Genomic DNA, 144,179 nt, shown 5'->3' with positions numbered 1-144,179 from the left:
AATGAACAAAAATGGTTTTATGAGATCAAATAAAAAGTGACTGGGTAATAATTCTTACAGCTGTGAAACCGTTGGGAAAGTAGAGACATCATTTATTAATACCACAGACTAATTTCAGCAAATTGTCGACCTGCCATGGCCCAGAGTGCCCTGAGTGGAGCTGTATGTCAAAGTTCAAGCGATAAGCGAGGTCAGGCGTGCAAATTTAAAGTGCTTGAGGCATGTTTGACAATGTTAAGGTGATGCCACAAGTAAGATGTATGTATGGCATCAGGATGAGATTTACACCGTCTAAAACAGACAGGAATAGTATGACAAAAGGAATAAGTAGGAATAGGCTCTTGTATCCATCTTATGTTAGTAGACAACATTGTCCCTCTGTCCATGTGCACAGGCTGAATTAACAACTCACTCATCTCAAGTGGTGGTCAAAGTACTTGATATTGTTGCTGGAGTGGAAGCGCAGACACGACTGGTCAAATATTACTCTAATAAAAGTCAAATTCTTAAGTATTTGCTGCAAAAAAACGCTCATTCAAAAGTAAATCTGCCCAAAAAATCCGTTTATATACGAGTTGCAAATAATATTCATCTTCATTTGGCACCATGATGGGGACAAACCTCCTCCTGGCATTTGTAAGTACATCAGCACAGCGCCACCTACTGTTCATAGAATGTGCATAATTAGGCTTTTAAAATGAAGAACACATGATAATTTATCTTCTAAAAGTAATGGAGTATATGTAGGAAGTTCTCAACACAAATACTGCTTAAGTAAAAGCGCAGATCCTCAAAAACTACTTATATATATATATATATTTTTTAATACAATCATTGAAAGAGGGGTCAACTTGGGGTCCGATACCAATACAAAGGGGGTTGGCCAGTAACCGATATTTAGGCCGATATTTTAAGTCATTTAATTTGATGCAAGTTTATTCAATCTCTCAAATAGCCTATAGTTAAACATTAATTATTATAGTAAGGATTTCAATCATAGAAATATATAGAAATATGTATAACAGAGATCGACCGATGTGGGTTTTTCTAAGGCCGATATGCACCAACGATATTTTTGGCCACATTTAAAAAAATGTCTCATCTATAATTCTGTGTATGATGCTTCTTGTCATGTCAGTGTTAAATTGTAACAACAGGGGGCACTGCATGAGGGGCATTGGGCTGATTTCTACAGGATATTCATGTTTAGTAGGAACTTCTGCTTCTGCTTGTCAAATGAGTTTATAGTCACATTTCACAACTTGCAGGGTCACTTTCACAAAGATGCAAGTCTATAAAATTGATCACAAATGCCCCACAAATATCAGAGTCTACAATAGCAGAAAAAAAAAACAGGTATAGTGCCTTTAAGTACAGTACCTATGCAAATTTACCAAACGTACTTGGTTCCACAAAAGTAAAATGTGGCCTTTTTCAAGAGGAAACCCCAGAACATGGCTAAAGTCATATAACAAAGCTGGTCTCAAACAATTATTACCTTTATACCTTATAAATTATTACTGAAGTATCCTTGAAGCCGGCGCTCTGTGCAGTTTTGTGAGAAAGAAAAAAGGTTTTAGACTCGAGTAATCATCGTGCTGTCAGTCCTCCAGTGGCCACTTACTGTCTATAAAAATTAATGTTAACTTGACAAGGAAAACACGCAGCATGTGCAAAATAACATCGGGGCATGTCATTATCGCTCCCTGAAGCACAGTATGAATCAAAAAGCACTCGGAGGGCTTTAAATTTGGTGAGACATAAAGTACTGAACATTTATGTGGTAATTATTGTGATACAACTATATATTAACATGCGCTGCACAACGTGAGTATGTTTTATGACTACTCCCTAAACAAGAATAAAACAGTAAAGTTATGTTACTGATTCCATTTCACAATTGTTTCTGTCAGCGTCTTCGACTGTCCGTCGGTGTAGCCGGCATTAAATGTGTCGACTTGAGATTACTGATGTGTAAATAAATAGAAATCTGGCCTCTCGCGGCGTTTCTGAGCGGAGCCGGGGAGAGCACACTCATTCATTCCAGCAGTTTCCTGTCCACGTTCCAGTTCCGTTCGATTTAGTTGAGGCAGATTCACTGGCGTCCCACTGAGCGCACGGTGTAGCGTTACAGCGCGGACCACGAGAGTAATTCATTCAACAGTTTTATGGCAAAACTCAGGGGTGGAAAGTAAACACAGCCTTTTCTTCTGACTCAATAAAATGCCCGGAGGGTACAGTTTCAGACTATGATTTTTACTTCAGTTACATGCATATAAAATCTAATTCAGCAGCATTAGCAGTAGGAGCAGCAGGAGCTGTCACTGTAGCAACTGCAATCATAGAAATCATGTCAGCAAAATGAAAAGCAGAGTGTGTGGAAGTGGTAAGTTGTACTAGTGAGGAGCAGGAGCAATGAGAATTTTAATGACAATTCATCCACATGAAGCATGCAGATAATGTATATTGGCCTTCCATCAGCACCAGTGGAATGGATAATAATGTTTACATGCAAACCAATAATCTGATCTGACTTCTGAAGTTCGTGACATAAAAACGGCATAATCTGATCTACATAAAATGAAATTGATATAATCTGATTTCTTATGATCTTTCACACAAGTGCATAAACTAACATAAAAAAGGCCAAACTAATGTCCCAAAGATAAAAGATGCAGATTAGTTTGTGGCAAAAGCACAGCTGATGGTGGAGTGGTTTAGGCTCCAGTCCCCACTGTGATTATTGACTGAATTGTCTCTTCTCTTCACTCTTACATTTGGGTTAGGCACAGTTTGTGCTTCAACTTATGTACTTTTTTAAGTTAAAAAATACAAGAAGCAAGTTCCATGTCATGCATACTAAATACTATATTTAAATGCCACTCACTCAGAAGCATATTTCATAAGATTAAGATTTGCAAACATCATGGAAATTTGTCCAAGAGCTAAAGTCTGGCACAAAGCATCTTTTCATATGCTGATGAATGCTCCAAAACTGCAACTGAATGTTTTAGACCAAAGACCACCACTATGGTCTTTTCCATCCATCTATCCATTTTCTTCCGTTTTATCCAGGGCCGGGTCACGGGGGCAGCAGTCTCAGTAGAGACGCCCAAACGTCCTGGACATGCCTGGAACACCTCCCGCGGGAGGCGACTTTTCGATGCAGTAACCCTTTGAGCAATGTCATCATTTTCCAATAAATTCAGATTTAGTGCTATTTTGAATCTAATGTAATGCTTTTTATTGACATTTAAGGCCTTCATTTTGGCACAGTTTGTTCAATGACATTTATGCCCCACGGAATCCCTGATCTTTTAATTCCTAATATCACTAGAATTACAAAAGGAAATAATAAACAGTTAACTGGTTTAAACTCTAGCCCTTAGAGCTAGTAAACCTGTGCTATATCCACTGGGCTCCCAAGCACAACATGGAACACTTTGGGTGTTTCTCAATTGCCAGGATCTTCCCTCCCGAGTCCACTTCAGTGACTTCCTAAGGGGTGGGCTTCTCCGAATTAGAGCCGAGTGTCCTGCTGCCGCCGCATTCACACACATTTGGAACAGCCTCAAGAGTGAGCGGCTGCAGCAGGTCACATGCATTTTACTTGCAACACCTCTACTGTTAAAGGGATTATACAGAGTTTAAAAATGTTCAAACTAGGTGTAGCTTCATGGCTAAATAAAATGTGCATCCACAGGTGCATCCTTAGTAACTGAGCCAAACGGAGAAGCTCCGATGTCGTGGATTCCTCTGCAGAGGTTCAGACACCGAGGAATTGAGAAACATAACTCCATATTCATCCAAATATGAGGTGCAATCCTTCACCACCTGGATCTGCAGGGGGGTCTGATAGAAGGGAGGGGCGGGAAGATTGCTCTAACTCGGTTGCTCTAAAACAGGGGTGTCGAACACATTTGGGTCGAGGGCCAAAATCCGGCTTCCTCGGCGGCACATGTAAACAGGAAAATGCTATTGAGAAAACATTTTCTCCAATAAATGAATAATAATGAGCTGTGATTTTAAAATAGTGCTGATTTGCCTGGCAGGACTGTAAAAATAATAACAGCATACACTTGTATTGCACTTAACAAGCCTGTGTCACAAGTACTGTACTCATTATTCATTCGCTCCACAGTGTTATTGTAGCCACAGCCACCCTGGGACAGACTGGCCATTTATCATGTGGCTATTGTTTGTTGTTTATATCCTTTCTCTTATCACGTCAGTGCCCTCTGCTGGACACATTTAAGTTGCCCTCTGGTGGCTGGAATGAGCACAATGGTTATTTCCTTAAAGAATCATAACTCCACGCATGAATGGGCTAGAGGCTTACTCTTTTTCTTGTTACATACTCAGGGATTTATTCTCTATAAATCAGGGGCTGGATTAAATCATCTCGCAGACCGGATTTGGCCCGTGGGCCGCCAGCTTGACATGTCTGCTCTAAAAGTCCACATCTGCGCTGGCATGTTGATCCCTGGATGATCAGATTTGTGAAGTGAATATAAACACTTCAGATTGGATTATTGGGTTATCCAATTACTTCGGCAATCTGATTTTTCTGCTTTGAAAAACAAGCGCAAGGCATTGTTATGATAATTAGCTTTGATTGAGTATACAATAAAAGCGGTGGTATTGGTAGTTGTAAAATAGCAGGCGTAGTAGCTTATTTGGCAGCCAAGAAAAAGCTGTTGTAGTAGTAGTAGTAGTACTACTTGCAGTATATCATGGTGGTAATAGCATCAATAGTAGTAGTGGTAGTAGTTGTGGAAGAATATTAAAGTCAGAGTAATAGCAATAGCCTTCCAGTAAAAGTAGAGGTAGTAGTAGAAATGTGTAATGTTATAGTTTGTTTAATACTTGTATCAGTATTACATACTCGAGTACCTTTCAGTTCTGCACTAACCGAGGCAATGTCTCAACACAAACACTCGAGCGCAGCCAGCTCTCCAAAAGCACCACAGTTTTTGTCTACTGTGTAATGGATTGAGGTTTGACAAATTCACTTCTGGCTCTGAACTTTTTTTTTTTTTTTTTTGAGTGAGCGAGCGGAGCCGCTGGGAGGACATCCATCATACCTGAAGGTTTTTTAATGAAAAGGCAGCCAATCAAAGACTTGGGAGACGTTTAATTTGTTTGCCAGTCTTCTCATCTGTTCCTGCTCAAATGACTGATTAGGAGCTGATAAGAGGATCACTGTAACATGTGCGTCCCGGTTACAGAGATGACCAAAACAGACATGTAAGCACTCATTTATAACAGGCCTTTCTTTCAACCTAAACCTTGTAGGAAATCTAAGATAAAAGGAGTTTTGGGACCTGTTTTTGCTTGACCACAGCAGGTCCTCTTCATAATAGTAAGGAACGCCCTAAACCACATCAATACGTGACATGAGTAACGCTAATATTCGTTATCATTAAACTGCACACGTCCACAACATCTTCATAGTACACCTGGTTTAAAACCAAAATAAATCCCACTTCATTACCCTTTCACGGCATTTGAACAAAAAAAAAGAAGGTTATTTAAAACTCTTCCCATTATTCACCTCATTTAATCTCTGCACAGCACTGTTCTTCATTACAGCTTGACCTTCGCAGACGGCATAAAACCTGCTGCATCAAAGTGTCTTGTTAAATTAGTAACTTCATTCCATACCGGTTTTAGACGACCAAATCTTCAATCAAAGGAGAGCAAAAGATTTATCTGTCTGCAAAAAGGGACACAGGATACAGGAGGGCATTGTTGTGATCAAAATGAGAGGTGTTAGAGTGGATGCGAGTTTGTCATTGAAGCTCTGGCCTTGACAGACTTGTCTCCACTCGGTGGCTCACTAAGATGGTTTTATACTGTGAGAAACAAAGAAAAAAACCTCCCTGATTTTCAGCTCATCCTGCACCCTCAGTTATATGGTACAGGCGTAACAACATTTTCAAGAAAGTGACGTCAGCATTGCATTTTTATCGGGTTTATGAAACAAGAGGGTCCAGGGCTGCGACATTATCACCTTCCTTCTTTCCTTTCTTCCTTTCAATTGCAACTATCAAGATAGATAGGTAGGTAGGTAGGTAGATGTAGATATAGATATAGATAGACACAACGACAGTCTTGCACCTTCAGAAGTCAGACCGACATATCAGATGACTCACTTCTCACTGCAGGCAAATCTATTTACACTCACCACAATAATAGTCCCATAGTTGGTACCATAACCACATTTGCAACATCTCGGCAGGACTATCCCATAAAGACCACCCTCAACATTTGACCTTTAGACGACATGCCCGTGTCAGGTCAACAACGGGAGAGCACAATGACCTCAAGAACTCCCTTCTATATCCTCGGCTCTTTGACAACAATCTAACATATCAGAATATAGGAGAACCTTGCTATTTGATCAACTCTTTTCAAATTTGGTATTAATAATCCCAAAGAATGCAATTACTGTAAATAGTTGCCTCCATTTCCTTTGCAAACCATCCATGGGGTCTTCTTGTGGTTCTTGAATTAGTCCATCACTTTATATTTAAAGGTTTATCATCCCCGGTGTGTTCAAACGGTTAACTGTGCACTAGACCTTGCAACATGCGTTAATCTTAAATGTCGTCGCAATTCTTGTCAGAATAATCAGCCCTACAGTGGATTTTATATTGTTACAAGTTACAACCCTAAAAACGATCAATCACTCAGTGGCGGGATAAGCTTTGAACTTTTCTTAATCAGTTGCATCAAACAATCGAATTTCCCTTGCAGAATACGAAAGCTGAAAATTGCCTTCCCAGTCATGCATGTGTGCTTCATTAGACCGTGCCATTGCGTAAACATCCTTTACTCCCCTCTTACATTTACAAGGTCAGAGCCAAATAAAGCCAAACGTGACTGGGACATTCCTGGACATCAGCCACATGTTGGAAAATCTCAAAATCCCAAGGACTCCCAAGACTGGAAACCTCCTCCTCACCTCAGCATCCCCTGCCTCCTTAAAGCAGCTGCAGGATATGGGGGCTTAGGGCAGCGCCCTACTTTTACTGCGGTGCCCCCGGTTCAAAATCTATGGTGATGTGGCTAACTCCACGTAGACTTTCTGACCCCTCGCTGGACCGTTTTCAGTGGGTTGCGAGCCTTTGCCAAAACTCTGATAGATTGCTTTGAGAGTTCGTCCCATATTCAGGGCTTGAGTTATTACAACTTCAAAAGAAATATGGTACTTTGATATTCAATATATTATAAAATAGGGCCAAACGGCATATTGTTTCAATCAAAATTAGAAATGTGTATTTTTTGAAGGGGTTGCAGCTTCTTTTGGTTGTTAAAAGATACCAATTAGGAATCAAAGGCCTTAAAGGTGCATTATGCAACTTTTTATGTGGAAAAAACAGCTGACATTTTTGCGTATATGATGGAAAGTAAAGGCGCCATGCTGACCACTCACACAGCCACTGGGTCACTACAAGGTCAACTACACACACATATCAACTCTTTTTTCACATAAAAAGTTGCATAATGCACCTTTAATTATCACAGTCTTTGTGATAATTACAACCAAACAACATGCAATCTGGATACAGTTGCGAGTAACTGTGCATCCCCAGTGTAGATTATACTTATTATATTGGCACACCGGCAACAGGGAGTGAATTCTCCAGAGCTACTAAAACTTGGTATGAAAAGCATTAGTCGCCAGGCCATTCCTCATTTGTTGTGCAACCAAATGGAGGAACAATTTTACCGAATCCAAAAGGACAATCATAGCTTGCTGAACGCGTTAACAGCTTTGCACAACATTCTCTGGGCCAAACAGTTCATACTTCTCTTCCAATTTTAATTAATGCCGAGTAGGCTTGAAAATGGCACGGCATTTCGCAAAAAAATAAATAAAAAAAGTGCAAAGCGCAACAGGTGACCAGAAAGAGCAGTTTGAAACCTTTTGTCAGGCAAAATTTAAATCCACTTATAAAACATTATTTGTCACAGTGGAGAAATGTGTCATAGTGTTGGATAGGATACTTAGAGGCCGGTCAAAATGACGACTGATGATCAGCTAAGAGAATCAGGTATATCAAGACGTTTATTAGCCTATTAAGCACAAAGATTAAGAGCTATTGCAAATCTCCATGAGGACTGTGCCAACTCCTATATCAAGTTTGTTTGGAGATTTAGTACCGAAGAGTAAAGCTATAAAACAGTAATGGGGGGTGGGATGATAAAATTAGATAGTCCTCAAAAGGACATTGAATTTTCTCTGACCACCGAAATTAATCAGCCAGGATTATTACGCAAAATGATATCCTACATTCTTGAAAACTGATATTGCAAAAGTAATTGTTGGACATTCACAGAAGCCTAAAAAAAAGGGAATTTGAAAAATGTAGAGCACAAGTGTCTGTGTCCTGGCACAGCTGGCCAGATGCAAACCACATGTTTACATAGTGATAAGTGTTTTTGAAGTAGCTCACTGTGCACGGTGTTCCTCGTGCCCTTGCAGCCTGGCATAGCAACTAAACAGTCACACAGTTTATAGATTGAATCACGTCTTCTTCACGCGTAACTGCAGCGTCATACAGAAACGCAAACAAAGTTCGGATCGTGTCCAAACATTTCACAGCCCGTAGTTTAATTTCCTGAATGCCGGACGCGCGAGATGAGATGCCATGTTTGAAATTGAAAATAAATATATGGCGTATTAAAAAAAAAAAAAAAAGTAAAAAAAAAAAGAAACTGAGCAGGCCTAATGCTGCGACATCAACTGGCTAATATATTAAACAACCTGTTGCAGCAGACCAGCGTGAAGCACTGTAGCTTTAAGTTGAATAAAACTCAATATTCTTACCTCCACTTGCGCGTAAAAAGGACCAGTTGTTGGCAAAGTTTACGCGGACGATGTGGAGAGCGGAGTCCAGGTTGCGAGCGCGGTTATCCCGTCGGTAAATCTGTGGAAGCTGTAAGGCCGAACAGCGGGACAAGTTCAGGGGCACGGGGGCTGTTATGGAGCGGCGGAGTGTCGCTGTGTGAGCCCCGAGGCGCACGGCCAGCTGCGATAACTGGGATCACGGCAAGGTGGAGTCAGCGAGGCGAGGCGACTTCCGGCAGGATCCTTCAAAATAAAATAGCGGCCGAGATAAATGGCAGGACCCCTCTGCAATATGTCACGCAAATGTGTCTTACTGCAAACATTATATCACAGTACCCTCTCAAATCATTTTCATGTGGTCAAAAACAAACAACAAACACATTCTCCGTGCCAAAAAACATATATATATATATATATATATATATATATATATATATATATATATAATAGAGATGTGATTTGTGAGCAGTGTTATAATAATAAAGTACAATTGAAATGCAGCTTGAGTAATTAATTCAAGTTAAAATGTGCGTACTTTTTAGAGAGGGTAGTGAAAAAAAAACAGACAAACAGAGCTTATTCTTTGGGAGCCATTTTAAATCAATTGTGGCACCTGTGTTGGGGAACAAGTTCCGGTATAAACAAGGCAACCAATTATTGATTACTAAATTAGTGATCATTTGGTTTTAATAATCAATGTTTAGTCCCATTTACTCAATTAACCATTGTGGCACTTTACACAGCATGACCGATAAAAAAGAAAAAGCCAAAGAACTATATGTTTAGTGCAGTTAGATTCAGTGGCCTTGATACAATCTTGCATCTACTGTCTATCTCTGAATATGTTGAAAAGAAACGGCACCTCCAGGCCTGCATTTGTGATAATAATGCGACTTCTATTGTGAAATAGTTCCTGTGTCGCAGTACATAAAGTAAACTTGATAAAGAAGAAATAACCCAAAGACGTCAAAACCACACTAGTCTGGAACAAATCGATCCATCTAATTCAGGCCTTTGGACACTTAACTGTTTGTTCATGTGATCTCTGTAAGCTCAAACAAATGAATTGTTCCCACATATAATTACTGATTCGGGCTTTGGGGGGGGGGGTTTATTTGCAAGCTGGTCATATTTCGACTATCCACAAATCTGTTCATCTCTTCATCTGTGTAAAATAGAACTGATAGGTATTATTTGTCAAAAATAATCACGTCATACATCATCAGAGCGGGTGCCTTGTTGCAATATTTCTGCAGCCACAGATATCTTGTTCTCATTATGAGACATGATTTCAGGTGTTGTTTGACAAGCAGCTGTTTGATGTCGACAGGTCAGGGTCAGGGCTGCGTGTGCATCTGCTAGGAGGAAATACAGTTCTCTGACAATTCAAGGCAAAAAAAAAAGTTTGATTAGATGTAAATTTTAGAAGTCAATGCTATGACTCTGAAACCTTCAAATATTTGCAGTGTGCATGCATGATACCATGCTGAACTATATGTAGGACGAGTGGCTTGGTCATCTAGGATAAGAGATCAGATAGGACTTTATCGATCTCACAGTGGAACAATTCATTTGCTACATCAAAATGTGCAATCATGTAAGAAAAACAGATAGGTATCTTCAGCCCTCTGGTGAAATATCATTTGTTGCTGATGAAGCTGCTTCAGGTGAGAATCCAAATGTTCAAACACAACCCAGTTCATATGACAGCTTAAGAACCATTGTCTCTACTTATTTGGACCAGTCTTTGACCATCGTGTAGCAGAGCATGCCTTTGAATGCATCTTATTGTGGCTTTATGCATATCGACTGAACGGAAATTACTGCAAACTCATTAGTCGAAACCCCTGAGAGGAAACCGTTAACAAAAAAAAAAACATGTGACCTTATTGTTTCATACGAGAAAGCACGAAGGCTTTTCAATGGGACAATTACAGGGCCACTACAGGGCAAGATAGCAATTACTATAACAAATTACACTACCCTTTTCCCCAAATATAGTTTAATTTGATCAGTTTGAAGAGAATTGAAGGCATTATTAGCAGGGAACACGGTGTATTGCGGAGATAGATGCCTAATTAAAGTGCATTTTTATTAGGCATCTTACTTTTTCATATCATCTGCAGCTCAATAAAACCTTCAATTATGTCTGCAAACAATGGCTGAATGCAACCTGTGTAATGTTTGTTTTTATTTGTCAAATGTCAAAAAAATTAATGGAAGCCAAAATGTAATATAATATCTGTTTGTAAATCCACAAAACTGTTTTCGATTCTGAAAATACCCAATGCATTCAGAATTTTCATGTATAGTAATATGTTTACACCAGCAACAAATATACGTCAGAGTAATCCATGCTCCACATCAAGAGGAGCCTGGCAGAAGGAAAGGACGATTAAAATTCCCTTTAAACAAACATTTGCAGCACATGCATAATCAGGCTACTGTGAGTCTCGGGTCCCTCATACCTCCTGCTGTGTTAATCTTAAGTGTGACCCATTTGATGAACAAGACTGCTCCCTGCAACAGGTCCAGCACCACTGTGTTCATGTAAAACAAAGACACAAATGTAAGCAGAATGGACTTGTAAGGCAGATACAGATACAGTAGGCCGTAGGTGCAGTTTCCTTGGTGATGGACCAATGGGGAGCCAAGCCTTCAGTGATCAAATTTAAGTACTACATGTAGGCTACAAGTGTTGTACATACAGTATTATATAAAACTTATGGGACGTTTCCCTGTCGTTGGTGACAGAGATGACAATTAGAAACTAACTGTTGACCTGTGTAAGTGTATTAAATCTTCAGTGTATTTCAAAATCTCTAAGCGTTACGGTAGCGCAGCGGGTTCAATTCCCACCAGGATGAGGCCCCTCTGTGTGGAGTTTGCATGTTCTCCTCGTGTCTGCTCCGGTTCCCCTACCACTAAAAACATGTGCAATAGGTGAATCCTCCTGCCAGGTGATTCTGACCATCAGCCTGGCTCCACATCATGGAGATGGGTCCCTGGGCGCGGCACTGCCGTCGACCACTGCTCCTTGCGGGTTGCCCCAGCGGCATCGAAAGATGGGTTAAATGCAGAGGACAAATTTCCCTACAGGGACAATAAAGTATACAAACAAACAAACAAACAAACAAACATAAGAAAAGAGGTTTGCACAAATTCAAGTGATACTAAAGGTAGTTTGGTCAACCCCATCTCCACATGGCCCTACGGTCACCATGCTGCTCTAGCTGCAGGAGCTAGTGACTTCTGCAGTACACCAGTCTGGCTGGTGTCATGCCCTTTTTTTGGCAGGCGCAGTCACTGAAAGTTCTGTAGGCCAAGTCTTGCAGTACCTGGTTACAAACGGGTCACTCCTCTCCTGAGCAACCTGCCCTGAAGCTTGCGCCTCTGTGTCGACTGTCGAACACAGGTAAACGAGGTGCAAAGTTTCTTCTTTTTTTTTGCAGTAGTAGTAATGTCAACCTGGCAATAGCCAGATTGATATTACAGTGCCAATAACATTAGCACTGATGTCGAAATGAGATTGCTCCAGTTTAAATTGTTTGAGAATAGAACATACAGCTTTGTGTTTTAAGTATGTAGTAGCACACCTCAGGTCTTTCCATCGTTGTTAATTAGCATAATTGAAGAAACAAATGGTGGTTCGGCTTTAAAAAAAAATCAGCACGAGCTGAATTCTCAAGGTGTATTTGTATTTAATTTAATGTCGTCATATTGTAATAATAATCTATCCGTCTGCGCCATCAGCCCCTCTGTCCACCACCAACCATTCATACATTACAGTCTCCCATCCAAGTATCGACCAGGCCCTCCCCTGCTTAGCTTCCAAGATCTGATGGGATCGGGCAGAGCAAAGGCGGTATGGCCATTGTAAAAGTAATGTGTGTGGTACTTCATCATTAAACAAGAATACATTGCTTTTCATGCGTCGTTGCCGGTGCTCCAGAGAAAGCATTTCAGCCCAAGTGAAGAGGTCCCAAGGCTGGAGCATTGCCTGAGCACATCACCTGTACACCTTTCTCCCATCTTAGCCAGTTTTCTCGTCTGCTGTTAGCTGTTGTTATCCTGGTTGGTGTTTCTGAAAGCCCCATTTTCCCTTCAGTGAAAAACGTCCTTCCCGTGTCCCGGCCTAGTGCCACACCTGCCAAGATAATCATTCAGAAAAGACTCCGTGCTCATTTCTCCCCTCTCCAAATCCAATTTAGGTGATTACATTCAGCGGCAGACTATCAGAGCCGCGTTTGACATTACCAGCTAATGGACTACAGTCTTTACATTGGCCCAAAGCCTACAGGAGTCAGCCGCAGGTTACAATGATGTGCCCCTGGATTTTCCTTTGGGGTGATAGGCGCTGAAGGAGCAATTTGGAGCAAAATGAGCTCTTTAACCTCTTGTGCTTTTAGTGAAGGCACATAACTAAGGGTTACAGTGGGATTGCAGCATGAGCAGGTCTCAGTCCAGGCCATTGGTTTCCGTAGCTTCCGAATACTACGTGGATGGGGTTGTGATAACACACCAACCAACCAACCAACCCACTGGTGGGCTTTTTTATTTCTTTAAATAAGACAGCTCCAACTGCTATGTCAGGTCTCTTTTGTTTGGAGCAAAACCCTTTCACTTGTGTGTAAGTGTCAAATGTTTACTACATCGTAACTGCAGCTTTACTGTAGAAAATAAATAAGCAATGTGTTATCCAATACCTTATTTGGACGACGACTTCACATTCGGGCGGCTATGGTCAAAGCAAAGTGGCAACATCTCCATGACCTAAACATCTCAATAACGACTCCCAACGCAGATAGAGACGTGTTATTCTGATGTGATGAAACATTTTACGGGCCTCCATGTTGCACAGTGCAAGGCTAGAAATACATTTTGGAAAGTAAACAGTAAATGTCATAATATGGGGAAAATGTTTTGGTGGAGAAAGTGTTTTGGTCCGGAAACATCTGGCACAAAGAAAAGAAGAAGTCCAGTGTGCCCAGGGGAGCGATGGATCTATCAACAAGAGGAACACACTAGACCTGTTGCACTGTGGTCCATGATGCCCCTCCCAAGAGGTCACACTGTAGTTAGGGCAAGGGTCACACACACCAAAGAAAAGCTTCATGTGTCTAATATGGCTAAATGCAGCAAGTGAATACAGAATGGTAACAATCCATAATCAAAGGAGTTCACAGTGACATGAACCGCCGCACTACGAGAAAACCAGGAATATGGAGAAGTAGCTGACCTTGACCCGATGCTTCTCGTCGCGGGCCGGGTCAAGTGCACGCTGACCCGGGGCTCTCGGGAAGGGGCATATTTGTAGAAGTGAGAGTGGAAGTAGAAGTTGAAGAGGTTGCTGATTTCTGCGGCCGCCCGAGGTGACACCGAGGGCAAAACCATGGCGATCGCTGTGGGAATATCTGTTGTGGTGACGTAAACACTACATCATGTTGTGGGTGCATCACTGTTGTTGGCATAATAGAAGGAATGGATGACATGAGCTATTGCCAAACAGGAAACATGAAACAGCGATACACACGTTTTTTCTTTTCTTTTAGGTCTTACTTTACTGATCGGATTTTGCAGAAAGTAAATCACAACCGCACATAAAGCTGCACTGTGATCTTGAAGAGCCACACAACCTGAATTCTGGGTAACAACAGGGCAGGGCTTTGGGAGCGTGCACTGGCGTGTATGAGCGTGCATGTACCTTGGATGTTTTGCTGCTTGCTTCCTGTAACGCACTCGAGAGGTTGTTTATTGCGAGCGCTGTTCCTCGCATTCTGCTCAGGAACACGCCGTGATGTGGGAGTAATGCTGCTCTTGCCCCAAAAACCAATTAAAACCAACCAGAAAAATAGCCAATGCTGCGTCCCCCAAATGAGAACGCCATTATACAGCTTCAGAAAAAAATACCGCATTTTTCCTGATGAGATGGGGAAAAATGGGCAATGGTTCAAACTAATATCATTTTCGGATGTATTTGTACGGACTAATCCAGTAGAGCAGGACTGAACAAAGAACTGAGCAGGAACTCAACCAGGTCTAAACTAGGACTAAACCATTTAAACAGAAGGAAAGCAAGATCTAAATGGGATGTAAGCCAGGACTTATGGACACAGACAAATGAGGGAGGTGTCGTTTGCTGAATGGATAACCAGTGTAGCGCTTTGAAAAACTTTATTATTATTATTATCATTATTATTATTATTATTATTATTATTAACCTTTGAAACTAAGTCTGGCAGGGAGAGATGCATTGCATTGTGTATGTCTTTCTATTAATAACAATGCATTAGATATTTTTCTTTGTTTTCCCCTTGGACAGAGAGTGTGATGAGTGTGTGTGTGTGTGTGTGTGTGTGTGTGTGTGTGTGTGTGTGTGTGTGTGTGTGTGTGTGTGTGTGTGTGTGTGTGTGTGCGTGTGTGGTATATGGCATACCCTCACGGTCTCTCATCCAGGAACTAATCAGGCTCTAGCTTGCCCAGCTTTCGAGATCTGACAGGATCTGATCATTACCGGCGCGTGTGGCCTGTCATAGAAAAAGGCCACGTGTGCTAAAGTTTTTTTCTTTGATTACAGCATACATTTGTTGTTGCATTGTTTCAATAAGCGATGTTAAAAGATCCAGTGTTGCATTCATTTTTCACCAGGATTTTGTATGATGGGAGAGTGTGGCCACTGCACTAAGCCGTCTCCAGCACGTTCCAGAGATTCTCTGGACTCTGGCGGCCGATCCATGTGTGAAAATGATGTCTCACTCTTTCATAATGTGAGCCCCATGAATCCTGACATTATCATCTTGGAATATGCCCGGGCCATCAGGGAAGAAGAAATCCATTGATGGAATAAGCTGGTCATTCAGGATGTTTGGGCACATAGTGTTGCTGAACCAACCTGACCATCTGCAGCAGCCCCAGATCAGAGCAGCCAGTTAAATCCAGGCAGCAGCTGACTGTTTGTTTTTCTTGGGGGTTTACGACAATTTAATCAGTCTTTTGACCTGAAATGACCTGCAGTGCGGCTTTAACAATGCAAAATAAATAAAATACTCCTATGTCCCATCAAATGTACTTTCACCTCCGTTTGGGAACCACTGGTCTCCCCTGTCGAATCCTAAATCAACAGTTCGTGCTTTGGCTTATACTATTTCTCCATTTGAAAGAATGAGTTTTACACTGGGGTCTTGTGAAGCCTTTGCGAGGTTAAAAGCCCTTTAACGGCCGACTTGAGTTTCATATCGCCGATAACTCACTGGGTCCTGGCTTTGGAGCAACTGTGAGGGAGAGAGCAGATTTACGGCAGCGCGACAGATTAACAGCTCCCCTCTGTTTTGCATTTGGTCAAACATTTTCATTTTATTTCTATTTACAGTGTAAAGTGGGTTGATCTTGAACTCATTTCCCAAATAAAGATGTGTGTGATTTTAGACAGCAAGATGCAAAAAGAGACGATCGGGGAAATAATGTGTAATGAATGAAACTTTGGTCCATTTCCATGAACCTTTTGTCACTTACAGATTTACTCATAGGGGAGTGAAACCAAATATTTGACTCAAGTTTGAGTACTTTTACAGCAAAATAAAGTAACTCAAGAAGAAATAACAAATAGTGCCAATTTAAAGACTGTTACTAAGAGTAATTTAACTGGGAATGTATTGATGGACAGGTTTATTATACATGTCTCTTTGCAATTCACAACCAGCATCTATGCAGAGATCAGCCACTGTGCCACCATGAGCCGTTTGTTTGTTTACTCATTCATTCTGTGAATTGTTTATCTGTTTTCTCCCCAAACTATGGCACTTGGAAGGGAAAGAACTAGAGATGTACAGTACGTGCTGTTGTGAGTGGAATTCCAGCGCCTTCTAGTGGATGATGTTTGCAGTTACAACATCAGGGAGTTGATGCCTTTAAATGTAATGACTTTTTAAGATTTTAATTCCCCCTTTTGGGATTGCTTCTAATCTAGATTATCATATATGGAATTTCTTATTTCTTTATAGTACTTGTTTTATAATTTTTGCTTTGGATCTTGCTGACTAAATGTAAGTTGTGTTCACAAAATTGTAGATTTGTATGCCATGATGTCAGACGGACGTGATCAGTCCTGTCACATTAGTTTCGTAGCTTTAAGTCTTGAAGTGTGATTAAATTAAACCACCGACAGAGGCGAGTAGGACCCAGTTACATTTACACAAGTACAGATTTTTTGAAGTCACTGTCCCTTGAAGGGTAATTTTACCGTATGGAACTTTTTAATTCTACTTAATATATATTATTATAAAGTATGCTCTTACTTAAGTAAAAAATAAAATAAAATAAAATAGATCTAGATTATATTTCATGTACGTCATTCTTCAGGGAAAAAAAAGTGCATCTTTCTGCCATTTCTATACATTATTTACACTATTTACATTGTTTCATGTTTTGTTGCTCATAATTTAGTACTGACTTCTACGATAAAACAGTTACTCAAGACTCACTCAGATCAGGCTTATAGTATACAAAACATGTCCAGTATGAAAGTGTAAAGCCCTGTCTTGGACTGTATCGCTTGGTGCAGATTAAAAACGTCATGTTGGCTGCTCTAGAACAGGTCAAAGGCTCAGACGCAAAAAGTTTGAGAAAACATCGGTGTGCACATTTTCATTTGTTTCTGTCTCTGACATCCCCACACACAGAAACGCCGCGCTCCTGCGCCCCAGACACTGCGGTTGGCGGACGTTGATCCAGTAGTGCAGTGGGGTGTGAGCGCTAATGGGATCCTGACTGACTGACCACATAATTAACTAATGGTGGAGAGACAGCCCTGTCACCAGACACCCCCCTGCCTGACCCCCCACATGCACCCTCCCCCCAAAGCACACCTGCTGTTTCTATAACACTGCAAAAAAAAAAAAAGGAACTTGCAAGAGCTAAAGAGTGATGAGTGTCGAGTATAGAGCAAAATAATATTACAAGTTAGCAGAGTTTAACACAACATAAAGCAAAGATCTCAAGAAGTATTACTAATCTGACCTGGGGCTTTTTATCATTCTTTATTATATATATTGATTGTTTTTTTATTTGTATTCTTTTCTCTAATCGCCACTGACCATCTTTTTTAAACTTCCAACTTCTCTTTTTACCCCAAACACCACCTGCTCCTGGCCCTAACCCGGCTGCTGTCCGTCTCCCCAGGCCCTGGGGCTGCGACTAACGGTGCTTAAGCCCGTTAAATATTCCCATCAATAAAACAAAAGCCTCTCCGCAGGTTCCTCGGCCTCCCCCTAAAACCGTCCCTTAATCCTCGCCTGTGTAGGTAATGTTTAACTTCTCCGCGCTGGCTCGTTTGAATGGTTTCCTCTACAATGGCGATTGCGGCCGACGCTGGAGGTCACGGTGTTATGGCGGGGTCAACGTGGCGGTAGGGACGCCGCACTTATTGTTGTTGATTTATAGTTTGGTCTCGAAAAGCCGTCTTTGTGCAGGAGAAGAAAAGGCAGGAATGTCCAACGATACATTTGGCGGCCTGGTGCGGTTTTAGGTAATGATTGAGCACGCTGGGCCGGATGGGTGCGGTAAGGTCTGCATTGGACACAAAGGTAGGCCTAAAACAAAAAAGTACAATATGGTAAACAGTTAATAACACAAATGGATAACTCTGACATCAGACTCATGAACACTCAACAACCTGTTAGCCTGTTATGTTTGCACGAAATCCTAAGGTAAGTGAGGCACATTTGCACAGCAGGACCTTTTTCCTCTAAGCAGAGGGCAGAGAGCTAAAAAACAACTTTTTTTTTTTTTTTTTTTTACATATGAATCGATTTGACCTACCAACTCGATTTTTTAAATCATATCGATTTTTCCCCCCGCCCTAATGAATATATCTAGCACCTTCTTTACAACATCTTTATTTCTTTTGCTCCCTTTATTCAGCAAACACCGGCGCTGGATAAAGGAGGCAATTGAAATCCACAAAAGCTGACTAAAATACTATAAGAAAACAGGAAAAAAACACAAGTAACCAGATCAATTGTGATTTATTCCATACGAATCCCATTTGAATTCCACCAACAACAAACCAAAATTTACCAAAGCAAATCTATGATGAAGTGCTTTTACACTGTAAGAAGTTGCAGCACTAATATAACTTTTAGTTCTTCTACTTATATTCAAGTACTTTTGACGAAAGCTAATATCCTTCATCTCTAACACAGTGCTTCCCAACCCGGTGAGGATGTTTGACCTTTGCCTGGCCATAAAATCATTATTTGAGTAAATTAAGTTGTTAAAAAGAATCATCAAATAAAGTGCTCCAATATCTGTTTATTTGTTTGAAATCAGTGCTTATTGGCAATTATTTTTATGTTTTGATACATTTGTGAGGGCATGGGTTTGAGCTCGTGCTTGTAATATAGTCCAGTATTTTCCAACCAGCTGCTGGGGTAGAAGACAAGGAGCAGAAGTAATATCAACCTAAAACAGGAATAGTACTAGGAGTATTAGTAGTAGTCTATTAGTAGTAGTAGGCTTGTGTAAGTCAATCAATTAACCAGTAGGGGTCACTGTAAGCACACACTGAGAAAAGAGCAGAGGCAGCACTCCATGTACAATGATGGAAGTGCTTCTCATTGATGCCCTGGTCCCAACACTGACCCTTAACCCCAATAGTCACCAATACAAAAATATGAAACATGGGTCTGGTCACCGTTATCGCGATACTATAAATACATAAATCTCATCAGATTTGTGTTCCTTATTCACCATCCCAGGCATGCTCCTTCTAATTTGTGATAAGACTAAAAGGAGAATTCCATGCATGATGAATATCTTACATGACATCAACTCACGCAGCATTCCTCCAGCTCCTACCATTGATTACGCCGGCGCTCTCCGAGGCCGTGAGTTTAAATATAGCTCCGTTTCTAGTCTTTTTTTCATGTGGCTGGTTCGAGCTTGCACCTCCTGACCCGCGCTGCTGTAGCACATCCCTGCATTGACTGCGTGTTTGGATAAAAAAAAAACAAAAAAAAAAAAACAATGCTCGTGGGTCAGGAGGAGGCTCTGAGGGAGGAAGATTTATGGAGAATAGCATCACACGACTTAGGCATACTTATACTCACTACGCAGAGTAGTGGGGGTGGGATCCAGTCTTAACAACATGGATATCATATGAATTTCGAGACTCTGAATCAAGTGATATTTTTGCAGGTCATCAGAAATGTATTTAAGAGAGGTTTAAACCGAGCTCCACACCTTTATTCAGAACCATATAATGCCATCTGTCTCTCAATAAACTTTTTTTATAAGATTTTATTTGTGTGGCGAAACAGAAACAGTATTATCTCTGGAGATGTGTGACCATTAACCACCTGAACCGAGCACATTTTGTCCTGTTTGGCTTTACCCAAATCTGAAAGCTTCTTCAACAAAGCGTGACGACAAAAACGCTTAAAAAATGTGACAAAAACGTGGCAACTACGCAACTAAACAGTCACGATTTGTTTTGTAGGTTTTAGCTTTCAAATTAAGACACTGGCCTGTAGGCTGTAAGCTCCAGTCGAGAAGCTTTTAGATTTGGGTAAAACTGAATTGGAGAAAATGCGCTCGGTTAAGGTGGGGAGCACCTCACCTAAAATGCATCTGAGGGCCGCATTTGGCCCCTGGGCCACAGTTTGGGCACCCCTGATTTGGCCACATGCACTTGATTACATACATTGATTACTATGAGTAGATTGTTCTTTTGAATGGAAAATCTAGAAGTCTTGTGATAAATTATAACCCATTTGTTTCATAATCCCTTTTTAATCTAATATCCCCCCAAAAAACTCTGGAGACAACATAGAATAAAGTCGGTTTGAGGTGGCCATTTAAAAAAAAAATAGCATTCATATTATATTGGGAGTGTAAATGGGAAGTCGAGCCAGCCCCCCGCCCCCACTTCCCCTCACCCCCTTCTCTGCGGCTCTTATCAGGTGACAGAGCTGGGTTCGGTGTCACAGGCAGCTCCTGTTCATTCCTCTTCACACCATTGTTTCATGCGGGCCCAACAGAGCACTTGTCTGGATGTTGTACGAGGAAATATCACATTGAGATCTTCCGGCTTACAGCAGATAATAATGCCTAACCTGACGGTTGAAATTCAAACAGGAGAGAGACTTAAACAAATACACAAGTGGGGTCTGATACATACCGCGTTGTGGGTAAACTTAATCGCTTTGACCCCTGCACGTGTGAGGGAATAGTCGACTTCTTATGGGAAATATCTCTCCTGACCCACAAAGGAGGAGATGGAGAGGCTACGGTGGCTTACGGTTTTGCTGCTGCGGTTCGCTACAATCACTTTGTCCACATTGTGTATAAATCGGTGTCTGTGTCCTCTTTTGTTTTCTTAAAATTGAATATTCCAGCAACTATGGGCCTTAATGGGACCAGCCGACCATAGAAATTTCAATTCCTCATTTCATCTAGCCTGTATTCAGCGTCTTTGGACTGTCCCGGGTGAAAGTCCAGCGTTGAGACTCATAGTTTGACCAAGCTATCACGCTAGATTGCAATGAGGCCGGGATGCCCCAAGGACCAATTTTTGGGGACCCTCAAGCTGCTTGTTGAATTGGCACGCATCTCCAGAGATAATTCTACACAATTATAACCTCAGAAATAGAGGTCGACCGATATGGGTTTTTCTAATGCCCATGCCGATATGCTCGGCCGATATTTTTGCCGATGTCTGGTCTATAATCCTGTACAAATATAAATACTTTTGTTTTACAACTTTAGGTGATTCAATCATAGTTTCCAACCCAGCTTTGACTAGCATTAACATACTGCTGCTAACCGCTGCATTTAGCACGGCGATCAAAAATACAATTGCGGAGGTTAAAAATTCTCCAGGTTCTACTTCAAAATGACCTGCAGCATGTCCATATTGACAGAGGTTTAGTGAAACTAACTAACTTTAGTCAAACTTCTAGCTAAACAATTTTCATTGCGATTTTTCTCTCGTCCCCTGAGGCCAAGGGAGGACTTGTTTTAAAGCCCTGACTTCACTCTTTCCAATGCAACAAACGGGATGTCTCTTTCACTTTTGGTCCCAGAGATATCAGCTTTTATCGGCACCAGCTCGCCTGATAACCGATATTGGACAATCTCCAAATATTGGCCCGATATATCGGCCAACCTCTACTCAGAAACTCAGAAACTAGCCTTTTATTGTAAGGCAGAGCTGCATTAAAGTTCCAAACCCAAACTAAGAACTGAGGCATGGTCTCTTAAATGCACCCAGTTGGATGTTTCCCTCTGTGGCCCTCTATGCCATATACACTTCATTATGTGGCGCTCTATGAAAAAAGTTTGGACGACCCTATCCATTCCCAGTTATATCTATCATGTCACTAATATTGCATCAATAGTAACAGGAAAGAAACAAGAAGCAAATCAGAGCAGCAGAAGTGTCGGCACGGCCTTGTTCCCAAATGTCATTACAAACATCTGATTCAATTTGCATTTGCCCACTGTGTTCCGCTTGTGAAGCTAATGCGCTCTTTTTCCAACCCTGTCTGAACAATTTGGAAATTCCCAAGTCCCGGCGTGGGAGCGTTCGGATGAAAAGTCGTCCTCCTCATCATTGGCCATTAGCGGCTTAAAAATGCACAGGAAAGACAGCAGACAGCACGCAGAAGGCATCAAGGGCATGGACTCCACGGCGACAGGAGAAAATGTAAACGGTGACATAGGCCTTTCAAGTGCAATCTTGGCATCTGGGCACGAGAATACGGATAACTCCAGAGTATTGATTTGGAAATACTTTTTGGAGATGTGATAAAGCCTAAAAATGCTTAAAACCATGTGACTATTAGAGGAAAGAACTCATTTAAAGCTAAATTAGATTACACTTCAGGGCAACAACAAGGAGTACTTTATCAGAGACCAGAAGAAGTCAAAAGAAGAGGTGGGTATGGCACACTGATGGAGAGGATCAAAACTTCTTTAATCAGAACGCATTTCAATCTATTTACGGCTTATAACAAAACGTGAAATGACATGGTATTTCTAAAGAATAGACCACACAATCTGCAAAAGTAAAAAAAAAAAAGTAAACAAATGCTAATAGATACGGCCAAAAGACTCTTAGAGAAGAGTAATCAATATTCATCATTCAACTCAAGCAAGAGAGATGTTCCTTCAAGATAAGCGATCAAATATAACTCTATATCTACTTCTGAGGAAATCTACGTGTCATGAACCTGCGCGTAATTGAAGCATCTTAAAGGACCTCCATGGATTTGTCTGGGGGCAGTGTGGAGGTGGTTCAGCCCGGATGGCACCCCCATGAAACAGAGCTGCACGAGGAATGTTTGAGGAGGCGTGAATGTGATCGGACAGTGCACTGTGCGTTTTGCTGGAAGAGGCGAGCTCCACGTGATGCTTCCGATTGGGAAAGACCGACGGAATGCGCTTTTGCAAGAGCCGCAACATCACCTCCCTAAAAAAATCGTACTTTGATTTGCAGAGGTTTGCTATTCTGATCAGAAGAGACAACAAATGCAACAACATGTTTATTGAAGTGACAGCTTTGGCAATGAGACTGGCAGGTAGACATGATGAGATGAATGGAGAGAATGGAGAAGCTGTCAAGTGGGGTGCTGGGGGGGTTCTTCGGATGCTGCAGTGAAGATGGTGCAGAGGATGGCTGGCAGAGAGAGTGCATTTATTAGCTTGACAGGTATAAGTGGCAGGTTGTGAGTGATTTTGACAGACAGGTAACAAGAGATAGGAAGGAGGTCATCTCCCTGGTTGAATAAAATCTTCATAAGTCTCTATGCCCTGCAGTCTTGTACGTGTGCACACATAGAAACATAGAGCTGGGAATCTCGATCATGGGCTGGAATGCGCTCCCTCCCTTTGATGTTTCTCAGAAGGGACTATTTATACAGCAGCACTTGTTGTGTGGAAAGTGGTGCGCACAGACCACTGTACACAGCACAAACGCTGCCCTCCTTATCGACAGGAACCCAAAGTTCCTCAGTGGAAATGTCTTTGTTCGCCTGGGCTGCCACACAATGAACGCGACTCAGTGGAGACTAGCGCACCGAGGCCTTCACCATTCCTCACATAGCAGAGCGTAGGCGCTGGCCTTGTAGGAGCCATTAAAACTGTGAGCTCTCCACATGCACACACTGTATACTGTACGTACAGCACCTGCTACAGGAAAGGCTCTTTCTCTATTCACAACGGTTTTGGTGCTTGTGCCCCTCTTTGAACACTGCACGCCAAGATCAAAATGCCCTTTTCGTCTGCAGTAAAGGCCATGTATGGTCTGTCCTTTGGTTTATCCCATTTCAATAGGTTGTGTTCACTTGACATCATAATAATCTAAAGACTAAAGAGCATATACAGTTTGATACTGAGCTGGCAGAAGCTCTAGAATTGTATTGTGATAACTACTATATGGGATTTAACTTGGTTTATGGCGATACTGGACCTACCCACATGAAACAAAATTTAGCAAAAAGTCCAACATCTTCTCTGTCAGCACAATGAGCACATAAGAATTACAGCAAGGTCCAATTATTTTCTCACGAAGTTGTCCAAAAGTAGAGAAGACAATCCTCAAAGACATAAGCTTGATGTTGGTGAGTAGAGGGGACTTTAATATGGTTGGTTAGTGGATGTATTCACTGCCAGATATCAGCTGTAGAGCTGTGCTTGTCAATCTCCCGGACCACCACTCACTCACACACACACACCACATGAATTCAACTCAACTACCATGACACACCAAGAAAACATGAACAACAGGAGCCGTGGTCACATCATCAAGCTCATCTGTTTGAACAGCTGCCGTTGGACAGTTTTCCTTCCATTGCTCCATTTTCTGTCCCGGGTGAACAGGACTGGAGAAGCCAATGAGGGTGAGATTTTAACTTGCTACTCAGTGAACACTCTAAGCTCCCAGGATTCCCATTCTACCAAAGAGAATACAGTAACCAAATCTATTCATGGGTTTATGTAAAATTAGGGTTGTTGCCATAGCAATAACATAAAAAAGGAAGCAATTGAAATTTAGAGAAGCTTTATGGTCACGGTAATGCCAACAACAAATGCTAGTATACAATTATAATGAGAAGCTTTTTGCACCTAGGTCCGCTTTTACAGTGTGGGCAACTCAAGGAGAACGTTTCTTATTAAATTGACATTTTGTTGTTTATTATTTTCCATCTTTGTTGGTTATGGGCAAAAGATAAGAGGAGGTAAACATTCTTTAACTGTCGAGTCGTGTAACCATACTGTACATAAGGGGCATGAATTCTCCCTCTTCCTATCACAGAAGCTAGTTTCAACTTATCTTCATCAAATGAACTCTTCGACCATGAATACTACTCACCACCAAAAACATGAAAACCTGTCAGATGCACTTGAACATCAAATGCATCCATTCACACTCTTGACTCCCTGTGAAACGGACCCTCTGCTCCTGACACTAGACGCCCTGTGGTTGTGCGGCAGACGCCCAGACGCACACTGGCTGATCCTAATGACATGCCTCACGGCGGCAGCTCCTCTCCGCACCAAATCCTGTTACGGCTGGCTTTTCATGATGCCTTTAACCGCATTACTGTCCCCTCTCAAGTCCACATCCAATTTCCCCCTATCAAACAGGTAGAGCTCTCGCACGACCGCGCTGTGACTTGCTGGGAATTACAACAGAGAGGGGTTTCTTTGCAGCTCTGTGCTTCGTAACCACATGGGAACGGGAGCTTGGTCGAAGCCTGTACCTGATTATTTTGCCTCTTACAAACAGCTTAAGATGGAGCATTTTAAATTGTTTGTTTTAGTCTAAACCTATTCATAACTTTAACATATATATTATATTTCTAACAACAGCATGTTTTAAAACTTCCAGAGAGCAATGCTGCTTTATAGTTAGTTGTACAACATTTTTTTTTTTTTTACTTTTTACTACATACTAAGACAAAACAAATTATTGCAACGACTCCGCACACATAGGAGGCATCAGGTGCGTAGAAGGCAGGGAATTGACGCAAAGATGAACAAAAGCTCTAGATTTATTCACGCAGTGGAGGTAGAGGAGTTGAAACTATTGGCTGAGCACTAGGGCTGGGACATCAGATCGCAATACTTTATGGATACTTTATCAAGTATCGCAAGACTTTCAATACTTGTGTTTGGAGGCATTTTTATCATGGACTCCTTTGTTTTCCAGAAACAGCACTTTGTTACATTTTGTGCTAACTCACTTATCATTCTTAAAGAAATAGGCCACCGTTTTTACATACTGAGATATGTCTTCACGCGTGCCCTCAGTCACGTAAAAACAGCACAGACGGCGTTTGCATTTAGCCTCTCCCCCTCTCCACTATAGCTCCAAATGAGGTGAAGATAAAAGCTACCAAGCTCTTCCACGTTTTCCCTATTTAAATATGGTTACATGAAGTGTTACACTATAAAGTATAGTTACAGAAAATAAACAATTTGAATTTTCTAAGTGTAAAAAAAAGGGGAACTATATTGTAAGGCGCAATAATACCACGAGTACTTCAACATCCATGCAGTAATATCTTCACTTTACAGTGCGGACACCACAGTACTCCTGATATCTTCACTGTAGACTCGGCCCTTACGTGACGTGTAGTTTGCGCAGCTCCAATGCTAACAGTCCGGCCCTCAGTACAAGATTTCGAAAAATGTTCTTACAAAAACCAGCCTGGTTTCTTTAATTGTAACTAACCCAGCGTTATCGCAGGAGGAATTTCTAGCTGTAGAAAGTTTAAGAAAATTAGAAACCAGGCTTTAAAGTTGTTTTTAACATGTCTAAAGTACAATGCTTTCCAATGGGGGACTAGCAGCAATATGGAGGTACTACAGCAATATGGCAGCCTCTAGGGTTGTAGTCACAAAGCAGAGCAGCCAGAAGCCACTGGTTTCTGGAGGCATCTGTGGCTACAATAGTAGCTTACCACCACTAAGGACGGAATGAATGAATAATAACTATAGTGTGGAGCATTGAGAAACTTGGTAATACAGGGCAGGCTTGTAAAGCGCAATACAACAGTCATCCATTATCATAATTATATTAACAAAACCATTTCCTTTACGCACATATTTTGAAACTGATAGCACACGCCTCCCTTATTTCCCTGCCTAATTTAAAAAAGGGATTAATCTAAAGGGCTTGCTTCGACTAAAAGTGACTCATCGACAGCCGCTGACATTTCCGAAGGTGTTCAGAGGCAGGTCACAATCCCCGCCCCCAGGTCCCAAAGCTGCTCAAATCCTCGCTAGTGCACAAAATAACACACACATGCAAAAAAAGAAAAAAAAGAAGAAAAAAATGGCTGCCTGTGTGCACACCGGCCACATGTTAGTCTGCAAAGATAAAAGCGCTCGGTTGTGCCCTCAGCTGTCACAGTGGGCACATTGCCAGGCAGCATCCCTCCACTCGCCCGTCTGTCCCAGCTGTGCCGTTATCCACCATGCCAACGAACGTCCCGGCATGACCCCACGGCATTACAGCGTGTCTTTTACTCTTTATGCATCGAGACCGATTTACCTGGCGAAATTACCACTGTATTCCTGTGGTTGCTACAAGTCTTAGCATGCCATTACTTTTACTAGGCCAATGACACTTTTACTTTTACTAGCTGCAGAGACTATCTAGTGTCTTTGCGCACAGAACCTACAGGGCATCTCCACTCTCGTAGTCATTTGGTTGCCATTTCAATAGCCTGCCTGACGAATTTGAGACAAGACTAATTACCGCCCATTGGAGCTTGGTTTGTTGCGTTGAATACGGGACAAAATCCTTCATCTTCTGGATAAAAACCCTCAAAGAACCTAATCCGTCACTTAACACGCCGTCTTTCCATTCTGCCAAAGTTTAAGTCTTTGTGAGTGCATTGATTGAGTGGAGACAGGCCTGGCCCGGCAGTGGCTTCCCGAGGTCACAGCGGCTCCCGTGTCAAGTCAGGAGAATTGATTGGGGGATTGGATGGGTTTTAGATTTATTGATTTTGTCCCCGCGACGACTTTCCACACTTTTCAATAACACTCAAAGGTGAAGCGCCGCTAATGATATCGATTGTGGGAAGGAGGGGGCATATTCGGGGGTCGTTTGGTCACCGGTAATGTGGCCAATTTGAATGTGTAATGGGATTCTGAATGAGTAAATGAGAAGCGAATGCTGTTTAACGTGGCTGTTGAGGTTTCGAGATTTGGATGAGTTGCTTCTAATATTTACAAAACCTGCCGTCATTGGTGGAATGGGGAATCTTCACGGAGCTGCCGAGGCTGAAAGCGTTTCTTTGGGTGTAACAGGCCTTTTTTGATAAGTTAAGAAATGCTTGGATTAGATACATTCACATGGAAAGGAATTTGCTTAACATACACCTTTGCAAATGATTTAACGATGTAGCGACCCGTGAAAGTATTAACTGCAATAGGAGACTTTTAACACGTGTTTGAGGGATTTATAGTGTCAAAAGTCTAATAAGGGTCTTCATAGCCTTTAGCGGAGACAGTGCCTCTACATGCTGCACACACCTTATTAAAATTGGCCTCGCGGACATCGCTGTTGCTAATGCACAGTTTGTCGAAGTGTTGTCATGCTTAAATGAAATCCATCAGAGTGATTTCAAAAGCAAAGAGAAAAGCACCACGGGCTTACAATAAATTTTACACTTTCAATCATTTTGTCCGTCATTTGGCATAAGCTATAACGTGCTGTCTTTATTCTAACCTGACGGGGCTAAGGGCAACATATTTCTCTGGCATGCCCAAACTGACAGCGGAATGTGTGATGTTGCAAAACCGCTGCATCATCATTTCTGAATGGATTGTGCAATTCGAAGGAAGGGTGTATCAAAGCCTTCCTGATAAAGAGATTATTTGGAGTGTTTGGAGTGAAGACAAGTTACAGAGTAGTAGTCGGAGCGATACAGTACATCCAGCCTCCATTAGTGTCGGGGCAGTGCTGCAGTGGCTTAGTGGTTCAAGCGTTCACCAACAAACCTACAGGGTGAATCTATCCCAGCTTTTACCAGTGTGTGCAGCTGTTGTGTGTTTGGGCCCATGTATTGGTGTGATAGGTAGGGCTGGGTACCGTTAAATGATACCAGTATAATACAGAATTTTTTTTTTTTTTAAGGGTTACTAAAGGAAGTTACTTGGTTGTTTCAGCTTAAATAAAGTACCCAGTAAAGTGAGTGCATGTGGAAGGTTTGGCAGTAATATTTTCAATAGAAGTAGTAGTAGTATTAGAAGGTAGTAGAAGCAGTGCTCGCCTTGTAGGGTATGAAAATTTGTACTGCAAAATGGCATTATAGATTTTAATGCAAAATGGATGCAAATACCTGTTTTAAATCTAGGTATGTTACCGATTTTAGTCATAGAATCTGGCAACCCAAAGCATGGAGCTTCCTTATTGGACAGTGGGTGGGCTTACAAACCAACATGAATAACTAAAAGGCATCTTTAAATGAATCAATCACAATTGAAATTGTTCTAAGTAAAGCTGGAGACACTGAAATAACGTTTGACATACTCTAACTTTAAATAAGCTGTATTCCAAATTATACGCCCAGGACACCTCTCCTAACTTGAAAGAACAGGCAGTGTTGGGTGAGTTACTTTAAAATTGTACTATATTCTATATTTGTAGTTAAACTTTTAAAATTGTAATATGTTTGTACGACTGTTTCAAAAATGTAGCTGACTTACACATCTTCTGAGTTGCTTTTGGCAAAACATAAACTGAAAATAGTAATAATGCTGTCGTGTTTTGTTTTTAACGACATTAACTACACGCAACTGCAGATCTTACACACAAACTTTGCGCTTGATTTGGTGCGGAGTTCAGCACTTTTTCGTTCATACGTTTAAATGCAATAGTAACTCGAGTTACTTGAATTGTAGTGACTAAGATATTCCTGTATTTTGTGTAAGTAATGATACATTTCTTATTTACTGAAAAAAGTTACATATTTTAGTAACCCATTACTTTTGTCATACGTTACCCCCCAACACTGGCAAAAGGCTACTACATAACTTAGTGGACACTTTTACTTGACATGCCAGTCAGGACTGGAGTGCATCTGCCAGTATATATAGACTGCATTGAGCTCTATAGTAACGCAGGTGATTCTGTACAGTTCATGTACATAGCGTAACTTGCGTCACAGTAGGAGCCCGGGGTATTTTACACTGCTGCACGTCAGTCACGGTGCTGAGGTGCAAATTGACCTTGCATATCGCTGTACGGGGTGTTAGGTAGCACCGCGCCATGCCACTTGAGCAAACAGACAAGCAAGCCATATACTGCGTGTAAACATATGGTACTGTCCATGCTAAAGAGATTCCCATAAAACAATATCGTAATGACATTTTTTCCCGTAGATTTTAACCCTTTATTTCTTTCTGTATCTACAGGAGTTAATTGAACTTATGTACATAGAGCATGGTTATAGAGCAACATAGATGATGAATGTATGGGTGAAGTGTTGAGTCCTGTTTAGGAAATTAGGTTGTCAACATATTTTACTTTCCCCATCTCATCATAAAATTGATAAGGATGATTAATACTTTCCACTAGAACTAACCATCAACTAAGTCATAATTTGAAAAGTCAAAGTCATATGCGCTTTAAAGTGCTATGTTAGAGTCCTCTGTGAGGCCAGTATATGATGCATGCTAACAAGTCTGCAGTGACCAATGTCTTGGCTCGCACGGGGGAAGTACAGTAAAGCACACGCCACAGTTTATTTGCCTTTTGTAACCCATGACCTTTACCGTCGCCTGTAAGAAAAAATCCTGTCTGGAATTTTTTCGCGAGGCCTCTGTGTCTGTGGCATTTGTATCATTTGGCACATCTTGCTCCCTACATTGGGTAGGATAATGACCTCTACGACGACAACAAAGAGTCTCAACTTGTTGTATAAAAGGTAATAGACAACACAAGATAAGTATACACAAAAGGCTGCGTAGGTGCGTTCTGAGCACATTTCTCCACACACACATGCCTGGCACAGCTGTCCAGAGAGCAGCCTGTGGTCTCAGAGTGTCCTGGATGCATTGCTCTTTCTGTGTTACAGTAGTGCCAGGTCTTTTTGTGGTGCAACTGGGCAAAGGTTCGACAATTTGCAATTAACATTCTCCGTTTATCTGAGCTGGGGACTGGCGCAGGGGGTATTCTGGCTTGTGGTTTGCCCGCGCATGGTCCGGAATATTCAGACATACTGTTGCTTTAGGTATCTTTAAATCTGTCCTCAACCAATCAGAAAGTGGCTAAGTCTTCTCCATGAGCATTCCCCAGTGATTTTTTTTCCATTTTCCAAAACCTCTTAAGTTGGCACACAGGAATCTTGATCTTGCCCTTGTGGTACATGTTAGGACTTGACTGGTTTTGCTCTGAAGTCTTAGGCACTACAAATCTCTCAGTATTCATAAACAAGCTTTTAAGTGATGGTTTTAAAGATGCACGACCTGAATGATCCAGTTCTCAAACCGTAAAAGTCGAATGTAGTTGAGCAAAATCTCGTAGACGTGTATTTAGCTCTCACAGACCCTCCTCTGCATCCCGGTTGTTCATGTGAGTTGATCGAATTCGGGGCAGAGGCTGCTGCGGGCCATTGAGAATAGTCGTGTCCTGTCAGGAATCTCTATGTCAAGAATCCTTGCAATATATTGTTCATGTGGACTTGCAGTTTTGTTTATAAATGAAAACAAAGCTAAGTTGCCTTAATTTAGGCCCTATCAATATTTAAACATTAAGAAACTGTGCACTGGTACATGCATTTGCTTCTGATTTGTCCTGTTTAACCTGCGCCTCTAGTATACACCGCGCAGCGCGTTCTCTCCATAGCCTGTTGCTGCCCTTTCCATCGGCGCAGAGTGGGTTTCTATCAATTTTAAGGCAAGTGTGAGAAAAAACAGTAATTCCTACTCTACGAATCAAGTAAGAATGCGATCACGCTGAATTATGACTCACCACTCAAATTGAGGGTGAAGGAATCGTGAATCGTGACAATCATGAACGTTTTTTGGCAGGCAAAAACATCCTCCACGACGATCACGAGCCCATGCACTGTGTTGCGAACCCTATGAAGATGCATTAAGCAACGTTGTGAATGTCCCGAATGACGGAAACCAGCATGAATGACTTGGAACTGGATATTCTGAGCTTTCACTTGGATTCGGACGAGACTTGAACTAGTTGTTGATCGTAACAACAGTCCACAGTTGGGAGCTGTCCACTAGCACGTGCCAACCTAATTTCCCATAAGATGTTTATGTGTGTGTGCATGTGTTTAATGGGCCAAATGGCTTAGCAAAAACTCCTGCCTTCCCTCCAGCTGCCTCACTGTCAGATGCTCCCACAAGTGCGCACACAAAATAGCAGCCAGCCCTACAGTCAGACTGGCGGCCTGCACTGCTGTGGCTGCAACAGGATATCCCCGTACAGTACAAGAAGCGCACCTCGGACCTCGGCTATGCCTTTGTGAGCGTGTGCCGTTCGGCCATTTCAAGCCGAGTGGCGTAGTACTACTTGTTTACACACACACACACGGTGAAAATGTCCTTGGCTGATGCAAGGGAGCTACTTGTGGAGGCTGGTGTCGGCTTACTGATGCAGTCTGGGAGTGCTGGGGGTATCGATGCGTGCGCACAAGCCAACAAAAGGCAGCTTGGCATCACACTGGAGTGAGAGAAGCAAGCCCTGATAACACGACATGGTTTTAAGTTTCCAGATTCAACGATGCAGGGAAAGTGAAACATTTACAAAACTGAAAGATGAGCTGCGCAACACGCCAGGAAAAGATCGTGCCGTCTAAATAGGTTAGGTGGGGTCTTATCAGCGCCTCATCCTATAGACAGCGGAGGGACTGCTGGCATGCTACAAGCTTGGCAGTGAACAGAAAAGGCCACCACCCTAAGCTGAACAATAATACTTAACATAAGCCAGAAACACCCAAACTTAGTGTTGGGTGGTACGCAATTATTTCCATGATATATTACAAAGCTTTGTGTGTGGTTTGTGAAAATAGTCAAAGGGTTTTCTTGGAATTCCACATGCTGATAATATCTTATTGCCACTAACAACTCAAATACTGTATTGGATGGAAGTTTTGATGAGTGGACCATTGATTCTCAAGCTTTTCAGACACCAGGGCCAAAGCATCACTTCGCAAGGTTAAAAACAAGTTCAGAGCGAGACTGAACCAGGACTTAACAAGGACATCTTCAAAACCAACCAAGGTCTGAGCCAAGAGGAAGAGGATTGCTTCATTTAGGTAGGCAGACTTAACATTTAGGGTAAAGTTGATCGACTGGGCAAGAATAAATCTATTCATGTGTGACTAGCGAGGAAAAATGAGGGTCGTTGCCATAGCAATCCAAGACAAAACAGTCCTAAAAGCAGCAATAACAACAGGAAAAAGTGACTGAAACACATAATTACCGATAAGGCCCTTGATTAGGACGAAACCAGGATGACACAAGTCTGAACCGAACTAAGACAAACCCACATCAGGACTAAGATCTTATTCCGATTCATTGAAGATAAAAAGATACCATGAGTTTAGTCGAGATCTGGATTTGTCAAACGTCCCGTCAAAGTCAAGCAGCACTGGCCTACACTGTTGGGGCCATGTGTAAAACTATGTAGCCTGTATCGGTATGTCTTATGCCACAGGAAGTAAGTCTTTAAAATGATTTTCCCCATATCCTCCTGCAGCTCCAGCACTTCCACCAAGCTGCGTAAGCTGATCCGGGCTTCCGACAAGTGATGGTCCCATTAGCGCCAGCCGTCCGGGGGCACCCACGGGAGACGGCGGAGGGGCGGTGTGGGGGTAAAGGAAAGTGTCCCACCACAACCCGCCCTCCAGCCTGCACCACCCAGCATCAAAACATCCCTCATGAAACATTCACAGGATCACGCCACGCTGTGATTGGCCCAGCGCAGATCGAGCCAGAAGAGGAGACAAGTTTCCATTGGTCCAGAGGGAAGAGAGGTTACGGTACAGATCGATCCACGGTCTCGGCCCATACTGACCAGAGCGCTGCAGGACATCCAGCTATTTATGGTTGAAGTATGAGAGGTAGGGAGCAACTATGAGTCGAGCGAAGAGTGACTGTGCAGAGGTGGGTATTGGTCAATTTATTTCAATTTTAAGAACATTTACTTGAGTCTCTTTTTGCAGAAATTGTGATAATACTTCTTACTTACTTGAGTAACATTTATTTGAAGAAACAGAAAAACCTTATATAAAATGTATTTTTTTCGTTTATTATTGGAAAATGTCAGAATTGAGAAAGTGGGTCCCGAGATGATTTCAGGAGAAAATGCTACTGTTTCTAGTATATTTTGAGTGTAAACCCAGTCAAATATTCAAAATAAATGGTATAAATATGATATGCGATAACTTTATACAATGGGGCTCCTCAGTTTTGGGGTCCCAGCCAAAAAAGTCTGGGAAGTCTGAACCCTTGGACTGATAGGCTACTGAAGTGCGCATTCTCAACTGGGCCGGCACCCAAAAGTGGCTCGCAGGGTCGGGCCGACCAGGCCTGGGTTGTCTTTAGATATTGAAGGTTGATCCCGAAGTTACACCTGTTGGGACCATGACATCTACTCGCGGGATGGAGAGATTAACCGATTTCATCGATCTGGATTTGCGCATAAGCAGAAGCCACAGATCGATAGTATAGCGGAAAGCGTAAAAATGCATCGGATTTCACGCGCTGGTAGGCCTATCTTTATCGGTTATATCTTGCTACATTACAGCCTCACGAGCCGAGCGCCGTCATGTGCATGCGTGTGTCCAAAAAGGCGCACCGCGTGTTGTCTTACCGGTAAACAGGCTTAGGATAGCGGGGGCACGTGGTATGAGCGACGACAAACTTGTCCGTGGCGCAGTGGTGGAGACCTCGTGTACACAGCACGTTGAAAAGTAAAACCAAATACAGATTCAGAAATAATCTGCTGTCTCTGTTTGCCCAAGCTATTATATCTTTTAAAAAGCATAATGATGGCCCAAATCCAAACAAAACTGAAGCAAGGTGCGCATACAACTCAGCTGGGGAAAAGGGCCACACCCATTTTTTTTTTTTTTTACGTTTTAAAAGTGTAGCGGACCTATATCATTTCATTACATCAATTTTAAACATTTGTCAAATCTTCATTTTACTTGGATCATAATGCATCGTGACAAAGACCGAATCGTATCATGTTGGTGGTTGTGAGAAATGTGTGGTTTGTGATGCATCATCATAACAAGGGAGTCAATCTGATCATATCTTATGGTGGTGGATCCAGCAGCTGTGTTTTAGATTGTATCAAGATGTGAATTCAATTGTATCAGAAGCTGAGAATTTCCCATCCCTAATTTTGATGATCAGATTACATAAATGCACATAAATGCTTATGTGCTCCATTACTCCGGTTACACGTTCACAAAATGTATTTTACTTGCACAAGGATGATTATTTGGCTCACTCAGTTTTTCTCCATTTGTCAAAGTGGCAAAGTAATGCGTTGGTGTTTATTTGTTGACCCTTCACCAAATCTTGAGCCAGGATCATGATCAGGAGTACCTGGCTGGAAGAATAGCCCACTGTGCATCATTTAACATTATGGGGGAAACCAGATCCACGAGAATTATCCCACCTGGACACAGAGAGAACCTGAAACTCATTTGGAAGCGGTCTCAACTTCAAACCAAATACAAGCTCATTGAAGGTGTGTCAAAACTGCTTTAATAAATAACTGGGATGATTAAGAACAATGACACATCGTCCAAAGAATGGAAACTCTTTTTTTTGCTTTGTACAAAAAGAACTGAAGTCCCTTGTAGAATAAAAGTATACAATATGCATATTCAGCTTTAACACCAGCAGTGCTGCATCTTAATTCTTTATTTTGTTGTGTCCCATTTACAGACAACACGATGGCGCTTTGAGACAATGACATATGAAATGGGTTGAAACTTCTGAGACTAATTTTTTGAACCGAGTTGGTAACTTAAAACGTGCTAATGCAAACATTGTTCTTCATTAAAGCCTTTAACCCAAACATGAAAACAAAGACCCACATCTGACCCACTGGACTGGGCTTTCCTCCTCCTCCTCCTCCTCGACTGGCTGTTCTACCCAGGAATCTCCACAGAAGCAAAGTGAGACAAGGAGAGCACTTTACTCAGGCGATTAAAACACGCCACAATACACTTCACAAAGAGTTACGTTCTTTATAGAGAAAACAAACCAACAACATAAAAAGATGATACACAAAAAATGCAAGACTCATTACAGTAAGGCACCGCACAACCGAGGGCTTCAGACGGGTTTAAAAATGCTCTTTGGGAGGGGGGTGGGTAGCGTAATTAAGGCTCCAAATTTAAGTTTACAAGGTCACGCCCCCTTTGTGATGTCACATATGGACTCAGTGACCGGTAATTCATTTAATTTGGAAAGGGTATGAGCAGATTAGTCTAGTAACATACATGTCGAAAATTAAACAAACCAAGCGATACAAAAAAAGAACTGGACTGGACATAATCCCAAATTATCATTTTCAATATTAAATAAGACCTTATATAAAAATGTCAGCTGAACGCAAACAACTCATAAGATATAAGAACTGTGCCTGATTTGAGCACTTTAACCCATATTTTTTGCACATGACTAAGAAACAAAATCATAATATTTTCTACGCAAAATGTAAAAAAATATATATATTCTTTTTTTTTTTCTTTTTTCCCCATCGACAGAGCACTTAAACCCTTCAGAAAGTTTGGAACGCTGGTACCTCACTGTAAGGTTTAACTTTGGGACTCTGGATATGAAGTGTTATAAAACCTGCCTATTTCAACTGGCATAAATAAAAGGAATGGCATTGTAAAAAAAAATAAAAATAATATTAATCATATATCAATAATAATAATAATAATAAAAATGTGTGACTTGTCTTTAAGTTACTTATTTCAAATATACACAGCGACTCCTTTAGTATTTACATATATGTACAAAGTAGTGTTTTGATCAAATACCTTGAATGGCGTTGCTGTGAAATTGAACTTTCTAAATGTACATCCCTTTGAGATCTGAGAACACGGAGGTCAAACTGGGCAGCGCGACTCTGAGCGAAAGGCACTTGCTACCAACTCAAATACTGCAAACTCCTCGAACCGAGCTTTCAGCCACGACAACTGACAGACAGGAGAAAACAATGGAAGGCCACGTAGTAGGCACTGGGGTTGGTCCCCTCTCCCTCCAGGCCAATGATTTGGTAAGGCTGGCGTGGGACGGCCACAGGTGGTGGATCAGAGACTGGGCAAAAGGAGGGTCTACCTCTCACCCCCCTTTCCCGGTCCCGAAGTATCTGCCCTATACACTCAACAGGAGCCTGTGACAACTCAACTAAATCATCTTAAACAGAAATGTCTTTATACAGATAGCATTTTCACCTCTCATCATCTCTAAATGGTAAAACTCCAAAACATAAATTGCAAAGAGATCTTTCCTCCTGATAACAAAATGTAGCTCCTTCTGTACATTTTAAAGAAAAATAAGTGACCAGAAATTAAAAAAGGATGTTCACTGTGCTCTAGCCTCCTGGAACTGGTTACAGTGACAAAAACATAAAAAGAAACAAAGAACGGCTTATTAACACAAAGCCTTTATCGCATCAAAATGAGTCCAAAATAAGATATTAGCTGCCTCGCAGCTTCTCTCGCTAGTCATGCGAGTCCTTGAATAAATTGCTTATACACAATGATCTGTGAGGTCTTTTTTCCCGTTGAACACGGCGCTGACATTTTTCCAGCGGTTGTCTTTGGGGCTGTAGCCGGCGGTCCGATGGGGTGACTTGAGGGGTGGGCTAGAGCTGTGCAGGGTGCAGATGACCCCCCCACTGGACTGCACTGCAGTCTTAGAGTACTTATAGACGGGCAGCTTCCCCGCCTCCGCTCCACAGCTCTCCTCTTCCAGCTCCAGCTCTCCCTCCGTCTCAGTCTCCTCCTCCCCCTCCGCACACGTCCGACACGCCGGACCCATGAGCTTCCTCCGCTCCTGCTCGGCCTCCCTATTGCTCTCTTTAAGCTGCTGGGACTGTCCCACCACCACACGGAGGGGCGCCCATTGGTTGTTCACGCTGTCATCTACAGCAGGCCGGGCGTTCCTCTCGCGCTCTTTTCTCCTCTTACGTGTCCACCAGACACAGACGATGATACAAAACAGGCAGAGCAGACAGAAGACAGCACACAGGAGGGGCACCAGGTAATCTGTAAAAGGCCAGACATATATATTATTATATTATATATATTATACTTGAAAGGTAAATGTGTACCAAGGCTTAAAACAACAACGGCCCTAAGCACAAACTTGTGGCACACCCTTTTGCATTACTAGACTACTCACCTACTGATGGGGGCATGACGCGGGTTTCCACTTTGACCTCTGTGACGGCCAAAAGCATGGTGCTGTTATGGCGTTTGGACAGGGTGCTCACGATGGTGCTGGCCACCTGCTGGACACGGCTGTGGTCAGGGAGGTCCTCAGGGTGAAAAGACTACACAACAGAGAACACCAAAGTTAGACTCATTCTGTTCTTACTGGACAGTCCAAAGATGCCAACCTGCAACAATGCAACAGTTTCCATAGAAAGAAAGATCAAACTCAGATTAACTTACAATAGCCACTTCTACAGCATCCTGGTTTGAATGTGAAATGTCACAGAGAAGGAGAACGGAGTGGTCAGTCGCCAGGCTGCGGAGGTCGGGAAGGTACCTCAGCTCAAAGCATATATTTTCCACAGTGGTTCCCTAAATAAACACATGCAAACATGATTAGCAAAAACACACAGCTCGGAATTGTGGACTGGAGTGCGTAGGCACATATGAAGAACTTACTGCTGGAACTTTGTCCTGACCGAACACCAGTGTGATTCGTCCGCAGCTGTTGTCCAGATGCCCAGAGTTCGGCTGGCACTTGGTGGTTGGTTGTGAGGGCGAGGGTCCTGCCATGGAGCACACTCCCCAATGGCGACAGGGGGGTGAGAAGCAGCCCATGTATCTGTGCTCTACACACTCTCGGCCCGCGGGACAAACCTGCCTCTGCTCCTGCTCTGAGGAGTGGAGCTGGCATGGACGACGGCCACAAAACACCTGTCGGCACAAGACACAATGACTTCACTCCCTGTATCGCTGCTGAAATTATTATTTGGTTGTCTTATCTAGAGATCTTAGAAGAGACACTACCATTTAAGTTAATTTCCAGTCCTGTGAGAAACACTTCACGGACTCTGAGCCAAGAGGCACTTATTAAGAGGCTCACAAATTATTTCAACTTCAACTTACAGGTCTAAACAACTCATTAAACTTTTCGTGTGAATGTAGCCCGTTTCCCATGACTCTCAAACAGGTTCCAAAAATACTTGTTAGGTACTTGAGCACTTGCAGAGTTATGTATTGAAATCCTAAATTGCTGAACACTCAGAAGTGACCATATCCTATGTCGTGCCCCGGTAACAAATGATCCAAGCAACTGTGGAGATTCATTTTCACAACTCAGCTGCTTTTAGCGTCTGTTTGAACTCCATGGGAACAGTAGCTGGAGGTCTTTTTCTATTCTTCTTTTAGTCTGACAATAAAGGCCTGATTGTGTGTTTCGGAGGTGCCATGTTACCTTTGTGCAGTCCACTTTTCCGTTGATGCAGTGGCAGCTGTTGCATTCTTCCTCCCAGCGGCTGCCGTGAGGAAACTGCAGCCCCGCGTAGTGGCAGGTCTTTCCTATGCCTATGACTGGAAGGGATATCCAATAGTCAATATTTTACCAAGGAAAAGAGGTCAAGGATATTGAAGGAAATAACTAGATAGTTACACTCTTGACATCGTGACCCTCTTCTCCCGAGTGGACAGATGCATCGGTAGCCATTGATCTCGTCCACACAAGTAGCTCCATAGGCGCATGGGGAGGACTGGCATTCATTAATGTCTAGGATTGAAAAAAAAGAAAAAAACAATTTGAAATGTGTACCACGCATATACTCAAATCAAACCAAGGTAATGTGGTAACACCTTTTTTTATTACTATTTTCTAATCTGTTTCCAGAAATGTCTTTTAAATTGACCCTCCTATCTTTTTATCCTATTTTAAAGCCCCAAAACATAAGCTGACTGTGCCTTATCTAAAGAATTAATCTCACATGACCTTCTTGTAAGCCCCCCAAAATACATTTGGACAAGCAATTCCCAAACGCGCCCGAATGTAAGCCACTCATCATCGTGTCCTTTCACCTATAAATAATTCAAGCAATCATACACCAAGCTAAAACCCAATGGCGATTTAAGCTGCCTTTTCAATGCTTCCCCTTTGCAGCGAAAATCACCTTGAGCGCCCCATTGTGCGGACTTCACATCAACACAATCACCGCGAGGACCCTCAAATTTGGGCTGGACAGAAACGGTGAGCGCTATCCGGCCCGGGACAAAGCGGTTGGGACAAGGAGAGTTTCAGGGTCACTGGGTAATTTGTCTTGCGTGTGCGTTTGTGTGACTGTGCGAGTATGGAGGAGGGTTCACCTTTGGCCTTTCAGGGCCCCGAATTTAGGTGTCAGGGTGTCCATCTAACTCTGGTACTACCCCCCAAGCTCCCATCCTCCCGTCACTCAAACACACTCGTAATCACAGTGTTCACCGCTGTTATTGTCTGCGAGGGGCAAATCCTTTAAGTGATTTTCTGTATATTGTGTCTAAGCATCGCCATTGTGAGCGCTCCTCGTGTCCCAGGCATTCAGCACAGACTAGGTAAGCTTATTTTGCTTTTCCCATAAATGTCTCATTTATCCCACCATCTTTCAATTATTTATTAGTCACTAGTACCGTTTTAAAAGGGTTTAGTTTCTCTACAATAAAACCTGGAATGCTCCGCAGTGTGACTTTAAAGCTAATTTGAATTGAATACATTTTGTTTAAGCTGAATGCCAAATCAACCTTTGTTTGTAAAAGGCAACACAAAGTCATGGATGAAGTTTGTACGCCATCGTCTGTACCGGGTTGTTTTAGTGTTGAATAACAAAACACGATAATAGCATTGCATCTTTGCTTGTGGACTGTTCTTTTATTATGTGCCGTGATTTCAATCCAGATGTTGGGACACGTGATACTCACTGATTCGACAATCTGGTCCAGCAAAGCCCGGGGCGCACTCACAGCGAAACCAGTTGATGCCGTCCACACATATGCCACCGTTGTAACTAAAATTGAAAGGAGAGACATTTTTTTTAAAATATATCAAGAACCACGTCCTTCCAGCTGCTACAAAGCTCACTTTTGTGTGTGTGTGTCCGTGTGACTTGGATTCAGTGGGGGAGAGCACCGACACCCCATTCTCATCAATACAAGCCAGCACTTTTCAGATGCTAATAGGCGTGTCCAACCCCTCCCTTACCCCTTATCCCCCCACTCTGTTTGGGTCCTCCTCAAAGCCTCAAACCACCACCCCCCCTCCCCAGGTCGCACGGGAACTACAATGGGATTGACACCCCCCCCGACCGGCATTCAACCACAAAAAAACGTCCCACCTCTCTCCCTATTCTTTTCAATATCCCTGCGTCCGAGATGCCTCTTTAAGCTTTGATATAAGGACAACTTCCACAGTGCTCTTAGCTGGACCTCCTCCGCCCACACTCACCCCCCTCCCGCCTTCCCACCTCCCCAACCAAAATGAGACACCCTCCTGGCACCCCCGCTCGGTCACGTGAGCCTTCCCTCTGATGTGGACGATGCGGAGAGGAAGGAGAGAAAGAATAGGATGCGTCTAGATTATTAAGGCAGGAAGTGATACGTACCATGGGTGAGGATTGCAGTCGTTTATATCTGTGGAAGGGCAAGAGACAAGACTATTGTTAGCACAGTGTGGTTAGCACTGATAGCACATATTCTTTCATTATGTAAAGATAAAAGGAGGGGTATTACGCGGAATCTACTTTGTAGACCATTTTGACCGTGTTACAATGTCGTTCCATCCTCAAAATCTTATTGTCATGTTTTGCAGCAATACTTATTCCTCCTAAGCAATGCACTGAAATGCAAAAACATCCGCCAAAGCTTCGCTACTACAAAGCAGCTCGGGACAGCTCGCTCTGAGACTAGTCCTGACCTGTCCAGACAGTGTAGGGACACTGAGGGTTGTTGTGAGGGGGAGCGAGGGGAGTGGGGGTCTTGGAAAGAATGGAAGGGAGACTTTGAATAAGCTGTTTTAGACCAATATAGCATTTTTTGCTCCCTCTTTAAAAACGAAATGCACGCTGAAAACGTATTCACATTAGGGCTGCAAGACTTTGGGAAAATAGCAGTAAAATCTGACAGAAAGCTGAAATATGAACTGCTAAACTAATACAATACTCACATGCATTTTAGAACATGTTTGTAGAATAGTGATTTATCAATTTGTCATTTTAACTTGATTGCCTGATTGAGTGCAGCCATAATCCAAATGTGCTTCGTCAAGATATCCTGCCCTTTTAGAAGCTCATGAATATTTTGTGATTTAGCCTATTCTCATTCACCGTTTTGAAAGGGTGTCGTTTTCAGTTTTATTCCCCCTTGATTTTTCACTTTACAAGTCATGTTGCCACAGCAATGAAAAATCGCTCTTGCCTCCACAAATAAAGCTTCAACTTCCCTACCGCACAGTACAACAGAGTTAACGGGAAACACTAGATTTGGCAGAAATAGCCTTACTTTGTTCGCATGTGGGGCCTTCCCAGCCCTCTTTGCAGATGCAGGTGAAGGTGTCCCCGCCTCCCACGCAGGTCCCTCCGTTTAAACACGGGCTGGAGGCGCACGAGTTGTTCTTGGCTGGAAAACCAAAACGAGTGAGTCAGAAAGTTGGAAAAAAAGATATCGTAGAGCATGCTGAACACCACGTATAAAGGCCTACGTAAAAAGAAAAAGGCACCGGAATTTTGAGAACTGCCATCATTCTTTAGGTCGATGCAAGATTTTAAGTAAAAATGTAGGAAAGCTTGGGAGATTTCAGGTGTGAATATTTTTTTCTTTGCTTAATTCATAGTATCACTCGATGCTAACTGCAAATACTAACAGTACGTTTCCCCTTTAAAATCCTTACCGGTGTTGCATGTGTTTCCGCCCCATCCCGGTGGACACGCACAGCGGAAAGTGTCCCCATGGTCGTAGCAGGTGCCTCCGTTGTTGCAGGTTGTAGCGTCACACTGACTCTCGCCTATTTGGAAGAAAAGAAAAGTCAACATCGCGTTCATGAAGCTTTACCAAATGACTAAGATGGCGCCAAAGAAAGAAATGTGTAAGCCCATAAAAACCCGCTCACGTCGACATGTTCTCTGGAGATACAGAGCCGTAAACCGACACGTTAATACGAGGGATGGTGTAACTCACGGGAATGACAGGTCTTGCCCTTCCAGCTGTCGGCGCACTCGCAGTAGAAGTCGTTCACCAGGTCCACGCAGCGGCCGCCATTTTTACAGGGGTTGTGTCTGCACTCGTTCACGTCTGGGGGAAGGACAAAGAGACACGAGGGGTTAGGAGCAATGTCGAGTGTGTTACTTGGAATCACAAATCGCGAGGAGGAAGAATAATAAACTCACTGAGGTCACACAGACGTCCCTCCCAACCGTCGGGACAGACGCACTGGAAGGAGTTGATGCCGTCGATGCACGTGCCGCCATTTTCACATGGGTTACTCACGCAGTCATTGATGTCTGAGAAAATTAACAGAAAAATAGCGATAAATGACAACAACAACAAAAAAATCTTCCAAACACATTTTTCTTTTCATTTATGATGATTACAGTGAAGTTCATATATTGCACGTACTCTCGTGACAGTAGATGCCACTGAAGCCCTCGTCACAGATGCAGGTGAAGTTTCCGGTGGGATGGCTGACGCAGCGTCCGCGAGGTCCACACACGTTTGAGGAAATGTGCCGCACCGAGGAAGAGTCGTTGGACGCCACGGCAACGGTGCAGCTGTCGATCACTGGGAGCAAAATTAAAAAGGGCAAAATAAGCATTACTTGTACTTTGTTCCGGACGTTCCTTTCACATATGAGGGCAGGAGTGGACTAGGAGGAGGGGTCAGTATCGCTTACCCTGACATGGGGTGGTCTGGCAGTTCTCCTTGAGAGTGGCGCAGGTTTTGCCCTCGTAGCCTTCGGGACAGGCGCAGTAGAAGTCCTGTCCCATACTGTGGCACGTGGCTGCGTTCTCGCAAGGGCTGGAATCACAAGAGTCTGCAGGGGTCCAAGTTGGGATCTACGGAGAAAAAGTACAATACAGTGTCACTACAAGTACGGCTCAGTGGTGTGGCAAAGAAAATGTGGTTTAAAAACAGAGTACAGTGCCGCAGAGACAGCTCAAGACCCGCTAAACTGGCGAGCTGCTTAGCCGGGCTCAACTCTGCGCTGCTGATGTTCACTATAAATCGAAGGTAAGTGGAACAGCCAAGTAAAGCCGCCGAAACGTCCCGTAAGCTCATCAAGGGAAGCTACACACATTCACTCGGCCATGTCTCTGCCTCCTAATCTCTCAAGATTACTCCAAGACAGACGCCTCGCCGACAGACGCGACAAAGTGACCACACCAGGGCAAGATGTGTCGCTATGGGGACACATGTTGATTCTGTATAAACTATTGAGATGTGTTAGCCAAGGCAGACTTAACTATGACCAGGTTTAGCCTTGGATTAGTCTTTTAGACCAGGATCATCTCTTGAACACTGATCAATGGTAAGTTTTAGTTCTACACATTGTACCTCCTTCACACTAAGCCATATATTATCCAGAGGCGTGAAAAGTCGGTCATTTCCATAAATCACCGAGAGGATGGCGCAGGGACCACTTTTGCTTTTTCCTTCACGGTGCAAAACGCAGGCAAAAATCTCCTTTTGTATAAACAGGGCACTTCATAAACTTGCACCCATTTGCCATTTAAGGTGCTGAAGAGGGGGCAAAAGGGTGGCCCGAGTCTGTGGTCACACTGTTTAGTTTAGAGACAGCAACAGATCCATGTATCGTTACCCTGTGTATGTTGCATGTGTGTGGTCAGGGGGACCTTGTCTAAGGAAAAGTGCCGAAAGTTGATTCAACCAAACATGTCAAGGTGGAGGAGGAGGATACACTGCATGACCCCAGAACAGGATGCAGAGTATATCAAAGCACCAAGTTCAAAATGTAAATATTGTGCATTTTATATTTCTTTGATTCATGGGTTTGTAAATAACTGCATGATGTAAGAGCGATAAAGTACCAGTGTGCCATACAGTAATACGATGCAGTAGTGTGTCGTTTTGTTTCCTAGGGGCAGGGATACACACTGCCCGTAGTACTCCGGCACAGCTCCAGCGTCGCCTCATTCAAACGGGCTCATATTTAGAGTAGGGATGCTAAATCAGGATTGGCTCATGACCAGCAATGTCCTCCATTTCTGTGCCCAAGGGATTCACTCAAGTGTCGGCTTCCTTAGGGCTAACCTACATTCACTCCCAGCAAAATGGCCAAATGAGGGGCATTGCGAGAAAATGTAAAAATAACCCATATTTGGATCAGTGGGAATGCTCTTTTGTGCATGTTCTACAACGCAATGAGCCGACTTCAAAACTAATAGGATAATCCTGATTGAATCTGAATCTTAAAGCAGTACTAAGTAACTTACCTTGCCTTTTCGGAGTCCCACTGGGGGTAATACAAGTGCCATATCCCCCTGGTGTCTCTGGCCAGAAAACCACAATTGCAACTTGGCTGCCACCGGGTTGGAGCCACCAATACTAATAGAACACTAATAGAATCACGAAGAAGAAGCTAACAAGCTAACGGGCAAAGCTAACTGCGGGCTAGCGCCACTTAAACAGTATTTAGAGCCACGTTTGAGCTAAAAAAATGTATCTTCATTGTGTAATTGGATGTACAATCCCTCCCCCCCTTTGTCTTTTCTGTCAGTGTAGCATTTACTCCGACAGGCAATTAAAAAATAAATTTAAAAAACGCAACATGCTCCGACACCTGCAGTTGCGCTTATGGCCTCTAGGGGCACGAGTTACTTAGTACTGCTTTAAATCAATGGCCGCTGGCTGCCCTGCTTTTTGACCACAAACGTGGGGGCCGCCATTGCTCCGCCGTTGCTGTAGTACCTCCATATCGCCGCTAGGCCCCCATTGAAAAGCATTGGACTTTAGACACGTTAAAAACTACTTTAAAGCCTGGTTTCAATTGTTTCAACACTAGACTAGGCTAGACATTCCTCCTGAGATAACGCTGGGTTAATCACAATATATGAAACCAGGCTAGTTTTCGTAATATGAATTTTTGAAATCTCGTACTTAATGAGGGTCGGACTGTTAGCATTGGAGCAGCGCGAGCTACACGTCACGCAAGGGCCAAGTCTACGGTGAAAATCCTGCCCGTATGTCCTTTTTAGGAATATGCTTCGTCAGAGCTGGGGAGGCGGAGTCTGTAAATCCGCCATCAATTCCCCCACGGCCGTGGTCATTCTGGTAAACGGGGAGGAGTGAGCATAAGACGTCCATTTTTTTTTACAGTCTATGCTTTAAATCTATTAGCGGTTTACTAACTGTTCACTTTAAGAGAACATTATAATGCAAAGTTTACTTTATTCTGCTGAAGAGCTCCGATCTGTATTTAATGGATTTTATTGCGTCATAGACGGAAGTCCATAATCCATCACCGACCCATACTGAGCAGATTTGCATTCAAAGTAAGTTCAAGGACCGTTAGCTGAAAGTGAAAGAGGCCATTTCAGGCTAATTCAAAATTCTCTCACTTTTTTTTTTATAAAGACATTATTTCAAATTGCATAGAATAAAATATCAAATCTGTGGAGTTCAAAAGAACGCATTTAAGCCTCATCTATTCATGTTAACTTCAAATGAAATGTTGTATTTTTATTACAGCGGCGAAAGTATAACTCGACTTCTTCCACAACAACCCAAGCACAACTGTTCCCCCTTCGGCATTTTATATGTCTCCAGCTAAGTCTCCTCACTGCAACAGGCCGCCTGCTGCTTTAAATATAGTGGTGTGTGTCCAGCGCTCGGACCTAGGGGCAACTTGAGCCTCACCTCGCACAGCTGTCCAGCGAACTCGAGCGGGCATTCACACACGAAGCCGTCCAGCACCGCGTGGCATTTGCCGTTGTTGTGGCACGGCTGGCTGTCACACTTGTTTCTCTGGATCTCGCAGTGAGTGCCCACGAAGCCGGGAGGGCACAGGCAGTGGTAGCCCCGCGGACCTTCCTGTTAAAACAAATAATAACGCACCGTGTTAGATCTTGCCGTTCAGACAGATAAGCATCGTATCTAAACCTAAATAATACTTTTTTTTTTGTCCACTTATGGGACTTTTCATCATTCAAAAGATAAAATATTTTGCATTGCATTTCGATGGGAATAATCCTCCAATAGCCACAACTGCATAAGTCAGACTAGCAGAGGAGTGACTGCCCAACTGCATATGCCCCCTAAATTCACCAATAATTAAAGTGATAGTCTGGAAGTCCAAATGTTTTACAAATTTTGTAAAATCTGCAAAACGACTACCTGGTCTTGCATTTTGATGTTAAGAAAGGAATAATAAATGTTCATTATTTTTGGTAAATAATACATTTACTCCTTCCGGGATCTCAGCAACTAATCAGAGTCTAGTATCCTCCCACGTTGACCAATGAGACGAGCTTTTCCTGTGTACCAGCCTGTCAGGTCCAATCAGGAGGGAAGGGGAGGAGCTTGATCGTTAACTTTTGACAATTCTGTTCCTGCTCTCCTCATTTTGCAAACTGAGAAGTGCATTCTGGTTCGAGGGGAGGAATTAGAGTGAAATTTGAAAGTAAACAATCAATCGCCCTCGCTTTGTAAACTTACAGACCATCACTTTAAGCAAGATCACATTTATAAAGTGGGTAAAGCATCTTCCCAATGGACAAAGAATCTAGTTTTGGTAGCAGGAACCAAACCAGCAACCTTTGGGTTAAAACTGTAAATAAATGGTAAAGGGCCTTGTATATAAAGCACTTTTGTGGGGTCTATCGTGCTACATGCACACTTTCATACAGCAATGATTGCAAATATTACCCACAGTGAGATTAGAGGAATAATGTCTTGAACACACTTGAAGCAAAAATGTGTGAAATGAGAATTCCAAGTTTGAAATAGGCAGGACGAGAACTTGAGCATACCTTGCATGTGGCGCCGTTCTGGCATTGACCGTGACACCCATTCAAGTCTGAAAATGCAAAACATGAAGTTGAGACATTTTTTTTTTTTTTTTTCATCATGTATATTCAGAAAACGGGGCTTGCGCAAACATTTTTTAACAAGTTTGAAAAGAAATGACTAGTAAAGCCAAGAAAGTGCCAAGTGCCTGAAGATGGTAATAACCTTGCATGCAGGTTCAGTCACGACTCGGCAGCTGGGTTACCAACTTGTGTGAAAGTTAGGGCTGATTAGAAGTGCTACACCTACAAGAGTGCACTGTACACGTGTAGGAAGCAGAATAGGAGCTGCACCAGTGGGAGGACAGGGAGTTTAAGAAGTGCCGAAAAACCAATGAAATGTACTGACTGATGTCACACTTTTGTCCAGACCATCCCCGAAAACAGACGCAGTAATATCCACCAATCAAATTTTTGCAAGAAAGAGCACTGACACAGGGCTTGCTTTCGCACTCATTTACATCTGTGAAAGCAGGAGGCAGAGGGAGGCGGATCAGTCAAACAGGAGAAGAAAAGTTCTCCAAAACCCTAAACCGGGCTGCAAAATTATTCACAATCGACCTTTAATTGCAATTTCAACGGTCACATTAAGTCTCTTGTAAAGATTTCAATTATTTAGACAGTCTCTGTGGAGCTTTAGGTTCTGACCTATTAAAAGGATATTAAAAAAGGATGTTTCCTCACACATCTCCCAGCTCTAGCCCTTAATGTCCCAAATGAAAGTGGAAGCGTGCATCTTTATACGCTCGAACAAAAACCAGTCATCTGTACCACGCAGTTTCCGTTTCAGTGTGATGCGGCTTCGGTTTACAAACTGTCTTGTAACGGGAAGCCGTGTCAAATGGTGCCACTGGAATATTATGTATCACTGTATACAAGGCAGACGAGGAGGGGCACTGGTGGCAAGAGCGTCAGGAAAATATTGGATCAGAAAACTCTATCTTGCTAAAAGCATACTCTTCTTCTTACACTGGGGATCCCCATCCAGTCTCATTTAATTCGAGATTATTTGATGGATGCTAGTAATGCATAAAGTTAGGCGTTGTTCTGGTGGAGACATGGTTAACCAAGTGTTCTGATGCTTTAGTGTGTTAGGTGTATTTACCAGTAGAGACCCGGAAGCTAACCAAATTCCTTCGCTGTGATCTTGTTTTTTCCTTTTATCCTTGCTGTGGCTAAAGTTACTGTGTGGACTGGTTGCGGTGGCTCACGGAATTTTATTCACACTTTTCTCTTCAGCCTCCCATGAAACGCCCAAGAGAGAAGGCAAGACGACAGCTGGCACACTGCGCCGCTTTTGTTTGATTTGTCCTATATAGATGAAATGAGAAGATGCTGGTGGTGGGGTTTTGGAGCAGTGGGGTTGGTTGGCGCTGGGTTTAGGGGGTTGGGGTAGGGGAGTCAGGGGTGGGGGGGGCTTGCTGTACACACCTGCCCCCCAGTGAAACCCTAGCCCACACATACAGTACATTGAGCAGGTAACACAGGAGGCCAACAGCAGCCCCGAAAGACGACACCGGGCGCTGGAAAGACGACACTGTCCTGCGCGGATCCCGTTCCCGACTCCGACCCCACCCCTCGGCGCTCCAAATGACACACAAGTTTGTTTACCAGCACGCGTACATTTCCTGGCCCCGCTACGGTCACGTCCGCTCGCCGGGAACACAGCGACGCACATAGACGGATGTGTTTTTTCTCGAGGTGCTAATAAAGTTTGTTTGAAGCAGAATATTCTTGATTATGTGGGGAAAAAACAAGATATTCTTTACAAAATTGTGCAGCCCTGGTTAGTCAGGTCGCAAATGCAACCGTTTTAAGATTCATAAATGCTCTGGTCATTGTCTTAATCATTGCAAACATAAAAAGCTAAAAGTTAGGCTTAGGTTCTGGCTATCCGCAGACTAAACTTTCCATGGTCTGGCCCTCTGTGGTGCAGGACTGTGGTATTCTGATCATGAATAATAAATGCATTTGGAGGCTCACCTATCTGGCAGGTCTTTCCTTCCCACTGCGGGGGGCACACGCACTCAAAGCCATCCTCCAGATCGATACAGGTCCCCCCCTGAGCACATGGGTTTGATGCGCACTCGTCCAAGTCTAACACAAGTGAAATGACTTTAGATCTCTAGATAATCAATGCAGGATAGGTAAATGAGAAGTATGTGAAGTTCGTACTGTTGGCACAGGTGGGGCCGCTCCAGCCCGGAGGACAGTGGCACTCGAAGCCAGTGAGCACCTCGTGGCATGTCCCTCCGTTAGCACAGGGATCAGAGACACAGGCGTGCTCAACTGCAACACAAAGCACAAGAGTTGACCTCACTGTGCTGTAGAGACACACGCTTTTAGGAGAAATGTGGTCAAGGTGTTTTTACCGATCTGGCAGGTTTTCCCCGAGTAGCCCTGAGGACAGGCGCAGTAGTACTCATCTGGCTCCGTGTTCATGCAGGTGCCGCCGTTCACACAAGGCTGATGGCGCCCACAGTAGTTCAGATCTAGAAACGGTAGAGAAACAGTAATACCTTTATGAACCTAAAATAAGATTCCCATTCGAAATAGAAACTGCAGTGCAGAATCTAACTCTGCCTTGAGACACCGCTGATTGGCCGCTCGCTGCTTGCGTTGGGAGTTACTAGGAAGCCTCAGTAGAGCACCAGCTGTCAGTTCTGACGGGAACCACTAAGTGTTTTCACAAGCACTCTGTTACAGAGATGAGGGAGCTGTACAGTATTTACAGCGAGTATTTCTGCTTTTTATCAGAGGGATATAGTACTAAAAGAAATGGCCATTTTGGCCACTTCAGTGTCTGTGTTTCCAATACACTTCTCAGGTTTTTCATTGTAAAAACAGCCTCCACTGCGGCCCATTTGATCCTGGCTCTTACTCTAAAGGCCAGGTCACCCAAACGCTAGTAAATAAATGAGCAGGGATCTGTCTCCAGCGAGGATCTTCAGTCTCATCCCCTGAAGAGCCCTCATGACGAGGCAGTGCAGAGGGATCAGGTATCTGTACCTCTGCTCGGATAGCACAGCAGTAAAACTATCCCGTGCTCTCCAGTGAGCAGGAAGCAGCTAACATCTTACTACACTCATTACATCAAGACAAACAACCTGAACCAGCAATATGAGGGGCAGGCTGGATCACAGTCTGACAGAGAGTGAACAGCTCTGGTTCACCTGTGCTTTTAGAAAGAACTATTACCATTTATATTGGTCAATGTCCCATAAGCTGCCAATACTTTTTAAACTGGTCTGTTATTTTAGTTAAGTAATAAGCTCCATACCTTTATCGCAGAGCAGACCTCCCCAGTTCCTCTCACAGTTGCACTGCCAGGGCTGGTGACAGGTGCCATGGACACATCCAGGATAGAGCACGCACTCGTCACACAGATCTCCCTGCCACCCGTAGTTACACCTGAGAAACACACCAAAACAGACGGTCCATCATTTCGGTTTTCATCACTTGAGTGCATTCCCTTCAGGTCTTTGGGCTTACTATTGTGTTTGAAGCCCTAAGGAACAACTTTTATGATGTTTTTTTCCTGATCCAAGTTTGTTCTTGTACAAACAAAGCACCATCAAGACTTCTAGGCTGTAAAATTTCCAGTTTAAAAAAAAAGTGAAAAGCATAACTGCGTTCGCTCAAATACTGTTGATTTTTCTGTCTTACGGGGGACACGTGCAATAATGCCTGCTATGCCCAAAACTAGAGCTTCGGCTGCGATCAAGTGCACTGCTCGAACCTAAACTCAAAGAACACTCCCGTCAGATAGCCTATATATTGTTTGTATTTTGAGCAGCGTGGGAAGCGGGGGGGTTGTGGACAAACAGTGGAAACACACCTAATATTGTCCCGGCTCAAAGCGTCCCAAGGCCTCCAGCCGCCTAATCTTAGTGGAGGGTGACATTCCAGGGCAGGAGGGTTAAGAATACTTCCAGCAGCTCCCATGTTCCCTGGTGGTGTAGTATGGGACGGGGGCAGCGGTGGGGGGGTGTATGTGAGACAGTGTGTGTATACAGTGGATCCGTCTCCTGAGCGAGAGGCTATTCCGAGGCTGAGGTGTCGTCGAGCCAGCTGTCTTGTCAATTGACTGCTATTTTGAGTAGGAGCCCTCTCCTGCAGACGGCACCGCCACTACTGTTAGGCCATGCTCCGTACTGCATACTGTGTGTCTGTACTTTGAGACGGATTTAAAAGTACTGGTGGCTACTTCGGCCGCTACTGTAAGGTCAGAACCTGTTAAGTTAGTTGCGTTGTTTGCTTTGGCGAAGACGTGTTTCCCCTCTTGCCTAATGCTCTAATGTTCTGTAGTTATGTAATCAACGGCAGGTCGAGAGGCCGTACACCTGGAAAGACTGCCGGGCATTTGTGAGTGCTTTATGGGTCACTTGGGTGCGGTTTGATTTGATAGGAGCCACAATCCTAAGAGTGTTTGTAATGAATCTGTTGAAACCGGCCCAGATTGCAAGGAAAGTGACAGATGCAATGTGTTAAACTAGTGCTAGTCACAGAAGGAGGGCGTGTGAATGACCACTGTTTGTCATTGCTGTATTGATCTTGGAGTGCTAATTTGAATAGGGCTGAACGATTAAACGCCTTTGCAATTTTATCACGATATTACACAGCTTGATTTCCAAATCACAGAGGCACACGATTTTGGCCAATGCAGGTGATGGCCACAGCCCATAGAAGTGAATGTAGTGGCGAGATGCGGCGGCGACGTCCGCTCCACCGCACTTTTGTTTATTTCTCTGTCTAGTTAAAGGGATATTTCAGGATTTTTGACCTAGGGCCTCATTTCCTAGTTATTGCTGTTGATTTCTGTAGATTTTTTTATTATTATTTATGCAGTCCTTATATTTGAAGAGTTTAGAGGTGCTGGTGCTAGTGCTAGGCTAGCGCATGTTTATGGTAACTAGTAGCCTGCATTAAAAACAGTCCAATCCAAGCACAGTGCACCCGGAAAATCACTTATAACACCAGATTACCGATAAAAATGTCTGTGTTGACTCAAATTTTGTACTTATATTTGAGTAGCATCAGCTTCTCGGTTGTAAGCTACGCAGCGGCGGAGTGATCTACTAGGTTACTGGGTCTACAGTAGTTTGTTTACCTGCAGCCGGCATTACTACACATGGAATTCACAAAGGAGCTTTCTACAAATCAGATATGGCAACGTTTGGAGGACGATCCCATGATTTAGAAGAGGTTTTTAATGCAGGCTACTAGTTACCATAGACATGCACTAGCCTAGCACGGGCCTAGCACCACTACACTCGAAAAAAAAAAAAAAAACCTCAAGAAATCGACAACAACCTGGATAACAAGGAAATGAGGCCCCAAGTGAAAAATCCTGAAATAAGGTGCACAGTAGATTGTATGGTGAAAATGTCTCTTCTCCGTTAGCATTGCATTAGCCGCCGCGCTAGACGAAGGTGAGTCGTGTGCTGCTTGTAAAGAGTAAAGAGACCTTTAAGAACCTAAAAGGAGGCTTATGTTTGGGAATGTTTTGGATAAAGATAAGAACTTATCTTACAACCATTGACTGAATTTCAGTATAAACTTATTGTAAATTATGTAAATGGCCATGTGGACTATTAATTATATTTCATGTGATTATAAAGGATAGTTGTAAATAATCAATTGTCTCAGTTTAGGCTAAAAAAGTTATTGACGGTGAATAAGGAAAAAATAAATAGATGAAATTTAAATCCCAATATTGATTTTATCAATAAAAATATAAATTTGAGTGAGCCTCCATCACAGTGCTGCTGTGCCTCCCATGATCAGTGCTTATGTAGTCAAGTAACAACAAATTGGCTGGTGAGGGGGCGAGAAGAGGGTGCGGCTAAAGAAAAATGTTCAGTCGCAGGTATTTGGTCTTCTTGTGATCATATTTTGCAATTTTTTTCCAAGCCGTGTAGAGGTACTTCTAGCAGCAGCAGAAGCTGTAGTAATACTAGAACTTCCACTATTACTATTACCATCTCTTCTCTACATATTACAACAGCAAGTTATCCATGCCTACACACATCAAAAACTTTGAGAAGCCCAATAACATTTGACAGCAGTGAAGAAACACAACTTACAGGCATTAGCCAATTCAGTGAGCACCTTTCACTGCCTGAGGGTATGAAAAGCGGCATTTTGAGGTTTAATACAGGGCCATTTTATTCTGATTACTCATCAAAGACCGTAGGCGTGCATTTTCTTTATGTGATGTGTCAAAGGTTGAAAACGCCCAAAGTAATCCGGGGGACACAGCTAGAGAACTTGGAGGAAATATGCCCCGACAGGCCTAATGTGTGCTAATAAAAATCCCGAATGCGTCAGGCTGACAACAGGCACGCAGCAATGCTTTGTGTTTCGCCGAGCCCCATAAAGCCGTGATGGATTGTTACCAGTGAAAGGAGATGGCAACGATTATAATGCCAGTTGGTGAAATTCATGCCACTGCAGAACCGCTCTTTTACGGTGGCTCCTCCATTCACTGCGTCACTGTGGCTTTGACTGCAACCTGACATTTGGGAACAATACGGAGCAAGCCGAGTAACGCCACACACAAACAGAAGCTAATACTGCGACTGCAACTCACCAACTGCAAAGGCAACTATTAAGGTGAACGGGAACTCGCTGCGTGCAACGGTGGCGACTGCAGCTCCTACTCATACTTTCAGGCAGAGGAGAAATTTGTCAACTAAAGTATTTTACTGCATATGCAACTTCTAATACAGTATTAGTCAATGGAGTATATGAAAAACTACTACTAATGCAGAACCAAAAGAGGCACATGGAGCACAGTTGGCCTACTGCTTACGTCTACCATATAATATTATGGGAGATAATGTGAGAATGTCATGATCTGCGGTTGCTGCAGTTGGTCAGGTCTAGGGTTCAGCAACACAACAATGAGATGACATTTCCAGGATTCATCAGGCCCACATTGTGAAAGAATGGTTCAGGGAGCACGAGACATCATTTTCACACATGGATTGGCCGCCACAGAGCCCAGATCTTAACACCACTGAGAATCTTTGGGCTTTGCGCAGTCGTCACACTCTCCCGTCATCGATGCAAGATCTCGGTGAAAAATTAATGCAACACTGGACCTTTTGACATTGCGGAATCTTGCGGAGACAAAGCCACAGCGAACGTGTGCAGCGATCAAAGCTGAAGGCGGACACACCAAATGTAACTTTTTTTGGAGCAATTGTTTTTAGCTTTTTTTGGGCAGGCAGTATAGTAACAGTGATTTGGCGAGACTTCTTCATAATGCTAAATCTCCTCCCTGCCACAAGCACAAACATGTAATGACCAGTGTAGGCAGTGTGGGGGGCGTGTCTTGCCCAATTGCACAACATCAGGATGCATTTGGGCGACCCTTCGTGCAGTGCATACAGCTGTAAACTACTACTATAGCAAACTGTGGCTGACTTATGGGAAGGTGTCTGTTAATCAACAGTTTCTTCAACCTCAACCAGTCACTTCACATTTATAAACAAGCAATATACAGTGGGAGGAGCATCCGTAGCCAGGGGGTGTACTCGCTTATTCCTCACTGTCCTGTGATATTACATGGCCAATAAAAATATGATAAATGTAAATGTTTGGGTGGTGTTAGTTTAAGCAGATTGTTTACTCATTCTTGTGATTTTTTTTATTTTAAGATTACACCACATTTTATGAGCAATTTAGGCAGAAATGTAAGAAATTCGGTGTACTAACTTTTTCCTCCCACTGTGTGTGAATTGTCTTGCCCAAGGACACAACGGCAGTGCTCCGCCACAGTATTTTTAGCCACAACTTGAATCAACCAAAAATGTCCGGCATCTTCCCTTAAACTGCTCATCCTATTGTTATTCCTTGGCCGTGATTCAGCCTTACATCCTAAAATGGGAATGCGGTGCATCTTTCCCCATCCGCCAAGTGACCACGGGACGTTTCCATATCCGGTCAACGTGAACCCAGGGGGCAATCCGACATCACTATTATCGCACTCAGTCGTTTCCCACTTTTGGGGAGGAGGGTTACGTCCATAACACGCGCTTCCCCTCCTTCTGCCCCCTGCCCTTCAAGTAGCACTGCAATGCGGACACAGGGGGAGAGGATATGACCATTCCCGGCACGTTTTCTTCTTCTGGTCAAATTCACATGCTCGCAACTGCCTTTTATTCAGCGCAGAGACACGGGAAAGGCCTGTGTGTTGTTTGGTATTCTGTGGTGAATTTCGGGGAGGAGGGGGGGGGGGGGGTCTAAAAATACAAGAAGACAGGCGTGCCGTTGCCCTTTTTCTCTTCTGAACCGAGGAGGAGATGCCCCCACGAGGGAGGCAGGATCCTGACACAGGCAGCACTAGGTTTCAAAGGCGAGTCTGACTAATGGCGCCGAGTTCTACCATTTGAAATAAAAGCTAATAATAATATCTGAGCCTTCTACTAAATGTTCATGCTGCTGAGCGTTTAAAAATGTAAAATATAACGCAAATCTAATCGCCATCAGATATCTCTAGGTTGAATCAACTCCATCAGCATGCACTTTTCACCCCACGAAACAAAGCACATATAGAGCATTCTACATAGTGATAAAATATGCATTGGCTGAAATCTGGCAACATCGATGCAAGAAAGAAGTGTGCAGCTCGCTTACTTGCATTCCCCTGGGACAGAGCAGCTGCCGTGTAACAGGTTGCAGCCTTGTTTGCAGATCGCTGAAAGAGACGAGAGGGAGAAAAAAAAAATAGACCATTTAAGAAGGTGAGATTTTAATTCCCACTGGAACGCACACAGTGTTATTTCATCCTCCACATAAAGGGTACGGCAGTCAGATCTGTTGCAATTTAACATTCATTACAATACAGACAGAAGGAAAAGAGAATTTAACCGTGGTCTTATCCATGCACACGTTAGTCAAACATAGAATACAATTATTATTTGGAATGTTGTGACAGCACCCATGTCAACATTTGTTGTAGTGAAGTTATAGTGTGATGCAAAATGCTGACACATGAACAATTTGGTTGAGAAGTTCGGAGTCAGGTCTGAGTTGAGGCGAGCCCACATTTTTCATTCACTTTTTCCAGCACTTTGTCCCACTTTTTTGCTGCGTTTTTTTTTTTTTCATTCATTCTTTTGGGCCTTTTTTATAATGTTTTTGTCAGTCTTATGTTGCTTTTTTTTGTCTTTTTTTTAATGCTTTTCCTGTTTCGTTTTTGTTGCCATTTTGAAGGTAATTTCAAGAAACTTTTAGATCTGGGTAAAGCCAAACTGGAGATAATGTGCTTGGTCCAGGTGGAGGTTAATAAAGGGCGGTAATTATACCCCTTTGATTGAGTGAAATGTTACACAGTGTGGCTTTAAGCATAGGAAACAAAAAACATCATCGCAACTACACTGGAAATAAAAGATGATTTTAAATGTGTCAAATGGAGTACTTGCTCATAATAACACAACTTTCGTGCAGCAGTTCTTGAAAAGACACTGGCCGGGTAAGCTCTTCCTAACAAGTCTCGATGTGGTGCTGAGCGGGACAGCGGGGACAACTTTATAGCCTGACATGTACAACACTACCCCCACCCCCTCTTAAAAACAACCCTCCTCCTCCGCTCCCCCTCCTCTGTTCACCTATGCTCCTGTAAGGTCAGCTGGCTGATTTATGGCGGCCCCCCCACCCACAGGAGCACCTCCCAGCAGCTCCTCCGCTACCCTCCATCGTTTTTACAACGGCGGGCGACAAGCGCTGCATTTCAACGGCCTTGTATGTATACACAGCGGCCCCCGGGGTACGGCGTGTGGCTCCACAATCAAGCTGCAGCAAACACAGTTACCGCATTGACACAACTGTAATAGCAATAATTTGGCGTTTGTATAAAAGCCTACATGGGGAGATAGACTAGGCCACTGGAAAACTCTTGTCAAGGTGTCTTTGCTCATATTTCTCAGCAGTGAAGGACATTGTGTAATGGTTAAGTGCAACTTCTTCTATTAGTCAGGGAAGATAGCAGTGTTTCGCCTACAGTAATTATTAGTCCGACAGTCTAACTCCAAACCCTATTCTTTACAGCCATTGTCCTGCCCTGTCTTTAATGATGCATTGGTCGTCTCCCAGCGGGACACTGTACCGGGACCACCCCATGGACAGTGACTGATTGTACCCTTGAGAATGGGGAGGGGGGGGTTGTATTTGTTGTTCAGTCTCTTACCTGTCTTGCAGTCTGACCCCATCCACCCGTCCAGACACACTTGCGCCCCCGATGGCTCGCAGCGGTAGTGTCCGAAGTAGTCGTCCCGGGGAACACAGAGCTTGTTGCACTTGTTGCCGTAGTAGTTCTCGTCGCAGCGGACGCGGATGCGGTACGTGATGCGGGCCGTGGTGCCGTCGAAGGGGATGGTCTGCCAGGCGTCCCCCGGGTTGATCATCCCTGTGTGAATGCCCCGGTCGATAAGTAGCTCCTCGTCGTCTGCAATACAAAAGACAGGCTTTTATACAATGAAGGGGCGCCAAGGAACAACGTTTCAATAAGGGAATCAATAATGACGTTTAAGAGTGGTATTTCTGACTGTATGGATGTAAGAAAATTAAGAGTCTCATATTTTATCTTTCCTTGAAGGGGTTCATAATGGGTGATTCCAACGTTTTATCTGACTCAACTTAATCATCTATAATGTAACATCTCATACAGCCAGTGCATAGAAAGGTCACCCAGAGGACAGCGCCTCACAGCTGATTGACAGGTGATCAGTCATAGTCACAACCAGACTGCAACAACTTTGCTACTGAGACTGCACAGACAGAATGACAGCACTCCATCCTATCTACCCTCACATGAGTCATGAAAGATGATCCTCTAACACCACGGTGGAGTTAGATCAAAAAAATATCAGTTTGTGGACTTGTTAAATAAAAATAATAAAAGAAAATACTTGTTTGTTTTATTCTGTTCCGAAAACAAAAAGCTTTTATAAATGACATGAATGCATTGTCAACAAAGTTTGAGTCTATACTCTTTAGCCCCTTCCACGCCAGCTCTCACATTAAACATTGTTTTTCTTCGTGAGGCTCGCTGCTGAAGAAAGAAAGCAATCTTTATCACAGTGGGATCAACGCAGCCAAACAATCGTGTGGAAATAGGGGGTCTGTGATTTCCTCTGCTCCATGGCTTTGGGCTGCAGTGCAGCATAGACACACACACGCACACACCTTCCTCTGCTGGGGACTGACACAATGTCAGACTGAATTAAGCAACAATAACAGAAATAAACCCCGGCAGTTGCCAGATAGAGAACAATGGGCTCCGGGCTCGAGTCGAGCCGGTTACTTCGGTGTCTAAACAGTGAGCTGGGCGCCCAGGCCCTCCACTTCCTGCTCGATAAACACAAGGAAAACAGCCGGCTGCCTTTCCTGAGCACAGGGGTGGGGGGCGCACGGGGCGGGAGGCGGACATGACGCTGGGACTGAAGAATCTCTGACAAACCAGCTCCATCACTGACGTAGGACAAGACACAAGACTGTGCTGACTAAGGCTGCAGGGACAGGACAGCCAGGTAAACAACACTCACCAAATGTTTCAAGTTTCTGCAAATCTGTCCTGGAAATAACTGCATAGTTCTTTATCTCCAACCTGTAGCTCCTCAAAGGCTTTCTACATTTCTACATACGCTTCTAAATATTGTCACGGAAACTCAATTACTTCAAGCTGTGTCGAACTATCAGGTTGGGGACAAACAATCAGGGTTGAACAATTTTTTTATACCTCAGCTTACCTTGTTGAAACATCTGCATATAGTCCTTTATAATAATATCAGAAGCAGAAGGTGACAGACCTCAGTACTATCCACTGGATCAATGTCACAGGACACTAGATATTACACACCTTTATATCAGAAACAGAACACGAGCCTTCACCTGCACTCAAGACGAGGCTAGTTTTACTTGTAAATTAAAAACAAACAGGTGGATTTTTCTGCTCTCCTCCTCTTTGCGGCAGTAGGCATACATCCACACTTTTATTGTACATAATACATCGTGATATCACTTCCCACACAGCACTAAAACTAAACACAGCATAGAAGTACCACCAAGAAAGACATTCCAATTGCATAATGTCTGAGCAATTTGCTGCACAGCCCTTTCTTGATAATTTCAAATTATCATCAAAGACGAAGACACTCCTTTCTGAGCAGGTCGAGTCAATTCACTGTAATGAAAATGATTACATACAAGTATAGGAATCAAACATCCTGAGTCAGCCTACGCATCATCGCGACAGTCAGAACATGTTACGCAAAAAACCCCAAACCACAATGAATTTTAGTTCACCCTGTGGATATGTGCTGTAAAACTACAAACGACGAGAGAGATAATATCAGTTCTAATATGATTATACCACTCCTACTCTTAATGCTGAATCAGACAGTGACAATGCTATTTTTCCAGAGAGTCGGCTACCTGCAGTCAAAGCAATGCAACATCATCATCTCCATGGAGACGAGCCGGAGATGTCCTGCCTGCCAAAGTTACAAGTCAGGCCTGAGAAGAGGCGAGCCCGCTCAAAGTGAAGGACCATGTTTTTGAAGTTATTTTACAACAATAAAATCAGTAAACCAATTGTGTGGCTCAAAATATGACACACACATCCACCGCTCTTACTCAGCACTATTTGGACGCAAAAAAAAAATCAAGCTTCTGTGGAATTTCCTTTCATACATGTCAAAAACAGAAGGGAAATAACGGTAAGAGTGAAAGTAGAACTAATTTGTCGCTCTGTACTGTGCGCAAAACAAATGACAGGAAAGAATTAACCGGCCGAAACATCAAAAGTAATGACAGTAAATGTGAGCAATTATTGGGGCACACAAGCAGAAACAATCTAATCAAAAGACCACAATGTCCAAACCCATTTCTCCTCCATTGTCCTCCTCCGGTGGACGGGCTTTGAAGTGGCAGACACAACAGGATGCACGACTTGATATAGCCTTCAGTACTGCGCAAAAATGTGAGGTGTGAAAAAAATGCGAGCTAAAAGGTTATAATAAACATGGAACTGGCAGGTTTTCTGCTGAAGTGATGAGGCACTGACTCACGGCACAAATGATGCAAAAAAGTGAACACGTCTATATTTGTGAGATGTGTTCAGCTGTGCAGTGTGTTATAGCTGATCTGTGAGGAGGCTTTTGACCCAACCAAGAAAGAAAATAGTGTGCGCCATGTTAAGGGAACTTTGTTACTTTACAAGGATAACAGTGTTTTCTTTACAATTCCACACTTAAGCCACATTATTATTATACCAATGTTTTTCATAAGTTGCTTTACACCAGCTCAGACTATTAAAATGCGGGTCGGAAGCGCAATACACACTAATGGAATCACAAAGACGAAGCTAACAGGCTAACGGGCAAAGCTAACTGCGGGCTAGCGCCACTTAAACAGTATTTACAGCCAAGTTTGAGTGAAAAAACTGATCTCCATTGTGTAATTGGATGTACAATATCCCTCTCTCCCTTTGTCTTTTCTGTCAGTGTAGTATTTACTCTCATGAACAATTAATGAGTAAAAAAACGCAACATGCTACAACACCTGCAGTGGCGCTTATGGCCTCTAGGGACAAGAGTTACTTAGTACTACTTTAAACCAGTCACAATAAAGCATGAAAAACAGCAGCTTCTCAACACATCAAAGCAGGGTTGACACATCTACTCATTCAACTTTTCACTGGGCCCCTTTCCTTCCAGACTGCGCTACTGGTCAGACAGTGAAAAGAAAAAAAAAGAAAAAAAAAAAGATTGTTTCGAGTGTCCACCCAACGGACATAACTGAGGCAAAACAGGATACAGCTGGTCCACGCCAAAATAACTGCATCGACCCAAGACGTGAGAGCTTGATTGGAGAGCTTTGCTGGGCTACGGGTTGGAAACAAGCAGGTACCCAGTCAAGTAAATAAATAAGTGGCATTTTAGTTATGATGCTATTTCACCAAACAGAGATGATGACTACTTTACGCGTCTGCTTACGTGTAGTCGGGAGTGTGCTGCATTTACAATATGCATAAACAACTTCCTGTCAGGCCTAAAAATAGTTGAAATGAATGAAGATGGCCTATATTTAGGAAGTGAACTTACTGTTGTTCCGCGTGCCGTTGTCCCAGTCCCAGGCCTCCACTATCAACGAGAAAGTCCGCTGGAAAGAAGAAAAATGAAACATTGTTAAACTTGCGATCGCATATTGATAATCTACAGGTTTGTTGAGTTTTTGCTTCTTGAAAGATATTAAACGTAAAATTCCAGCAGGTTATATATTGCTATTTCACAAACGCACCCATCTACTTTGAAACTTGCCACCTTAAAAATTCCTGCACTTCTCTCACTGCAGACATCGAGCACTACACAATCCCCACACACACACACACACACACACTGGTGATGACGCAAAAATCGATTTCCTTGCTACTACGGAGCCTCGTAGGCAGCTCGGCCCCATTACTCGGAGGTGCGCTTGAGTTACAATGAAACCTAAAGACTCCAGGCAGATAAGGTCGAGTACGAGTGTGGGAAGATGCCAGAGAGGAGCTGGAGATGTTAGGAGAGGATCAACAGACTTTCCTTACAGAGCTCTTAGTGGAATTTGGTAAGATGCTACTACTTAGCCATGACGGCATTCGACCTAATAAAAAGCAAACAGGCACATCTGATACAGTGACAATGAAGGAGGAGAGAGGCTCAGATGTAACCCCTTTATGAGACGCTGGTGATGCTCTGCTTCAACCAACTTTATAGTTCCACTGCAGGGCTGGTATATTTTGAAGTTGATGTTACTTTGAATCTAAATAATATGAAGGGCAATTAATATCACCAAAATGAAAGGCAATACTACATAGTGCTGCCATGTATGAGAAAAGTCTATGGTAAACATAATTGGTGGCAAGTATTTCTAAGCATCCATTATGGGCATAAGGCATTCAAACAAATCACTGTAGATGTCGAATGGTTGGCCTGAACAGAACAAAACAAACAAAACAAATGGGCCTACGCTGCAGCTAGAGCCAAAAAGTGAAAATATCAGCCCAATTTCAACAATGAATGTAAAGGAAATAACACAATAAAGCCATGTATGATACAAGTGAGAAAAAAAAACAGGAGGTGCCGACAGTGGACAGGCCATTCAATCAAATGTTAACCGTTCTTTTGGGGAATTACAATTGCTGGGCACAGATACAATGTCTCCAGACAAGGTGACTTTGCTGATATTGGCAGTGTGATGTCTCCTCTGACTAGCTTCGTCCTTGGTTGTCAGTGAGGTAAATCAACGGTTAGGGGATTATCCCGTTTCACAGTTCACACCAAGTTATGCTTTACACTTGACCTGCAGTGAAGATATCATGAAACACTCACCACCGACTGACTACAGGAGGGACAGGACTTGATTTGTACAGCGCCTTTCACAGAAATGGACACAAAGCAGTTTACATGGGACAGTTTACATTCACTCCAGACTTGTTGGTGGCAAGTTGCTTTAATAGCCACAGCTGTCCTGGGGCAGACTGATGGAAGCAAGGCTGCCAATCTGCAACATCGGCCCATCTAACCACCACCAAACTATCTGTGCCACCCAAGCCCTCGCTAAGTGCTCAGGTAAGTTTTACTCATTTTGTTTCAGGAAAAGAAACACACCGACTGGTGTCAAACTGTATAGTTTAGTTCATTTACACAGGGCCCTGTCCAGACATCCTTCACTGCGGTGGCCCAAAGGGAACCGGCCCCCATCTTGAAGACTTTAGGCAAAACTAGAACGGAGACTTAAAGGCACACTGCGTAACATTTTGGACTATACTGTTGCCGTCAACACAAAACATGCTCCCAATGAGCAGCTCCACACAGAAAATGCTATTACTGCAGTGGGTAATCAAAGAATGGATTTGGATGAAGACCTAACCCGTTAAATCTCCAATTCTGCAGACTTTAGTCACATCTCCATGGAGACGAGATGGAGACGTACCCACTCCTGGTAACGTTACATGTCTTAGGAGAGCTGAGCCGCTCACAGCAAAAGCGCATGTTTGCTTGTACATTTCTGAGGTATTGTTCAATGATGAAAATATCCATCAGAAATTAAAGGCTTGTATTTCCATTTTACTTATTGGCTGAAATTCTAAGCGATGTGGCTTTAAAATTCTGATGAATTCGCATGCATTTGAATATGTGCATTTCTCCACAGTTGTCTGACAGGCACCAATACATTGTCGAATAATTCATTAACTTCATGTTATTTTTATTTTATTCATTTATTTATTTGTATTCATTTTCTGATTTTTTCTTTGTTATTTACTGAAACATATTGTGCTAAACTGGTTTAGTAAAATATTACAATATTGCAATACTCCAGATGGTCATCGAATATTGCAAAACTTATCCCAAGTTTGGTCTAAGTAAAGTGAAATTGAACTGTGGCCCCTCAGTACACCAAATCCTACAACACATCCCTGCATTTGTCCATAAATTACAACCATCTGTAGTAAAACTTCCCAACTTCTTGTGTTGCCATAATATAAATACATTTTGTATTGTAAAATCAAAGTATCTGATGTTTTCTGCAATCAACCATTTGTCAATGAACCATCAATAATCTATCTAAATGGCCAACTTATTGCACTTTTTTCAGCATGTACTGGTCTTGTGTTAGCCATATGTCACATTGTATATACATTAACCAGCAGCCATAATATCATTGGCCCCATGCGCGTTGGAGACGGAAAGACGTATACTCCACACTAATTGATTGTTCTGCTCGAGTGAGCCCGACTTGAGTAAACACATGGAAACTAACCACGCTAACCAGCATCGGCGCAGTAATCTAGCTGCTGCTGCGGGGCACACTGCTAGGCTACCAGCTGACCTAAATAACACCCATTACGTCACCACCAGCCACTGTTGTAGTAGCCACGGTGTGACTGCCCCTGACCTCTACTGTAATGTCATCGATAGGTCTCCGGCTTTGGGGAAGGAAAGGGGGGGGTGGGGGGTGGGGGTTCAGGGGGAGCAGGGAGGGGCTCGAGCCCGTAAAGTGGTTTTGTCCGAGGAAGTTTGAACGCGGCCGCAGGAGAAGGAGCGAGGAGACAGTAAACGCGTGGTGTTGATCTGGGGGGGACCAACAAGCCGCGGGCTGGTAGCTGTGCTGGGCTATGGGATTAAGGAGCTTGTCTGGCGCTGGGAGGAAGGGGAGGGGACTGTTATTGTGGAGCGCATGGGAGACTAGGATGGACCAGGATGGGACAGGGGGACAGGAGTGAGCCCGCCGAGGGGGTTGAGTGAAGCTAATCATTCCACGGTGGATGCTGGGGCGAGGTGATGCGGAGATGATTTTTTGAGAGGGAGAGTCCGGGGAGGGGGGTTCCTCAAGGCATGTGACCGGAAGCCCGGTGGCTAACCCGTCCGCCGCAGACGCACAACAGATGCGGCCTCAAAGATGGATTATTTGACATGAACGTGGATCATCCCACGACATGTAGCTCGGCTTCTGACCTTTCCACCCGTCTCCCCCCTCCCCTCCCCGCCCCAGTCTGAGCATGTGGGTGGGTGGGTGGGTGTGTATGCCAACGCACAAGGGAAACCACGAGTGGCAATGAATTTATTAGTGACAGGGGATAATGCCTCGCTTGTAAGACCACTGGAGCTCGATGCCGACACACGGCTACTCGGAGACACGTGGAAAAAAGCCCGAACAGGTGGCTTTGGGGTGACCTGCACCTTTTGGGATGCCCACATGTTGTAAACATTTAGGTAAACAGTCTCCTGGGCAAAGCCATGGATGGACTAGTCTGGTTTCCCACAGACCATCGCAGGCCGTGATTAGCTGGATTAAGTGACAGCTGCCCAAATGGTTGAACAAGATAGATGGATGGGCAAGGGGGGATAAAGGGGAGGGGTGGGGGAGGGAAGGGGGTAGGCTCCGGAACAAAGACCCTTGTCCCAACACCGTAACGCAACACAATCCCAATCAAAACCATTGTGCGTGAAGAGACCCAGTCAGCACGGGGAACAATTACTGTCAGCACTGCTATACCCACTCTGCCGCAGCTAGGGCTCGGGAGTTCAAAGATTCAGCCATAGCCGGACACTAGCATCCGCGCTCCTGGCCTGCGCACGATCCTAAATGTAATCACCTGCTCCACTTCGCCGCTCGGAACGGCCATCTTTTGACAGCGTGGAACAGTGATCTGCAGCCACAATGAGCCCCGTGTCAGTCAAATCACCCAAACCCTGCCCTGCCCCTTCTGGATTAGAGGATTTGCCTCAAGAAATCCGACATTTCAACTCAAGAAGAGGGGGGGCACTCTTAAATCAACGTGATACGTGCGTCTTTAGCAAGCAGAAGGTTTGCACGTGCCCAAAATGACCCCATAAGCCAAAAGCAATGTACGTAGGTATCAAATAGGAGTGTTCAGGATTTCGCAAATGTATCTTGATTGCAATATGGACAGTTATCTTCTTATAACATCAGTAATTGAAAATAAATCAGTCATGTGTAAAGGGGCTTTTTATATCCGGTTTGATGGACCATGGGTAGAGCCACAGGTGAAGGTTCCCACGCTAAAAGTGGCCTCGGCTGGGAGGAAGGTGGCCGTTTAAAAGAGAGCCCGGGGAGCGCAGGGAGAGGTGGAAGCCAGGGGCACGCTGGGGTCACTAAGCATGGGATCTGCACGCTCCGCTTTAAACAGAGGGGTCAGCGCTCCGCATGTGGCTGCTGCGTGTGTTTGCATTCGAAGAATACTAAGAATGTGAGAGCCCGGCTTGCCGTGTAATCCCATGCCAAAGATCCTAGTCAGCCAACAATTCGCTATCAACGGCCGGTGATGGGATGGGGGGGGGTTGAATGGGATCTGAGGCTTGATTGACTTAGCTGGAGCCTATACCTAGATCCAAACGCCATCCGAAAAAGTTGAGCTCTTCAAACGGCGAGTTCCCGTAAGGACTTCGCAGCAACAACGCAAGCCTTTAAAGTTTGTTGTTCCTATGAGACAAACGAACCTCGAGTTGTGTTTTGCCTCATTCAGACACGTTTGAGTAACTACATTCTTCCAGTGTCTCTCTTGCCCTCTCATGCTGATGTCATGAGGTGGCGCTCCCCCTGTTTCGAAGTTCAGACAGCTTCCCCAAACGTCAGCGCTCAAATTACCTCCACTACAAATTGTGTCCGGCTAATATGTAGCAGCCGATATTATGGTCTTGTTTGGAAAAGTCCTTGTATGCCAGTGGAGGAGCCGAGAGGCTTTAGAATTTTTTTTTGGTTTTACTAAAAAATGTGGATTAATTTTTTTCACATTCACATACGATTGTCTGAGGGGGCATTTCATCTTTAGAAACTAAACTAGTGTTCCCTTGACAATAAAAATTTATACATATGGAAAAACTTCGGCCTTGTTTTTTGGAGTTCAAAGCACAATGAAAGCTAGTTTGAAAATAAAAGGAAGCTAAAAGAAAGGCTAGACTTCAAATATTTTAACATACAAGATTACTTTGGCATCTGTAGAATGTAGACATTGTCCTTGGAAAAATGACTACATTATTGAGAAGTTGTGGAAAACCTTGATTCAGTGAATTGCATTAAAAAAAAAGCTCATTGTGGAAATAATCGTTTGTTTCCAGGTGAAAATGCACAAGTTCCTAAACCTGTAAATTGAAGAAAGAGTTCTGCCTCCAGTGCCTCCGTTTAAAAAAAGACAACCCAAAAGAAGAAGTGTCCCAAAGTTTTAGGAACAGTCTGGAACAATGTCACGTATTGAACCTTAAACCTTGGGTCAGTTTTGGGTTCCCATGGCACCTCTCTCCCCTTCCCAGTTCCCCCGGGGAGGTCCGCGCTGACATCTCCTGATTTATTGCCTTCTGATGGGACATGAGGCCATCCCGATTCATCCCGTGGCCAGTAATCGCCGCATGTAATCTTCATTAATCTGAGATGTCAATCCCAGCTTTCGATTTTACCAGGAGGACTGGGTCTACAGTGCTGTTCCAGCGTGGAGCCAGCGCCGCAGTGCCACTCGTGTTGAAGCACAGGGCAGTGGACACACAAACACCATGCCAGGACACGTTTGGTACGGCTCCCAAAACGCTCCCGACAAATCCATGATCGTAAATCCATAATGTATCTGCGAGATAACGGAATGCGGGGCTGTTGGAAATTGCTTGAGGCCTATACAGCACAGGTGTAATGACTCTTTTTGACTTGTTCAAATAATCGCACTGAAGTATCGCTGCTGCTTCATGTGCGCTCTTTTTGCAGTTACTTTGACCATTTCTGGATCCATCTATTCCTGCTCAAACTACATGCAATTGGAAGCACCGAGTGGTTCGCACTATTGACTATTCTTTTAGGTTGACGAGATCTGCATATAGACTCTCGAGTAGGGGTTCCCAAACTTTTCAGGCTACGACCCCCAAATCACTCAAACAACTCGGGGGGCCCCCTTCAGTAAAATGTAATTAGCTTTTCTAAACATTAAAAGGGGCAAAACATTCAAAATCTGGTTTAATGGCATCAGTTTGGATACTGTGTTTTGACATTTGGCTTAAAGCAGAACTAAGTAACTTGTTTACTTTAATAAGCACTTTTCCTGGGTCCTTCTGGAGGTAATACAAGTGTTAATGGGATGATTGGGGGGTCATTCATCTCCCCCTGGTGTCTCTCGCCAGAAAACAAATGCAACTTCGCTGCCCCCGGGTCGGAGCCACCAATACACACTAATGGAACCATGAAGAAGAAGCTAGCCGGCTAACGGGCAAAGCTAGCTGCTGGCTAGCGCCGCTTAAACAGTATTTACAGCCAGGTTTGAGTGAAAAATTGGATGTACAATATCCCTCTGTCCCTTTGTCTTATCTGTCAGCATAGTATTTACTCTCACAGACAGAGTAAAAAAGCGCTTCATGCTACGACAACTGCAGTGGCACTTATGGCCTCTAGGGGCATGAGTTACTTGATACTTTTTTTACATTTGCGACATTGAATTTGATGTATTTTTTTATTTATTTTGTGAAATGAAAGCAGTACTGTCTCCAAATCATCTTGTGAGTGCGACTCCCACTTTTGGAACCACTGTTCTAGAGGGATAGGTCAAATTCAGGGACGAAAAAGTTCTATTCTATGGCACCTCTCACATGCAACAGCCTTTCACATCAGATCAGTTGCACACCAGAGTCCCTCCATATTCATCTCTAAGCCTAATTCTTTTAAAACAGAAAAAGAAAACTATGCGAGCGAAGACATGGAAAAAAAAAAACACACTTTTGACATTCACCAGGAGCGTGGCCTCGCAGCTAATCTCAACCTTCTCAATCTGCTGCGGGGCTGGGATCAAAGACCTCCAGCGGTAAAATCCATCACAATGTGGCAATCGCTAGAGCTGGCGCCGAAATTTGGATAAGTTTCGGCACATTTGTTCTGATGGATTTTCTTTTTTTTAACAGTGGACTTTATTGTTTTAATAGTATTTCATCCCCTGAAGTAGAATTATACAACAAGCCAAAAGCAGCATGTTATGACAGACGGTGTCACTGTAACATGCCCAGGCCAAGTGCAGTCTTCACATTTCTCCAGAAAAGCAATGAAGTGTCCAGGTTGACGCCCCTTTTTGGTGCATCCTTCTCCATTATGCCTAAAAAGTATAGAGTTAGCGAGTTTTTCCCTTCTCTGTTGGGTAGGAGGGTGTAGGGACAGGGGATACCCTTATATTTCGCTTTTTTTATTCCAGGATTTTGTTCTCCACAACATCTCATTTTGTGGACAAGGGTAAAGCCGACGTCACAAAAAGTACAAGTCTCCGAAGGTACAAACGATCCACCCAGAGGCAGCCCAAGGGTGCGCAATATACCTTTGCATCAAATAAAGCGAAGACGGCCCCGCCAGATATAGAAATTGACAGGGCACGTTGAATAGGTTGCCTGCCAGGAGTCGCGTGCCAGGAGATGTGGTACTGAAGGCGAGGTATTTGGCCGGTGCACTGTGGGCCGGCTGTGCCTTCACTCCCTCACACACAAACACACACACACACACACACACACACACGGACCATTGAGCACGCGACGCTACTATGCCAACAGGGTCATTAGCCATGCACTTCCAATGCAACAAACCCCTCCCCTGCTGCTGCCAATTAACCAGCGCCATGCGACACCGCGCAACATGTCAAACACGCGCACCAGAAAGCACTTTTCTTTAAAAACAAACATGCAAATTAATGAGTTGAGCACTAGTTCGGGCGAAACATTCACAGACCGTATTGGAAGTCAGGGCAGAGACAACTTTATTGATAGATTAAGTGCGAAACTGTCTCTCTGAAACATTTCCAATTGGATGATGATTTGCTTAGGCTTGGTTATTGGCAGACAGTCAGCCGGGCCTAAACTCATGCATTGACTTGAACGCAAAATAGCTCAGCGTAAATTAGGAGATGTGCGTGTCTTTATTTGGACTTGCAGAAGGTTTAGCTGGCGACGTGCCGAGGTATTAAGAATGCAACATCGCACATTTATGGTGCACTGTCAAACAAAACACTTTGTGGAGGCAAATGATATAGCAGAAATGCCACCATATTCGAGGTCAACTGATATATCGGCCGGCTGATATATCGGGCCAATATTTGGGGATTTTATAATATCAGCTATCGGCCGATATCTCCGGGGCTTTAAAACGACTGAAGTTAGTTTCACTAAATCGAAGTGAATATGGACATGCTGCAGGTCACTTTGAAACAAAGAACCTGGAGAATTCAATGACTGAGTTAGTTTTAACCACCGCAATTGTAATTTTTGATCCTTGCGCAGCAACAGTATGCTAATGCTAATGGCAGCATGCTAACGCTAACGGCAACTAATCAAAGCTGGGACAGAAACTATGATTGAATCACCTAAAGTAATGAAATAAAATTGTCCATTGCAGACGCAGCCAAGTATTACCGTTTTTCACAGAATTAATAGACCAGACGTTTGAAAAATATCAGTCAAAAATATCGGCACCAGCAAAAAATAATCCCCGAAAATCGACATCGGCCTTAGAAAAACCCATATCGGTCGGCCTCAACTATTAATGCAATAGTGATAATATTTCAAAAGATACCAAGTCAGAATGCATGTCTAATGGTATTGTTCACAGAATTACAAGACTTTTTCTTTCGCACAAATTACCATCCAAATACCCCTACTAAATTCCAACTCTGGTATTCCGCAGTCGTCTACGATACACACACATCTGACATGTTGGGCCTCCCGATTCCTCATATGCAGAGCCACGGGACCCCATACTGCGGACCACGTCTCCAGCAGAGTGCCATTATCATTTCAAACAGGTCCAGCAACACAGCAGTGACAATTTAACTGCCCATGTAATGACAAGCTCTGACCCCCCTTTGCTGGGAGCCAACTGCACCTGCACAGCCCCCCCACCCCTCAATTCTATTAACCTACAAAAATGCACAGGCGGTGGTTTAAGCCAGAGGTAGATTGGCAACGGAAATATGCACAAGCAGAAACATCACTCCCCGCCGCTCATCTGCATTAACAGCGTCACCTGCAGCATACGGAGCGAGCCTATTACATGACACACACGATTACCCACAAAGCTTAGTGCCAGAATTAGCTTTAGGGTAAGTGGGAGCAAACAATGCCAGGAAACTGCGTATTTGTTTCGACACAGATGTTTAATGGCAACGAGCGTTAATTCCACAATGATGCATCGGGGACAATGTGCAGGATGGAAGGAAGGCATAGCAGAGCAAAAATGCGAGATTGTAAAAACATTTTTTTTTTTTTTTAAGATCACTTAAAACCTCCATTCTTCAATCACGGATGAACTGGATTTTTACAATTGGATAGAACTCAACTCCATCACGTGAGAAAACAGCAACTTAAGGGCAACATGGCACCAAGATAAAACACTATAGGTAAGAGTAGATATTGTTTACAAAGACATGGCTCCAGGTAACGGTTTTAATTGGATGATGTGACTAAGCAAATGGGGCAGAGGAGGGAAGCCGAGTTGGTTGCAAAACTATGGGACTGCCAAAACAAGGCAACGAAAACACACATTAACAAAATCTTATGAAAATGTAACGCCAAACGTCACACAAATAAAGGCAATGAATAAACACTGCTTACGTGCAATGAAAAATATGTAGCAAACATGGTTGTGGTGTACCTTTCAGTATGAGGAAGAACAAAACAAAATGTTCTCATTAAAGTTAAGCCCCCCCTTCACAAACAACACTGCACTCGAAATCTGCCAATCTCCAAGTATCTGCCGGGATGCGACTCAACTAATAAGACGATCGATCAACATCGCATACAATCCTCCTGCAAAGTCACAATAGTCATTCAACTGATCAAGCTGGAATAAGCTATAAGAGTAAATCCACATTGGGGGATTGTAATGTTGTGAACAGCAATTTTCGACTCATTACAGCGTTAGCAACCTCTCAACGCTTCCTCCTGCTTTACGGTTATTGATTAGGGACTTGGGGAAGAGGTCTGTGGAGGGGCGTAAACGGGCTGGCACACTTTTATATTCTCATTAAAAGAAGCCAGCGGTCCTTACGGCTTATACACACGCAATCCAAGTCTATACTTCAAAACACTTTATCATCTTCATCACAAGAAACGGAACAGAATTGTTTGTAATATGTAAATTGTATCCAAGCTCAGAAGCTCATACATAATGCTCAGAGTATGAGCTACTCGTGCTAGCCCACTTCATACCTTTTATCTGACCTACACACAAAAGAAAAACATTACATGGACAAAATGCAAGGTACTGCTAATAGGTAATGCAACTGACAATTATTTCATGAATCAGCTTTTTTTTATTAGCAAATTAAAAATAACATTTATTTACAAAACTTTGCACGTGTGAAGGCAGGTTGACATTTCACTTAGGGCTTCGATTTGTGTTAGAACAATCGAATAATCAATAGCGAGCGGGACTGAATTACAGGTGAGCGGCGCAGCCCTGAGACCAAACGAGGACAGAGGAGGAAAAGGAGGGAGCGGGGGTGGAGTGAATCGAAGGAGAGAGAGAGTGAGGGAGGAGGGGTGGGGGAGCACCAGGAGAGCAATAGAATTGTTTACTAGCAGCGGTCGCCAAGCAACAGGACCTGGATCAGGTGTGGGTGCAGCCCAAACCATAAAATACAGTGCATCAGAATCAGAGGGCAGTGAACGGGTAAGCAACACAACAACAACAACAATAACAACAACAAACTGGCTCTTGGTTTTGTTGTTGCTTTGTATAGACAGCGTTTTCTCGCGTCTTGTCCCCGTAGGAAAACTTGCCACACAAATTTGTTCGGAAGCCCAGAGGAAACCCATTCAGAAATAGACTTAACATACAAACTTCACACAGACTGGCCCCACGCTAAAACCCAAAGTGCTGACCTCTCTGCCCCCATCGCTGCGGGTTATGTCATTGCCCTGTTAATGCCCGTTTTTCATCTCGACTTGGCTGGCACCGCAAAATAAGACGGAATCTTTTCTGAAGCGCTTCTTTCTTGGTGTTAAAAAGCCGCAGTCCCATTTCTAATATTAATTTAGCAACAATTACAATGTCCCAGTTCCGAAGCGCGGGAAGTTAATAGATTCTTTCTCACTCGGAAGTGTTAGGAATCAAAAGGAGGACGCCAAAGAAGCAGAAAGGATTAGCCAACAGAGTCTCCAATACAAATAGTGGCAGAGGGGTTTGCTCTTCTGATCGTAGGAACCCCTAACTATAGATGTACTTCATTCTAAACCGAAACCTCCACATTGGAATGCATTTTCTACCACAGCAGTGACGCTCGTTTGGCTTCTCTTGCCACGCTGTAAAATCATCTGCATACCCTCCATTGCATAAGAAATTGGACATCCCTACTCTCAGCTTGGTCATGCGCCAGGAGTAGATGTAAATCGCATATGCAAACAGCTAAACGCAGAGAGCATTGGCCGCCTTTCAGATATGCCAATTGGCGGATCAACCCAATTAGCGTGAGATTTATTAGCCTGTTAGAAGTACAGCCTGTAATAGTGACGGGCGCTGCGACGAGGTCTCGCGGCGAGGGAACCACTGTTTGCACTTCTATACGCAGTCGACCAAAGCTATTCAAATACTTTGGGTTTGCTCCAGGAAAAACAAAATCAGAGAGAGAGAGAGAGGGAGAGAGCAGGTCTGAACAGATTAACATGGTTTAAACGGGAACTTGACCATGTGCTTCTAGCGCTTATGGGATGATGGACGTCCAGATATCGACTGTAAAGCTGGAAAAAGCCAAAGGCAAATCAATGCAGGCATGTCTTCTTTATCAGAGTAACTTAATGGTACAGTGTATTAGCTTAGGAAAGGTTACCAAGTTCATACCAACAATGTGTATCAATATACGTTCTAGGGCTGCACGATATATCGGGAAAAAAATATATATCGTATTGTGATATTGGGTGATGCAATATCTGTATCGCAGTCACAATATATCGCAACATCACTAAAGCCTTTATCGGACACTGAGGTCAACACATTTTTTTGCAAACTTTTTTGCAAAAACGAACAAGGCGTTGAATTTATAAATGTGTTCAATTATTGTCTTGTTTTGGTCCGGCTGTAGTGTTCTGATCTCTTGTTTTGCCACAATTTGCTAAAAAAATAGTTACCATTTGTGTTTCATTAGAATGGAACATGTCGTGTTGAAATGGTTTAGTGAAACATCGAAATAATATCGTCATTGCGATATTGCACAGCCGTATCGTATATCGCAAGTCACAGCGTTCAGTGTGTTTTTGACATTGATGACTCTTTTGTCAGTCCAAAGCCTAGAACAATGGAGTCATATCATACAGGGGGCGATCTGGACATAGGCACAGTGGTCAAATACTGTGGTATAACATAGAAACTGCCATTTCTCTGGCAAAATAAGATTTGCCAACTGTTTTATTACGGTCCTTAAAACTAAAACTTGCTAAAAGAATACTTTAAGGAAATCAAAATTGCTATTTTTTGGTATCTTTTCCTAAACCTAATCTGCACCCATAACACGGTACTTTCGGACACACATCCCGGCTGAAGAGATACAGTTACAGAAAGAGAAAGAGAGAGAGAGAGCAAAATAAATTCCACCGGCAATTTCATTAGTGTTCAAATGGAAGTAGCTAAGACATGACTCTCTCTCTGCTCACCAAAAGGAAACCCAACCAGAGGCACAAATTCAGGCCATGCCATGATAATGCAGATACACAGTACCTTGAAGTGACCTAATATTGCTAAAATTTGGACAGATATAAGCATTTCTCAGAATAAGTGAAAAAGACTAACCAAAACTAAAATAGAAAATTCAGCTTTCACCTTGAGAGGCTTTCTCAGCAAATAATCCTTTAGCAGAAGGCTGGGTTTACACGGATTTAGACCAGTTCTCGTAAGTTATGTATATATACAGCCTGCAGGTAAAAGATAGTTTGCAGCTGACGAAGCCACTTGAAGTGAGAGGCACAAATGTAAAACAACCCAGTGCACATGACTTGAAAACCTTCGTCTACAATGGAAAACCACTCAAAGCTTACATAAATATTTGTCCAATATTGTGGCATTTTCTTATTGATCAACCATTGCACCAAAAAAACAGAAACAAGATGATCCAAAGTGGATAACTTGTAAGCAAAAGCATCTTAAATTTGCCTTTTCCTCATCACTACACTGACTACAAACTGAACACATAATACTCCTGTCCGGTTTTTGAGAGGGAAGTCTTAAGAACAATCTCTGGCTGGTGGTGAAAGCAGAGCAGCCCTGGTGAGTCCCAGCCCACAGAGAAACCCACGAGCGTAGGCTGAGCATCACTCTCCTCACGGTGTAAGGCGAGCCAATACAGGGGGATCACTGGACGCCTTCCAAAGAGATGCATCGCTATTCACACAGTGGAGGAAGCGTCAAATATAAACCACTGCTATGCACTTTGTACAATACCGAGATCATTATAAAAGAAGGAATAACGACATAACTCTATAAAGAGGTAAAATAGGGAGTCATAATATCAAAATGAAAGTGAAAGCTGTGTGCCATACAACTAACAGGCCATTGTACAAAGCAGGGGGTGTGCTTGTATAAGCTTCTGTACTGCAATACTTTATTACAAATTAAATCATGATATGATATGATTGCATTGTTTTTGTTTTGGTTATTTAGGATGAGGAATGTCAATTTCAGAGACTGCAATGACGTATTCATTATTATATCTATCCTATGGTTACTATATCGATTAGAGGTCGACCGATATGGGTTTTTCAAAGGCTGATGATGATTTTGGGGGATTTTTATTGGCCGATGCCAATATGCCGGTCCGATATTTTTAACCAATATTTTTGTTCTTTCAAAATGTGTGGTCTGTAATCCTGTAAAAACACAAATACTTGGTCACTCCAGCAGTGGCCGATTTTATTTAATCACTTTAGGTGATTCAATCGTTTCTGTTCCAGCCTTGATTAGCTGCCATTAGCATTAGCATGCTGTCCTTAACATTGGCATTAAACTCACTCAGTGATTGAATACTCCCGGTTCCGAGCTTCAAAATGACATGCAGCATGTCCATATTGACTGAGGTTTAGTGAAACTTGTTTCTGTTTAATAAAGTTGTAGCTAACCAAGTTTCATGTTCCCCTGTTACCGTGACGTCTAAGACGGGCCGCTTTTTAAAGCCCTGACATAGCGCTTTCCAATGCAAAAAACGGGAAGTCCCCATCATTTTCAGTCCCTGAGATATCGGCTTTTAATTGGCGTTAGACCGGCCAATAGCCGATATTGTAAAATACCCAAATATCGGTCTCTAATGTCGATCTCTAATATAATCTTAGTAGATTGTTTTCTTTGTAGGATCGATATGGATAGATGATCTGGGGGGCCACATACTAGAGCCAAAAACTTTATACTATATGACATACTGTACAAGATGAGCTAAGGTAACCCAGCTTACTTTTAGTTTTGTAGTGCCATATTATACATGGCTAATACAAACCCTTCCTCTAAAACTTTACTTGCAACTTCGACGGGGGGAAATGGGATGTCCCGCCTTTTCTGTGCAGATGTGCCGACTGCCAACAATACAGCCACAATAGACAGTGACTTAAAACTTTTTTGCATCACTTTTCAAGGATTATCCCCAGGGCTAAGACAATGCCAGCTGCAACTGAATGAGTGCTGAAATGAACAGCTGTCCAGATGACACCAGCCAATAGCACACACTGCATCTTTGTTTGTTGGAGCCATAGACAGGCTTGTTGTGACATCTGCCACGGCTATAGTGGCCTGTTACCGGGAGCTGCCCACTTCTGAGACAGAACACAAAAGCTCGGAGTCACAGTAGAAATCGGGTGGGGGGATAAGACAATGTAAGTAAGTAGCACTTTCACGTATTAGGTGCAGCAGGTAGCATCTGGAATGGAATAAAATGAGAACGCTGAACGGGGGCAATTGAGGACAAGCCTGAACAAAGTTTCACCTAAACCAGGACAAAAAGAGCGTAATGACAGAGTGAATTTGGTCTACAGCCGGTCAAACCAACCAAGTCAGGATGGAACGATCAGGAATGTGCAGGTAGACATCTTTGATTGGGTGAATGGGCTCCACAGAAAGAACATTGACTAGACAGTTAACAACATAAGAGAAGGAAAATCACTTTGTACCTTTTTTGTTGCTCTTGGACACTAAATCGTCTAGGCTGGATTTACTAAACCAGGAGGGAAAAGAAACAAAACTAAACAAGGACTAACCAAAGGCCAAACCAGGACACTGAACGCTAAAACAAAATGTTGAGAAAGTGGAATCTTTGCTACGATGGAACATGAACGGACGACTGTGAACATACGCAGACAAGCAAGAAGGACAAACCAAACGTAAACTTCAAAGCAAAACTATCCCATAACCAGAAGAATCATGCACACCACAGTTTGAGGAATATCAGCATGGATAAAAAGGTAAAAGAAATGAAAACGCAGTATTCCTCAGGTGTGAATTTGCCCCCGACTGAGAGCCCACCTGACGCTGAACAAAGGCCATTACAGGACCCTGGGGGCTCCAAAGCATTAGTCAGCAACAAACGGCTACAGGAAATGTAATCAGGAGACAAGGAGCGTTGTGGCTAACTGGAAATGCCCCAATAAAAAGAGATTAGCGATATTAGCATTTGAGAAGCTAAGTCACGCAGATGGTAAATGCGAATTGCGGAATAAAGTTTACAATGTCCTTTGCTCCCATTTCCTTTTGGCTAAACCCTGCAGCAAATCACCAGCCTTCTGCTAAAGAGCTGCAAGAGCTTTGTGCCCATTGTCTGTAGTTGCAAGATAGGACCAGCGCCTTGGCAGAGGTCTACGCCATCTGACAGTAAGAGAACGGACTTGTGATTGTTTGTGACCCATTCACGCAAGAAGTTTTGCCAAAATGGATCACGGTGGCACAGTGTTCAATTTCGGGCTTTTCCGTGTGGCGTTTGCATGCTCTCCCCACGCTGCAATGGGCGCTCTGGTTTCCTCTACCACTAAGAACATGCACAATAGGTTTCCCTACAGAAGCTCTGAAAAGGAGAATCGAAAATAGGCATAAGACAGGAGAATATAGACAGGAAAATGTGCACTCAAGTAATAGTGAATACAATATCATAAAACAAAAAAAATGGCCGGTTTCCAAAGAGCTTTTTTTTTACCATGTGCAAAGCCTGTGGTGTAGTCTTCCACAAACTGAAAACTGAAAAGATTGCACAGCCTTAGTGCGGTGTATCTAAAGCATGTCATGTAGAGGGGTTGAAAACATGATGAGCTTTTAAAACAAGTCTTTCATTTGCACATCTCAAACCAATTGATCATCCTTTTCCACTCTTCCTTCATTAGTCAGCCTAATCTGTTAAAGTGTCCACTGCAAATTGCAGCCCCTACAGCGCTCAAACAAAGAATGCCTTAGCAACTTGGAGTTCTACTTTCCCCCCAAACAGTTATAACATGCACACACCGCGTTCGCGTGCCGACTTCATCAACCATCAGTCATACTGAAGTCAGGCATGCCTATTAGCCTGCAGGGACCACTAGGGGCCCACCTGGCACCCACAGCAGGAGAGGGGTGCGGCATGAGCGGGGGTAGAGGAGAAGGAGGAGAGGTGTCAAAAAGCACTAAGAGCAAAGAAATAAACTACTGCCCAAAGGCAACACATATGTCAGAGCGAAACATACTTCACACGTCAGGATAAAGGGTAGAATGGAACGGGGGAAGAGCAGGTGGTACGATGGAAGAAGCAAGAGGTTCACTGGTTTTAGATCGGGAAATATAATGTGCAATTTTTTTATGCGGTATATCAGCAAGACAATACACACACTGGATCCCAATATCACATAAAGAAAGGATCTGTCTACTCAATTTAATAAAAAAATGTGAAACTGAATAAACAATAGTCAAATTTAGCCTTGTTTACAGCTCATTCCACCTTCATTAAAAGACTCTCCTCTAACTTGTCACATTGAACATGGAGTTAATATCAAATTTGAATAAAGTTCACAATTCTGATGCAATATTCTGCACAGGACTTTTCAAACACCAACCTCACCTGTTCAAATATCACACGATTCATTTTAGAAGATTCTTCACTGACATGCGATACAAGGGATTTGTGACTCAATGGAAATTGAATGTCACGGTGTGCGCACTATATTTCACCCGAGCAAAAATAATGCCTTGGCGTAGGTCTCCATGTGAAGGCTGCTTGAGTTTACCTTCCTTTGTTTGTTTTTTTCCATCTCAATCAGCTTGTAAATTCCTTTCATGAAGGTTTGCATACAGTAGAACAATCGAGAGAACACTCGATTATAAACTGCAAAACGAATACAAGAACAACATGCCTTTCAGAACATGTTTGTAGAGGGCTAAACTATAAAAGCTTAACGCTGCAAGTTTTGAACAAGACCCAAATGGAGACGGGATGAATTTGAAAATAACTGTGCAGCCCAAACATTATGCGAAAAAGCGCAACTCGGTTCACCCTTCGAGCCCAAGCCCACGAAAAAACAATTTCCTCTTGTCTAATTGCCCGATCATGGGTATGGCAGGTGTGAGGAGGTCCGTTTGGAACAAGGCCAAGGTAATATATCAGACCAACTTTAAAAGATGACCCAGATGACACGGCCAAGCACTGTAGCTGCAACCGGATCCTGGCCAAGCATGCAATCGTTTAGCCACGATGTGTGTCAGAACCCATGAGCCCGAGCTACGCGTCCTAAGCTCAATGACTTAATGATATTGTGCGCGCAGGGGCATATAATTAAGTGTCAAGTGAGTTGGAGATCAATATGCACACTGCTGTTTGGTACAAGCAACTTTTATCTGCAATTGCCAACAAATCATTATACAACAGAAACTAAACCAAGGACTAACAAGGGCTGAACCAGGACTTGCCCATGTTTACGCCAGGACAAGATCATGTTTTGATGACAAATTTGGCTTGGCATTATGGGAGAAGAGCTCTGGAGTTGCATACAAACTGTTGAATCCAAATCAGTCTTTTAATCTACTCACCAAGTATCCGAGCAAGCCAAAGAACTCACGAGTGCCAGTGTCAAACTTGGGAAAATTGAGAGAGTAATGTTCGAAAGGGCATGCAGTCCAAATGGTAGTTGTATACAGTGCAGTTCTACCTCAAAGAATCTTTTCTTTTCACCCATTCATATGCCTTCACTTCCTCATGACCAGGATATGCAATCACTAAAGGCAAGGCAAGTGAAGTGTCTTGCCTAAGGAGATAACAACAGCCTGGCAGGATTCATTGCCCAAAGCAAATATCCAATTACTAACTTTTTAGAACCCCAGTAGAAGAAAGACCCTAGAGCCTAGAACCAAAACGTAACTTACCGGCCAGGCGAACTGAAACGGTATCAAAATCTTCCCAGCCTCGTCAATTTTGTTGGGATTGCTCTTAGTGCCTTGAAAAGAAAACATATTTCCACCGAGAACTTGCGTCACGGCCGATCCGAACGTGCAGGGTGACGTGGTGGTGACCTCCGTCTGGTACTCCTTTAGACAGACTTTAAAATAGGTGTCGCACTCGTCCCGCGTGCAGCGCAGGTCCTGGGAGTTCCTGGGCCCATCGCAGCACTCCCCGTCAGACAGTTCGCCGTTTATGTTCTCCACCGAAATCAGCTGCAGTTCGAAGTGGCCCGTGCACTGGGACAACTGCGGGGGAGAATAAACAACAAAAACAAGGTTAGGTTATGACTGAAGAGTACAATTTTCCAAGAGAGTGTGCCACAGTAGGATAATCACAAGCATCTCTGAGGCAAGAACATGTGAACATATCTGATGAAAAGTAATAAGGAGCATCCATCAATGGGAAGCTGTCACACAAACCTAAATGTGATATAGTGACTGCTCTAGGTCACTAAAGATGAGCAAGTATTTGCCTTAAGGACAGCTCAGTCAGCAAACTTTGGACCTACAATGAAAATAACATTCAATCCAAATGTGATCCATGCCCAAACATACACGCATATAAACAACTGGGACATGGCACCAGCTCATAAATGCACTGTGCCACTATGTACACAAGTGAAGGTTCAATATGAATCACATGTGGTCAGTGGTGGAGTGGCCACATTGTTGCAAGAAGTATCCTGCATATAGATACAACAGACGCAATAACCACCAAGGGATGATTCAGGTGCAATTGTAATTTTGAACAGAGACTCTTGACAAACGCGGGCAAGAAATGAACCTCTACTCTTCACCTGCACGTCAAACGAGCGGAAACCAAGACACATTTTCATGCGGCATCACCGGCTGCTCAGGCAATTCCCTGCATCATGAATGGAGCACGTGAAGGTGCATCGGTTTTCATGCGTACCCCCCTGGACTAACCTGCTGCAGAGGCGAAATCAAGCAACTTCTCATTGATCCAGGCCCAATAGTAAAAAAAAAAAAAAAGAAAAGAAAAAAGAAAAGAAAAGAAAAACCTGTTTCGTTTTAAATAGTAGCCAGTTTTAAGCCTTTATCAATTCCCCAACACTAGTATCTTGTCATGGTAACACGATCACATGCTCCCCACAACTGACGTAATTCAATTAATCGATCACAAAAAAGGAAAAAAGAACGCAACCTAAACGCGCGCCCACGCCCACTAACTTTTCCCATTTTTTTTTGCAAGCAATTTTAGTTTAATCGGCGTGGTTGCTTTATCAATCGCTCGCTCTGTGTACGGTCTTACCTCGGTCCATAACGTCAACAGTAGCAGGCACACTATCGGGAGGCAGTTCCTAATCCCGGTGCGTTTCCCCATGCCGCCGATCAATTAGAGTGACATAAGGGACCACGAGCGACACTGGTGGCTCCTCTCCTCGCTGCTGCTGCTGCTGCTGCTGCTGACATGCAAAAGCGCGGAGAGGGAGAGAGAGAGAGTCGCGGGGGGTTCGGGGGGACGCGCTCGTCGTTTTTCGTTCCCCCCCCAGTCCAGGCGTTCCGGTGTGCGCGCGTGTGTGTGTGTGCGCGGGGAGGAGGAGCAGCAGCAGCACCACCACAAGCACCAGCACCAGCACCAGCGGCAGCGGCGGCGGCGGCGGCGAGCGGTATCGGAGACGGGGCGGCGTATTGCAGCGGCACTGCCTGGTGATGCGAGTCCATGTACAGCGGGAGTGTTCCTCCGTCAAATCTCTCCACACAGCAACTGAGATGTTCCCCCTATGCCACGGCCTGAGGAGAGGATGTCTAGCTTTGATTGGCAGCTGCGCAAACCACTTACAAATTGGCCTGCGGGCAGTCTCTGAGCCAACCCGGATTAAGGGGCGGACAATAGTATAATAACCCCCACCAGCCCAGCCAGCCAACCAGCCAACCACCATGCGCCGAAAGAGACCTCTCTCTCTCTCCCTATTTCTCTCTCTCTCCTCCGTTCGCGCACATACACACCTACCTTCCCTGCACCTCAGCCTCCCCAAAAAACTTCATTTTGACGGGGTTTCCAGTGAGAATTCATTCGCATTTTACACGTTTGCGTCGTGCGTAAATTCATGCGCCAAACACTATATATGTATTGGCCGCTTTGTAGGTTATGAGGCTACGAGGAAATGAAAACACTAGAGTTGTTTTGCTGCAAATTGTGCTCATATGAAGGCAATGAACGTTTTCTTTTTTAGCAAGCTAGACAATCCAAAATGAAACAGTGCTTTTTTTTGGGGGGTATGATTATTCATTTTATCTTTCCATTTTGTGTCGATATTGCGCTCACTAATGTGTGCGCATTTAGGGAAACTTTTTCATTTATTTACCACCGTGCCATAAAGGCGCTGTCCTTGTCCGTTTTACTGCCCGCTCTTGTATGTAAAAAAAAAAAAGATAGCCCCTTCTGTTTCACACTTTCCAGTAACATTACGCACCAAAGCAGCAGCAGCTCAGCATGGTGCTCTCCTTGTTTCAACCCAGGGTTTTTTGCGGAAGCTTCGAGCGCCCTCTACCGCATGGCTACCAAACGCATAAATAAACATGGAGACGCCTTTGTGAAACTTTTTGTTTGTTTGTTTGTTTATCTGAGACTTAACTTTTTTTTTTTTTTTTTTTTTTTGCAATGATAAGCAGGTAACACATTTGCGCAATTTGAAGAAAAACTGTTGTTCGCCCCATAGATTCTGCTGTGCCCCTCCTCCAGGTGAGAACAGAAATAGTATTCCAAAACTTCATATATTTTTAGAAACAGCTACAATCCCACTATTCATCCAACTGAAAACACACACAAATCCACAGTACACTTCACTTGCTTGCATCTTTATTAAACACTACTGTACAGTGACAATACAAAGCTTTCTAACCACAATATAGTGTGTAGTGGAGCAGGTGCAGTATGGTTCAGGTACCAACCAATTCAGGTGGCTCAAAGGGTTCTTGCTGAATATGCCCAAATTGGCAGGTTTTACCAATTCATACCAGTTTCAATAATATGGATAATTTACAGCATGGGTATTTGACCTGAAAAACAAAGGGAGGTGTCAAAGTAAAAGCCACACTGCGTAATATTCCAGCAAAGTACAAGTGTGTTCCGCATGGAGCTTCATGGGCAATTTTAGACACCTGTTATCTGCAGTCTTTATTCTTACTTTCACATCCTTTTTCAAACATACTCTTATAGATATGACATTTGAAATATTGCCCATAGGACTCGATGCGGTCCGGGTGATTTCCACTGATCAGCTGAACAGGGTGAACTCAGGTGACATGAGTCCGGCTGGCAGATGGGAGGTGGAAACAACTGCTGGTGCTTTTTCATATTTAAAAACATGACGTACACCCCCTGAGCCGCATTACAAGAACGACTTTGTATTGTTGACATAATTATCCCAGGTTTTCCCTGAACTGCTGTTGTGTGTCTCTGAGTTTGCAGTGTATGGTGTACAGTTTGTTTTATTGGCTCTTCGAATAGAGGAAGGAGAACGAGAGTAGGTGTATTATTGACAATAAATCTCCAAAAGCACAGTAATTCTAATCTTCTGGCTCATGTCCTCGAATGGTTCAGAGAAAATAGTTGTTAACCTATATAATAAATAGTTAAATAGTACATAATTGCAGAGGACAATGATAATAAACAATGTTCTTTACATTTTTTCTTCCCCCTATTTCTTGAATTTGCCACAAAGCCATAGAGTGTCACCTCATGGCTGTTTAGTTGCTCCAGTGTGGCTCAAAGGAGGGATTTTCATTGTGTGTTTTGGTGTAGATGGTGTCCATAGTAACATGCCAGTCATAGGGCCACCATCGCACATGTGTTCACTCGTCTGCCGCTGCCGCCGCCGCCAGTGCAGATAGGGGCAAAGGCGGCTTCAGATAAGTGTGATCCTCCAACGCTGCTCATATGACTGGAACATTTCACACTTGGTTACAGGCTACATTCAGGGCCTCCGCTGGATCACACCCGAGAAGAACCAAGAGGTGCTGAAGCTTCAGTCTGTATGGGCCGTATCTGTAAGTGGGAGACAGTATAGGCATGGAAAAAGTAGCTATGTGGTGATACAGTGGTATGTTCATGGATGAAAGCAATACCTTCCACTTGCCTCTTGTGACCTGTGTTGCTGCCAGTCAGCCAGACTTACTTTTATCAACTAATATCTTGTCATAGTTTTGGTCGTTGATATGAGTATATAAATACATATCCATGGGAAGACTAAAATTACAGCTAAAACTTTACACATATATGTCAAAACTGAACTGAATGGAGACACTTAACTCAATTCAATGTCTTCTTTTCAATCAACGAGCCCCAAGCTGTGCAATTTCAACATCTATGGCATAATACTGGTACTATACACATTTGCCTGAAGGTCCCTGAAGGCATTCAGTATGGGTAACACGTTTGTAAAACTTCTGGATTGACTGTAGTTGAAGTTGAAGAACAGGTTTAAAGGTACACTGCATAACATTTTGGACTGTACTGTTGTGGCAAAACAAAACATGTTCCTAATGACACAGAAAATGCTGTTACTGCAATGTGTAATAAAAGAATGGACTTGAATGAGAAACTAACCTGTTTAAATCTCAAATTCCACTGCCTTTCGTCACATCTCGATGGAGACGAGCTGGAGACGTACCCACTCCCAGTAAAGTTTACAGTCATATCTTAGGAGGGGTGAGCCTCATAAATGTTTGTTTGTACATTTATGAGGCATTTTTCAATGATGAAAATATCTGTCATAAAATAAATGCTTGCATTTAAACTTTATTTATTGGGTAAAATTCTACATGGTGTGGCTTTAAACTAAAGCGATGAACTTGTATCCTTGGACAAGCTACCCATGAACGTATAGTGTGTGTGTGTATGTGTATGGGAGGGACCGATGGGACAGAGTGGCAGCCACAAGTCCATCACTCTACCCCAGGGCAGCAGAGTAAAGGTAGTAAAGTGCAATACAAGAAGACTATTGTATGTCTGGGAGAAACTGTAAAGATGTAAAACACTATAAAAGCCCCTCCTTGACATAAGCATTAAGCAGTGAATCAACACAACTTTATCACTTCATCTCAACCACAAAAGAACTTGTGCTGAATGTAAACAAGTCCATGAAAGCGCAGATTGTAATTTAGATTTCAGACTCTTTTTTCGCTGCTATGTAATATTTAATAACGGACCAGGCGAGCAGGCAGGCATTCGGGCCGGCGGGGTACGTTGAATACTAAACCCCGGTACGTGTGCCCCGGGTGGTGTGCTGCTGTTTGCATTCAGGACGTGTGAGAGGGGAGCTGTGTGCAGAAGGAGAGGGGATTAGGAGCAGAGGCACCATGGGGGTTCTGCTCTTCATCCATTTTTCATGGCATTTCTCCTTTCAGATCTGCCGTCTTTGTACACGCGCCGGGCCGGTCCGCATTCCCTTTTATCTTTAAGGATCTTTTTTGGGGGCGGGGGGGCTGTCCTGGAGTACCGTTTGGTTGATAGGCACAGCGGTGGTGAGGGGTCAAGGATGTGGCATGCTGTCTTTCCATTGCTTGACGACTGTCTTCAAAATTATGCTAATTTGGGAATTTTAATTGCTGCCAGACTTGCCAGTACATTTCTTTAATGTTTTAAGTCTGCCTTGAAATGTAGATGGTGGGCACTGAATGCATAAGCCAGAATGCCAATCACAATGTGGAAATTACCCCAGGAAGGGCATCTGGCATTTAAACCGACATCAGATGAATTGTTTCTCTATGTGCCCAAAGCCTTTTACTCCAAATCATATAACTCGACTTCGATTACAGTCACTCCCAACCTTGGTGTCAACTTTTTCCCCCAGCCTCTGAAAAAAGAGGTCAGGTCAATGAATGTCCAAGAACAGGGGAAGGCAATGTCAGTCCTGGGGAGGCCAAATCCGGCACCGCGGCATACAGTGGTATACAAAAGTATGGGTGCCCGTTTAACTTTTTGACATTTTGACATACTATGGACCATAAACATAAATATATTTAATTGAAATTTTATGTGAAAGACACACACTAAGTGACACACTAGCGTGAAGTGAAATGAAATTTATACATGATTTGATTAAACTGAAAAGTGTGCAAAAGTAAAGGCCCCCCTTTCCTTTTAGTGCAACAAATTGCCTTCAGAAGTTGCCTGATGATTCTGAATGATCACATGTTGACCCAATGACTAAATAGAGTCTACCTGTGTGTAATCTAATGTCAGTTCAAATACAGCTGCTCTGTGATGGTCTCAGAGGAGTATAAAGCTGGGTTAGGTTATATAAAGATTTCCAAAGCTTTGAACACAACAACCTACCAAGGCCCGGCTGTCCTCCTAAACATACTGACCGAACAAAGACAGCACTGACCACAGCTGTTACCAAGAAGCCTAACAGGACTTCTTATGGTTTTCTTTAAAAAATGCCACTCTGCCATAAAGGCCAGATTTGGACAGTGTACGACCAATAGTTGTTCTGTGTACAGTTTCCCCCACCTGAGCTGTAGCTCTCTGCAGTTCATCCAGGGTCATCATAGGCTTGTTGGTAACAGCTCTGGTCAGTGCTGTCCTTTTTCGGTCAGTAAGTTTAGGAGGACGGCCGGGTCTTGGTAGGTTTGCAGTGACTCCTCCATTCCTGGATGCATGCATACACTTCATTTCACTTCACTTCACGATTGTGTGTCACGTAGTGTGCGTCTTTCACATAAAATTTCAATTAAATATATTTATGTATCATTTTGCCATAGTATGGCAAAATGATGAAAAGTTAAAGGGGCGCCCATACTTTTGCATACCACTGTGTATCCTCTGGCCCCTGAGACGTTTTGACAGAAATATATATTTACAAAAGAGATCTAAATTCACTCTAAACTTTCATACGGTCAAAAAAAGCACAAAAAACAAAAACAGGACAAGGTTGCCCAGACTCCCCATTTCTCTCTCTAAGATGAATCACGCTGCTATTTGTATATATGAAAAAAATGAGTGAAGCTCCCTATCTTTTGACAAGGAAAATAATCTGCCCCCCGTTCAAGCAACCTTTCCTGCCACTGTCCAAGACTATTAGCCAAAATGCAGTAAGTTGTTAAGTTTGAAAGGGGCATTGGAGTCGCCGATGAGCCAGCTGGTGTAATATGGGTCTATTGTACTGCACGTTATTTCCCCAGTGGATTCGTACTAACACATATATCTTTCAAATTGTCCTTAAATAATGAATGACAGGAAATGAGGGTCTCTAGCATCACCATTATGGGGTCTTGACTATCACCCACTTAAGCTGCTTCCTCCTCATGACCTGTAGACACCGCGGTATATCTCTAAAAAGGAGGAAATTGACACGTCAACAACATAAAACTGGGGGAAATGTTGCTGTGTGTTTGCCATCTGAACCAGAAGGTTGCAGAAGCAAAGCCCTCCCCTGGTAATAAGCCTCCATCCTCTTCGTGCCGTCACCAATTGAGAACCGCTGCACTATAAAACAAAAAACAAAAAGAACAAATACATGTTAGAATTTGTGCTAATTATGTAACCACTTAATTGCGATCATTTCATTCCAGGTCGATTACTCACCAGCTCGGTCTTCACTGCCAACTGCTTTGTGTGTTTTCATGTTGCCATTTGTTTTCATGTGTTTTAGTTACAGGGCTAAAAAAGCATTGATCCCGGGCCAAGGCAAGACACATTGGACTTAGACGACAATGTGGGTGTCTTCTGACTGAGTGCATCTTGGCGGACTTACGTTTTCAAAGTTTGGCAACGCAACAAGAGCACTTGCGTATCAAAAGAGAGTTTCGATCGCCTCCAAATCTTTATGAAGCACTGCTGAAGAACTGCAGAACTTGGCTAGTATTTAACTTCATTCTTAAACCCGTGAATGCCCTTATTAATGTGTGGCAATATATAAATGAAATGAGCACAAACCAAGGCATGTGTTGGACAAACACTGGGGAGATGGAATGTGGCTTTTCCGGCGCTTTGGCTCCTGCGCTGAGGCCTTTTGAATGAACACCACACATTTAGATTTGATTGGGTGGCAAGTGCATTATGGGAGGTTGCAGGTTACAGGTTTTGCCAGTGGCATTTGGGTGTCCTTTCATTCAAAGATAAGTATGTACCAGCAGAATGAGTAAATGCATATTTTAAATCAAAAAGGAATGGCCGTCAATCCGTCACTCACCACTGTTACAACCGATGAATGAACGAACCAACGCATTCATCGTTTTATCGTTCGGTTGGGACATGCATGTAAACAAGCCGAGCCAAATTGGAGCTGTTGGCAAATTTGCATCTGCTTTTGCAGACTTTCCAGGATCAGCTGGGAACAAACCGCCGGCATTTATATTGCTGGGTGAAAGCTCTGCCGCTGCCTACACACCTCATTAGACAGCCAGTAGATTTGCCAATTCATCCCTATAGGCCCACATGGATTACCAGTATATTTACCATACGTGATTCTCCATCTAATTCATAGTTTAGAACTGGGGCAGCCGTGTCATTTGAAAACTAATTATAGAGGCGAGCCAAGTGTTGGAAAACAAATAATAGTCTTATGGTTTACAACGGACCAACCGTAGTTAACAGGACCGACAAGTTCCTACACTTCCAGCTTTTCCTGCTCCTGATTTGGAACAGATTTGAGCGATTGTCCCCATCTGACCCTGCAACTGAACGAAGACTGTAATCTCACTGGGTTTCACAGCTAGAGCAAGTGCTTAAAGTTGCAACATTACGAAGACTACTGCCCTTGACCATTCGCTTCAGATAGCACCTGATTTCAGAAGATCTTATTCATTCCTACAAGCACAGGTCACATTTGGGAGAGGAGATGAAATGCATTAAAAAGAAAACGGCCTGGGTTCCTGTACTGTGTCTGACCCAGGGTTTATCAGTTGGGACGGTGCCTGCCCCTCCTCAAAAGGCCAGAGCGACTAAAAGGTTATGGTCCACAGAAGCAGAGCACATGTTGAAGTCGTTAGAGGGAAATACTGGATGATAACAGGACAGGGAGATGTATTTTTGTGCAAATGAGTGATGGGAGTTTAAACTTGCTTTATCTATTTTTAACATCACTTTATAGCATCCTCAAGAAGTCGGTCGATAGTCCAAATGAATGCCCGAGACGTAAATCTGTTACAGTTATCTCTTAGTTAGATGGATAATATATGTGGTAAGTATTAATCATGATTTTATTTCAGTGAAGTGGCAATTTAATGGCGAAAAGTTGGGGGGAAATGTTATTTATAATAGAGAATAGACTTTAAAACAGCTCTGCTTGTCTACAAGTCTTTTCATGGTTTAGCTCCAAAGTACATCTCTGACATGTTAGAGCCGTATGAACCATCTTGGGCCCTGAGAACTTCAGGGAGGGGCCTCCTGGTGGTTCCCAGAGTCAATAATAAACACGGTGAGGCTGCATTTCAGTTTCATGCAGCTAAAATCTGGAACAGTCTTCACGAGGATGTGAGACAAGCCTCAACTCTGACAATGTTCAAATCCAGGCTGAAAACAGTTCTTTTTACCAATGCATATGACTGAAAGTATTTTATCTGCACTCTCGCCTTTTACTGTAATTGATTAATTTTATGTTGATGTTTTTATTGATTCTATTTGTTTTCAACTGTGAAGCACTTTGAATTGCCTTGTGTATGAATTGTGCTCTACAAATAAACTTGCCTTGCCTTGCCTATAATTCCATGACTGCTCTTTTCTCTTTGTATGACATGGTTGGCACGGCAACAGACAATATTTAACTCTTTACGAAATGAATCCACAGGAGGACAAGGTACACATATGAAATGTTTAAAACTTCTGTCTGTTCTGTATCGGAATCACCCCCCACTCGGCCGTCCCACCCCCCTCAGACTGTGTGTGTCCCCCACCTGTGAATGGACCAGCGGAAACCCATCTGCCCCACAACATCCCATATGTCCACTGGAGCGCTGTGTCCAGTTACAAACATGAAAGCAAGGGGACCCCTGGGCAAGTAACGCGAGACCCTATATTATTTATGCAGCTAATATTAGGCCGCGGCTAATCCCGCCACATTACCTAAACAGCTCGCCTAAAAGAGCGGTCCAGTTTGCTATTGGATGTCACCTTAATGAGGGAAGCATGTCAATAAGTTGTGTGCTCACATGACATAATGATCTGAGAAGCCCAGTCTTGGCAGCAGTCTATGAGCTGTAACGGCATCTGGTGTAAAACATTGGGAAAAATCAACACGACTGAATGGAGGACGTAGATGATTCGCTGCAGCAGGAAGAGACCAAAAGTTAGAGGAATTTTTGGTTGATGAAGAAAAAAGAGTGATTAGCATATTTAAGTGTGTGCTCAGCTAAGCCCAGGACAGCTGTCATCCCGTCTCAAAGCCTCCATCTGCAAATGAGAATTTACTGTCAAGCTGCCTGCAGGTGTGACTCTATCACAAAGGTATAATGTGTAACTCAATAACAAAATGTAAAATGAGAAATTGTCAAAGCTATCAGTCGCACTGGAGTGTCTCCATCATAGACAAAGGCTCTTAAACCAACACCTGTACTTTGTAGTCACATTATGTAACTTTTTTTGTATATCAGTGCCTATCCTCATTCCTCTGCTCACGGTTGGATTACTGCAATGCACTGTATATTGGACTCAACCAGACCTCCATACGCAGACTACAACTCTCGAAAACATGACCATATCACACCTGTCCATTGCTCCCGGTCCTTTTCAGAATCCGGTACAAACTTCTGCTTTTCGTTTTCAGTTCCATCCACGGCCTCGCACCTGCGTATGTATGTGAGAGTCTGACCCCTCACCAGCCCAGCAGAGCCCTACGTTCTGCTCAGCAACACCTGCTCAAGGTGCCCAGGTCACATTACAAACAGTGGGGTGATCGTAATTTTGCTGTGGAAGGTCCAAAACTCTGGAAAGCAAAACTAAAGGCTCACCTGTTTAGAAAGGCATTTGACACATAGTTCTGTGTTCTGCTTTTAATTATATTACTTGGTTGTTGCAAAATGTGGAAATAAAACCTGATTGATCGATGTGACCTTTCAGGGACCCAGCAGCTGTATGAGTGGCTAGCATGGTGCTTTTACTTTCCATCACAGTGGCCTCTATGACACTCCTGGATCAATTGTCTTTTAGGGTTTCTGGTAGGTTTTCTGGATGTAATGTTTGGGTAAGAGGTAGGACCGTGGCATAAGAAACACTTTTTAAATGATCGCCTTGGCTTCATTTCCGAGAGCAGAGATAGCAATCAGGATTAGCAACAAGTCTGCATCCAGCATGCGTTATCTCTTCGAGGATTCACAGTTGGAGCGTGTCAACCATTTCCTGATCCGCAGCCTTATCTCAGAGTTCCTCAATGTCTGTTTGCTCAGCGGAGGCCGTTCGAGTGTCTCCAAACCACATGAAGATCCCTGACAGATTTATGTAAACCAAAAGGAAGAGCGGGTGCGTTTAACATAGAGGGAAAATCCCATTCACTCAGCAACCCTATGGCAGAGAAAGTAGTTGGCCAAACATGCCAAGTAACAGTGATAATGATCTCCAGGCGACAAATAAAGGCGTACGGTGAGTCATCGTTCATGCGCACTAAGGTTTGTGGAACTGGTCTGATGGTAAAGGCAAGAGTTCACTACGCACAATGGAGGAATGAGGACTATCCTGCAGAATCAAAACAAAAGCCATTCACAAAGTTGCTCTGGGAGGGCAAAGAGGCACTGAGTAGGAATTTGTTCATCAACTTTCTATCTATCCTGTAAGGTCAAGGTATGCTTATTGTCCCCATAGATATGCTTTCCCTCTGAATCTGTCGTAAAGCAGATTAACTTGGTTTGTTGTTAGCTTTTGCTGATTAATACAAACCCAATACGGCTGATGTTACACTGGTGTCTGGGTGAGCACTACGTTTCATAACTCAAAATAATATCTGTGTAAGTGTGTGGAAAGGAAGGATACTTTATCACAAAGGTCTGTGTTGGTTTTGGAGCACCTTCTTGCTCTGAGCAGCAGTGGGAAATGTCTCTCCTAAACGGAAAATACAAGCTTTCATTTTCTGCTAACGCCATGCTAATTAAGCAATGGCAACAGGATGCTGAGTGATGGTTTATGGACTTTTCTGCAGTTTAAGAAGAAATGACCAAAGTAAACGGGATAACTGAAAAAAATGAATCAAACAAAATACTACACTACAAGTTGTTATGGGAACATTATCATATGGTTAATAGGCTCTAATGTGATGCTAACTTCCTGTAGGGTAACATCTGTTTCCTGGAGAGTAAGCTGTGTCTCGTTGAAATAAGTACACAGTATGTGTCAGAAAAAAAACAGCTGTTGGGAAATTACTTACATGTTAAAAACTGTACTCAGGATGTAATTAGGCTACTTCATTAGGCGCATTGAGTTGCCTTGTGTACGAAATGCATGGTATGAATAAAGTTGCCTTACTTCTGCATGAATATAACTTTTTTCTTGAAGCTAAAGGCAAACATGAGTTCAGCGCTAACACGTGTTGAGATATTGTATTGTTATGTTATTCTATTTTAATTTACATTAAAATGTTGACCGGAAGTAGTCATTACCCTACACTTGGCAACAGGAAGTTAGCCAAAAACATCCTGCTCACAGAACAGTCATTTTTGCATGAAAGGTCCCGTTTTCTTCTCCACTGTTCAAATCTAGAATAAAAACTAAAAGGCAATTGTTCATTTTGACCCCTTTTTATTGAAACGCAATGTAGTTAAATCCAATACAGACAGTGCACATGCAAAGTATCATATGTAAATACTGTAATGTGTCATGTTTGAAAGTTAGATATTGACATGTAATAAGTAAATTGACTAATAACACTGCTCACAATAAGTTGACACAAACTGAAAGCAATTTTTTAAAGTCTTCAACATCTTAAAAATATAAAATATTTAAATCAGCATAAGACACAATAAATTAAATCACGCACATACAGTTAAAGAGTTTACTTTTTGAAAGCATTATGTGTAGAATTTCCAGATAATACAGTATTTAGCCAATATGCTACACTGTGATCTAGCTCATGTAAACATTTGATTTCGCTATTCCCAGATGTATAACATCACATCAATATAATACAGGCAGTAAAATCGTACTTATAGAGCTGCAGTTGTCAAGACGCTCAGTCTAATTCAACCACCTCAGTTCTCAAACACCTTGATCAAAAATACTACACATAACACCTTTAAAAAAAAATTGCCATAAATTGGGCAAAGAAAAATCTCCACAGCATGGGCAAGATGAGAGCTTGTTTTAGAAATTTGAAATGGTTGAATCTGTCACAGAATGAAGTTTATTTTATGCGCCTGAGAGATGGAGGTAGAAGTGTCCGAAACTGGGCTCATGGTTTTATCAGCGAGGACAGAAATGGCATAGAATTTAGGCTTTAACTTGCTCAATACTACAGCATTAACATAAGGAGGATATGGCTTTCATAGGATAACAACCTAACAAAACAAAACAAAACATCCATAAAGATACACCATTTTATTCAGTATATTTTGTGAGGATGCATTTAATGTCGAGCTAAATATTAATGTTTGTTGTGAGAAATGAATCCATGTAGCAAGGCCCGATTCTATCACTGACGATAGCAGCTAACGTCCGAGCCACAATTGTGTAGGGTCTGGCTCAGCCAAGACAGGATTCACAAATGCTAGACTTCGATAGAAGATTAATTCATGTATGTGCACAAGGTAAAATGCAAAAACAGCACAAATGACTCAGGAGGCATTAAGTAATCGACCTACACTTTCATTCATTTAGTGCCATGGGATGACAAGGCTAAGGTCAAACGAGCTTAACTGGAATATCTACAATGCTTTTTTTAAATTTCTTTTGGCAAGCAGTGATCCTCTGGCTAACATCCAGCCTGTTTTACAACTGGAAGAAATGTGTTACTCCTCTCTGCCACGCGTACAGCAGGTGCTAAGTATCTCTTTGTAACATGATTTCAACAATATTCGCAAATGGCTGATTTTAAAACAAAAGCTATTAAGTGACAGACTGACACTCGAATGGCTTTGAGAAGAACAAGCAACTTTGTCAAAAGCTAAAATAAGTATTCCAAACGATTCCATACACAGAGAATATCATTTTCAACTAACTTTAGTATTTTTGGGTCATTACTAAATATGCCTTAATCTTTACTGAATGATTACACCCAATTTGATATCCTTTAGTTAGTGGATTACACCATTTAACAATAACTTAAAGGCCCTGTACCAGGTCGTTTGTCTAGTAATGGAATTAAATTTGTGACTGTGCAGTAAATCATGCACTTAAATATAAAGCTTTGTTCAATGTTTGTGACAACAGGCAGGTGAGCTGTAGTTAGCATCACTGCAAACACCATAAAGCACCACTTTTCTCCATGAAAGATGTGAAACATGCTTTCAAACTCATCCATGAGAGGATTAATATAAAAGATATTCGATCCCTTTCACTCTTTGTAAACAAAACAAAAAGCAAAAAAATCGGGTACAGGGCCTTTTACCAGGGTCCGACTATATATGCTTATTCTGGATTCCGGAGAGTCTAACGCAGGCATGAACATCTCTGGATAAATGGTCCGACACCAACTGGCCGAGTTAACCCTGTGGTCCCCTGTGGAGCTGTGAGTGTGCAGAGACATCACAGAGACAGTTCACCTGAATATCAGTGATATAAAAATCCAAGCACTAAACTCATGATGAACATACAGTAAATTGCCCTGAATGGGGGACCCTCACCTCTGATTGGTCAAACGACTGTCTGATCATCTTATATGTGGATTTAGTCTGCTCTGGAGAAGTTAATGTGCAGGGATGTTACAATAGAGGTCTAACCCAAACAGAAAATTATCCAGCGTCATCGAACTTCTAAACTCGGGTCACCACAAGTTACCTGGCTAACTCTCTAATCCAGCTCCGCACTTTACGGCCCAGGTCTGGCAGCTTTACAAGTTTAGTAAATAAGCTTTGTATACAGGCTTTTCATTAATAAACAAAGCATGGTCCATTCTAAACATTTGCCATTATTGCACTAGTTTACATGTGCTTCCTATATGAACAGCTGGTGTTATATTATGCAAAATTCTCCATAAAATACAAGATTCTATATAAATGGCTAGCTTGAGATAGATTCGTGCAACTCTCGCAGACTAATGGTTATGATTCTTTTCAACATCAACAAATATGGCGACACAGTAAAGAATCTAAATGTTGAGATCGTAAAGACCATAGTGCCTCCTCCAAATTTATTTGTTTTTAACAAAAAATAAAAAATAAAGTAAAACAACATACAACATACAAGGTTAAGGTGTACTTTAATGTCCTTAGGAAATCTGTCCACTGCATTTGAGGGCTGCATGGGGACATAACCAGGGACCTTCCTTCTGTGAGGCAACAAGGTCCCGGCCGAAGAGTAAAAAATCTGTGTTTGAAGGGTTTTGAATGGGGATCGAGACAGTGTGCACTTTGGGCTTTAGTCCAAAATATTTCAGGGCAAATACAGCATTTGATTGTCAGTGATTTTTTTTGTTATGGTTGTTAAATGAATTACAGGCTCATGGTCTTTTAATTTTTGCATGTTTTCCCACAGAAATACCCATACTAAAATGATGACTACTACTATAGGGTGGATACTAAATTTCTTTTGATAACTAGTAGCAGAAATGAATGTTAATGTTTTAGGACTATTTGATAGTTGTTTAGCACTTGCATATTGTCAATATTATCTACGCTAGGGAACTTAATGTGTGTCCACAAATGATAGAAACGACAAGCCCTTAATAGATAAAATGATAGCACAGGATTGGCTAGACTGTCAATATGAAACGTGCTGGTTAACTTCACATTCAGAAATCCAGTCTGAACATTGTGGACTATGCATTTGGACCTGAGATATTTCTTATTTGTTATTCGTCATCACCAAAATAAAGGCCATAAAGAGTAGATGGACTGTTTCGAAGAAGTTGATCCAGGGATATTTCAAAGCTATATTGTGGAAATGACTTAAGTGTGTAGTGTTTTTATGTATATGCCGGTTTTTGCATTACTGGTCTCAGAATAAAAGGATATGATGGCATACTAATAGCCACAAGTGCTAGCTCTAAGGCTAGCGCTAGCTCCATTCACAGATAATGGAAAAAATAAAGTCATGGTTCATGTGATTCAAGTCAAAGGCTAAACATAAGTGGGAGGAGGGGGAGCAAAAATTGTCTTTAAAGCCACACTGCGGAACATTCCTGGGTAAATGTTGCTACGTTACAAGAGCAACTAAACTGTAGAATATTCAAAATGTGTGATGCTCAGACACCTCACAAGATGGCGGAGGTTTTGATGTTGTTTGTTTCGCATTGGGTTATCGAAATTAAATGTTTGGAAGAGGACATGTTTTTATAGTTTGTGTTTTTTTTACCCGATGTCCAAACAAAGCTATGTCCCTCTCCCAGCAAAGATTCATGCTTCATTGGATGAAATATTACACAGTATGGCTTTAAGTCACACGTAATCATATGCACCTTTAAAGACACATGGCATGTTCATCTTAAGCAAATACAATTAACAAAATGGTAAAAGGCGATGGCAATATTCATATTACATAAAAAGACAGAACAAAGATATGTGATAGTAAATTGCCCGGACGCCAAACTTTGCCTGTATGCCTTAAACCGATGTGCATCAATAAGTTAGAAAACTGTGGAGAATGAGGTCGGGAGTTTAGTTCCAAGAGAATTGCAATTATTACACAGATTTAGTAAGTCCAGTAGTCCAAATAGTATGAGCATTTTTTATTTATTGTCTGTTATAAAAGATGTACAAGAATACGTCAATAGAAACAGTTTACACTCTGTGCCGGAAAACAGCAAAGATGAGTTTTGAATTCAGAACATTTCAGTTCCAGTACAAATGCCATAATAATGATTGTTCTGTTTGTTTCTTTCAGTCGATAGTTAATAATTCTGCCGGGACAGGAGAGGGCAGCACTGTGGATCGACACTATTTAAAAATATGTCAAACATTTTTTTTATATGCATTTATCATTTCTTCATAAACTCACCCTGTGCTTTGTTCTTCAGTTTATTTCCTGGAGAGTCATATCAAACCACAGGACTACTGAATTTTTTCGTATCGTGCCACCTTTTGCACTGTGCCCAACCCAAACGTGTTCTATCTTATTGATGGTCATGAAAAAACAGCCATACTCAGCAAAGAGTGGCGACAGGGACGTACTGTATGTGCTAGACCAGTGTTTGGCTTTTCATTGAGAAAACAGTATAAACAGGAACCTAATATATACCGTTAGACGTTGGTGGAGATCTTATACCTTGGAGCCATGTTATTGTGGAACCACATAAAACTAAAGATGACGCCCATGGTTTTGGGGATGCGCTCGTTGTAGGCGAAAGTCATGGCCTCGTGCAGGGGGATTTTGACTACCTCGATGAGCTCTCCCTCTTTGGGCTCCCCCCCGCCGGCGCTAACGCGGTTATCGTCGGACACTTCGGCGTAAAACATGGTCTGCTTGGCGCCCGTTACTCCCACGCCCGACCTGAGGGAGAGAAGCCAAGGCCAGTTATAACATGCGCTCATTTTGCAGCTTACAGTATGTGAAAGGGCTGCATGGTGTTATGTTAGTTAGCACTTTTGCCTCAAAGCGAGAAGGTGTCAGAATCCATTTCCAGAGCCTTTCTGTGCATCGTCTTGCCCTATCTTGATTTTCTCTACGTATGTAAAGCTCATGTGTCCATAAAGCGCAGTACAAGACAGTTGCATCATTGCTTTAAATTAGTAACTGATCGGATGCAAAAATAGGTAAACCTTTGTGCTACAGGACACGACATGGCTCAGACACTATAGTATTCAGGCATCAAAACATTACAACACAACAAACACTGAGCTTCAACCAAAGATCATTGCAAGTAAAAAAAAAAAAAAAAACACATGCAAAAAGAGAGAAAAACGCAAGAATCTTCCGATTGTTTTCCTCCATTACAGGCGGCTGTGACCTCCCTGCTCCTCCTGTTCCTGTCTGAGACTCATAGGGGGCATAAGGGTAAAAACGATACTGCTATTTAATGGAAGGAGCCCACACATAACAGGGAGCCAAGACAACACCAACAGACTTTGTGGAGGTCGAGAAGTCAAATCAAAGCAGTCTTAGGAAGGCCATCAGACTTTAATCTGAGCAGGTGGGAGTGTTCAATGTGGGCCGTGTCTCCTCTGCAGACACTATGTAAGTTGCTGCTATGTCCAAGGCAGGTAATAATAACCGGCTGATGCATGGCCTCTAGAAGTGCACTTATATAACCTTTGCACAGATTTTTAGTGGGCACTACAGTCTGTGAGCAATGAGAAATGCTCTAATGCATTTTTTAGTAATTCTAACTATAGTTTATATGCCATATTTTTCTGAGGTGAATACAGTGTCTGATGATATTTTGTCTTTCAAACACCACAACTAATGCACACTGTCCTTGGGCAAGGCGCTTCACTTGCCTTGCCTGTATGAATGTGTTTGGTAATAACCATTATTAAGTTAAGCATTTACACAAACCCACCTGTAAGATGTAATCCTCTTGAGTTTCGCTGTGGGCACGTCGAAGCCACACTCCTCCAGGACCTCCTGCCGGGCGATCTCCTCCAGCGTCAGGTCGGGTTTGTCCACCAGGCCTGCACACAGCTCATAGGTGACCCCCGCACAGGCAGGGGGCCACTCGGAGCTGCCCTCCCCGGCACTGGACGCTCCCTCCTGGGCTTCAGACGCCTCAGCTGCCCCCTCCTCTTTCTTCTCTGCTGCTGCAGCTGCTTTGGCCGGCTGGGACTTGGCTCTTTCCCATTCACACATGTACACCGCTACAGTACAGGGGGGAGGAAGAAGACTTTTTACTTTTTAATGCGTTGGGAATGTGACTCAAGTGAATGTTAGTGTGAGGAAAACACAGTCTGATTTCTCATACTCATAACTTTGCTCGGAGCAAATGGAGAGATACTGCCGCTTTGCTTAGACCAGGGGAAGCCAAAGCAAGTGCTTCCAAAGGTTTGTTTTGATAACCCATATCAAAAATAGCATTGTTGGCATCTACTGATCATTAGAAGCGCATTTGGTACCATTGGCATGTTTATGTTTTGAGTTTAACAGTTTGCGACATATAACCTGAAATGCTCTGTTCTGTGTGGTTTTACAATGGACTGAGTAACTTTAAATTCTTAAAGCACTACTAAGTAACTCGTTTAGCTTAATAAATCCTTTTCGCAGTCCTTCTGGGAATACAAGTGTTAACGGGTATGATAAGGGGGGTCTTTCATCTCCCCCGGTGTCTCTGGCTAGAAAACCACACATGCAATTTTCCCTGCACCGGGTCGGAGGCGCAATACGCACTAATAGAATCACGAAGAAGAAACTAGCAGGCTAGCACCACTTAAACGGTATTTACAGCCACGTTTGAGTGAAGAAAATGATCTCCATTGTGTAATTGGATGTACAATATCCCTCTCTCCCTTTGTCTTTCCTGTCAGCGTAGTATTTACTCTCACGGACAATTAATGAGTAAAAAAACGCAACATGCCACGACACCTGCAGAGGCGCTTATGGCCTCTAGGGACATGAGTTACTTAGTACTGCTTTAATATGATTATTTGTAAAACGAATCAACATGATTTCACAAGATCTGAACACCTATTGACTTGACATGTACACGATTGTCAAGTACCAATCCCAAATTCAAAACACTGTGGTCAAATATTAATAATAATGACGTGTTAGTTGTAATCTCGATCTGGATTTCAATGCATCCTGGGGGCACGTTGACTGAGAATGCCAGTATTACAATCCTGTTTATTCTAATGCAACAATGCGCCCTCAGAAATAGAGCACTAGAGAAATGGATGAACTTCACGGAACAGGGCAAGCTCTTTTGTTAGGAGTCGCCAGGGACTGCTGCACGTCACCCCAGGCAAAATACAAGGAAGTCTGTCTATTGATGCATATTTTCCCTGTTCTTTTCTCTTTGCTGGTGGTGATAAACACTTCTTTAAGTTAAAAAGTGAACAAATGAACAATGGCATTATAGTATGTGCGAAAGAATGCAGGGTCCGTATTGAGTCCTTCCTGTGAAAGCCATTAGACATGAAACTTTTGACAACCTTAAAACTGGCCTTTAGTGAGATAAAATCTTTATGTATCGGCGTCGAAATTTACACCCTACAAAATGTCAAGCAAAAGGAGTTGGACCTGCCAAGGGCTGGGTACCGTTTAAACAATACCAGTCTGGGATCTAAAAATAAAGTTTAGGTACTCCTGGTATCGAACAAATGAAAGTATTGAAAGCAGGTTACCGAAAAGAAACTTAAAATCTTTATATTCAAGTTGTGCTGCTGTTGGTCATCAAAATAAAAAATAAATAAATAAAAAAAAGTTAAACACAAGTAAAAAAAAAAAAAAAATGAAATGGGGAAAAAAAATGGGACAAAAAACTTAATTTGGGGGGAAAAAAGTGGAAAACATATGGAAAATTTCTCTCATGTTGTAGTTAAAAGGAAGTTTTTTGGTTGTTTTACCTCAAAAAAATAATATAAATGCAAAAGAACTTAAATGGAAGGAAAAGGAATAAATTAACATTATTAATCTGCTTTCTGATTCTATGCGACAAATTATTTAGCATAAGTATCGAAAACCAAATATCGCTAAAGTACAGGTATCGGAAAAAAATGAACGGTACCCAGCCCGAGACCTGCTCAAATTAATCTTTGTTTGAAAATGAAGGTGGGCTTTCTGTAAGATTGAATACTGTTTCTTGACTGGGATTCGTCCATTGAAGTAGAGGTACTTGATGAGTGTAGTAGACCTTGCTTTGGTTCTAGGTCACGCTAGTGTATGCTGGAATTTGAAAGAAAATCCTAAACATTACCCATGAGTACCCCCCGATTTGAAGTGTTGAAGCTCAATATGCCCCATGCTAACGGTTGCTGCTAAAACCAGTTGCCAATAAAAGTAAAAAGGGCTCTCCATGATCTAAACGCAAACTCCCACAACCCCCAGCACCTGTTCTCACTCATGTACTCGGTAAGAGCTTTTAAAAGAGATACAACACGTCCATTTTGAGCAACGCTGAGCTGCTAAATACTAAAATAGCATGCTAGCTAGTTAGCACGTAGCAGGCGAGGCTACAGCTACATGAGGCTAATCACAGATATGTACATACGCACCTGGACGAAATTGTTTGACGAGGACAAAACAGTGTGAGGTGGTGTTGAAGATCAGCACTGATACGCTGAAAGGACAAAGGAAAAAATAAATTAGCCAGACTTGTGATTATGACATTTAAATTTTTTATTTTTGGGAGGGAGGTTGGCCACAGCAAATGCAAAACACTTGAGTCCAAAAAGCATTGCGCAGGTGGTGAATGGGAGTGGGACAGCGCGCCCTCGGAGGAGACTTGTTGGGAAAGAGGAAGTGTCTGAGGCGGCAGGAAGCCCAGCCCCGGTTTTCCCATGCTCAAAGGGAAACCAGGAAGTCCACATTACAACCGCGGGGCCTATACGCTGATAACTGCAGCCACTTTAGATATTTACAGTACAATAGGTATTCTCAAGTGACAACTTTTTTTGAACCATTTTATTGTTTTATTTTATCAGGAGACCATGGATAATCTAATTTCTGCTTGTAAACGTAATTATAATCAACTACTATGCGCACACAGTGTTCTTATTGTTGTCGGAAGTGTGCAAATCTGCTAGCATCAATGATTATTACTTCTTACCAATGTGGATTGCAGTAGGGTAGCATAATATGGGGGAAAATATTGAATAGTTATTAGAAAAAGAAAGGATATAAATCATCACTATTGTGTCCTAGCCATGAATAGTAATGCTGCTGTATCGATATGACAGTGAGACACAGTCCAATCTAACAGTAAACTGGGACAGACACAGGCCTGAGGGGAAGTGTGCTCCCGGAGGGCATCTCTAGCTGTAGTCGTGCTGTTCCACACCATTACAGCCTCCTCCTGTAAACGCCACTAATGGTTAAACCAAGAAGCAAGCCGCCGCCGCTCAGGACCCTTCATGCACCGTTTAGCCTGCCTCTCTCTCCGAGTGGGGTCTATGCTGAGCGGGAAATCTGGGTTAGACTTGCTTCTGACTGCTGGCTTTAAGTGTACTTTTTTTCATCTCATCATTATATGGCCAGGAAAGTCTCACTGAGATTCACAGAGAGATTGCTGTTTGGAATGGTGTCCTCGATTAGAAATGATAAGAAACAAAAAAAGCAACAACAAAAAACTAAAGAAGAAGAGGGTCGCAGCACCTTTTTGAAGTGGCCTAAAAATAACTGATGATAAATGTTTTGATTTGTTTTTGAAAGTCAGCCTCAATGCTTGAGTGCTTGAATTTAAAGTGATAGTCTAAGTTTGCAAAGACAGGAGAGATGAAGTGAAATCTGAAAGTAAACAACACAATTACTCCCCTCTTTAACCAAAAAGCCCTTCTTAGTTTGCAAAATGAGGAGAGGAACAGAATACACAAAAGCAAACCAAGCTCCTCCCCTTCCCTCCTGATTGGACCTGACCGGCTGGTTCACAGGAAAAGCTCATCTCATTGGTCAGTGTGGGAGGACACTAGAATTAGTTAATGAGATCCAGGAAGGAGGGACAAAAAATATTATTCTTATTTTAAATCAAAACGCAAGACCAGGTGGACAATTTAGCACATTTTACAACATTTGTAAAACATTTAGACTTCCAGACTATCACTTTAAGTTGAAATTGACATTTCTTTTTTTGTATTTGTTATGGTAGGTTGATTGGGGGATCTGCTCAATCCAATTAAATTTGATGAGCCTTTAACTGTATAGTGTAAAATAGCGATAGCATAGGTTTTACCTAATGTTTGTCAAATCCTTCTAGTCAAAACTAGCTGACAAAAGGTCTGTGTAGACAGATCAGGAGAGCAGTTAAAGCGATAACACGCATCAACAGAGTTTTATCTTTTGTCAGGTATAAAACAGAAGCACAATACTCATTTCCGTATTTACAAAACACATTATTATATAGAATTCTGTTATTTCCTCCAGCCTCATTTGTCTTCCAGGTTTTTTTGCCATTTGCTTCCAAAAAATGTGACAAGACCTGGACATCCAAATAGAGCCCGCTGAGAGGAAAATGTTATGGACACTTGAGCAAAAATTCAAAACAAGCCTTGTTCTGTTCAATGCAGGCAGATGTGGCATAACCGCCCCTGCCTCCCGGACCTTCCCGTGGGGAGGGAGGCCGTGCTTTACCGCTTTTGTCTCCGTGGGACAATTTTTCACCGGGACCTTGGGTTTGGGTCAGGGGCAAAGGAAAGAGGGCCTAAACGACAGGAGACTTGGCCCAGGGCGCGGTGGGACCCTGGTTAAATGAGGGAGAAGGAGTTTTTGACACTCAAGTGTGAGATTTCTACACTGTGCCCCCCTGGGAGCACGGACCTTTACAGCCAATGGAAGAGGAAGGAAAACTAGAAATGTGAAGCGTTGTGTTACCTGTCGTGGGTTCGCATGTAGTCCCAGGATTTCTTTGTACCATTCTGGAAAAAGAGAAAAAGTCATTACAAATAGAACTGTTATCATTGAATATCTTCCAAATATTTCTCATAGCAGCAGTTTTTTTGTTTACTGATACAATACAGCAGTTTCTATTAGGGGCCTATGGAGAATGGGTCAGACTGGATGTACAGTATATTAATTTAAAGTATTATTAAATCCATATAAAAACAATGTAGAAGCCTTTTTTCTGTGATAAGACAAAACAAAGCCAGGTTGCATTGCTCTGCGTGTGTAGCATCAGGCTCTGTGAAGGTGTTATATCACATTTGATTTTCTATAATGGGAAGACAGCGGAGCCAATTAGCTCCTTCACGACTGGCGCATGTTTGAACCCGTTTGAATGGATCCCTCAGCCACACCCAGCGAAAGCATCTGCGAAAACAAAGGCTTCCGAAAAAGGTAAATATGACAAGCATCGGGTTCAGCGCAACACTAAACCAGCCCGGTTTCCAACAAGCACCATCCACGCATCGATTCAGAAATGCAGATATGGGCAAACGTAGGTAGCATTGTTTGTATAATAAGATGCAGAGCCAGACTGCACAGCGACATCTTTTTTCAACAAACCACTGCTTTTACTCCTTCAGTGAAATAGGATTTTACTTTGTTACAGAACAATAGATAGATTGAGGTGTATTAAAGTACAGTTCTCTTCAATTTTAGACTAGTCTTAGCCGACTCAAATTTTATGTAAATTTAGTCGACTAAATCCAAGATTCATTTAATCAATGCCCTTCATGTTTGTTCTCCCTCCCACATGAACAAAGCACAGAGCTGTTCCTTTAGCAGTGGATTTAAATGATATGAGGCTCTTTTAAATCATCATGGGAAGTTTTGGGAAATTTTAGTTAGACAAAAATATTGACTTGTCATGGTTACATAGTCGAAATTAACACTGGTGTCAAACCCCCGATTAAGCTCATTCACGAAATTAAACTAGCATAAAACGGTGCAAGTCTATTAGAAATGAATATGTTAAAACTACAGCAATTAAACACAATGGCAACAGTGGCAATCAATCAGCGCACTTGTCCACTTATTCATAGGTGTATAATGTCATTGTGTCCTTGGGCAACACACTTCACCTCACATGTATTGTGTGAGTGAGTCGTTGCGTTGGTGGATAGTGCACATTGGCAGCCTCGCTTCCAATAAATGTATGGTGGAAGAGAATGAATAATGACAGTGTTGCAATTTGAGACACTTGTCTAGCTTGTAAATGCTGGCAATTATTATTAATATTGGCCGAGGGGTTAGGTAACAGGGATGTTTGCAATGAATGCCTTGATGTTGTGAGTTGCCCCTCATGCCTCTAGAGGCCATAAGCACCACTGCAGTTGTCGTAGCATGTTGCGTTTTTTTACTCATTAATTGTCTGTGAGAGTAAATACTACGCTGACAGGAAAGCCAAAGAGAGAGGGGGATATTGTACATACAATTACACGATGGAGATCATTTTTTTCACTCAAACTTGGTTGTAAATACTGTTTAAGTGGTGCTAGCCCGCAGTTAGCTTTGCCCATTATCCTGTTAGCTTCTTCTTTGTTATTCCATTAGTGTGTATTGGGGCTTCCGACCCGGTGCATGCATTGTGGTTTTCTGGCAAGAGACACCAGACTCTTGTATTACCCACAGAGGGACTACGGAAAGGATTCATTAAAAGGTAAACAAGCTACTTAGTACTGCTTTAACGATACTTGGTTTTTGATACCAATACCTGAAAGACACTTTTTCACCAATACCTATGCTAAAATATTTGTCGTCTAGAGCCAGAAAACAGAACAGCAATGTGTGGTTTGGAAGATCTGCAAATTCACAATTTCAATTTCAATCAATCTCCAATGTGTGTGAAAAATGGGGAATAATCGGGGAAAAAACTGGGGAAAATTGGGAGACATTGTGGCAAAAATAAGGAAGTGTGTAAAACCTTTTTTTGGGAAAAAGTGGGGCAAAAGTGGGCAAAAAATTGGGAAAAATTTTGTAAAAAAATGGAAATATTAGTAAAAAAGAATGAGAAAAATGAGGGGACAAAAATTGTGAAAAGAGAAAAAAACAATTGGAAAAAAGTGTGCAAACACTTTTTTAAAGTTTAAAGTTTTTATAAAAATTGGGAGAAAATGTCTGTGGACCAACAGCATCAAAACTTTGATTCAAAGATATAAGATGTTTAATTCCAGTTCCTGCTGTTGATACTTTCATTCTTTTGTAGTCCCAAAGCTTTTCCCCGATACCACACTGGTATCATTTAACGGTACCCAGCCCTAGTCCTGGAGATCACAAAAAGAGCCATTGTTATAGTTGCACAAATTAATTAATGTCACGAACGTAACCAATTAGCAGTTGGTTTTACTCCATGCATTAAACTAGCACATATTAACTCTCACATGTCATAAAACAGGCTGAAGTCGGCCTACATATCGTGTGCCTGAGGACTTGTGGCCTTGATTCTGATTTAGGCTACACCTCCTCTCTCTCTCTCTCTCCTTCCACCAGCTCCTTAAACGTCTTTAGCTGTGCTCTCCCATTCCTGACACGATGCATGCCTCCAGTAGTACCACCCATGAACAGGGCAGAGGAGGGAGGCGAGATGTTTGGCTAATTGCAGCGATAACATCAGGCATATTAGCGCTCCTGTTATGGCAACACGATCTGAGCTGAGCTGGGCAGGGCTGCGCCGCGGTGCCAAAGACGTACTCACCACCGCTCAAATGTGCAACTTTCAGATCGCTTTCAAGAACGAGTGCACTCAACACAAGGGCAATTTGTGAAGATGGAAAAAGTGACACGGTAATCCCGGCTGTGAATGATGTTGGCACAGGTTTAAGCGCCTACTCTATATTCATGTTTGTTTTGGTCTGTTGGATACAAAGCCCATTTTGAAGAGGATTTTTCAGAGGCAGCAAGCCGTCCAGCCACAGCGGTCAAATAGGAAGAGTTGAAAAGGGCATTTTGTAAAGTGCGTCACGATAGAAAATAAAAAATGTATATATAAGAAAGAAATGTTGCGAACGATGTGGAAAGTCCAGAAGAAAGCGGCTTTATGTGCAAGATTGACTTTGGACATGCTCATGATTTAAAATTGATCACAACTTTGTCCTAGAGAAAAGCCTAATGTCTTTAAGGAATACCACAAAACGTATCAAGGGTAGGAGTGTCAAAATCATTTGGGGTCGTGGGTTGAAATATTGTATAGCCTCATAGAATAAAAATGACTTACATTTGTACTGCGCTTTACAGTCCTGTCTCAAAGTGCTACATTATAGCCATTATTCATGTGGTACTAATATAGCTATGTAGACTGTTCATTTACCACATGGCTATAATGTGTTGTTTATATTCTGATCTCTTATGTCAGTGCCCTCTGCTGGACATGTGCGGAATTCTTTCTTTTATGTTGGCTGCCCCCTTGTGGCAGGAGTGAGCATTCTGATTATTTCTTTAAAAAGTCATAACTCCGCACAGGAATGGGCTCGACGTTTACTCTTTTCACATACTCGGGAAGTACTGCTCTACAAGTCGCGGGCCAAATAAAATAATCTCACGGGCCGGATTTGGCTCGTGGGCCTTGTGTTTGGCACATGTGTTCTAAAGTATAAGCCAATTGATATATGACCTTTTAAGTGGGCGTATGAATAAATGTGGCTTATAAACCCTCCGGAGAAACACAAGAGAGAATGAAACTGTTCAAAATCAAGCTAAAAATAAGCCTGGCTACAATTAATAATCATATAATCAGAGCAAATGTGGAGAAGATACTCATGGATTACAACACTGAGACATGTACAGCAGCAGAGACTGTTGGCAGGTGTTTTGAGAGCGGGAGAGGGAGACGGACTGAAAATGCAGAATTACCGAGTCCAGGCATGTTTTTCCGTGAGAATAAAGTGTTCAAAAAAGAACATCATTTTTCATAATGAGGCCTTTTATCATGAAAATACTGTGTATGTTTCTTCATGTCGTGCAAATGCAAATACACTCAAATTATACCCACAGTTTGCTTCTATGCCCCATGTCGCCAAACTACAGGGCGCAGCGCAGCACGAGATCATTCCCAAACGTCAGTAGTTGGTTTCTGTAAACACGCTTTACTATCTATTTAGTTCATTTACACAACATGATTCTTTTCTAAACTGGCCATAAAACTAAACAGTTGGATTTATAGGGATTTCCACAGTTAATAGGACCGTGATCCCCCGAACGTCATCCAAACCAACCCAGCTATTTGCTTTCACTGATGGGGCAACTCTGTTCAGTCACGTCACCTCGTCAGACGTCTACTACATCTATAATTATTATGAAAAGTGAGTTTGTACATCTCATTTTACGCCCAGGGCCAACCACGTCCCCTTTCTCTTCTCCTCAAAGCAAACTGCATTGAAAAGGTATGGAATGATAAATCATCTCTCGTGACTGAAATTGGGACGCACCACCTTGGTTTTCGGAGCAACCTGGAGATTAAGTGTTTTTCCTGTTGCTAAGCCGTACAAAGGCAAATTGAAGGTTAGCTGTAGCTCCGCACGGCTGAGGTATTTTACAGTATGCAGAGTAAAACAATTATATGTTAAGGATCCTATAGGCTGGTCGAACGGGTTTTGCGCTGGTGGACAATTATACTTCTTAACATGCAATTTCCTCTCAATAATGCAGATACGTGTTTAAATGGCAATGTGAACGGAATCTGGAATTTGAGTTGTGACATCCTTTTGCAATCTTTGTTGTGTTACACATATTGTAATCGGAAAACGACAAAAGCACTCTAAAATGTACATCTTCACCAGCACATTTTTGCCTATTTCCGATGGTTTGCAAAAAATATCACTTCATCACCGCTATCGAGAAAGTCGTGTTAATAATAGTTTTGGTATTGATTCAAACAAAGCCATACTTTAAAGAAATGTCTTTGCCATTGTCACTTTAGTTTATTTGTGAACTTTTGGAAACTTAACTTCAACTCAATCTCAGTTCATTCAACTTCAAGTATATGAGTTTAAAAGGCCTAAAATCCAACAACCCAAGTTCTGTGTGATTTCCTTGAACGCGCTGTGCCATCCTCGAAATAGCATATGTTTCGCAGCTAAGGGTCCATGAGGTGAAGTCCTGATAGCACGCATTGATCGGGGCTGCAGATGGTGGGGGTCTCTCCTCATTACTCAGGACACTTGCTGTGAGGGAGGGCGGGGGAGGCGCGCACAATCATGGCCGACACGGATTACCAACCAGTGATTAGCCCAAAGGGAGAGAGAGAGAGACAGAGAGACAGAGAGAGAGAGAGAGAAGGGAAGAGGGGACGCTGGGAGAGGAGGACCTTGAGTTTAATTCGGTCCCTCTGGCTTTGGGACTGTCCCGAGTGTGAATGGCCATTGTGGGAGCCATGTACAGCATTGATCTTGTAGGTGCTTAAAGTCTAATAACCATCACATCTCGCTCGCACTCCTCCTGCGCTAAAGCCGGGCAGCTGCAGCATAGACGAGAGAAGGAAAAAAAAAAAAAACATCTGAAAGTGCAAAGTACAAAAGGGCTCCTTGAATCCACAATATGCTGTTTTAATCCTTTAGTCTTTGTGTAACGCAGCAGTCACTAGACAGTCGCACACACTTATTAAAATGAGAGAATGATGAGTGTGTTTGTACCGAAGCTAAATGCAATACACCACACGGAGAGACAAAAAGACTGAAAACACAAACTCCACAAATCACTGCAGATTAAGCACCGGTAGTTAAGAACAGCCAATGTTGTTTGCCATTTGGAACAGCTATAGCAAATGATCGAGTACTTCTCCTTTTGGGCGGTGATTTGACTGGCATTTTTATCACAGTGCCAACAACTTTAGCACTGTAATAATAATAATAATGCACTGGCCTGTTGAAAGGCGATCACAGGAAGGCTTAAAACACACATGAAGTGAAGAGTTTATAAAATAATATAATAAACAGGTAAAAATGCAGTTTATATGTAGTTTTGTAAACGTGTAGCTGCGTATCTGACTAATTTTAGTGAGTTACCATGTTGTTTACAAGTAGCAATAAAAGTTGTTGTCGACAAATGTTAAAGGAACAGGCCACCGTTTTTCCATACTGAGATATGTTCTTACCTTAGTTAGACGAGTTGATGAGTACCTGTCTGGTCTTTACATGTGCGCTCAGTCATGAGCGCACATGTAAGACAGAAGATGTTGTTAGCATTTAGCCTCTCCTCCTCTCCTCATGGACCCAAATGGGGGTGAAGTTAAAAGCGACCAAGCTCTTCCACATTTTAAATACAGTTACATGACTGGTTACACGATCCAAGTCTAGTCACATAAAACTAAACATGTTGAAGCGGATGAAAAGGGGTACTATATTGTAAGGCGTAATAACACCAAAGGAGCACTTCGACGTCCGCACAGTAAAGTCAAAGTGCTACACTTGTGTGACTATACTTGGATCATGTAAACACTCACCTAGCTGTATTTAAATAGGGAAAACGTCTAACTTCACCCTTTGGGTCCATGAGGAGAGGACGAGAGGCTAAATGTTAACAACATGTTTGGTGTTTTTGTGTGACTGAGCACACGCGTAAAGACCAGACAGGTACGCATCAGCTCGTCTAAGCTCAGGTAAGAATATATCTCAGTATGGAAAAACAGTGGCCTATTCCTTTAAACCATCCCACCCGCTGCAACACTTCCATGTGATTGGCTCAAATCAACAATCAACAAGGTAACTTTCCTGATGCAGCTCTCTCATATTCAGCAGACCTAGTAGTGGTGCCAGTGTTGCACTGACTTGGAATAAATCATGGCAAAAAGTCCATTAGTCAAAAAGTCTTTGTAAACTTGTGAATCGCTAAAATCAGGACAATGTATAAAGGGTAAATTAAGATCATTGCAAAAACAGAAACAACACTTAAGGGATTACAGAGTAAGTCTATTAAAAAGATCAAATCAAAGCACATTCGTTAGTGAAATACATTTAGTTTTTTTGGTATAGATAATGTATTTGGTGGCAATAGCTATAACCCCCTAGAGTCCACACAACCAGAGGCCCATGTGTCGCAGATGTTACAAGGGAATGATAAAAGAACAAATCCACATTTAAAAATCACAGAAGCCATATTCCCCCTATAGTGATATGAGACATCACTGTATGTTCTACAAGCATGGGTTATCCACCGTGTGCCATATTTATGAGCTGGAGACTTAAATCCCTGCTGTTTTTAATTTTTAACTCTCTGCGAGCTACAGAGAGCCATTCAGAAACTGCACTGATAAAATACTAATGCTCTGGGTCTGTTCTCAAGTAAATCAGCTCTCATATGTCAGCGATATCAGCTGACTTACTGGTGCTGCCAAGAAACACAGCTTCAAGATCCATGGACTTCTGTGGACTGGGATTTGATAGGGAAGAAAAGAAAATGTTCTTGAGACTATGAGGCCAAAAATATTCTGTGATTTATGAAGTGGTAGTTCAAGAGACCATGCAAGAGAAGTACCGCATGTCACCAAGTACACAAGATGAAGAGAAGCACATGGTTTTGTTTATAGGTTAATGAGTTCTAAATCAAATAGGCAAAGTTAAATGAACTGCAATGTATGGGTCAGCCACTTTCCAATAAAGAATGAATACTGCAATCCTAAATGTCCAAAGCCTTGTAAGTACTGATTAAACATCTCCTGAATGTGGACAAGCAGCTGCCAAATAAGATCAATATTTCTGAATGAATGAATGCAGTCCCATTAGCCCACTTAAACAACAAAAGCACTGCACTAACAAAGTCCAAACCCTACTGTAGTCTGCAAGAGGTGGTCAGCTGCTCTCAAGGCAAAGCACTAGAACACACAACACACATTACCCACTCAGGAGTGCAGTGCGAGTCGTGAGGGGCCAGATGTGCCACAGAGAATTAAAAGGTTTTAGGTGAGATGCTCCTATCGTGAACGTGAAAAGCCTCTCCTGATCCGTGCTGGAGAAATTAAACGTCTTTTGGTAACCCATCTGCTGCTGTATTAAACACACTACGGCCCGACTCCTCCTTTTCTATAGACACAGGTTTGAAAAAAAGGAAAAAAGATTGACAAAACTTTCAATTCAACCATATTTTGTCAGTGAATGGCCCCATTGTGAAGAGGTTTACTTTCGTGTAACATTTGTGTAGCAGGTTAATGCTGCACTGCCTATCTGTGTTTAGAATTTGAACACATATAGGAAAACTAAGCAGTTGATTTGCCTAAAATAATTGGGACGGACACAAAAACTAGCCCTGCTCATCTGCCCGGTGAGAAATCGAACCTCTTTTAAATGTCCATCTGCTAAGTATTGACCAAACTTGGGTTTAATCCTTTTCCTCATTTGGTCACAGGTGTAAAAAAGAAAAAAAAGAAAATCACTTGCTTGACCAGCTTGACCGTAGCAGCTGCCTACAACACTGGTGAAAGCAGTTTACCCAAATGTGAAAAAAAAAGAAAGAAGAAGAAGAAAAAAAAAAAAAAAGCTTGAACCCAGGGTGGAGGCCTTATCTGTCCAGGGGTAGATATAACACAGTAAATCTTAGAGAGCTGCACAAATAGTGAAACAGCTAAAAATAAGACCATTCTGGACACAAGCTGGTGTTTGGTGAGAGAAGGATGTCGCACTTCTCCAAGGACCATCCGGACACACAGTTGGCGGAAATTGTTCATGTCTGCAAGTGCTTTAGAAAACTGATCTGCAACAAAATGAGCAGGCATAAAAAAAAAGAGAATAATTCCTCAAAATAACATGAAATCTATCTAGCATCTATCTAGGCAAAATGAGAAATGTAGACTGTATTTGTTTGGTCTGGACAGTGCATGTTAATGAATCCACATGGGACTCATGCATGTAAACAACAGGGCACGCTGGGATTAGAGATGCAAGATATGGATAAGGATTTGTACAGGACGACTTCTTATGTATTTACTTCAACATGAAATCCAGCAAAATGTTGAAGTGTATATTTAAGGTATAAAGTTACGTAATGTTGTTTGAAGCACCAAAAATACACCTCAAAGGCTCAACTCCTTCAGAACAGAGGCAGCAGTGAGCTGTGCAGTTCTATTTTTGTCAATAAAAGGGAGTGGGGACACTAGAACATCATGTGAGTAATTATATCCTGTTTACACATAAGCGGCAGTGACAATTCATATTGCTGGGGAACTTTTTGGTAACGTTAATCAAGTCATATTTTGGCAAACCTTTGGAAAATGTGCAAAGATGTTCAGTCTTCTTCAGGATGAATTGAGTTAATGAGAAATCTTTAATGTTTGTTCATTGGGATTACGCTGACTACATACTTGACGTGGAAGATACGGAAAACAGCGCAACATTCTACATTATCTTGTAGTAAATATAATTCCGATTGTGACACAATTCCTTTGAGCGTTCATGCCACATAATCTCACTACAAAACTAGACTATACATATTTCAACTGCAATGGGCCGACATCACCCTTTTTGACAATCTGTTTGTCATCCAATTACCTGATCAACTATCTGGTCATTTACATAGTTTTGGACACAGGCAAGGTGGATGTTTAGCCACCCATCCATTTATCACCTAAGGTTTGGAAGAAGCACAGACAACATTAGCATAAATATTACCATACACATGATGGGTTGATCGCCCTTTACAAATACATCAATGGCAATGTACTACACAATACATGCTCCTTTGCCCTTAAGACTAGCCTCCTATAACCGGAAGTGTAAATTACGATTAAAAAGACTGCACATCCACACGTTTTCTCCCGTCTTACTTTCACCCCCTGACTCAAATTTGAAGCATGTGCTGCTCAGTGATGCTCATTTCGCTGCCTTCCTTCCTTGAGCATCAGCTACTGTTAGCATGCTACAGCTAAGAGGCATCTCCACACATCAGCCGCAAAAAATATATATATATAAAGAACCTGTGTGACATAAAAAGGCGATGACAAAACACTAGGTTTGGTGAACGTGCCAATGCCATGGCTTGATGTGCGCGCGTAAGGTCAGCCCAGCCTTCATGTTGAGTTAGCAGCAAAGGCGCTAAATGAATGGGGGGGTTGGGCTAGCATCCCTCAGCATCTCTTTTTCTTTTTCCCCCCACAGCGTGGATTCAAAATAACCGACTCACCTGGTTGTAGTGCACCGTGAGAGGCTTCAGGTACTCGGAGTCTGTGCACGGGACCACTTCGATGTTGTTGATCTCCTCCATAGTTCGGACCAAGGATGAGGATGGCTCGGTAGCGCACGGATGCTGCTCGGTCTGCTGTCACCGCACTGACAGTGAAGGAATCTGTACGGGAGCCCGGAGAGGACCAGAGAGATATAGCGCACGCATTAGAGCGAAAGTGAAAGTTTGGGAGGAGAACTTGTGTGTTAGCAGGGAGCTGGTGAGTAGGCACAGTGTTTGCTTGTGGGTGCTAACCTTACCTAGTAGTGGTTGAGCGTATTGTTATTATTTGCCTTAGTTGCCTTTTTTTTTTTAAATGTGTTGGCCATATTTTGCACTCGGTCTGTCATCAATAACATTGCATTTTACAGAATACAGATATTATTTAACATGTATTGTGATTTAAAATGTACAGTAACAATGGAGCTGGAGAGACAGAAACGAAAACACACAAACAAACAAACAAACAAACAAAGAAACAAACAAAACAACATGTAGCATCCATTTTTTTCCATCCATCCATTTTCTTCCGCTTTATCCGGGGCCGGGTCGCGGGGGCAGCAGTCTCAGCAGAGATGCCCAAACCTCCCGATCCACACACACCTCCTCCAGCTGTTCTGGGGGGACCCCGAGGCGACACCAGGCCAGCTCGGAGACATAGTCCCACCACCGTGTCCTGGGTCTTCCACGAGGCCTTGTCCCACTAGGACATGCCTGGAACACCTCCCGCGGGAGGCGACCAGGAGGCATCCGGAACAGATGCCCGAGCCACCTCAGCTGGCTCCTTTCGACGTGAAGGAGCAGCAACTCTACTCCGAGCTCCTCCCGGTTAACTGAGCTCCTCACCCGATCTCGAAGGGTGCGCCCAGCCACCCTGCGAAGGAAACTCATTTCGGCCGCTTGTATTCGCGATCTTGTCCTTTCGTAGCAATTACAGGAAATCATTGAAATTTTACTAAAACATTTCTTTCATTGAGCAGTTGACCAAGTAGGAAACCCAGCAGGTCCTGGGTTCAATTCCTGGACCTTGCAGGCCTTTCTGTGTGATGTTTGCATGTTCTCTCCGTGTATTTTTTCAAAAAGTAAGTGAACCCAGAAATCTTCAGTTGTTTTGTAAAGAGGAATGGTCTACGATTCATCCTGATCATTGTGAGCTATTTTATGCAAGGGTTCACTTACTTATTCCAAAATACCTGCAAAATGTCTTCATAAACTTGTGAATTCATTCTTCTATTGATGATAGTAGGTTGTCCAGGCCCTGAGGCAACAAAACAGCCCCGCACCATGATTCTCTGAGCTCCATACTTCACAGTGAGGATAGGGTTTTGATCTATTTGTCCTCCACACATGACGTTGTGTGTTCCTCTCAAACTATTCAACTTTGGGTCCAACAGTCACAGTATATTTTTCCAGTAGTGCTGTGGAGCATCCAAGTGCTCTTTTGCAAACCAAAGTTGAATAGTTTGGGAGGAACACACAACGTCATGTGTGGAGGAAAAATGGAACGGCACATCAACAACAAAACCCTATCCTCACTGTGAAGTATGGAGCAGGAGAATCATGGTGTGGGACGGCTTTGTTGCCTTAGGTGCTTGGACAACGCGCTGTCATCAATGTAAAATGAGTTCAGAACTTCATCAAGATATTTCGCAGAAAAAGTGAACCCTTGTATTAAATAGCTGGCTGACTCTTCTTTTCACTGCTTTTCTGAAGTTGGAGATTGCTCACAACGATCGGGATGAATCTTGGACCACTCCTCTTTACAAAACTGCTGCAGATTTCTGAAGTTTTCTGGGTTCACTTACTTTTTCCTCCCTGTCCTGTGAATGATTACATGATATGGCCAATTAAAACATGATCACATGTATATGTTTGGGTGGTATTAGGTTAAGCAGACATTGTTTATTCATTCTTTGATGAAGATCAGCCCACATTTTATGACCAATTTAGGCAGAAATGTGAGAAATACTTTTTTCCTCCCACTGTATTTGTCTCATATGTGTTCATTAACATCCATTGTCTGATCTAATATATAAATAAATTAAATGAATCTGAACTCGAGGGGGACAAATATAGGCCCACACACATAGTCTATCAAAACCATTATCAATCCGATTAAAAATATGCTTGAATTTGACATGCCATTTACTGCTCTTGTCTAAAACTGATTTTGCCCCTGCTCCAAAGTCAACAAATCCACTTCCTGCCTTTCCTTAAAACAACACAATGCTTTTCCTGCTACATCTAAATCTGTACTTTGTTCTCTAAGATTTCGATGTAATGGATGTCACCTCTGGTTGCCCTGCACACCTCTTAGATGACAACGATAAGGAGGTCCATTTTTTCTCTCCTTTGTCTTATAACGTGGTGCTGACTAATGAATAAAATCTGGGTGTGGGTACCTTTCTCACCCGCGCTGCCTTGAATTGGGCGAGGCTACATGATGTCACGCTGCCATCACATCAATAACAGCTTCATAATGGAGAACAATCTGAGCGGCTGCAATCTCGGCTGCGCTAACTTCCTCCTGCAAACGAGCCCAAGGACTTCTGTGAGCTGATTTACATCTAAATAAATACAAGCATAGACCAAACAATGCATGGGCCCACCAGAGGAACAGGCAAGTCCAGAGTATATGGGATGGGAGCAGGTCCGGCCAAGCTGCAGCGCACGATAAGGCTGGAGGGGTGTGGACACAAAAGACCAAGGAAGAAGAATGATGGAATGGAATAGGGCTAAAGTTGTATAAAAAGGGATTACAATAAGTTAAAAAATGGTGTTGGTTGGGTCATACAGTGTTTTAATGTGTCGATGACCGTATAATGTAAAACAATTGCACGTCCATGAAGCTCTTGGTCATCCTGGGGTGTTCCTTTGTAGTTAAAGTTTTACAAAGTCATATGGATTGGTTTGACATTTTGCCTCTTTCTCTGAAAATGAGTGCAGCCTGATGACTGCTATTTGATTTTGTGATATACAGTGGACCTGAGCATGCTGCACTGTTGGCTGTTGACATTACAAACAAATAGGAAGCAACATGAGCAGCTTTAAAGGGAAGTACTCAAGCTCAACACAACATTTTGTATAATGTAAATTGAACAACACTGAATTGCCCTTATTATTTAACACACTGTTTGATTTAGTCTCATACAGAATGTCTCCTCTCCAGGGCCTCATTGGAAGCTCACCCATAAAGAGTCCTTCATAAACCCTCTTATCAGCTGTGGCCTGCTCCGGGGGGTACCCATCTCGCGTTAATCCTCTCCTTCCACGAACATGCGGGCGCTGCGCTCTCCCAGTCAGCACCCATTACAGTGTGCACGCGGCTGATGGAGGCCAGACTTCCTCACACTATAGGCCCCTCACTCCCGAAGACACTGCTAAAGCCATAGAGATCTGTGTAGCAAAGCAGAGGGCAATGGGTCAAACTAACAGGATAGCTCTGTTTATGTGAGGCTCCTTAGGCATGTCACATGTGAAAGCTTTGCTTCTGAATTATGAACAGGCAAAGTAAGTTTTACTTCAGCTTAAACCCTCCGCTCACAAATTATAGCGACGGTGATGTCATATTGACAAAATAAGTTGATGTAAAATGTAAAAAACATTTTTGCAAGACCAAAACATAATCAACTAGTTTTAAATTACAATAGTAAGTTGAACACTGGGATCCCACAAGGTTGTGTGCGGAGTCCCCTCCAGTTCACTCTGCTGCCTCATGACTGCACGTCAATGTACAGCTCCAACCTCTTTATCAAGTCTGTGGGTGTCACATCAGCTACGGCTACGAAAAAACTACAGGAGAAAGATAACAGCCCAGCCACGTACATGGGATTTATGGCTCTTTACAGGGAGCTGAATATTTCGGATGCAGCCAGTTCAAAGAGCCGTTCAAAAGACCGTCTCATTTTTATTAGTATTTTATATATCGTATAAAAGAAAGTCTGTTGCCTATCCATGGCCTCTACAGTTTATCAGCTAGGGTCAAGCAGGGATTTGGGCCTTGATCTGGGGAATGCACTTAGCAAGCCGGCGACTGCACCTCTGTTAGCGGGCTCTGGTGTGGGACAACATGGCTGCCGTTGTCCATCGTCCCATAGTCCACTGTCTGGACATCCAGCCACCGCTCACCTTGTCCAGAAGACGCCCCAAATCCCCCCACACACACGACCATGGCTTTTTAAAATAGCGCTTTGTGCAACAGGGTCAAATGATAAGACCAACATGAGGCCACTGGAAGGGGTCTTGTGACGGATCGAAGTGTGGACTGTGAAGGACATGAAGAGGAGGTGGGGAGGGAGTGACTGACCGGAGATCTCTATCCTATTGACTTCTCTGCAATGTCTACTACCGGTAGAATTTTCTCGACAGCACTACAAATAGTTAGGTCCAATACTTTTCCTTCAAAGTAACAAACAGATCCTTGTGGTTTCCCCCATCAGTCAACACATTTATTCAAACCAAAGGTTCCATCAGAGCCATATTCTGTCACCGCATGTTCCTGAACATTTCATCACCTCGTATCTGTGAATGACATTGGAATAACGGTATTGTTTGTGCTGCATTAAGCTCTCCCCTTGGGCATGGCAATACAGTTCAAACAATTGGTTCAAAATGCAGTGGCTCCCACAGTATAATGGTCGTCACAGCAGGAGCATTGGAGCAAACGGGGGAGATTGGCTGCTTTACCTGGGGTGAGCTGTGCCACCCCTGGCCCAAGACTCTGACATTTTAGTTGGATGGGACAATTAAAACTAAAACAATATATTGCTGGTGACACGATTTATGATTCTTCTGAGGGCCTAAACCAAACAAGATGGCCATAGTACAAATGACATGCGAAAAGTCCATCCTCCAGTCAGAAATGGAACAGATACACATTGTGCCTAATGATATAATCTAAGGGAGATGCTTTTCCAACACCAAGTGATGTTGGACTAAGTGATTTGTGTGATTTCAAAGTGACAAGAGGGTGTCACATAACTGGTTTGATTGTGTAATGCATTTCCACTGGCCCAGAGCAGCCTGGTTTAAACCTGGTTAACGATACATTATAGCGCCAGTATTTCACGTCACTAACCCACTAACCCTATCAGCGTCCTTGAGCTGACACCAGGGAGACACTTCCGGGGCACCCTCAAAGTCCCACAATTGAATTTTGGGGACTTGGAAATGATTGAGATTTACAGTCGACGATTTACAGCTGACGTTTACTGTGCCTTCGGGAGAAAGACGCTTTGTTACAGAAAAAAAAAAACTAGTATTGAGTGGATTTTCATACATTTCATTCCTAAATACAAATAAACCTCCTGTGTATTTTGACTTGAGATAAAATTGAGGTCACCTGGCCCAAAGTGCCACTTCAGCCACCCTCCTCTGAGGGAATTGTGCTGCCTGGGCATTTGAATGGGATCCAACCACTAGTTGATCTGTGAAATGATGCTATGTAACAGCGAGCTTGTCATTAGGGGTCGTGAAGTCACAAAGGTTAAAAAGTCAAGGCAACATTTTTTTTTAAGACTTATCCTGTATGTCATTCATTTCAATCCAAATGAAAAGAAACTCAAATGTAAAAAAAAGTCTGGCGTAGAAACTTCATTTCTTTTTAATTCATGTTTAACCATATCTTTATTTTTTATTTTTTTTTACCAAGCATCAGAACTTAAAAAAAAAAGAAATTTTGCTAAATAGATTTACAAAAAGGTAAACATTTACATACATGTACAGAGCTACATTTAAGTTTTTATAAGTTTTTTTCCCCCAGCCTTAAGGGGGCAAGTCTGAAAGTGGAAGCATGAGTAAAAGCAGAAAGTCTTAAGTCAGTCCAAGTGCATCACCTAGCGGAGGCCCAGGAAACTACATGTAGAGCTGCCACATTTGCTCTTCTGATCTTTGTTATTTAACAAAGTAAACTACTGTGGATGTTTTTGATCAGGTTTGTCAAGTGATTCTGTCCTGGAGTGGAAGATGAAACGATTTCTTCAATTTGCTGAATCCTGTAAAAATAAAGTAACGATGAAATGTCAAGTTATGTGGCGCTATTGCCTAAATTGAACTGTGTAGTACAGTGAATAAGACTTACGTTGTGCTGCCAATAATGTTTTTGAAACTTTTGAGCTCTAGCGCACAGAGTTGGTTGGTCAGGCTGACCCCAAAGACGACCTCAAACTTTGCAAATCTCTTCAAACTGCTGAAGACGATGTACATGCTGAAAAAACAAAAATGATAATTATTTATGTGGATTTAAGGACAATTACTATTCCAGCACATAAAAACTATAACTATTATTATCCAATGCTATGGTCATGTTATTAAACATTAACACTGAGGTATTTGTGAGATTATTTCAATATGTGCATTCAGCATCCTCTACAAAAATAATGGCGTGAAATAGAATGAATGACGTCTTACTCAGAGTGCAGACAGTGGATGTCCAAGATGTCGAACCGCAGACTGCCCCACGTTTTGAGCTGCCGCAGCTCCTCTCCGAGCTGTCGACAGCGGCTCACCACCAGGCTGATGTCGTGGAGCAGCTGAGGACATGGGGAAATAACTCAGCGGTTGTTTATGTTCTCGTTAGCATCCTGCCAGGCCACAGTCAGTGAACAGACTTACCTGAGGAACATGTTTGCTTGTGGAATATTTCCTTGTTATTTTTTTTTCTTGAGTAAACTGAGAAACCAGCGTGTGAACTAGACGGGCATGGCACTGAGACCTCTCATCTGCGTAATATTCAAAAACACAATCACATAACTTGGACAATTATTTGCATAATGGCCTAGTGGCATGGCACACAATCAATGTAAGATAATATAACCTTCCTGATTAAAGGTAGAACCACTCTTCCACCGAACACTCCTAGCAAAGCACATGATCAATTCTGCTAATACATTTGACTTACCAAGTAAATGTTTAAATGAGATGTCCTCAATTTTCCTCTCCTCTGTATTTTCTAAACAAAAAAATATGGTTAAAGTTACCCACAAAGTGTACGATCAAAAACAATCAAACCCACACATTTACCTTTTGACTGCTCGTAGGCCAACACCAAGTGCAACGTTTCGTGGAGAAATGTGTAAATCACAAGGTTGGTTCTAATTTCTACCAACTTCCATTCATTTAACCTGAAGCAACGAGACAATTTATAATTAGCTTATATCTGCAGAAATAAAAAATAAGCAAATATCACTTTAAACAAAACCCATTTGATGAATTCCCAAACGTACGTGTGAAGCATGTCGAGGTGTCTGTCCAGGTTCTTGGTCTCATCTTTCACTCGTCTCACTTTGTTTTCATTCTGCTTCTGTAGAATCTCCAACTCCAGTGTGGCTCTATGGCAGCACAAGCAAAACGAAGGAATTTGTATCCACAACATCAATTTATGGAGGATGTTTAATAAATCTACAAAAATATGCTTACTTTTCTTGGTTAGCCAGGGCATCTGTGACTTTATTCAACTCTGTTCAAAAGAAATGTATTGATCTACAGCCATTTGTAAAAGGTTGGGTTCACAACATTGCCGTTGGGGGGCAGGGGCCTACGGTATGTAACGGTGGCAATACCAGACCAAAACATATTCATTTCTTTTTTACAATTAAAAGACTAATAACAACAACAACAACAGAATTCTGGCCTGTCCATAACAATGCTTTGTCAGTGGAATGCAACTCATTTATTTGGGCAGAATTAAATAGTAAGAATAAAAGGAGCATACCCTCCTGGTGAGATTTCACATCATCGTCGACTGTAGCAAGATCTAAAGGAAAAAAGTCCACAGACATAAAAAAAAAAAAAAAAAAAAACAACATACAAAATGTCCATTATAAAGACAATTTGTTCAACATACCCGCTTCTAGTTCTGCAATACATTCATCTAGGTTTTTCAGCATTGCATCTGCTTTCTCAATAGACCCTCTCAGCTTCTTTTGTTCGTCCTAAAACAGTCCCAAAACGTAAATTGTATATACACACACACGAAACAAGATTTGTATCTTATTAGCGCCTCTGCTACTGACCACATTAGTCTGAATAAGATCAGAGTATAGGAGCCCCTTCATCTCATGTGATTGGGCTTTACTCATCTTTCTGTAGAGGCTGTGCTTTTCTTTGAGTTTGGCACCAAAAGATTTGAACTGTGGAAAAAATGACAGGGGCAGTTCTTTGTTACAGCAGATTAGATAATGTGGCTATTAACGCAAAAGGTTGAGATGACCAAAAAGAAATTCACACTGTCACAAATGATTATTTTACCTCTGACTCTGTAAAGTGTTCCATCTCTTCCCACAGAGTCCGATTAACAAGTGTCAAAGGTTTGTCCAAGTCACGCAATCGAACTTTGAATCTGTGGGGAAGAAAAAAACGTTCTTTAGTGCTTGACATAAAGTTAAAGCAAGTGTCCACAGAGCAGAAGATACAGAAACCTACCCCTCCACCTGCTCCGTTAGGTTACGGACATTAGCCTCATACACTAGCTGTTTGGGTAGGCTGATGTGTCTGTCATGGGACAAGTCCAACAGGGTGCTCTCTGTGTCTGACAGAGCCTACAAAACAAAACCTCAGGTCATTTCTCTCGCTAATGACATATAAAAGGTAAAGTGGAGAAGCACTTACTTTCCCAGAAACCATGCTCTGTCGTGGATTGTGAATGACAAAGTCTATGTGAAAAAGTTTAAAGAACTCTGCCATGGTAACTGTGCCAGCATCACATTTCTGCAAAAATAAAGAGAAATAAGGCTGAATAAAACCTAAATGACATAACATTTCCAAAGTTATACGAGTAGACCCTTACCCTCTGTATATCACTGACATAGTCTTCAAGCTGAGATTCAAAGAGGCTTTGCTTTGAAGCTTTAAAGACAAGACTAATTATTAAGACATTTTATTCTACAGGGAAAATTAAAAACAGACATTACTCACAGGACTCAAATGTGGCTTCACATCTCAGACTGGCTGTCTGACTGCAGTTAGAAGAATCTACAGTTTGTGTGTTTACTGCAGCAATGTTATCACCTTCCAAAGTGCAAGTCTGTGAGTCCTACAAAGAATAAATAGAATTTAATACTAATTATACAACAGCAATGACCTGATTAATCCCCTACCAATCTTACAGCCTCATTGCAGGTCTTCACTCTCTTATCCTGTGTGATATCTTCCTCATGTGGTGATGGACGTTTCCTTTCATTGACGAGAGCAAACTCGTCTTCAAACACTTCATCTTGCAGTTCTTGGTCCAACTCAAACTCATGAAATGAAGTAATCATTTCAGGTTCTTCGTCCAGATCCTTTTTATCCAAAGTTTCAGACACGTCCTCATAGCTCCCCAGCTCTTCATCGTTGATGTCACTGACATTTAGATCAAAGTTGCCCACTTGATCTTGAATAGTTTGTGTTTTTATAGATTTGCATGCAGCCTGTGCAAGGCAGCTATCTGGTGTCTTTGCCTCTTCACATTTACTTCTCCGGGGAAGTTTTGGCTTGCATCCCACCACTGACAACCGAGACATGAGCTGTTTAGTCTCCAATCTGTAGGGAGTAGTAGGTGCAAGAAGAGGTTCTTCTTGGGCATCATCAAGCTTACTGTCACCCTTTTTCGTGTCTACACTGGCATCTGACTCATCTATGGGCGCAGAACAGCACTGTACTTCCACTTTGGGCTCCCGATCCAGTGAGGGTACAAGAGGGTTGCCATCCATTGCACCATTGTCAGGAGGATCAGTTAGCATTTGACTGATGCGCCTTATTTTGGATTGGATATTGGCTAGACTCCGTCGACGACTCTTTTGTGAATGGACCACACCACTATCATTTTCCATAGTAGATGGTGCACATTCAATGGTCTCTTCGACCTCTCCTACATTTTCATTATTTTCTTCGGGAGTAACATTTATTTTCACATCACATGTGGGCATTATTTTATTGCTTTCCTCCTCAGTACTTGAAGTTGAATCTGCTACCACAGATCCTGGATGAGGCTCTTCTAAGAGGGTCTGTCTGTGTATTTGGACAGGTAGCGCTTCTGTTATATTCATATCTCTGTTCTCTTGAGCGTCGTCTTTTTGTGAAATTTCTGCCATCGATTTCTCTTCAATAACGGACATGAATCCCATGTTTCCATTCTCAACACCAGCCTTTGGTGTTTCAAAAGTGTCCACATAATTGAAGTCCCGGTTAGAGTCCGATTGTGATTGAGCTGCATTAATGTTGACATTAACAGTTCCAAAAGCTGAAGTTGCAGCCTGACTGCCCCACGGGACACTTCTCCTCGCCTTGAGTGCCGAATTTGCACCATGTCCGACTGAAGATCGGCATCTGCGATTAGTGTAAATTAAAGATTCCTTTTTCTTCAGGGCAGGACAACCCATTGTAATGCTGGCTGGCAGAGGGCTCAGATCGGTTCGTGTGGCCTCCATATCAATTCCAATATTCGAAGTAAGGCATTGTGTCACTTCCATCCCACCAAATTCTGAACTGAACTGCACAGTTTTGTCTTCACTTCTGGGCAAAACTCCGAAATCTGAGATCAGCTGTGGATCAACAGCAGTCATCATGGTATGGGATTTTGTCACATCCATATTTGCATCATCAATACTGAATCGCAAAGTCTTTTCTCCAGATATAGGGAACATATTCCTATTTTCCTTCAAACCCACAGATTTTGTCTCATGCTTGGTGGGATTGTTGGCATGAAATCTTGCAGCTGATTTAGGTAGATCTTGTATAGATGGTTCAAAATCATTTGTAATGTTGACTGTGTGGCATTGAGTTGTGTCCATCGCTGAATCAAATCGCATGGTTCTTTCTCTGCAGATGTCTTCAGCATCAAAGCTAACCTGTAATTAAGTAAAAAATATATATATATATATTATATTTATAGCGTCAAGCGGCTAAAGTATTTTATTTTTATTTGATATAAAAATTTTAGTCACCGGATGCCTGTGTGTTTCAGACTTGCGAGAGACTTCAACACCTGGACAATGAGAACAAGGAGAAACACAGTAATTAGGGAAAAGGAAGGGTTAGGTTAAGGAAAGAACTTGAATGTAGTGCCTGAGGAGCTCACCTTTATTAGGATATATTCCAAGTTCACTTCTTTGTTGAGAAGTTATACCAGCTTGACTGGCATTGTGAAATTTATTAGCTTTAGTATTCTCCATATTTGCACTGCTCTCATTCAAACAGGTTTCAGCGCTTTCATTTGGAGCTCTGGTTATTGTAGAATCAGTCACTGATAACATTGTTTGAGTGTTGCTTTGGTTCTTCATAAAAGGTTTGCTGGGATTAATCTGAGACTTCTTCACTTCTATATTTTGATCAGCAAGCGATTCAAGAAAGTTTTCAAGATCTAAATCTACACTTTTGGCAGGCAGAGAACCAACTGAGGACTCTTTGTGTTGCAGAACAGGGGAGTCAGGCACCAGATCTCTGGCAATATTAACAGTTACGCACTGTGTAATGTCCATTCCTGCATCATTTGTGGTGAATCTTACAGTTTTCTCTCCATTTAAACTGCCCAGGTCTGGCTGCAGTGGGAGATCAGCGGAGATTTTAACAGTATGACAACTTGTCACATCCATACAAGCGTCATTGGTAGAGAACCTCACAGTTTTCTCAGGGTCAATCATTATCTGATAAGAAGAAAAAATAATTAGGGACCAGGTATTTTCAACAAAGTTAACAAATAAATCACTATTGTGCTGCCAGATTTACAAAGTATGTATTCTAATTCACCTGGTGTATACTCATCTCCGGGCCTACAATAAAAATACAAAACCAAAAAAATTAGAGCTTACAATCGCCAATGGGGATTGTATCAGAACTTGTAAATAGGTGGTATTCTGTAGTGCAGAACTTACTCTTGTAGATGGAGCCTCTTTGGATACTGATTTCCTGCTGTTGCACCCGCTCTTGTTTTTCAGAATGCCGTACAGACAAAGCAGGGGTGATGCCTTTTCTTTCTTTTAAACTTTTGTCCATTGTGGAGGAGGCTGATGGTACCACCTCAATGTTACTGGTCCAATTCTGAGTTATGTCCATGAAACCATCACCGGAGAACACAATTGTTTTCTCACTCCTTCCATCGTCTTTTGTATCACAGTTGACCTGAAGCAATAAATAATTGTGTTAGCTACTTTTTGCTGCATGTTCATAATGCTCACTTTGACACTCACATTTCGGTTGGAGGCTTTTCCAATGGGCTCACAGGTAACGTTATCTAGAGTGAAAACAATAGATTTCAGCAGGACAATTTCAACTATCAAATCTATAGAGCATGAATATTTTCATACCTTTTGAGCTACTTCGAGATTTTCTTCTGTTGGGTTCTGCATAGATTTCTTGTGAATATAAACACTGAAGCGGATTGGCCTCGGACACACCCAAATCATCCTCAGAGCTTATCAAACCCACATTAAGACCCCCCATCTTTTTAGTCGTGGGCCTATTTAATTGTGGAACTAGATTTTCTTTGTCAGTGTTGACAAATGAAAAGAATTCTGTCCCCTGGGTTATTGTCGAAGAGGTAAAAGGGAAAACACTTGGTGTTGGTTTCCCTTGGTCACACGACATGCTTATAGTTTGGCTAAAGGTCATATCCATAGATCTATCAAATACAATCGTTTTTTCCCCGTGCCCATGTAGGAAGCCATATGATGTATTGAGTAGTTCTTCACCATGTGTAATTTTCATGGTGTCACATTGGGTCATGTCCATATCATGAAACATAATTGTTTTCTCCTCAAAGTTGCTTCCACTGGCACTGGCCTAAAAGACAAACAAGGTCAAATAATTCAAAAAACAAGCTACAACTTCCTTGAATCAATACACAATGCTCAATTTTACCTGATCTTTGCGTTGAAATATTTGTTTTGGGGTATTTAGAAAGGCATCCAATCCTGCGAAGATACATGTATTTAGGCTAGTCTCTTCTATAGTATTAAAATGGTTATGAAGTAATTTACCAGTGAACTGTTGGTCTTCAGTTACGTTCATCTGAACACTGTTTAGAAGGAAAAGGTAAAGTTCATTTTTTTTTAAAAGAAACTGAACAAGAAATTGAAAGAATTTAGACATCTTTATATTTAGTCTTACGCATTTTGGGTAGTGCCACCTGTTTTGAGATAAAGAAACATTGTTAAAGAAATTATACAAATGTGTATAGAAATGTATTTATACATAATATTTTTTTTTACCAGGCATCAACTCCTGTAGCGGACTTCATGTAGGTGATGTAAAAAATATAAAACTAGTTATCATTTGTTCAGAGCGCTTACATGATAATGATAATGATAAATAATTTCATACTTTGCGAACAAATGCACATCATTCGCTGGAGCAAAACTGACTCTTCTTGAAATTCTCTTATCCAAAGGCTGGACACATTCCACCTTTAAATGAACAAAGTACATAGATAAAGTCATGAAAACTGTAATCAATTAGTTACTGACCACTTTGTCTTGTTGCACTGCTTCAGACGTTACAATGGATTTCCGTGGCACCTTTAAAATCTGAGAATAATTCACAAACATATTATTACTAGATTTAAAAAGTGACTGACTGTCAATGTCAGAGTAAAGAACTACTGACAGATGTGCGTCTCTTGGAGCGTCTACCCTCCCTACAAAAAACACACACATTTTAGTTGATGTGGACGCTGAAATGACAGATGCCAAATAAGCCAGTTCTACTTACTCATTCCGGACAGGATCAAATGGATCCATCCTTGTCTAACAGATATCTAAAGAAAATACAATTACATTTATCAATACTAAAACAAAGTTTCATGTATTATGCACACACAGTACTACTTTGTGATGAGGAAGGCTTCTTGTTTTATCTACAAGGAGCTATTATTCATGAGTTAACTTTGTACAACAGTAGCAAGAGTAAACTTAGAAAAATAGACTAAATAGATCGGCATGCTCAACGTTTTGCATGCCACGGAAAGTTGTACATAGAAAGTATTGCAGACAGTGAGCAGACAGCTGGCTAACTAACATTAGCATTGTCATTGTTCAACAGGGAAAACAATACAAGTGGCACAAATTTCAAAAGTACTTGCGTACCTTGTAAGTCTCTCCGTGGTTTTACTGATATACCGTTGTAATCACGTTAGTACCAAGAGATGCATTTAGGTTATTATATGACTGATCCGTGTATAGCCCGTAAAGAAAGCTTTTAGCTCCGCTGTCTGATGCTAACGTCTTCGTTTTGAATTTAGCCGCCTGCCCCACACGCATGCGCGGTACACTTCGGTCTAAAACTTTGTACTTTGACGATGTATTTGACGTTTCATTGTTTTACGCGTCCTTGTTTAACAAAGATAAATTCATCCAAACAATATCAGATGATACTGGAATATTTTGACCCGACTTTTGACCCGACTTCATCCTTCTCTTTTCAAGAGAAGGATGAAGAATGATTTGTGAATGGCCATGTTTACAGCGGATGTGACGTCAGAGGGCGGGCAGTTTCAAAGCAGCTCGGTTTGGATTTAGAGGAGCAGGAAAAAGGCTCTCAAACAAACCCTCTTCAAGGTAAGGTTAGGAATATTTCATCTATACAACGCTACCAGACGGTTACATTAGGTAAGTAATTAGTTTTACATTCTGTCAAAAACAAACTAAGCCTTTTGCTATTTCGAAGTAAAAAAAAAAAAAAGTTAACACAACTCGTGAGACGTAGCAGACCTGTCAACCTTTGCGTTACAATCCCTTATTATTCTACAATGAAAATGCTTGATTTACATTGCATGCACTCATGTGGATTGTGTACAACTTGTATGGCATTGCTAAACACTTAGCTTTCGTTTGTTTTGTTTGTAACCACTGTTAGCACAGGCCAGGGGTACCTCCTGTTTTGTAGTAGTGTACTCTAAGAAACATAGTTAATGCCTATTATTTACTATAAAACTGACCATTACTATTACTATGGCAATAAAAAAAAATCTGTATTATCCTATTAGCAATCCTGGCACAGAGAAATCAACAACCGTCAAAGATGGCCTCAAAAATCCCAAGAGGTAATCTCAATGACCCATTTCTGAACAAAACTAAGCACATTGTGTTACATAAAGGTAATACTTTGTGGTCCTGTATTTAGGTTTGTTACCAGAGAAGAAAACTGGACATAAAGCAGACACAGACGCTGAACACCATAAGGAAAATATACCAAGGTAAACACATCCATTGGTTTAAAGCTTAGTATTATTATTATCATTATTTACGCTTTTTAATCTCCCTTGCAGAAAAAATATGGCCTCTAAAACAGCTAAAGGGTAAGTTTTGAGACGTATGTGCGGTAAAATACAAGTGCAATACACTTTGATTTTTATCACCCCGCAGGATCTCCACCAGGTATGGACAAGAAGCTGAGCTAAGAGAACAGAACCAGAATCTACGCACTACAAACGATGAGCTGCAGAAAAACCTTACAGAAACACATGTACAAAGATCTCTATTGTGTTTATTAATGTTATAGACTAATACTGAATATACAGTGGACCAACAATCTAATTATTGTTGTAGCAAAAGGTCACAGAGCTGGAGGAGCAGTACAGTCAACTCAAAATGGAAAAACTGGAGGCCGACAAACATCTAACGGACTGCCATGCACTTTTAGTTTCAGCAAAGATTGATCCAGGTATGACCCTTTTATGTTCTTTCTTAATTAACCAACAAGACTAAAACCAACGGTGTGTTTCCTGTAGTGTTGGGGGAACGAGTTGGAGAAGCGGCACGTGAAAATGAAGAGCAAAGAAAAGAAGTAATGGTATGTATTTATTGAGAATGTGTACAAGAATCCACGAGCTGAAACACACACATAACCATATTAATGTACAGTGTGTGAATGTCAATGTCATGGGGATTTTCTTTCAGCTTAATTGTTGACTACAATAATAATAATAAAAGCACATTAAAAAGTAGTTTAAAAATAGAAAAATAGAATATATTTTCCCCCACAACAATTTTTAAAGTATGTTGGTTATTGCAATTTATTTTGCAACACACACTGGAAACATTCACCTGAAGGCAAAGACATGTTCGTAGCTCTAAACTACAGGATGAGCAGATTTTACTTATAGATTACATTTTCTACTTTCATTGTGCATCCCTCTAACTAAATAATTCTATGTACAGATTTAGTTTTTCTTCTTCATTTGCAATTTAGACAGTCTCTACAGAGCTGCTCAATGAACTGAAGACTTTCACTGGTAATGCATCTGAGCAATGTGGACGATTACAGGTAAATAACAAACACCAAAAAATGCAAAGAATATAAACTATTGTTATAATATCTGTGTCACTATACATCTTTTTTTAAACATTTGTTGTTGTTTTTTTAGGAAATCCGGTCAACATTGTCCGCGCTCACAGAAGCACAGGAACACATGAGACAGGAGAGGGAGAGGTTTGCTTTGGAAGCTGCTGACCTGGAAAAGGCCCTGAATGAGGCAGAAGCTCTCCTTTTGTAATGAATTAAATAACTTCAGGTTGTATTTTAAAGTAATTGTCATTTCTAATAAACATTTCCATCAGTGCCCCATTTGTCACCGGTCTTTTGAAGCAGACCTGAGAGCACGTGACGTTGATCTGAAGTCGATTGGGATAAATGGATGCAGAGACAATCAACATTTCTGGATAAATGTCTGATTAGTGAATATATAAAATAAATGTGTAGTATATATTGCCAAACACACTTGCATTTTTACATAAGCGTACCAAGTTTATGAATATAATTGTTACTCTGGTTTAGGTTTAGAGCTAGAGTTGTCATAGGGGTTCAATATTTCATCCAGGTTTGTCTTGAGAGTGCTGATGCTGCCGCTGCTGCTGTGAGGGTCCTTTGTCTCCACCGTGCGGCTGGTCTTGTAGTAGTAGATGAACAGACAAAAACCTGATGGAAGGACATTTTTTTTTATTTAGTGACAATGTCTAGCTACTAAAGGATGTGTTTCCTTTGTGGACTTTGACAATATAACCCCTCCTGGAACCGCCACCTTAACGTGGTGGATGGGTTTGAGCACCCGAATGATCCTGGGTGCCCCTGGTAGGGTCTCCCAGGATAAACAGGTTCTAGGTGACGGGTCAGACAAAGAGCGGTTCAGAAGCCCCTTATGAGAGACCAACAGGCCCGGTTTGGAACCATGAGGCCGTCCTTCCATGGACCCACCACCTGCAGGAGGAGCCATAGGGGGCTGGTGCAATGTGATTTCACGACCCGGCAATGGACAAGTGGAAGAAAATGGATGGATGGATGGACTTTGACAATATAATAATCACTGAAAATAACAGTTACTATTTAAATGTAACACTAGATCTTAAAATGTTATTCCCAAAAGCTTGAAGAAAATTGTATAACATTTTTCGATGGTCCTAGATTGTGCAGCTTTCCACAATCAAAATGTTTTTTTTAAATTAGCAGCTATGTACATAAGGCAGGGATCCTTTATTGTTCCAGTAGAGATGTATTTATTCTCTGGATTAGATCCATCCAAATTGTCAAGAGAAGTATTAGAATATTAGCGAGATTAAAAATCAGGAAGAGTATGACAATATATTGAAATTAAAATTATTGTTATCACAGTGTTAGGTGAAGTAGCATTATCACAAGAGGCTGCAATCCCTGAAGACTTTGAGATTTATACTTTTTCCTTAAACACAATTTTCTATTTTATAGACTTGTTTTAACATATTTATAAAAAAATAAAATAAAAAAAAGGTTAATGGAATGCATTAATGGAAACCGCGTTGAAATGGTTTTCTGTAACATTGTTGTCACAATATTCAAGATAGCTATGGAATATCGTATGTGGTGCAGCTCTAGTCTGGTTAGACTCAGGTTTACTTTCATTGTCCCCAGAAGAAAATGTGGCCTCTGCATTTGACCCGTCCTTCAATGCAAATTGTGTATGTTTTGGGTTGATGGTTTGGGAGACCATGCAAACTAAACTTTGAAAGAGCTTTTCCATATTAATTCCACACAGTAGATAGAGAAACTATATGAAAATGCTTTTATGCAAAATACCTTGGAATGAATTGAGGACTGTGAAACAGTAGTAAGCAGGAACACGGAAGACCCCATAGGCAAAGAAGGCACAGCCCCAGGTCACGCCCAGGATACAACACAGGCCCATTATGGTGACGATCCTCTGGCAGCTGGAGACATGTTTCCCCGGAGCGGCTCCTTTCTGTTTACGGCTCATATGGAAGAGCCAGGTCAGCATGAGGACGAAGGTGGAGAAGGTGAAGACGAACACCAAAGCGTAGTAGCCAATGTTGACAATGTAGTGGACTTCATTGTCCAGAATCCAACACCTGAATGCCAGAAAGGAGTTATTTATCTCAGTTATTTTATTTCCGTTTGTACTCATTGGACTTCAAACATACATGGCCACACTGGTCGCAGCGTTTCCCGTGCTGATGACCACTTCTCCGTATTTTCCGATGCTCAACAGGACAATTCCGATTACACTTGGCATCACTGCACATAAAAACAGCAAATCCATTTGTTAGTACACACACCTTTAAGAAGTCATCATTTTCTCACTGTTGTGTTTTTAAAGTGTGCATGACAGGTTAGACTACCCATTTCACCTAATATAGATATTATTACACTCGCTCAAGGCTCAAAGCAAACCCTTTGGAGGGCCTGTGTTTTAGAATATGAAAAAGTTTACCTTTTTATTCATAAAATGTAATAATCCTCACCACTGACTGTATTCCATCAAACTAAAGTAGTAATTAGTCAGAATGCAAACCTGCTGCATGCACTTTAGAGCTGAGAGGATAGTGAGTCTGCAGCACTTACCCCAGCTGATAATGGAGACTTTAAGAACGTAGCGCCGGATCTTGATCTTGCCCCCGCTGTAGAGTTGAAGACAGAGGTGGAAGGCGTGCACCGCGAACCAGGTAAAGGTGCTCAACATAAAATAATGCATCACGGCGGCCATGACCTTACAGCCGATCACATTCTTGGTTTTAGCCACAAGGTCATTGACGAGGAAAGCAAAGTCCAACAGGAACATGGCAAACACCAAGTGGATCAAGATCTTTATGGAGTCGCTGGAACTGGCCCTCCTGGGGAACAAGTACAAGCACACAAAATACACATCACAGAGTACTATTACAGAGTATTATCACAGAGTATTACCACAGAGTATTATCACAGAGTATTACCACAGAGTATTATCACAGAGTATTACCACAGAGTATTATCACAGAGGATTATCACAGAGTATTATCACAGAGTATTACCACAGAGTACACTGGTTTCCCTTCTCCTCGAGTAATATTACGTCAACACTTTTGCTTGAGTAAACATTTGATGACTCTTCTTTAATCCTTTAGTGAAGCTTCATGCTTGGTGAATTTAGTATTTTATGTATTGGTATTAAAGGGATATTTCACGTCCACATTTTTGACATAGCGCCTCATTTCCTAGTTATCCAGAGTGCTGTTGATTTATTGAGATTTATTTGTATTGATGCAGTCTTTATATTTGAAGAGTTTAGTGGTGCTGGGCTAGTGCATGTCTATCAGAGCTGGTTTATAGCTGTTTTTTAGGCAAACTATGCAAGGTGCGTAGGGCCCAAGCAGCCGCAAAGGGCCCTGCATCTCAGTCAAACTACGGTGTTGTTTTACTGATCAATCAATGCGTTGTTGCGAGCCTATTTGTCTCAAAGATGAGTTGAATCCACACGGTTATCATGCGCGCAGTTACTAACAGTAACTCTGGTTCTCTGAATGTGCACGGTCTAAAACGAAATGGGCTACTCACAGGCAAATTCTCAGTGGTCAGACAGAAATAAATAAATAAATCTGCGGTTCCCAAACTGGGTCAGGGACCAGAGGTGAGAGAATGTGACCATTTGCCATTTATCATTTTAAAAAGTTGGGAATTAGACTAGTAGTCCTAAATTCCAGTCTGACAGTGGCTTAGTGGTTAGTGGTTCTCACACGGTGGGGCAGGGCCTGAATTGAGGTAATTATGTTCCCCTTCTGCCCTGCACTACTGCACAGTGGAACTGTTTTTGATCGTAAATGGATTTGCTCTTCTTAGCCACGGGATGCGTACTGTAGGGCCCCCGTGTGTATTTTTGCTTATATTAGGGCCCCAGAAGGGCCAGCACCAGCTCTGATGTCTATGGTAAGTGGTAGCCTATGCATTCAAGATATAAATGCATAATTTAAAAAAAGTTGGTGTATGAGTTTCCATTACTAGCGAGTACGAAAGCCATTAAGTATAATAGTTAATAGTAGCAAAAAAATTCAGCATCTGACCTATGAATGGTGATTATGCAAAACTGAATCAGTCACAGAACAGGCCCACGGTTATTCAAGAAGAGGAAGCTGTAGCCCATTTGCATTGATAATATAATGGTAACAGTGTTCCATAAACGCCATAAGGGAAGCTTTCATTCAAATCTCTCATTTTCCCAAAATGATGCACATGTTTGTTTTTGAGTTTGTTTACACTGACCGGCACTGACATCATGTGTGTCGCTCACATTCGACTGGGTATTTTATTACTGTCCTTAGTGATAATTGTGCATGGTGGCACATGTGGAAACGAATCAACCCAAGTAATCGACAGACAGTGGCTTCAGAAAGTTTTCACACCTCTTTTGATTACGTCTCTTTTATTATTACTGAGACAGATAAATGCAGAATTTTAGCAACGATAGCTGCTACTTTGAGATTCGAGACACTGAGTAATGTGACCATCAACAATAATCACTCACTACATCAGTGTTTTTTGTTCATGGAATTATTGAAGGGGACACAGACGGGATTTGAACCAGCAACCTTCTATATCAGGGTCCACATTTTCTTACTAAAACATGGACTTGAATAACATGAGCCGTACGAAGAACTGAGGAACCTTCTGTTGAATTTCTATAAATCTGTGTGGACTTTTTAGATCATACCAGTAACTCACAGTGCAAGCAGTTATGGTGAGAGTCCTCTAGAGGGAGCCAGAGACTCTATATCATTGTCCACTAGAGGGAGCCAGAGACTCTATATCATTGCCACTCATTCAATCCAGCCCTGATCGAGTGCAAGGGTTGTGTCGGTGGGTCAAATAAATAAATAGATAAAGTTCAGCTAGAATAATTATTGGTCAAAGGCAGTGTTAATTTTGACAACATATTTTAATTTAGTTTTAGTCTTAGTCTTTTGACGAAAATGTAATGTGATTTTAGTCTTGTTTTAGTTAAAAAAAAATATCTTCAATTTTAGTCTAGTTTTAGTCGACTAAAATTGCAAGTAAATTTAGTCGACTAAATTTAAGACGACTTTGCATTGATAATATTCATTATAATCATATTTAATCTTGTTCCTCTGCTTCATGGAGCTGCTCCACATGAACAAAGCTCAGAGCTGCTCCTTTGGCAGTGAATTTAAATGATCTGAGGCTCTTTCATACTGTCAATAGAAGTTTGGATGATTTTAGTCTCTCCTTTTCATTTTTATTTAGTCTTATTTTAGTCGACTAAAATATCTGGACATTTTAGTCATAGTTTTAGTCTCATGAGAAACTTTTAATTTAGTTTTAGTCCAATTTTAGTCGTCAAAAATATCACTTTGACTAAAATTAAGACTGAATATTTTAGTCGACGAAATTAACACTGGTCAAAGGATAGCAACACATTGGTTCTGATAGGTTCTACAGCATAAGTAGTGGCTACTGACAAGTATTTTTTTGGGTTACTCACCTCATAACAAAGTGCATGAAGAGGACGATGCCGAGGAAGAACATGGACAGGCCACAGCCAACGCGAGTGATGATGGTCAGAGTGTTTAGGTCATCGGCGCTGATGGTTTCATTGAGGGGCGTCTGAAAATATTCAAAGAAAATAAAGTGATTTTGTTTGTTGACTGTTTGAATTTTAATGTCATGGGCAATTTTCGAGATGTGTCTTGATATAATAAAAACTGGAATGAAAACAATAGTCAGGATCTAAATAAAACATTATTCTGAAACTTACCAGTAAGACTGCAAAAAATGTCAAGTGGGTACAGCGGCATGTTATGTTATGTATGCCACTAATATTTGTCACACAGCCGTCACTGGTCCACACGGGCCGACTTCCTGCACAAACACAGAACATGGAGGGGAGTTATGCACACATTTTGATTTTTTTTAACTCATAATCTTCACCAGGACCCAGAGCCGTGGAAAGATATTTTAATTAGGGGGGTGCTGAGGGACAAAATTTACCCCCAAAAAAATGCATATTTCTGTGCATATTTCCTATTTATTAATATTGCCTGCAGTTCGCAAACTATCCACCAGTGGGTACTGCAGCGCCCTCAGCACCCTGGGTTCCCACGGCCATGCCAGGACCATTGCGGGATAGAGCTAGATGTTCTAACTACAACCACAAGGGGTGAGCATTACTATAAAGTTAATTATGTAGTAGATATTTTAGTTTTTTGTATTGTCTTTGCAAATAAAAACCGAGTACGTCTATATTTAATGATTTAATGTTGTAAATCCTACCATTGCCGTTCCAGGAGTGACAAGATGGTATTCCTTTCTGAAAAAATAAGAAAAGGGAAACATAAATGAAACATAGCGCTACATTTAACAAATGTTCCTTAACTTACGTAGTCCATGTTCCTGAAGTTGATGTTTATTGTATCTGTGAGGTTTTTGATTATTGTCCCCATCTCGATTGCAACAACTTCATCAGCCAACACAGTGCTGTTATTCTCATCCTATAATAAAAATAATAATAATAATAATAATAATAGTAATAATAATAAGAATAAGAATAAGAATAAGAAGAAGAAGAAGAAGAAGAAGAAGAAGAAGAAGAAGAAGAAGAAGAAGAAGAAGAAGAAGAAGGTACAGATGTTTTCATTTTCATTTTACCTTGGACATATTGAGAAAGACAAAAACTGCCACAAATGGTTTGCTGATATTCATACTCAAAGCCTTTTCAAAAGCGTGCTTAGGCACAGTTACAGATCTTGAAAATTGACTGAGAACATTCCTATCTTCCAGAATCTGAAAAGGACACAAAAAAGAAGACATTGATTAATTGCGTGATCCTGATCAGTGTGCAGGATCTTATCAAGAATAAGAGCAATAAAGAAATGACGAAAGATCCGCACAAACTGTTAGCTCCCAAGCAATCGCTTTAAACATTGTGTAATTGTGAGTGCATGGGGTCAGGAATTGATCACCATCAGCCGATATCTTTCTGCTAAAAGCCGATATCTCCGGAACCAAAAGTGCTAGAGACGTTTCTCAGGTCCTTCTGAGGTATCGACTAAACATGAATGCCCTGAATAAATCAGCCTCTGCCCCTGAAGAGCTCCCTGCTGTCACAAAGTCGATTAAATGTTGAACCCTTATACATTTATCATAGGATTTGTTTCAATGTTTGAGTAATTCTGCAGCATCAGCCAGTTCATGATGAGATGGTTCCCTTCTTTGCCACCTTCACCCAATCATTTCAGCACTCAAACTGCCTTCACAAACAGCTAGCACCTATTGCTTATTAAAAGTGCTTCACTCTGAACCTCGCTGAGCTTTCTGCTGAGTTTTCTGCACATTTTCATCCTGTTTATTGTGCCATTTAATAAGTTGAAAGGCAAACTCACGCTGAAGTCTGTGCCTTTGGTGAAGCCGAGAGACACCTCCTCCAGGTCCTCCGGGTCGGTCTGCTTCACTAAGACTCCGGTGACGCTCTTGCCCAGAGTCAGCCCCACACTGGACTCATTGAACTGGTCGACAAAGTCAGGGGTCATGGAACGCATCACTTCTCTGTTCAGATCAAAGACGAAACGAAAGTTCTATAAATTCATATGAATGTTACTGTGTATCTTTAAACTCTTGGCATCTGACCTTCCAAGTACCACCAGGTCTACTGTACATCAAGCTCCACCACTTCTATAATCTTACATGGTCTTTATAATTACATTTTGATCCATTTGGACTTACTTCGCTGTTTCAGCGTCCAGGAGCTGATCAGGTGACGCTGGTACCGAGGACTGGTTTGAGATCGTCTTATTCAGATTTTGCTTGACCTCTGATTGTTTCACTGGGTTGTTGCAGTTAGTGCATGTAGGCTTACTTGTAGTCACATCCACAAAGTATTTATTGTTTGACTCTAAAAAAGAGACATGGGATTATCTCACATCCTGACTTTGTTTTAATCCTTTCACCAGTGTCAGAACCATCAGTTTGCTTCTGTTACTGGATTTGCTTTGCAGTAAAAATGATTAGGAGCATAATGATGTCCAGAACATCAGGACATAATATTATTAACTGCTTGGATATCTGATGTAATATTGTGCTGGGACTAGAATGTGTGCTGAATTATTCACATTGTCGAGGTTCGATCGAGATCAAAACATGAGCTAAAACTGTTTAAAATATAACTAAATGACACTTTATTATGTCCTATGTAACAACAGGGATACAGTACCTCTTCACATTCCTGGCACTATGCTACAGATTGCAAATACAAATTCTAAATGATTGTAAGTTTTAAAATAGAATAGACTCACTCCTCCCACGGCAGGCTCCCTCATTGTAGCCAGCGTTATTGCACACTTGATCTGTTTTCAGACACGTTATGTTGCAGGTCGCTGTGTCTAGGGAAGAAACATTTACACTACGTCATATTTTGTTTTGAATTGTTCTATAATGAAAAGGGAAAGTTTTTACCTGACACAGGGGGCTCACATTCACCTGGACACATTTAGTAAAAAGAAAAAACAGAAAAAGGAATCTAATGGCATATGTGATCAACAATATTTCTTTAATCCAACAGAGCAAACATAACATCTCACCCAATAAAAACTGTTATTAAAATGCCCTAAGTTGAATAATGATATTTGCAGCTTTACCCTTGGTTTGATTGACCAACTCGCTGCAGTTTTCTCCCCTCACGACATAGATGTTCAACCCTCTCTTGGTGTGCCATCTTCTTAGGCGCAGTACAAAAAACCCATTCCCGTTCTCAAGTTCAGGCCATTTCCTCTTTTTTCCTGAAAATGACATTGGATTAAGTCAAAGAAACCTTTTGTTGGTTAACAGTTCACTTACCTCGAGGCATTGTGATGTTGACAGATATGTCAGATCGAACTGGAAGAAAGAGTGTAGAGTTTTTTTTTCTTGATAATAATATAATATATGATGAATATAAGATAGAAATTCATACTTGGCTTTTCACTGCCATGGCAAAAGACTCGAGAGAAGTTATCAGCGATGAATAGGCTGCGGCCGACATTCGCCAACACGAGATGCCCGACACCGTGGTTGTCACAATTTGAACAGTTTTTGGACGGACAGAATTTATCTAGAGTGGAAGAACAGGCAATATTCAGATACAAAGTAGAAGTGATGCAGGAAGCAGCAGAAAAGGTAAATGTAAGTAAAACATATGAATGATATAGATATGTTTGGAATAGCAGACAGGACAGAGTAAAATGTGACCAGCTGTAAAAATAATTATAGAATAGGGTTAAAAATGTGGGTGGCATGAGCGGTACAGTCAATAAAAATAATGCACAAGACAAAAAAATATATATATTATTCTATATTATTATTATTATTATTATTATAAATATATATTAATCATTACAATTCTCAGTTTTAAAGATTGAATGGAAAAAATTGGATAACACAATCGGATGCTCCCCCACATAAAAGGATTGCATGAACTTTTGTGCCCAATCGTTTTTATTTCCCTAACTGTCTTACACACTTTACAGAGGGTGCTGTCATTGTGTATAATGGGAGATTTTTGTGGGGTGCTTCGGTCGTTACCATGGCAACACCGTACAAAACCCATGCATTTTTTTTTTACTCATTTCATCGGGGGCGCTATTGTGTTCAATGTAACTTTTTATTTATTTTTTTACATTTGTTGTTGTCTGGGGGTGAAGGGTCAATAAAGTGTAGCCTATATCTTGCCTTGTATGTTTTTTTAATGGGAGTTTGTATGTGCGAAAGGAAGCAATTTGTAAAAACTGCAACATTCTGTAGCCCTAATGCTATGCTGGACGCTCGGGCCTAAAAAAAAAATCACTACTGGATGTAAACACATATTAGTCGCCTGCCCTTTCAAACATCACCATCGATGGAGTTACAAAAATGTTGGGAATCACTGTTGTGTACGCTACAATTATTCACTGAGGATGGTCTTAACAGTTTAGTTTAGTTTAGTTTATTTGTTCATTTGAGCAGTTGGAAATCTGCACAAAAGGAGTGGGCCGAAGCAAAAGCTTATAAACGCCCACCCCGAAATCATTACAATAAAAGTGTATATCACAACAATAGTACAAAAGAACATATTACAAAGTACGAGAGCCTTGGAACACAGCATGCGCACACGTGTACACAACGTACCCGTTTGTGATTTCAACTTACACATTATGATACAATGATATATTTAGCAACATCATAATTGGATTTGCCTCCTTAGCAAGGAACCTGTTACATTTCAAAGCGTCTGTTTTAACACGGACCACCCTTACAAAGCACTTAATGGAATGTTCATGTAATTAACAGAAATTAGCAGAAGAGAAGCGAAGCACAACTACAACAACAGTCTCGTTACATATACAATGTTTGGTACAAAGTACAAACGGCGAATGGTTGTCAGTCGAATGGTTATCAAAGTTATCAATCAATGCCAAACAAAGTTAACATTCCCAAAAGTTACTAGTGTTGTGTTAAAAGGCACATTAAGATACATAGTAGGCCTATCCTTGATTTATTTTTATTTTTATTTTGTTATTTTTTATTTACAATGAATTATGTAATATGTAATAAGTAATTAAGTCCTGCCAAGGCATTTATCTGAATGAGTAAAACCTCTTAACCCCTACCTGAACCGAGCACACTTTGCCCAAATCTAAAAGCTCCTTGGGAAAAAGCGCCAGTACAGTGATGAAAACGCAAAAAAAATGTGACAAAAAAACGTGAAAAAATGTGAGAAAAATGAAAAACCTACAAAAACACAACAAAAGGGGAGACACAAACTAAATTTTTCAGTTTTCAGGTTTTGGGTCAAACATATGAGCTTTCACCTGGAAACAAAAAATATACCTAATCTTCACAATAACATATACATAATAACAATATTGCGCTGATTCAATGTTTCCCCATAGATTTATGTAAGAAAACGTAATTTCAAGGGCCTTACTCTCAAAACATATTTTTCTCTCATTGTGGCGACACTATCTCTACGTCAGAAGCTCCTGTAGTTTTTTTTTAGGGATTTTTTTTAAATATCTATTTCCTAGCATGATTTATTGAGTTTTGAATGTCAAAAAAAAAAAGGTGAAAAATCAATTTTTAATGATTTTTCCACTAAAAACTGCTTATTTTAAAATTAAACAAGATATCCAAAATCCGGTCTTGGTAGCTCATTTATCAATAAAATAAAACCATAAATTTGAAAGTAGCTTAATCCGTTATTCAGATTTCGTCGTAAAATGACAGAAAACTTGCAATATATATTTTTTTCTCACATTTATGCCAGTAATCTACAGCAAAAGTTTCAAATTGATATCTGTAAATTTAAAACTTTTCCCTATTCACCTGCAACTTATTGTCGGCAGCGACAATGGAACAAAAAAGTTACGATCAGTTTTGTAGGTCTTAGCTTTCAAATGAAGCGTCACACTGGCCTTAGAGGCTGCAAACTTCAGCCAAGAAGCTTTTAGATTTGAGTCAAGCCGAACCGGAGACAATGTGCTTGGTTAAGGCGGGGGATAAGAGGTTAACATACTGAAATATATTTCTCTGTATTACACCTTTTCCCTTTGTCAGGTAACAAGAGGGCGCACTAGAGCCCGCAACAAAACAAATAACTGCAACTGCCAGAATATTGCAAAATCCCAAACACCCCTGACCTCAATCTACAATTCACTTCCTCAAACATGTGTTCCCTGTTTAAGCCAACTAAAGTTTCTGTCCTTGGTGTGATGAATGATTCCATAGCTGTGGAGGCAAAACTGTTGTTTTCTCTTTAAAGACACTTTTTTGTAAACCCAAGCTTTAGACCAGAAGTAGCAAATGTTTGATCATGAAGAAGCCCATTATTATTACACATATCATCCAAAAACAAAAATGTGTGTATTTACATGTTAATAAAATCAGCAGCAGAAGATACATAACATTCAGCATTCAGCGCTGCTTTCAAAATCATATTCAATATTTTCTTACCAATCGCCAGAGTTTTTCCACTCTGTTTAAAAACCCCAAAGCAAACTATCCAAATGATCCAGTAGTTCAGTGCCATGTTCGAGATTAGGATTGGTCAAGCATCCCCTGTTATTGAGGCTCTAAAAATCACAAAATAAGTTGTGGCATAAACGATTCTATGCCTGCTACTTCGTGTGACACAAAGACACAAGAGCAGCATCAAAAAGCTCATCTCAGTTTTACATAAAGCGGCGTTATGCACTGAGTTTGTCTTGCAAATTAATTCCCACAAAACCGGTAACACAGAAAACAAGGTGTTCAATATTGCAGAGGGAAACAGCCCGTTTCCCTCGGGGAATGATACTGTATAATACTGCAGCATTGTTTTAGAGTCTATTTCATATAGCTGTCTGTATAACTAGTCACCTTCCTACACATAAACACATAATTCTGTTTTCATTTCAGTGATTTGATCTTAGCAATAATGCCACTACAAAGCTCTACTTTGAAGAGCCTGTGTGATGGGTGCGAAGGGTCCCTGGTGATTCTGACGGCTTTGCAGTGGGGACAGGTGGAGTACATGTCCTTTAATAAAGGGGAGAGGGGCTCCAGATCTTCTCTGCTGCTCTCACGATGCGCTGGAGGCTCCTTCGGCAGGAGGTAGTGCTGGCTCCGTGCCACACAGGGATGGAGCTGGTCAGGATGCTCTCTGTAGTCCCTCTGTATGAGGCTGGGACTCTGGCTCTTCTTAACTTGCGGAGGAAGTAAAGACGCTGATTACTGATTACTCTCCACTGCAGCACCGTTGATTGTTAGAGGAGCATGCTGGTCCCGCGCTCTTCAAAAGTCCACAACAATCTCTTTTGTCTTCTCCACATTTAGAGTGAGATTGTTCTGTGTGCACCACATGGCCAGACTGCTCACCTCACTCCTGTAGTTTCTCAAGTCTAAAAACAGCATTCTAACAGCATTCAAGGCACAATGGCCATGTTGCCTGTTGTCATCTGGACACAACTCTGTGTTTTTTCATTTTCTCTCACAAAATAGTGAATGAATGGTCATGTGGTATTTTAGTGTTAAGCGTAAAGAGCTGGATTCATAAATTCATCATTCAGTCATTGTAGATCTATTTAATGCATTGAGTTGCCTTGTGTACGAAATGCACGGTATAAATAAAGTTGCTTTGCCTTGCCAAATGAAAACAACAAAAAAGTAACAATCTCGCACATCTGGGGAAAAAGATATCA

At 42.1% G+C, this 144,179-nt stretch overlaps 6 protein-coding genes across 7 annotated transcripts; 1 reads left to right on the top strand and 5 right to left on the bottom strand.

The window, feature by feature from the left end:
* Positions 1–35,600: 35,600 nt before the first annotated feature.
* On the bottom strand, positions 35,601–82,890 carry jag2b (jagged canonical Notch ligand 2b). Of its 2 annotated transcripts, XM_079572364.1 has the most exons (26): positions 82,330–82,890; positions 80,982–81,302; positions 62,225–62,282; positions 58,309–58,566; positions 56,757–56,817; positions 51,394–51,524; positions 50,486–50,605; positions 50,289–50,402; positions 50,097–50,210; positions 48,463–48,576; positions 48,078–48,124; positions 46,966–47,139; positions 43,982–44,144; positions 43,708–43,869; positions 43,479–43,592; positions 43,270–43,383; positions 42,983–43,096; positions 42,595–42,711; positions 41,700–41,727; positions 41,020–41,105; positions 39,731–39,844; positions 39,536–39,651; positions 38,761–39,015; positions 38,542–38,673; positions 38,270–38,420; positions 35,601–38,133 (listed from the first exon to the last, which is right to left on the bottom strand). In XM_079572364.1, the coding sequence occupies exons 1-26, from the start codon at positions 82,399–82,401 to the stop codon at positions 37,616–37,618; spliced, it is 3,768 nt and encodes a 1,255-aa protein (XP_079428490.1). In that variant the 5' UTR covers positions 82,402–82,890; the 3' UTR covers positions 35,601–37,615. The 2 variants fall into 2 exon arrangements, with proteins under 2 accessions (XP_079428490.1, XP_079428491.1); XM_079572365.1 differs by lacking the exon at positions 48,463–48,576 and having other exon boundaries at positions 82,330–82,889.
* Positions 82,891–98,069: 15,179 nt separating this feature from the next.
* Positions 98,070–114,920, bottom strand: nudt14 (nudix (nucleoside diphosphate linked moiety X)-type motif 14). Its single transcript, XM_079572499.1, has 5 exons — positions 114,730–114,920; positions 104,560–104,603; positions 102,249–102,313; positions 99,602–99,896; positions 98,070–98,592 (listed from the first exon to the last, which is right to left on the bottom strand). The coding sequence occupies exons 1-5, from the start codon at positions 114,808–114,810 to the stop codon at positions 98,343–98,345; spliced, it is 735 nt and encodes a 244-aa protein (XP_079428625.1). The 5' UTR covers positions 114,811–114,920; the 3' UTR covers positions 98,070–98,342.
* Positions 114,921–120,575: 5,655 nt separating this feature from the next.
* LOC306974999 (outer kinetochore KNL1 complex subunit KNL1-like) lies at positions 120,576–123,794 on the bottom strand. The gene is made up of 16 exons (XM_079572408.1): positions 123,682–123,794; positions 123,554–123,612; positions 123,376–123,474; positions 123,190–123,305; positions 123,016–123,106; positions 122,781–122,897; positions 122,612–122,699; positions 122,480–122,521; positions 122,185–122,224; positions 121,992–122,096; positions 121,789–121,889; positions 121,667–121,717; positions 121,381–121,487; positions 121,177–121,298; positions 120,848–120,973; positions 120,576–120,761 (listed from the first exon to the last, which is right to left on the bottom strand). The coding sequence occupies exons 3-16, from the start codon at positions 123,448–123,450 to the stop codon at positions 120,665–120,667; spliced, it is 1,278 nt and encodes a 425-aa protein (XP_079428534.1). The 5' UTR covers positions 123,451–123,474; positions 123,554–123,612; positions 123,682–123,794; the 3' UTR covers positions 120,576–120,664.
* Positions 123,795–125,686: 1,892 nt separating this feature from the next.
* On the bottom strand, positions 125,687–128,959 carry LOC306975155 (uncharacterized protein; the record flags this gene model as incomplete). The annotated part of the gene is made up of 14 exons (XM_079572574.1): positions 128,826–128,959; positions 128,452–128,486; positions 128,347–128,377; positions 128,208–128,267; positions 128,065–128,147; positions 127,953–127,975; positions 127,852–127,870; positions 127,722–127,759; positions 127,603–127,655; positions 127,050–127,524; positions 126,933–126,976; positions 126,618–126,864; positions 126,493–126,515; positions 125,687–125,731 (listed from the first exon to the last, which is right to left on the bottom strand). The coding sequence occupies exons 2-14, from the start codon at positions 128,478–128,480 to the stop codon at positions 125,687–125,689; spliced, it is 1,170 nt and encodes a 389-aa protein (XP_079428700.1). The 5' UTR covers positions 128,481–128,486; positions 128,826–128,959.
* A 769-nt stretch (positions 128,960–129,728) lies between these two features.
* On the top strand, positions 129,729–131,271 carry LOC306974941 (uncharacterized protein). Its single transcript, XM_079572346.1, has 8 exons — positions 129,729–129,781; positions 129,862–129,934; positions 130,007–130,036; positions 130,104–130,203; positions 130,287–130,401; positions 130,469–130,530; positions 130,930–131,004; positions 131,105–131,271. The coding sequence occupies exons 1-8, from the start codon at positions 129,760–129,762 to the stop codon at positions 131,231–131,233; spliced, it is 606 nt and encodes a 201-aa protein (XP_079428472.1). The 5' UTR covers positions 129,729–129,759; the 3' UTR covers positions 131,234–131,271.
* A 229-nt stretch (positions 131,272–131,500) lies between these two features.
* On the bottom strand, positions 131,501–138,521 carry LOC306975154 (adhesion G-protein coupled receptor G5-like; the record flags this gene model as incomplete). Its single annotated transcript, XM_079572573.1, has 9 exons — positions 131,501–131,655; positions 132,787–133,076; positions 133,149–133,242; positions 133,570–133,838; positions 136,478–136,599; positions 136,751–136,854; positions 137,266–137,302; positions 137,373–137,483; positions 138,375–138,521. The coding sequence occupies 9 exons, from the start codon at positions 138,519–138,521 to the stop codon at positions 131,501–131,503; spliced, it is 1,329 nt and encodes a 442-aa protein (XP_079428699.1).
* Positions 138,522–144,179: the final 5,658 nt, after the last annotated feature.

This window comes from Gobius niger, assembly GCF_951799975.1.
Source record: "Gobius niger genome assembly, chromosome: 15".
NCBI lineage: Eukaryota > Metazoa > Chordata > Actinopteri > Gobiiformes > Gobiidae > Gobius > Gobius niger.
The sequence above is the reverse complement of the archived record's forward strand: the minus strand, read 5'-3'. Positions and strand labels throughout refer to the sequence as shown.

Excerpts from the sequence above, each read along its gene's own strand:
- jag2b (XM_079572364.1), bottom strand. The coding sequence starts at position 82,401 with ATGGGGAAACGCACCGGGATTAGGAACTGCCTCCCGATAGTGTGCCTG. Across the intron at positions 44,145-46,965 it reads TCGCTGGACAGCTGTGCGAG|ATCCCAACTTGGACCCCTGC; the intron begins GTGAGGCTCAAG and ends TTTTCTCCGTAG. Across the intron at positions 43,384-43,478 it reads GGGACGTCTGTGTGACCTCA|ACGTGAACGAGTGCAGACAC; the intron begins GTGAGTTTATTA and ends TCCTTCCCCCAG.
- nudt14 (XM_079572499.1), bottom strand. The coding sequence starts at position 114,810 with ATGGAGGAGATCAACAACATCGAAGTGGTCCCGTGCACAGACTCCGAG. Across the intron at positions 99,897-102,248 it reads CGTCAAACAATTTCGTCCAG|CGGTGTACATGTGTGAATGG; the intron begins GTGCGTATGTAC and ends CCTGTACTGTAG. Across the intron at positions 98,593-99,601 it reads AAGAGGATTACATCTTACAG|GTCGGGCGTGGGAGTAACGG; the intron begins GTGGGTTTGTGT and ends TCTCTCCCTCAG.
- LOC306974999 (XM_079572408.1), bottom strand. The coding sequence starts at position 123,450 with ATGGCAGAGTTCTTTAAACTTTTTCACATAGACTTTGTCATTCACAAT. Across the intron at positions 122,097-122,184 it reads GCCCTGGCTAACCAAGAAAA|AGCCACACTGGAGTTGGAGA; the intron begins GTAAGCATATTT and ends GTGCTGCCATAG. Across the intron at positions 121,718-121,788 it reads GGCCTACGAGCAGTCAAAAG|AAAATACAGAGGAGAGGAAA; the intron begins GTAAATGTGTGG and ends TTTTTTGTTTAG.
- LOC306974941 (XM_079572346.1), top strand. The coding sequence starts at position 129,760 with ATGGCCTCAAAAATCCCAAGAG. Across the intron at positions 129,782-129,861 it reads GGCCTCAAAAATCCCAAGAG|GTTTGTTACCAGAGAAGAAA; the intron begins GTAATCTCAATG and ends TCCTGTATTTAG. Across the intron at positions 129,935-130,006 it reads CATAAGGAAAATATACCAAG|AAAAAATATGGCCTCTAAAA; the intron begins GTAAACACATCC and ends TCTCCCTTGCAG.